Here is a 144,179-nt window from a genome sequence, read left to right on the forward strand (position 1 = left end):
TTTGCTTTTGCTTTATAGCAATTATATGTATAGAATTAAAATGTTTGTGTGTTTATAATGTATTTTAACGTTCATAATAGTGTATATGTATGTATTTTATTTAAATTTTAGGTTAAGCCTCCTGTGGGCAGGTGTTGAGAATTAGCAAGTCTGCTAAAACACCTAAACAAATGCATTTGGTTGTCCAGCATTGTGATGTCCAGCATTGTGATGTTCTTTTCGGCTTAGTCCCTTTATTAATCTGAGGTCACCACAATGGAATGAACCGCCAACTAATCCAGCATGTGTTTTATGCAGCAGATGCCCTTCCAGTTGCAACCCATCACTGGGAAACACCCATACACTCTCATTTACACTCAGACACTATGGACAATTAACTTATTTCCTTATAGCGCATGTGTTTGGACTGTGAGGAAACCTGACCACCCGGAGGAAACCCACAACAACACGGGGAGAGCATGCAAACTCCACACAGAAATGCCAACTGGCTCGAACCAGCGACCTTCTTGCAACAGTGCTAAAAACTGAGCCACCAAATCAAATCAAATAAAAATACTTCATTGAATAAGTCACACAAGTGTCCACTACTGGTGAAGCATGTGAATGGGGTTATACAGCACTTGGAAACTACACTGCTGTGTTGTCACAATCACATTGCGTTCTGGGACATAGGTCAAAATCGAGGGATTATGAGTATTTCCATGCATGCTTTCATCATTTACTCGAAGTAGAACATACTTTAAAGTAGCATTGAGGATTCCCCCTGAGAAAACAAGTGAGGGGAAGTTCACGGGTGTGTCTAAAGGTGAAACAGAACTCAGCCATAGTGCTCACTGCTCTACAGCCCTTGCACACAGGAAATAAGCTGAACTTTAGGTTTACTTTATTCATAAAACGAACAGAAAAAATATTTGCAGAGCGTTACAGTGGCGCAGGTACAGCACAATCGTCTCGCAACAAGAAGGTCGCTGGTTTGAGCCTCGGCTGGGTCAGTTGGCATTTGTGTGGAGTTTGCATGTTCTCCCCGTGTTGGCATGGGTTCCCTTCGGGTGCTCCGGTTTCCCACAGTCCAAACACATGCGCTATAGGGGTATTGAATAAGATAAATTAGCTGTAGGGTATGTGTGTGAATTCAAGAATGTATGGGTGTTTCCCAGTGTTGGGTTGCAGCTGGAAGGGCATCCGCTGCGCAAAACATATGCTGGATAAGTTGGCAGTTCATTCCACTGTGGCCACCCTAGATTATTTAAGGGACTAAGCCGAAAAGAAAATTAATGAATGAAAATATTAGCGCTATACAGGACAATCTACCAGAAACGTACATTTTCACATATAATAATTATGACCGGGCCTGATTTAAGCTTGTTGTCCTCAAAAAATCATACAAAAACAAAATTTCTCTACATTCATATATTCGAAATTTCTCTACATTCATACCTCCTCAAAGCCAGACTGCATTAAAATCATGTGAATTGACTTTTACAGCATGGGATGTGGTTGTTATTTTTGTTTATTTTAAATCATTAAGTACTTTATTTATGTTTTTTAAAGTGCGAAACAGAATTTGTGCTGTTCAATGTTTGTTATTTAAAGATGCACTTTAAAATTGCTCCCCTAAAGACAATTACAGCCACAGAAATATATTTACAGCAATTTGCATGAGACACACGAGAGAAAAGCTGGTTATTTAGTGCACATTTAAAGGACTCGTTTTAAGAACTAAGTGAAATTATATATATTACTCTAAAACAGAGATGCCCAAACTAGGGAATGTGGGTGTGTGTATTCGGCATTGAACTCCAATCTGTTATAAATAGGACTGTTTTTGTTTTTAAAAATAATAAGTTCATCATAAAATGTAAAAAATATATACTGCATTAGTTAATATAAAGCAATATTTTTAGTTATATCTTTATATTATTAAATAAATTTGGAAATTACCCATGGTCACTTTAATGTAATACAGTTTGGCTTATTTACCTTCCACCCACCACCCTCAATCAAGTTTGGTTTTTGGACTTTCATGATAAAAAAAGATTGGAAACCCTTGGTCTATAGCTCAGAAATATTAGATGCTTCAGTATTAGAGTCAAGTTCGCTACTAGATCACCGCAATACTATTAACTAAGGCAGTGCATTTAATCAAAATTCAGTTTTGATTTTGGCCTCCATGACTATGACAAACAATAATCGGGATAACACAGTCAAATTCTGTCACACACCACTCTAAATTTCTCTACATTCACACCAGTGGTGTAGTCCTTGCTATACGCACGTATACTCAGTATGCCTACTTTTTTCCATGAGCTGTTTGGGTATTACGGCTTCTGAGGATCATACTCTCGGTATACTCACTTGTTTAGGTGATTAAACTTCCCTAATTTTTGTCTATTGAGTATTTGAGTTTTTAGAACATCACAACAAATCAGCTGAATAAAGTCTCGCTGAAACGTTCAAGTAAAATTATTTAGCCCTCCTATATTTCCATTCAGCTCCCCTAACATCTTTGGGACTACCTGTACTGCTGTACACTACTAAATGACCACCTCAATCCCCTTTAAATTTGATATAAAAACAGCGTCAGAATCCCGCTCCTGAACTCGTTTTTTTTAGTTGGTCAGCAAACCACAGTGTGTGTGTGTGTGTGTGTGTGTGTGTGTGTGTGTGTGTGTGTGTGTGTGTGTGTGTGTGTAATAAATCAAATGAATCAAAGATACATTGACTTTCGTCGTTTCTTTGCCTACTTTTAAAATTTGGATTGGGTGGGTAATAGTACACCACCTATTCTTTTAGGACTACACCACTGATTCATACCTCCTCAAAGCCAGACTGCATTAAAATCATGTGAATTGACTTTTACAGCATGGGATGTGGTTGTTATTTTATTATTAAGTGTTTATTTTAAATCATTAAGTACTTTATTTATGATTTTTAAAGTGCGAAACAGAATTTGTGCTGTTCAATGCATGTCAAGAGTGAATCTACGCCCTTGGAATACACTTTTAAACTGGAATCATGACAGAATATGCAGTGATGTCCACTTCAGGGCACTTACACTTAAATTAAACAAACCTCACAAGCATAGAAACATAGGAAATATACTGAAGACAATGATTGAGAACAGCTGATTTAGAGAGAACTCTGTTTTGTCTTCAACTCCTACTATTTTTCATAATGCTTTCTTTTGCAGGTTTATCTTAAGAGGCCACATCTCCCACGCACAGGAAAACAGCAGACAATACAAAAAAGCTGACACGTAGAAGGTGAAATGAGATGCAGTTAACCACATCCCTGAGGCCTTGCAAGTTTGATATGTAGTCTTAAAGTGTGAAAAGTCACCACAGATCACAAAGCTTTAGAGAAGCACGCTTCTGCATTTGCACTCTGATTAACACAATTGAAACCCATGTCTATTGTCTCCGTATGAGAAATAAACCTTCAGAAATAATGCAAAAAAAATCTCAAAACATTTTAAATGATAAGAATGGCTAGATATGCAATGTTAAATATATATAAGTCTTTATTTCTGACTTTTGTGATCTCTCAAACAGACATAAAATGAATATACACTCTTGAGAAAACAGGCTCAAATACAAAGCACACATTAGTTGCACTTTAAAATTGCTCCCCTAAAGACAATTACAACCTCAGATATATTTACAGCAATTTGCATGAGACACACGAGAGAAAAGCTGGTTATTTAGTGCACATTTAAAGGACTCGTTTTAAGAATCAAGTGAAATTATATATATTACTCTAAAACAGAGATGCCCAAACTAGGGAATGTGGGTGTGTATTTGACATTGAACTCCATTCTGTTATAAATGGGACTGTTTTTGTTTTTAAAAATAATAAGCTCATCATAAAATGTAAAAAATATATACTGCATTAGTTAATTTAAAGCGATGTTTTTAGTTATATCTTTATATTATTAAATAAATTAGGAAATTACCCATGGTCACTTAAATGTAATACAGTTTGGCATATTTACCTTCTACCCACCACCCTCAATCAAGTTTGGTTTTTGGCCTTTCATAATAAAAGAGATTGGAAACCCTTGGTCTATAGCTCAGAAATATTAGATTCTTCAGTATTAGAGAAAAAAAAAACAGCAGTATTTGTGCCATAAAGGCAAAGAAAGCAATCCTAAAGTGGATAAAACTGTGATAAAATATGACAATAGTAACGGTTTGCATTATTTTTAGAGATTTACAGAATATTTGGCCAAAATATAATATATAATTCTATATATAGGCCTAATTACTGGCCGAATAAGAAAAAAACTGTTGAAAAAATACAAAAATAAAACAATCTGCACAACTTTTTATTATTGAATTACAATTATAATACAAGTCTTGCAAAACAATTACTTTATATTACTTAATAAAGCAATAAATAATTAGCATAGCTTTAATGACAGTTCGTCGCATTTGGCCCTCTAGTGGTTGAAATCTACAAGTAACTCGCGGAGGAACATTGTTTTGTCGCAATAACATGAGCTGTGGTTGGGCTCCGCTGTTTAGCGCGGATGAATCTGATGTGGTCGTGATTAAAGGTGATCTCCACGGTGTAAAATGTCACTAAAACAACTTTAAAAGTATCACGATTTTAAAAGATGGATATACGAAAAATGTATCTAATGAGCAGGTAAGCAGCTGATACAATGTTGTTGTTTAAAATAGACGTTGTTAACTAAAATTGACGTTATTAACTGACGTTACAAATGTTAGGAAAGCTGACACTGGACTGATTAACGTAAATTGCATAGTATAGGCCTAATTTGGCTAAGAGATAAACAGACTAGTAAATGGTTTGAGAGATTAGCATCGTCGTCCAACATAAACTTGAGCTGTGTCGCAGTTCAGAGGCTATTTAATCTTTGTGAGAGGTGGACTAATATTTAAAGTGGGGCTTTAATATGGTCTCCTTGCCCCATTTATGTATGAACATGTTAAAAAGTTTAAATTTTGCAGAAAACTGGATTGTTTTGGCAAACTGAGTTCAATAGGCGGTAAAATATACAGTGTTAATTAAGATATTGGTGGGCATGATTTTGATTTTTGCCTAGGCTGGTTGGCTGGTTTTAGCTGGTTGACCAGCTTGGTTTTAGAGGGGTTTTGGCCATTTCCAGGCAGGTTTCCAGCTATTTCCAGCCTGGTCTTAGCTGGTCAGGCTGGAAGTTGACCAGCTAAAACCAGCTTGACCAGCCTATCCAGGCTGGGAGCCCAGCCCAAACCAGCTATGTCCAGCTTAAACCAGGCTTAAACCAGCCTGACTAGCTAAAACCAGGCTGCAAATGGCTGGAAACCAGCCTGGAAATGGCCAAAACCCCTCTAAAACTAGCCTGGTCAACCAGCTAACCATCTTAGGCTGGTTTAAGCTGTTTTTTTCAGCAGGGAAGTACAATGCAATCCTGGATTAACATCTATGTTGATCCTGGAACATCATTTCTGTTGGAAAATGCAATCCATGCCTATTGCCTACCCTTAAACTCAACCATAAATAAAAGTTGGAGAACAATCAAGTACATAACCCTAACCATAAGTCTAAACTTAACATAAACAGTAAACATATCCATTAATTCGGATTGGCTGATTGGAATGTTGTTCCAGGATCATCATAGATGTTAATCTAATAACAAGTCCTATTTGGTGAAATCACACTAACCTTAAAGATATTAAACTAATCTTTCACTTATTAAACTAAACATTTTAAGTTAATAATATTTATTATTTACAGCTCATAACCTAGCAAAATATGTGAGTTTCATTTGGTTCAGTGCCATTGTTTACGTTTTTAGCCTACAATATGGCCAACTGATGACATATAGGCTTGGTAGTAACACTATGGTTAATTGTCATAAGGGTATAAATAAACTGAAACACAATACTCACATTTAAAAGTGTAATCTGGGATTCTCTCTAAAAATGTCCTGTCGTCACTGGTGAATCTTGGCATAGTCCAGGACTTGAACAGTCCTTGTGTTATAAACTTTCTCATTTTGTGACATTATTTTGACAGAACTTTCCTAGAAACATCCTACGGACATCCTTCAAAGGATGCGGCCTCTGACCTGGGACTCAGTGATTGTTTTCAAAGTGAGTTTACAGAAAATGTGATGCTATTAGAAACAATAGTTATGGCTTTATAATGAATGCTGTCACTTTTGCTTGCAAACTGTTTTCCGTTCATCATGGTTTAAAGCTAATTGTCATTACAAATATGTTAAATACATTAAATATGATGTTTCTGGGAAATCAAGATGGCAAAAAAAAAGCATTGTGTTGCAGGGGTGTCAAACTCAGTTCATGAAGCCCTGCACAGTTTAGTTCTAACCCTGCTTCAACACACTCACTTGTAGGATTCAAACACACCTGAACGGTTCAATTATTTGATCAGGAGCAGTGTTTCCTCTAGGATATTTTCCAGCTGTGGCGGCAGACCTTTTACACAAATCTACCAACTACCTATGGCGTTATTTCAATGACAAATGGAGAAATGTGGTGATATATTATCTGTTTGTTTGTTGTTGTTTTTTTTGTCATTTATGTCTTATTTACTGTATTATTATAATTTAAAATTTTTATTATTTAATGATTTTAGTATACTACATACTTGAAGTGCTTTGGCAATACTGTATTGAATGTCATGCCAATAAAGCAACTTGAACTTGAACTTGGTGAGTGCAGTATTACAAGTCGAGATCAAATTTATGCAATACGAGCATGTGAATCTTTTTGCTTGTGCACCGATTTCCTCTGTTCGTGCACAAAACCTCTTGCACGCCCTCAAATATACGCTGCTGAAGTGCAATTTTAACAGGTTTATGCAGTGAGTACATCTACATTTATTAAGATTTGCTAGGAATATTTTTGAATGTCTCCAATAGACCTACAGAGCGGCATTAATGCGTCCTGAAGTAAAGTGAAACGGTTTTAAACTCCAGCAAGATAAAGTCATTGTATGCAGAACCACAGCCCTTTATCTATAAATAAAGTATAATTATGGAAACTGTTCATCCTAACTGAAAGCTACGTCGTGTTTGCTGGCCTCACGCATCACGCACCTGTCAGTCAGTCAGTCAGCACGTAACCTCATAAGGTTAAACAAATACCGCACAACACTACTACGATTACAGAAAGGTTTACGCTATTATAATTCACTTACCTTTTAATAAGTTTTGGGGCAATTATAACCCGTTATTAAAAACAACAACAACAATGACTGATGTTTTGAGTGAGAAACTGGAATGTAGCAGTAGCGGGATGCATTTTTGTGTAGTGCCCCACCATGTAACGAAAATCATGAGGTGTGTTTAATTAGGGTTTGAACTAAACTGTGCAGAGCTGCAGTCCTCCAGGAACTGAGTTTAACACCTGTGATTTAGAGTTAAGGTCACGAACTTTTTGCCCATAGACTTCCATTTATATGCACGCAAATGTGTCAGACCGGAAACGCAAGCTCATGCAACAAGTTTGCTGCATTGCAAAGTTCAAGCTTGGTGAACTCTATAAAATCGCATCACGTGACTGAGTGAGACCAATCAAAGATCAAAACATGACCTCTCTGTACAGAAATTTTAAATATTGACCAATTGCTCACTTTTTTTAATTGTCTAATCATCTTGTTTAATCCCGCCCCTTTTCGCAGCACCATACAACAGAATTACACGTTGAAACCGAAAACACAGTTTGGGAAATGGTTTTATGTATACTTTATGGAAATTGTTTTGATTTTAATAAATTAAATTTTGATCTTTGCTAAAGTTGCATTGTAAATTATGACAAATAAAGCGCACAAGTTGTAGGTGCTCATAACTATGGAGTTTTTAAGTTGGGCCACAATACTTGGAAGAAATGTGATATGCTATATTGAGTGCTGCAGTAACATTTAAGAAATGTTTTTTTATTAGCTATTTTTTAAAAAGTTATTTATTTATGTAATGATCATACTAAAACAAACAGTTTCTAGATTTTTTTCTGATATTATTAAATCTAATTCAAGCAAGATGCAAACAATTATTCTTTAAAACATTGAATTGTTAAAAACTCTGCAGATATTCTCATTCTAATTTGCTGTTGTAATTTTCATCTCTCATTTCGACTATTTTTTTAATTAAATTTTTAGCTCTAGGTTCATCGTTGGGCCACTTTAGCCAATAGCAGAACAGCAACTACTCTAGAGGTGAGTCTAAAGATAATAAGGCCCTAACTGATTGGTCAAATGTGAATAAAACAATCTATGCATGGAATAAATGCCATTTATAGCACCTCTCTGTGATACTGATATTGCAAATACCATTATAGCGAGTACAAATAAATGATAAATTGTGCAGTCGTAGCTTTAAATATACACCACCATCTACTTTTCTATTGTGAACAGCTTTGGCATTGTAAGTTCTTAAACTTTGTTCAATAAAATTAAAAAATTACTAATTTTATTGATAGCGAACTATGTATTAAATGGCGCTCTTACCATATAATAAGGCTGTTAGTTTACCAAAGTAATTGCAGGAAATTCTCATATTGCTATTGTTCAGTAAATACGCAGGCATCTCATTCCATTGGACGGTAGGGCTCCTGGTGTTTCTTCCGGTGTTGTTTATTTCTCGGGCGAGGTAGGGGCGGTGGATCTTCCTCATCCTCGTCCTGAGGTGGTGGCGGAGGTCTAGCGCGGATCTGAGCTTTGGGTTGAGGTTGTATCTGTGGCGTGGATTGTGGAGACGGGTTACAGTGCATGGACTCTTCTTGCGGGATAGGTGGTGCCGGTTGACCTCTTGCAGTTTGTTTGGATCTGTTGGTACCATTGCTAAATGGAGGTTGAAGCTCAGTCAATCTGAACTCTTCCGCATCTAGAAGGTAGCAAAGACAAGATAATCATTTTATTGTCATTTTCAGATGCTACAAGTGATGCAAGTACTCTAGGGCTGGTTGATGTGACAAAAATCTCATGTCACCGTATATATATCACAATATAATTTCATATGATACCGATATATATCACAAGAAGTAATCTCATATGATAATGATATATATCATAATACAAGTAATCTCATATAACGATATACATCACAATATAAATAATCTCATATGATAATGATATACATCATAATACAAGTAATCTCATATAACGATATACATCACAATATAAATAATCTCATATGATAATGATATATATCATAATACAAGTAATCTCATATAACGATATACATCACAATATAAATAATCTCATATGATAATGATATATATCATAATACAAGTAATCTCATATAACGATATACATCACAATATAAATAATCTCATATGATAATGATATACATCATAATACAAGTAATCTCATATAACGATATACATCACAATATAAATAATCTCATATGATAATGATATATATCATAACACAAGTAATCTCATATAACGATATACATCACAATATAAATAATCTCATATGATAATGATATACATCATAATACAAGTAATCTCATATAACGATATATACATCACAATATAAATAATCTCATATGATAATGATATACATCATAATACAAGTAATCTCATAACGATATACATCACAATATAAATAATCTCATATGATAATGATATATATCATAATACAAGTAATCTCATATAATGATATACATCACAATATAAATAATCTCATATGATAATGATATATATCATAATACAAGTAATCTCATATATCGATATATATCATAATACAAGTAATCTCATATAACGATATATATATCACAATATAAATGATCTCATATGATAATGATATATATCATAATACAAGTAATCTCATATAACGATATACATCACAATATAAATAATCTCATATGATAATGATATACATCATAATACAAGTAATCTCATATAACGATATACATCACAATATAAATAATCTCATATGATAATGATATACATCATAATACAAGTAATCTCATATAACGATATACATCACAATATAAATAATCTCATATGATAATGATATACATCATAATACAAGTAATCTCATATAACGATATACATCACAATATAAATAATCTCATATGATAATGATATACATCATAATACAAGTAATCTCATATAACGATATACATCACAATATAAATAATCTCATATGATAATGATATATATCATAATACAAGTAATCTCATATAACGATATACATCACAATATAAATAATCTCATATGATAATGATATATATCATAATACAAGTAATCTCATATAACGATATACATCACAATATAAATAATCTCATATGATAATGATATACATCATAATACAAGTAATCTCATATAACGATATACATCACAATATAAATAATCTCATATGATAATGATATATATCATAATACAAGTAATCTCATATAACGATATACATCACAATATAAATAATCTCATATGATAATGATATACATCATAATACAAGTCATCTCATATAACGATATGCATCACAATATAAATAATCTCATATGATAATGATATATATCATAATACAAGTAATCTCATATAACGATATACATCACAATATAAATAATCTCATATGATAATGATATACATCATAATACAAGTCATCTCATATAACGATATACATCACAATATAAATAATCTCATATGATAATGATATACATCATAATACAAGTCATCTCATATAACGATATACATCACAATATAAATAATCTCATATGATAATGATGTATATCATAATACAAGTAATCTCATATAACGATATACATCACAATATAAATAATCTCATATGATAATGATATATATATCATAATACAAGTAATCTCATATAACGATATACATCACAATATAAATAATCTCATATGATAATGATGTATATCATAATACAAGTAATCTCATGTAACGATATACATCACAATATAAATAATCTCATATGATAATGATATATATCATAATACAAGTAATCTCATATAACGATAAACATCACAATATAAATAATCTCATATGATAATGATATATATCATAATACAAGTAATCTCATATAACGATATACATCACAATATAAATAATCTCATATGATAATGGTTTATACCATCGTAAATTATGTTATGTTAACGATATTGGTACAACTTTATTATATGGTACAACTCAATTGTATATGATCATATTTCTCACTTTATTTACAACTTCAGGGCAAATTAGGGATGCATCGGTACCATTTTTTTGGAGCGATCTGATCCCGATACCAAAATTCAGAATATCAATACAAATCCGATCCTGATACTGTGCCTTTTTTTTTTTTAAAGCCTAATACAGTTTCTACAGTTCTGGTGATAAACTCAAATAATAGATCTTCTTTAGTAAAAATAACAGACCTATAGGCCTACTGTATATGACAGACAGCACAATCTAACTAAAAACATGATGCTTTCTGTAAACTAGGCTACATTATTTGAGCATTCATTATGACATTGATCTGTTGTGGTTCAGCTTGTGTTTTCTTTTTTAATATTAAGATCTTTCTTTGAAATCTGCAATAGACTCCCACTATTGACACTAATCGTTGGTAAAATAACCAGCCTTTTATCAAAGCCTGATATTTTCCTGCAGGTTTGACGCAGACTAAACTAAACGGTCTGGGGCCAGTTTTACTTAATAAACATTTCCTTTTCTGCTATTGACAATCCATATTGCGCCCGTCAGTTTCTCTTTTATTAATTTAATCAACTACTTTGACCACAATGAGCCAGGCTTTACAACCTATTCGCAGCACTTGAAGTATTCCCCTCGGAAGAATAAACTCAGTCCGAAGGATGAGAGAACAGAAACTCATTGTGAGAATCATTTTACAGAGCGCCGCACATCGCATCCGCACAGCCGGTGCGGGAATGAAGCACTTGATGCATCGCTGAGACACTTTCAAAACTTAAAACTAAAAATGTGAAAATATAAAATACATTTTAATAAAATAATAAAATGCTTTTTTAAAAACTATTGATTACAGGTTCATCATAAAAATAGAAATATTGCTAAATAAAATGTTATATGCCAACATTGCATTTTCAAGATTGCAACTTTCTCACGCTGTTATTCATGCTTCTGTTGTCAATTTTAATTATTTTTTTATTATCACGGCTGTTGATTCTTAGAAATTCCGTTTTTAATGCTGACAGTTCTGCTAAATGGCTCAGAAAGCCACATAAAAACATTTGCATACAGGATACTGGTTTGATCTTCTAGATCTCTCTGGTGCCAACTAAACAAAGAGATTTGGCAAATGCATTCTTATACAAAAGGTAAACGAATTCATAACATGCAAATGTTAATCATTACATTTTTTTAGAGTTTAGGTTTATTTTCAGAACCTGTCTCCGTCAACATATTGTATCTAATACATATAAAACTGCAGTAAAGACTTTGTGTTCCTGTATTAAAAATGGGTAATTAAAACTAATAACCAGTTTTTGAAAGAGCAAACTAACTTTTATCGATATGTTTAAAATGTATTGTTCTATTTATACAAGTATATTTGAGATATGATTTGGCAGTCAAGAATTCAATTCAAGTTTTTTTGTATAGCGCTTTTCACTATAATTATTGTTTCACAGCAGCTTTACAAAAGGTACACATTGGTACGCTGAAGAAAAATGCTGTGAACTTTTCAGGTTTGACAACAACAACAACAACTGCTAAAAATCTCAATTCTCAGAGCATTATTTTAAGAATGATAAAAACATACCTAGTCTGTGCTTCTTGTGTCTACACCTTCGACATGCACAGCAGATGAGAACAGAACACAGCAGAAGCAAAAGCGCTCCTCCACCTGCTAAAATCCCAATCATGATCCAAAAATCAAAGCCGAAAAGTGTTATAGGTATTGAACTACCTGTAAGATAGGACAGATGTAATGAAGTCAGTAACCAATAGTGGATCATTGAAAACTGTAAAACTTCATGAGAAGTAGGGATGCACTGATTATCAGCAATAATATAAAAAATGCAAATGGTTTACTAAATAGATGGAGGAAATTAGCTCACATATTTTGAATAATCCAAGATTTTTCTCATAGAAAATATACAGATGGGGAAATAAGTATTGAACTCGTCTCCATTTTTCTCAGAAAGCATATTTCTAAAGATTCTCTTGACTTGAAATGTTTGGATGTTGCTAACAACTAAAGAAATCCATATATGCTAAAAAACCTCAACTAATTAGTTGCTTTTAGACTGCTAATGAAGGCTTTTATGGGTTGTACACATTTTTTTTGCACAGTCAGCTTGAACTTAACAAATACTCTTTACTGTCAGTGTTTGGTGATTGTACGTCAGCTATAACTGCGAAAACAGGAAACGGCCAGACTAAAAACCAGTGCAATAAAGCAAAAGTGAACAGATCTGCTCAGTCGATTGGTAAACCAGTAATCATACCAGAGAACGTGTGCAGTTAAAGGGATAATTCACTCCAAATTCACTCAAGCAGGTTTGGAGCAAGTAACGGCCGAGTGATTGGGTGAACTATCCCTTTAAGATCAGGTCTGTTAATGAGCCTAAAAATAGGTGTTTTCTGTGGTCAACATGAACATTAATTAATATTTGTAATAAAGATTAATTTATTTATTTATTCAGGAATGAGAATGTGCAATAAATATGACTTACATGAGGCTGTAATTCTCTCACTTTGTGCATTGCTTGCAGGATTGCTTAGACTGCATGCATACTGTTTGTTTATCACGTCAGACAATTTTAAGGTAAGCTCAGATTTTTTTTCAACTTTCTCGATCGTGCCATCTTCATACCAGGATATGGTCAGATCTTTAATGTTTTCAAGGTTTTTACAGTGGAGTATTACAATGTCTTGAGATGCAATACATTTGATCGTCACAGTAGGTTTAGGAGCCTTCACTGTAATAGAAACGTGATGGTTATTTGCAGCTTCAGGAACTCCCACAGAAATATGAAGTGTCTTATTTTGTTAACATTTTGGAAAGATGTGAAAATTTGTCTTCTTACCATAAACTCTCAGTTCCACTGTTTCATCCCCAATCTGTGTGCCACTGGCATCAAAAGCAGTGTATTTATATGTGCCGGTGTTATTCTGACGAACACTTTCAAATCTTAAAGATCCGTCTTCTTCTATTGTTATTCCTGCTGGAGGTTTTCTGCTGGATCCTTTTTTCCAGTCAGTTGGGTTTCCATCACTGGAGGTAAAGCCCCATCTGATATCAGCAGCTTTTTCATTCTTTGTTGTTTTCCCATTAATGCTGCAGGATGTTCCTTCTAGCACATGTTCTCCACATGTCTGTGCTGAGACTGTAATCAATAAAATGATATTAGCATTTGATAGAACTCAACAGGCTTTAAAGGCTCATACACTATAAAACATGCAGGGTTCCAAACAATTTTTTCAAGTTGCTTTAAAACAAAGCGATTAAGTTAACACCGTGTCCTAACTACACTCGACACGGCACCACAACGTGATAAAAGGTATCTTTTCCATGTTAAAAGAAATTTTTGTTATAACCGTCTGCAACTGTGCTTGTAGTTCTAAGATTTCACGGCATAACAACAGAATAATATACACTGTAAAAACTGCTGGGTTTCACAATTCCATCATGTTGTCCCAACACAAATCAATTAACAAGTTTTTTGTTTTGTTTTTTTAAATATTTATTTATTGAGTTTTTGCATCTACAATTTAAAGCATTACATTACCCATACCCTACCACAACCACGGCGTTGAAAGAAAAGGAAAAAAATAAGAAGATATAATATATATATATATATATATATATATATATATATATATATATATATATATATATATATATATATATATATATATATATATATGTGTGTGTGTGTATGTGTGTGTGTGTGTGTGTGTGTGTGTGTGTATATGTATATATATATATATGTATATGTATATGTGTGAATATATATATGTGTATATATGTATATGTGTGAATATATATGTGTATATATATGTATGTATGTATATATATGTGTATATATATGTATGTATGTATGTATGTATGTATGTATATATATATATATATATATATATATATATATATATATATATACATATATACATACATACATACATACATACATACATACACACACCTATACATACATACACACATATACATACTGTACATCATTCCAGAGTTCCTGAGAGAAAACAGAGTGTACCATATTTGTTCAGTACATATGTTGTCATTTAACATGAGAGACTTGGCAACATCCAAAAGAGGGAATATACAAAAGAGGTGCATCTCAATACAAAAAGAAAAGAAAAAAAATGAATAAAATAAAAAAATTCAACAAATTAATTAATAATAATTATAATAAATAAAAAGAAATTATATATATATATATATATATATATATATATATATATATATATATATATATATATATATATATATATATATATATATATATATATATATATATATATATATATATAAAAAAGGTCATATTCTCTTGAATCACAAAACCTTCCAGATATATCAAAGTTGACAGAGAGGAAATACATTATTATATTTTTCGTCAATATGTTCTCATTTGACATGAGGAGTTTGGTAACATCCAAAGTGTATAATATAGAAATAACAAATAAAATAAAATAAAAATAAATAAATTTTTCTAAAGGCCAGGGAGTTCAAAAGTATTTAATAAAGGGGTACCATTTGTCTAGGAACTTGCTTTTCGAGCCTCGAATCATGTATTTAATCTTTTCCAATTGAATGTAAGACATCACTTCATTTATCCAGTCAGCGTGCGTTAGGGGGTCTACTCTTTTCCACTTGAATAATATTAAACGTCTTGCTAGTACTGTAGTGAAGGCAATAACTGAAAGTATGTCTTTACTGAGATCTATATTCTCAGGCACCACACCAAAAATGCCCATCAATGGATCTGGGTCAATTGGAGTGCTATATATCTGTTCGTATGTTTCAAAAATCCCCTTCCAAAAAGCTTCTAACTTGGTACAAAACCAGAGCATATGAGCAGTGGTAGCAGGTGATGGTGAACATCTACCACATGCAGGGCTAATATTTGGGTAAATTTTGCTAATTTTGCTAATTTAGAGTTAGTAAAGTGTAGCCTATGGAGAACTTTAAATGGAACTAAACCATGTCTAGCACAGAGTGAGGATGAATGTACCTGAGTTAAAGCATCTGCCCATTCTAGATCTGAAAATTCTCTGTTCAAATCATTTTGCTAAGCTTCACGAATAAACTCCAAGTTGTTTATAGATGTAATAATTGAATAAATGCTTGAGATGAGTCCCCTGCCTTGAGCGTTCATCAATTAACAAGTTGACCTAATCATTTTTACAAATTTGTGTGGATTTAACATTAAACAATTAAGTTGTCCTCAATAAAAACTTAAGAATTGTTTTGTTTCAACGTATCTTAAACAAGCAGCAAAAGTTATTTTTTGAGTGCATTACTAAAATAATGATCACCTCAGGTACTGATTATGTGCTTAATTCAGTATTAAATGCTCCCAATGTGAGTTTTAATACAATTGTATGTGAATTTTATTGCTATACTACTGAAACCAGTTTCAGATAGCTCCCCTCAGGTCTTGAAAATAAAGTAACTAGCAAAGGGTTTGAGAATGAAAGTCAGAACTGTGATAACAACATCAGTCAGAAGCCTATTAATAATTTAAAGAGGCTTAATATGTATTAATTACATTAAAAACCTTTACCGTTTTGTTGGGAGTGCAGTGGCTTGTATTTTATTGAATGGCTGGTATTATAAATATTTCTGTTGCTTCACATTTGGTGCAAACAGACAAATTGCTTGTCACCGGAATCTTGTTGTGTACTGTTATCAGAATCAGAATCAGAAAGAGCTTTATTGCCAGGTATGTTTACACATACGAGGAATTTGTTTTCGTGAGCTTCTACAGTGCTACAGAATTACAGAGACAGGACAAAAAACAGATTATAAATATATATTAAAAAAGAATATACAAATTGACAAGTGTATGTATAGGTATATTACTATATACAACGCTGTTTGTGCAGCTGCTGTGTGCAAATTGATATGTAAAGTCTATTGTTAAATAAGTGTATAGCAAGTAGTGATGTTGGTTTCACAATTAGGACACGGTGTAACAAATTTAAGTGGATTGAACCTAAAAAATTAGGTTGTCCTAAAAAGATCTCAAGAATAGTGTTATTCAAGCTCATTTTACATAAATAGTTTGAATGAGCAGCAAAATGTATGTGTTTTTGAGTGTATGTGGTCTACTACTGCTCACTATGGTGGTCTAGTTTCTTCTGTTGCCCTCATTTGTAAGTCTAACTAGATAAAAGCACATGCTAAATCATTAAAAGGGATAGTTTACTCAAAAATGAAAAGTCTATCACCATTTACTGACTCTTCCTTCACAAAAAATAACTGCAGTAAACTGATGTAAAACTGCAGTACAACAGCAGTATATAGAAGTATAACTGCAGTAAAATTATAACTGCAAAATTAAACTCCGTCTTTACTGCACTTGTGCTGTAGTCTAATATGCCAATGGTGTGGTTAGAACTGTGCTGCACTTGTGTTCCAAGGGATTTGTTCTTCAACATCTCCTAAGAATATTTCAAGAGTTCACACTTAGCTGATGATTAATTATAAGCTTGTTTGGCATGCTGTCCCGGGAGAGAGCCCTGAGCTCATAAAATCCTCAAGCCCGTGGCTCCCTCCCATTGCAAGGCGAGAGGAGAGTTTGAGCTCAGGTAGATCTCGAGAACTCCTCTGCTGTAATAACCAATAAACAGCCAGTGATTGCTCTTGAGAGATAACCATTTACTAGGAGCATGTCTATAGTGCCGGTTTGGATTAGTCAATTAACTTATGTTGCATGTTTTTTGGGGAACCCGGGGGAAACCCACGTGAGCTCGGGGAGAAAATGCAAACTCCGCACAGAAATGTCTGCTGGTTTGGTAAAGCCTAGAACCAGAGACATTCTTGCTGTGAGGCAACAGTGCTAACCACTGGGCCACCGTGTCACCCATCTAGGAAGAAGGAGGAGTAGGGGTGGATGGGGGGGATTCTTCAAAACGAAGATATCGGTGGTATGTAACCCAGGGTATTTGTAGTAGCTTAGGAATCGTCTAATTGGTGCATTGAGAATTGGATAATGCGGATCCAGCCGCTAGCAATCATAAGCACGTGATCCTCTCGAATTTATGAATAAACTTCACTGTTTTACTTTTTTCAGGGATGTTTTTTTGGATTCAAGGAATTTTCTAATTAGAATTTTAAGAGTTTATTAGCAAAAATAAATAGTAAAAAATAACTGCAGTGAACTGAACAGTACAACAGCAGTAGCCTATATAAGCATAACTGTGGCAAAATTCAATGCAACTCCAAAATCGCAGTATAATGAGGTATAAACACAGTTCAACTACAATACAATAAAGTTCAACAGCAGTAAAATCTGCAGTACAACTGAAGTAACATTAAATAAACTGAGAGAGCCAATATAGTGATATGTTATATAATTTATTGCACTTAGGTACATCAGTATTAAAAGTGCACTTTACTTTTGCTATGTATTTCAGTATTGTAGATGCATTTCTGTAGTTAATTATACTTCTGAAAAGTGCAATGAAATATATTGTGGTAGTACGTCAGCAATACAACTGAAGTACTGAAACCTCATTTAGAAACCATTGTCCACCGAGCAGGAAAAGTAGTAGTTGTTCTGCAGTTGTATTGTAGAAGTACTTCAGTTGTATTACAATATCAGTATGGCAGCTGTACTGTACTTCAGTTGTATTACAATAGCAGTATGGCAGCTGTACTGTACTTCAGTTGTATTGCAATAGCAGTATGGCAGCTGTACTGTACTTCAGTTGTATAGCAATAGCAGTATGGCAGCTGTACTGTACTTCAGTTGTATTACAATAGCAGTATGGCAGCTGTACTGTACTTCAGTTGTATAGAAATAGCAGTATGGCAGCTGTAGTGTACTTCAGTTGTATAGCAATAGCAGTATGGCAGCTGTAGTGTACTTCAGTTGTATTGCAATAGCAGTATGGCAGCTGTACTGTACTTCAGTTGTATAGCAATAGCAGTATGGCAGCTGTACTGTACTTCAGTTGTATTGCAATAGCAGTATGGCAGCTGTACTGTACTTCAGTTGTATAGCAATAGCAGTATGGCAGCTGTAGTGTACTTCAGTTGTATTGCAATCGCAGTATGGCAGCTGTACTGTACTTCAGTTGTATAGCAATAGCAGTATGGCAGCTGTACTGTACTTCAGTTGTATTACAATAGCAGTATGGCAGCTGTACTGTACTTCAGTTGTATAGAAATAGCAGTATGGCAGCTGTAGTGTACTTCAGTTGTATAGCAATAGCAGTATGGCAGCTGTACTGTACTTCAGTTGTATTACAATAGCAGTATGGCAGCTGTACTGTACTTCAGTTGTATAGCAATAGCAGTATGGCAGCTGTACTGTACTTCAGTTGTATAGCAATAGCAGTATGGCAGCTGTACTGTACTTCAGTTGTATTGCAATAGCAGTATGGCAGCTGTAGTGTACTTCAGTTGTATTGCAATAGCAGTATGGCAGCTGTACTGTACTTCAGTTGTATTGCAATAGCAGTATGGCAGCTGTACTGTACTTCAGTTGTATTGCAATAGCAGTATGGCAGCTGTACTGTATTTCAGTTGTATTGCAATAGTTGTTCTGCATTATACTGTAATTGTAGTATCACTTCAGTATTGCAGTAGTTGTATCTGATTTGTACTTTAGTTGTATTGCAGTAATACTGCAATATACTTAAATAATGCAGTTTTTTCGTGTCCAAAAACTGCATTATTCAGAAGTAAACTAACACTGCATTATTCTTTTTTTATTTATTAACTGCAGTATTTTTTGTAAGGGTCAGATTGGTCCAATCCTGTTTGAATTTCTTTGTTATGATCTTTGCATAAGTTACCTGTGTGAAGATATTTAGAATAATGTCAATAACCAAAAATGATATTGCGGCCCATTTGCTCACTATGCTAACTATGGGAGTTAATGGGTTGCTCAAAGGCGTAGAATTAGCATGGATGGAGTGGACGTGTCTCTCTTTTCTTTTCAAATGTCTCCACCAATAATTTAATTGCCTCTAAAATAAATGAATGCTCTGTCAAGCTTTAATTAACATTCTCTCCTCAAGTTCTAAATCCCTGACACACATATGGACATACTGTTTATGTGCTTTTGTTATTAAACTATTTTTGTGATGATGCAAAGACTGGGTGAGCTTTTATTGCTTGACCGCTTTGTGTTTGTTTCAAAGTGATTCCTACTTGAAATGAGTGTGCATTTGTTTGATGTTTGCAATGGAGTTTTCTTAGTTGTTTGATTCCTGATTTAATTTCCAAACATTATTGAGGGTGGGAAATGATGGTATTTTGGAGTGTTTATTCTCATTGATCATACCTTGTGGGTCTGTGTATGAACAGTGTTTTAATGAGCCTTTGTAAGGGTTTCCTGCTTATTATATTGTTATTTTTTTGTTTGACTTACTTGATAGTGAGATTCTGTCTGACATCCCAACATTTATAATGTGAGCTGAAGGAAATGTTACAAAGGGAGCAGCTGCTATGGTACGTTTGGATGTTTGCAGTGCCAAAACTACAGTACAGGGAAATGCTGTCAGGTGAGACCTGCACATTTGGAGCTACTTTTCAAAGAAAAGTAAGTCACTTGAAGTCACGTTCGCTACGAGTCCACCATAATAGCTAGTATGGCTGTGCAATTAATTAAAATTTAAAAAATGTACATTAAAATAAAAGTAAATTAAAGTAAATTAAAATAAAGAAATGTAATCGCCTACAAAAAGTCATTTATGCCAGTTGCAGTTGTTGTCTTAAATTGGATCACTGTTTAAAGTGAATAAGGTGGTTGTCAAGAATGATGTGCAGTATATGTATGGGGCAATTTTTATTTATTTTTTTAATTTTAAACTTTTGTTGCCTTTATTAGTGTGGTTATTGTGTGATTATTGTATTTATGCAATTGTTGTCTTAAATCCAGTGTTAAAGACAAATATCCTTTCTGTGCCAAGCAGAACGGACAATAAAGTTTAAACTAAAACTAAACTAAACTAAATTTTGGCCTCCACAACGATTCTGAAAAAACAACAATCGAGATCAAATTTTTATAGCGCCACATGCCTGCACCTTTCCAGAAGTCATTCCTCTGCGAAGTAAAATCATGTAAATTTACTTCTGCAGCATGAGATGTACTTTATTTAAAGCTATTTCAATATTAATAATTGTATTTTATCTATTAATGTTTTTAAGAGAGCAAATAGAACATGAGCTGTTCAGTTTTTGCGCTCTGAGACGAAACAGATCAGTGACATGTAAAGTCCTCTTTTAGCTTAAGGTGCATGCATAAATGACTGTATACCTGCATAAAGGTGTTCAGATGCAGCGCTAAGTGATTATGCACATGAACCCTCGGTTAAATTTATAAACATAAACGCAGGCAAAGGATTAAATAAGGTCCCCACCAATATCAAAGGCAACACCATTTGGTTTGCGAGACCTGTTTGGTTTGACATTCTTCCAAATATTTTTCTTTGAGTTCACGGGGTAAAAAAAAACGATGGAGTGAACTACACCTTTAAATTAAAATGCAAATAGCAATGCCTATTTTATTGGAAACCTACAGTATCTGTTTTTTCTTTTGGATAAAAAAGCACAATGTTAAAACTGACCAACACCTCTCACCACACCCGCATATCATTGCTTTTCTGATTTGAAGTGCTTCTACAGTATTATTCTCATTTATAAAAGTGTCTGCTAAATAATACAAGTAAACTATGAGGAATTAGCATGAACTAGATTTTTCGGGTTGGCTTTTTTCCAAACACTTTCAATTAATTTTTAAGTTCAATTACATTTTAATTCCTTCCATAACTGATTATAAACAATAATAACAGGACTTACTTAACATGCACTTGGTGTGCTGTTAAACAGTAGCTACAGTATACATTTTCACTATGGGGATTTCTAAAAAACACCCCAATTTAAACAGCAAAATTATGTTCAGTGTTAGGAAACGACAAAAATAAGTACAAGGTAACGCACAGACCAAACAAAACTCTTGTTATGGGCAACAGCAATGAAAACAAATTATGTAACACACACGCTGCATGTTTTACTTTAAACCTGTTTCAACCAACATGCTATAAATAAACATATTGTCAGCATGCTACACAATTAAGATGATACTGGAGTAAATGAATTAAATTATTATTTCATTTTAATATAAAAGCTTTTGTTAAAAAAAGACTTTTGACTCAAAACCTTATTGTAAAATTCAGACTTTTCTGTCAGACAGTATTAACAAAAGCATTTTCACAGTTATGCTAATAGATCAGTGATCAGTTCTTAATAGAAAGAAACTTGTGAATGTGAGAAACATATTAATCTTAAGATCCTTGTTTCTTTTAAAAGCACTTTTTTGTGTAATGTAATTGTTTTATGGATGTTTTGGGTGGTTTTTCAGTACATAAGTTATATATTTTAATAGTTAAACTCTGTTTTATTGATGCATATTAGTCGGAGAGTTACAGTATAAAATATAAAGAATCACAAGACCTCACTAGTATCAATCAGGAGAAAACGACGATGGTTCACATTTTCTTCTGAATCAAGTAGAACAGTTATAATTGCATTAGGAACAAAATTTAGGCCAATAAATCAATAAAAATATATAATAATAAGATAAATAAAATAACATAATAAATAAAATGCATATTGGGTCATACAGCAAGACAGAAAATATATAAATACTCAGATGCAAAAGGTACAGCAGTAAAAAAAAAATTAAATTAAAATACAAACGGAACAAGGAAAGAAGTATAATCATGCATATTTTCTCTGTGCTCTCCATTTATAATTATTTTTGTCTAAATCTGGATGTATCTTGACAAACTATACATCAAATGCATGTCAAAAATGTGGGTGAGGCTAAAGCGTCTTTATAAAACCATCAGCGCAGTGTATATCTGATGAGCTCATTCGCAATAACAGGGAACTCAGATTTTAAATAGGAAAGGAGAAGGTTGTGTCATATGGCCAAGAATATTGTGACTCTTACTTGGAATTTGTGCTCTGCATTTAACTCATTCACACACATAGAAAGCGGTAAACACACATGCACACATCGTGAACGCACACCCCAGGGAGCTGGTGCCTGTATTCAAACCTGCGACCAACTATCAAACTGTTTATACTGTCAAACACACTGTAAGAAAAGTCTGGTTCCACACAATCAATTAGCAACATAAAGGAATTAAGTTAAGTGGATTGGATTGGAATTAAGTGGATTGAAAACAATAAAACAATTCAATTGTCCACCATAAAAAATCAAGAATTGAGATGTTTCAGCTCATTTAAAATAAGCAGTTTAAGCAAACATCATTTATTTTTGATGGCACATAAACTTTTATAAATCATGTTCATCTGTTTTTACAAATATACTATAAATTATTATAATGTTTTTGTGAGAGGTAGACACAAGCCGACATTTACTCCATCAGTTTGTATGTAAACGGCACCAGAAATTATTAAAAACCATGTAAAAGTGGCTATAGTAAAAATTACATGGTTGCCTTACATTTTTAAGTTGAATCAAGTTAACCTTATTCAATCCATTTCACTTAAATTACATAAAAGAGACTAAAAACAGCATGTATAGCCTAAAATATTAAGTTGTAATACTATTAACGCAGTGTAAAAATGTATAATAATTACCATAAAACAAATGTTTCCATGACTAATTGAATTTTTTACAGTGGACAAACATGTTTAAATAATTATTATTATTTCTGTTTGCCTTTGATTGAATCTTTGGTGATGGAAAAAACAATTAGCCACATTTTCAATTAGCGAAATGGTTAACAATTTAAATGTCAGTTAATGTATTTATTAACATGAACAAATAATTCGTAATACATTTATTACGCTATTTGTTCATATTTGTTAATGTTAGTTAAAGTTATTTAATTTAAATAATGTTAGTTCATGTTATGGGTCCAACACAATTCCTTCATGTTGTTTCAACACAAACCGATTAAGTTAACCTAATTGTTTTTACAAATTTAAGTTGATTTGATCATAAATAGGTTGTCCCACATCTCCCAATAAATAATGATGTTGTTTCAACTCATTTTAAATAGTTTCAACAAGCAGCAAAAGTCTTTCCTTTGTGTGTAACTCACTTTAACAACTATTAAAATAATTAACATTAACAAGCACAACTTTGTATTTTAATAAAGCATTAGTAAATGTTGAAGTATGATTAATAAATGATTTACAAGAGTATTCATAATTAGTTTATGTCAGTAAATACATTAACTAATGGATCATTAGTGTTACCGCTAAATTATAATTATACACAGGAACTTTATATTACAATAAAACACTGCAATATTCACGGCATTCACACATTAATATGCATCGCCATACTAAATACATTCAAATCCAATTGTAATATTTGATCTATCAGATTTTCTCACTAGAATCACTGAAATGAACGCGAAATAGATTTTTATCTTTAGTCTGTTCACACATCTATATTAAATAAAATCAGAACTTACCATTGAGCGCAGCGAAGCCACAGAGGATTAAAAACAAGAGATTGTGTTGGCAGCTCATTGCTCTTCTGAACGCAACAATTGTTCCAGAAAGTTTTCTCAATCGTCTGAAGGAAACACAGAGTTTCCTGTTTGAGCAGGCGGTAACTGAAGATGTCAGTTATTGCATTACTTTTAACACAGGTGCGCAAAGGATGCCATCTAACACAGGTGTTTCTGCATGCAAAATATAGACTATATCTGATTATTTTGTGATGCTGTTTTTATCTTGAGCTTGTGGTTGCAATGCACTGATTTAAAAAATATTAGGGTTCAATGGAAGCATCTCATTTGCTAATATTAGCTATCAGGAACAGAAACAGAAACAGAGAGTGATATGCTTTTAACGTGCATCATGCGTTGGAAATATGTGTGGTGTTTAGGAAAATGTCTTGTGTTTTGTTCTCTGGTGTTGATTATATGTATATGGAGCTTCTAAGAATGTTTGATTTAACTCTCATTTTAAGTGTTTTTAGAAATATTATACATATGATCACATAAAAATAGCCATTAGTGGATTATTGTGGTAGTTACAATCAACTTAAACATTTCATCTAATTGGATTAATAGTAATTTTAGATTCTTTTGAATAACTCGATCCTAAAAATGCGCAGCTGAAAATGTTCAATGATGTTCACTGTAGTTGTTGATTAGTAGGTGTGCATGTGTTTATTTACGTTTGTTATGAAGAAGAGTTGTAAAAACTGAGGTTTATTTTGATGGTCTTAAAGCATTTGCAAAGTTTGGATATTTTAATAAAACCTAAGCCTTTTTAGAGATGTTTAACCTTCTTCTTTTAGGTCAGATTACACAAAGTATTAGTATGTAAAATGAAGATGATTGAGTGCTGTGTGAGTCAGCTAGTGTTACGTTGTATAATTGGTAGATATAAATGCTTATGCTTAATATAATATTATTATCTCACACCTGATAGTTTAGAATGGTGTTTCAAAACCCAAAATGGGTTTGATGTCTAGACCAGTGACCTAGTGGCTTAAAAACACTATTAGAGACCAATACATTTTATTCAATGTGATGCTGCCATCTTGTGGACTAGATCAGAAATGCATTGTTTTTGTTGCACGTGCATTAAAGAGAATTAGTGTGTTTTATGGAAAGTTTTCTGCAGTTTTTGAGTGAAATATTGTCTCATGCAGGTGGCACGTTGGCTTAGCACTGTGGCCTCATAGCAAAAAGGTCTCTGGTTCAAATGCCAGCTGGGTCAGTTGGTGTTTCTGTGTGGAGTTTGCATGTTCACCCTGTGTTGGTGTGGGTTTCCCCCACAGCCCAAACACTTGTGCTATAGGGAAATTGATGAACTAAATTGGCTGTAGCGTATGAGTGTGTGTGTGTGTGAATGAGTATGTATGGGTGTTTCCCAGTATTGGGTTGCGGCTGGAAGGGCATTGTTGGAATAAAAAAGACATATGCTGGAATAATCTGGATAATCAGCTGAAGGAAAATGAATGATTGACTGATACTTGTGCATTTATCAAGTGTAAAAAGTGCATTTGTCACCTATTTTCTACCTGATCTGACTATTAAAAGTGACTTTAGATGTTCTCACATTAGGTAAATGTTTAGATTAACTGATCAAACATCAATTGCATACACATATAATGCAGTGTGCTTAATATCAAACCTTACCAATATTCTTCTTAACTGTTTTTCATTTCAGTCTATTAATGTAAAATATAATCATACCAGTGACTAAAACAAAGCTAGAGGAATAAAAATAAGAGATTGTGTTGACAGCATTATTTATTTTCCCTCAAGTTTTTCCAAACCTTTCTCCGGTTGAAAACAAATGAAGATATAAAGTTAGAAAGTTTACTGGTTTACAAAATTGTAACAGAAGAAAGAAACTTATAAAGGTTTGACAGGATTAAGGACTTTGGTAAAATGTGGGTCGCATTGCCAAACTAGTTGAGAACCACTGCTCTGCTTTAGAATGTGGTAAAAAAAATGTATTACTTTATTACTTGTTCTTATTACCATGTTTAAAACTGAGAAATATAGCCTTTTGCTCAGCTGTAAAATCTTGCTTCTGTTTCTTCCTTCTGTTCCTCCTATTGTAAAAAAATATCTCCCAGTCAGGTGCTACCAGTTTCCTACATTCTTCTAAATATTTATTTTTTCTGTTCATCTTAACTGTGTTGTAGATTGTCTTAAAGAAGATATTTTGAAGAGAGCTGTAAACCTGCAACCATTTACTTCCTCAGTATAGGAAAAGCAAATATTATGGAAGTCAATGGTTACAGGTTTCCAACATTTTTCTAAATATCTTCTATTGTGCTCAACATGAAAAAACAAACTATTTAAAGTTTGAAACAAGTAAAGGGAGAGGAAAGGATGACAGAACTTACATTTTTAGGTGAACTGTCCCTTTAAAGATACACTGTAAAAAATGGCCGTGATTTCAACGGTAAAAAACTGTAAAAATGCTACAGTACACATCCATAACCTGGTTAATGGTATGTTTACTTAATATATATACAGCGAATAACTGTAAATTGACTTTCCCAGAGTTCCCTCACTTTTTATGCTTTTATGCAGTGGTGCAATAGGTAGTGCTGTCGCCTCACAGCAAGAAGGTCGCTGGTTCGAGCCTCAGCTCAGTTGCCATTTCTGTGTGGAGTTTGCATGTTCTCCCTGCGTTCCAAAGACATGCAGTACAGGTGAATTGGGTAGGCTAAATTGTCCGTAGTGTATGTGTGTGTGAATGTGTGTATGTGTTTCCCAGTGATGGGTTGCGGCTGGAAGGGCATCCGCTGCGTAAAACAAATGCTTGTGGCGTTGGCAGTTTATTCTGCTGTGGCGATAAAGGGACTATGCTAAAGGGACTATGCCGAAAAGAAAATGAATGATTGACATTTTTGTTTTTTGACATTTTGCTTTTTGTTGACATTACTGTGGATCTTTTTAGTTGTTTTCCCATCAGTGATATACATTAGAGAGTTATGTTACATCTAATGTTGATCAACAATTTTACTTCATGACTTTAATTTTATGCGTGTTACCATACTGGTGTTTAGTAGCTGTGGGGGTGACACTGAGCAGCTTTTATACACTGATACACTCTCCTGCTTGTGGGAAAGTTGATTGTGATGAGTATTGGTTCATTATGTAACTTCCGCATCACCACCTGCATATGGCTGTGTTAATGTGTCTAACTGTTTAACAAAAGATGTGTAGATGTTGGTAATTCAAAAACACAGACATATTACCCCTATAAATTAATAAAATACAGTATTTTACTGTAAAAATTAGAAATTACTTTTACGGTTTGTACCGTATTTCTAACTGTAAAGTACTGGCAACCACAGCTGCCAGTTTTTACCGTAAATTTTACGGATTTATTTTTGACAGTGTACACTAAATGGTTTTTGAAAGATGCCATTGACCACATTGTGCCACCAATACTGCACCAATACTGGATGAATCAAATGATGTGCACCAGGGTGTAATTAATTACAGTATGATCAAAAAAATCTGGATCTGTGACAGCTCAGTGCATTTTTCTAGAAGGTATGTTGACATGCTACAAAACATTATCCATACAGCGCTTCTTTGGTTACTTACATTTACATTTACGTCGAACTGAAGTCAGAATTATTAGCCCTCCTTTGAATTTTTTTCTTATTTAAATGTTTCCTAAATGATGTTTAACAGAGCAAGGAAATTTTCACAGTATGTCTGATAATATTTTTTCTTCTGGAGAAAGTTTAATTTGTTTTATTTCGGCTAGAATAAAAGCAGTTTTAAATTTTTTATGAACCATTTTAAGGTCAAAATTATCAGCCCCTTTAAGCACATTTTTTAGATAGTCTACAGAACAAACCATCGTTACACAATAACTTGCCTAATTCCCCTAACCTGCCTAGTTAACCTAATTAACCTAGTTAAGCCTTTAAATGTCACTTTAAGCTGTATAGAAGTGTCTTGAAGAATATCTAGTCTAATATTATTTACTGTCATCATGGCAAAGATAAAATAAATCAGTTATTAGAAATGAGTTATTAAAACTATTATGATTAGAAATGTGTTGAAGAAATCTTTTCTCAGTTAAACAGAAATTGGGGAAAAAAATAAACAATGGGGCTCATAATTCAGGGGGGCTAATAATTCTGACTTCAACTGTATATGCTGTGTGAAGTTTCCCGTGTTGAAAAAAGAAACCATCACAGAAGTTTGATTTGCTAAAAAAAATTAAAAACATTGCAAAATGTCAAATTCTAACCATTAAAACCATGATTTATAGCAATAGTCATTTTTATATTCTCACACTTGATCATTTAGCATGGTGATTTCAACCTCAAAATGGGTTTGATGTCTAGACCAGTGACCTGGTGGCTTAAATACGCAATTAGAGGCAAATACCTTTTATTCAATATAATTCTGTCATCTTGTGGACTAGAATAAGATTTTTATTTTAATTACTCACAAAGTATGTAATTACTTGATTGCTATTTCTAATTACCGGTTCAGTTTCCTATTGAGCAATAAAACTTCATAGTTTGTATAGTAGGGAAAAATCTGTCCTAGTCAATTGCTACCAGTTTTCTACCTTCTTCTAAATATCTATTTTTCTGTTCATCAAAAGAAAAAACAATCCGACCTGGGGTGCGTTTCCCAAACAACTATCCCTGAAATATCATAGTACGATGCATCATTTGGGAAAAGAACGATGTAATGGCGAGTGTTTCCCAAAACCCGTAGTTTCTCTGTCGCAGTTCCATAATTCGAACCACGTTAGTTATAGCATAAAACACCCATAGTGATGCTCTAAACGGGGCAGAGGAACTACTTCTTTAGAGAAGAACCCCATCATTTGTTTGTGAAAATTATATTGTTTTACACAAACAAGCATTTAAAAAAAAATCCAATATTAGATTTGGTAAATACATGCACTCGCTTTCCATATTGATTAAAATATATGTAAATGGCACATACAGAGCCTGTGTTTCCTTTACTAATATTAAGAATATTATAAAACTATTATTTTTAATAACTATTATTTTTAAACTATTATATTATTAATATTATTATCTATTCTAAAGCATAAAATCACTTACAAAAGCTAACAAGTATTTTCATCTCATATATAATTCATAAATAATGAGGCAATTTATTAAGAAATGAAATTTTATATTTATTATTTATATGAAAAAAATCCTACTTTAATAATAATAATAATAAAATAAATAATATTATTGATGATGATTATGATGACGATTATTATTATTAAGTAGGATATTGTTCATGTCACATGCAAACCACTGCAGAAAGTTCTAACCAGCAGGCCCATGTCATATACAGTGCAGATACTTAATAAATAACCTACTATAAATTAAAAGAATTAACGTATGCTGTGTTTTTTGTTTTCACAAGCTTTGGAGACGTAACATAAATTCTGCTTTTAAATAATAGGTCACCTATAGCTTTCATCATGAGACACAGCTGTGTTCAAATCAATGTTTTCAAAGTGCACTGCGAAGGGAGCACAATTGTAAACATGAAGATCACTAAAACTAAACTGTAAAAATACTTACACCTAAGAGAGATGACTTTAAGGCTTTTTTTTTAATCATTCCAAGTTTAAATGTTAGAATATTATAAATGAATAGGGCATAGGGGGGAAAACTGGGAATAGCACACAGCCAGGAACAATGTTTCTTACTACAGCTCCAGAAGGTTGCGAAGCAGTTTTGCGAATGTTCGTTGGAACAATGGATTTGGGAAACGCCAAATCAATGAATTATGTTTGTAATGACGGAACTTGCGACCTTAGTTGTCTAATGGTGGAAACACACCCCTGTATAGTATGCCTTAAAGGCATAGTTCACTCAAAAAAGAAAATGTACTCATTATTTACTCTCCTTCAGGTGTTCTGTTGAACACAAGAGAAGAAATTTTGAAGAAAGCTATAAACCTGTAACCATTGACTTCCATAGGAAAAACAAATACTATGGAAGTCAATGGTTACAGGTTTCCAATGTTACTCTAAATATCTTATTTTGTGTTCAAGAGAAAAAAATATCTCTATTTAAGGGTTTGAAACAAGTAAATCCCTTTAAAGATACACTAAATGATCTTTGAAGACTATTGACCACAGTGTGGCAGCCAATCAGCAGTAAGGGCTGTGACTTATAACAACAACAAAGTGGAGCTGTAAAAAAGGGGCGTGGTTTTATTGGGTTATAAGGTGTGTTTGTTTAATCTTGCTTTCAGATTTCAGATTTGCTTTCAGATTTGCTTTCAGATTTGGTAAAAATCTCTTAGTGCACCTTTAAGAGAATCTCCAGTCCAAATTCCCTTCAGTCGACCCTTGTGTATAAATTATTTGTGTATAATAACCTCAGCGTGTTTCCCAGAGATGGGTTGCAGCTGCAAGGGCATCCGCTTCGTAAAACATGTGCTGGATAAATTGGCGGTTCATTCCGTTGTGGCGACCCCAGATTAATAAAGGGACTAAGACAAAAAGAAAATGAATGAATGAACCTCAGCGTGTCTACAGTTAACAGATTTGGACTCGGACAGTTTAAACACTTTGGCTTGGGAAATAAGATCTCCAGTATTCCACTATTCTGCAGTAATAACTAGATGAGACTCAAGACAATACTTGTGAAAATGCTTTAATCAGAGCCAGCAGGAACTCCCTCCAGTCGAGCACAGAAAAACAAGAGTTTGTATACAGTATAGTGCATTACATGACATGACAAACATGAATCTTATCCTTTAAACAATGAGATGAATATGTTACAAGTGAAATAAAAAAATACATATGTATTTTTAGATTATTTCAACCCAAGTCATGATGTTTATATTTAGTCAAGAGCCGTTTTTTTTTATGGTTTTCACACACATAAGTTGAAGCAATCGTTACAGATAATATTTATGAATGAACGCTTTAAAAAAAAAAGGAATGTTAGTTATAATTAATTAATTTACCATGTAAGAACATGCCTAAGAGACATTGCAGGTTATCGTTTTACATATATATATATATATATATATATATATATATATATATATATATATATATATATATATATATATATATATATATATATATAATTTTTTTTTGCTTTATGCATGAGCTTCATAATATCTTCATCATTAGACAAAATGAGTCCCCAAACCTGTGATAAAATAGAGAAGTCTGTTAATCCTAATGCTGTGGATTTAACATATTGCATTATGAGATGTTGATCTCTGCTCTGTCAACTTTTGTTGTTGATAATTCACTCTACAGTTTAACAAAGAGATTTTATTGACATTTTATTAGTCTAAAATAATAAGAAATAATATATAGAGTGAAATAAGTTTGTAAAATGACAGAAAATGTACTGCAGGTTATTATGAGGTTTTTGTAGCATCATATACAACACCAATCCAGACAATATAACACTTTACACTATTAAACATGTTCATAAAAATTAAAAGTTGATGGAAGGAAGATCAAGATCCCATAATGCAATTCAAAAGCATAAATAAACAAGGGAAAAATAAAAACATGCGTCACAAAATATGTAAAACTGCTAATTTACAGATCTATTTTAGAGTGTGAGATTACAAAATGCAAACAGTTTGGTTGAAAAATAGCATTTCTCAGCATGTTAATTTAGAGTTATCTTTGTCTCTTACCTACAGTAGTTGGTTCTTCTTGCGACAACTTTGACACACACACCAGATGAAAACACATATTAGCAGAAACAGAAGAGCTCCTCCGCCTGCTAAAACGCCCAGCACAGCATAGAAATTTAAGCAGAGATCTGGACTGCTACCTGCAGGACAAGATCAGATGTCATGCAATCATTAACAAACAAGTAGATTTCTTTAAACAAATCTATTTAATGCAATGAGCTACTGTAGTGTTTTCAGCCAACGCTAAACGTCCGGTAGAAGGTTTATCTGACTGTTTTTAATTTCATAATGTTCATTTTACAGCATCAATTTTGTAATGTAATTAAAATACAATCAGGTAAACTTCCAACCCAGGCTCATTCCGAAAACGTAGTCCCGAGGACGTTTCTGGAGACCGCGAATTATGTAGCCGGAGGTATGTGTGGCTGCATTTCGTTTTTTAAGCGAACGCTGCGGGGTGGTATGACGGCGTTCCTTTTAGCGCTCGCCGGCTGACCGCTTACCTTCGTGTGGAGGGCTTTCCCGCCACAACCAGTTTGTCCGGTTAGCTCCTCCTGCGCGTCGGCGGACTCGAGACGCAGAGAGGAGCTGATTACGACGACGACCACCGGGTTCGAGTCTGGGGAAGAGCGGTTCCAGAAATCAGGTAAGACTAAAACAGAATCCAAGAAATAAAGTGAAGAGGTTCATAACAGGGTGAGAATGTGGTAAAATCCGAAAACATGGTAAAAAAAAGAAATCAGACGTGGGCTTTTCTTTTTCCGGATGGCTTTTGTAAATCGTTGGTTGGGTTTAGGGCGGGCGGGTCAATCGGTAAAATTGGTTGGATTCGGGGAAGGAGGAGGGTCAATCATTCAGCCAATCAGACAGACAGGCGTTCGTTCAACAGCGGCCTCTGGTGGGTTCACGCGAGAATAGCGCGGGCGTGAATGGCACTCGCGGGAGACGTCCGAGAAGCCAAAAAGGCGCACACAGCGACCTCTTGCGGATTCGCGAAAACCAAAAACTGCAAAAATACGTACCTCCCGGGATGTATTTCGCGGTCTCCAGAAACGTCCACTGGACTAGGTTTTCAGAATGAGTCTGGGTTGCAACCTTCAGCATTCGTTTAGTTGTTCAAGTGTAAAACAAGATGAAAGACTACAAAAGCGCTATCAGGAGCAGCAGGCTAGCACAGAAAGTCCATTTGAAAATACTTGGGTATAATAAATTTCCATATTTTAAAAGGATAGTGTGGAGAAATATAATTTAATGCAGTGCTTTTTGTCAGGTCTGAGACCCATGTTGTATTATATATCAGGCAGTGAAGATCAGTGATTTTTAAAGAAATCAGATTTTAAATGTGGCCATTTTGTAATGGCGCAACATTACAATACATGTACACGCGGCATTGGGTATATGCACAAGGGATATAGTGCATGTGCACATACCCCATTGAGAAACTAAACACAAAGTCAGTGCATTTCAGGAGTGAGAATCATGACGTGCAATAAAAATGACTCACATGAGAGTTTACTGGCGCTTTGTTTACTGCATGAGTACCGTTTACTCTCCACTTTAGACGATGTTAAGGTCAGATTCGTTTTCGTTTCATCCTTCATGATGCTGTGGTCTTCATAACAGGATATAGTCTGATCTTTAGCGTTTCCAGCGTCACAGATGAGTTTAACCGTCCCTTTAGTTGTACGGTTGAGTGTCACAGTTGGTTTGGGTGCCTTCGCTGTAACAGAAACATGAGTAACACTTTATAGTAAGGTTGTAGTAGATAATGTTAGTTAATGCATTTACTAACATGAGCAAACAATGAACAATACATTTACTACAGTATTTGCTCATGTTAGTTAACGTCAGTAACTGTAAAAATGCAGTTATTCGTTCACGTTAACTCACAGTGCATTAACTAATGTTAACAATGCATGAATTTGGTGTTAGTAATACATTAGTAAATGTTGAACTATTGTTCAGTATTTGTACAAATATTGTTTGTTATTAGTTCATGTTAGTAAATACACATAGTAACTAACTTTACCTAATGAAACCTTATTGTAAAGTGTGACCGAAACAGTGTGGCTCTTCTGGAGGTTCATCTTATTTTGATTAAGATGGATGATATATTTTGCAGTATATTGATATATACAGGGCTGCTCGATTATAATCATGAGTTTTTTGGTCATATTTGTTAAAAGCGGTTATCAGTGGGCCATATTACCAAAATGTATTGATATATGTAGGGACAGTTAGGGCTGGGCGATATCCCAAAAATGCACTCTCTATTAATATCTTTTCATATTGAACAATAACAATTAGATGGTCCGATAAATAGCATAAGATATTTTCAGTGGCTATACATTTGGTGCATCTTTAATATCAACACACTTCTAGATTCCCATTGATGCACATTTCTTCTGTATGATTGGCTCTTTGATCAATATAGAGTAAACATATCCAGAGCTTATCATTGCTGTCGACATAAATTTTATTGCGATTTGATATAATATCGTTTATCAGCCCAGCCCTAGGAACAGTTAACCTGAGAATGACCAAAACACATCTTTAGACATCATCAGTAAAGAGCGGGAGCAAAGATTCATCTTCACTGTTAATTCTGAGTTGATATAATATTCATTAATATTAGTACTGTGAAATCATCACATTTTATAGCTACAGTTTATACATATTAGGTTTTTCTCTTAGCCCCACTAATAACTTAATAATAATAAAATAATAAAATAATAATAATTAGTTTACCTTGATCTGGTCCACTACCTGAAAGGAAATGATATAATAAAATCAACATAAACAATTGGATCATTCAAAAGCATCTGCTTGTGTGTATTTAAAATCTGAACAAATCAATTGTGCATAATAATAACACACACTCACAACATTCAGGAATGAGAAGAGACTTACATGACACTGTAATTCTGTCACTGTGTTCGCTGCTGGCAGGATTGCTTACACTGCATGCGTACCGTTTATTCTCCTTTACTTTAGACGATGTTAGGGTCAGATGAGTTTCTGTTTCGTCCTGCATGATCTTGTCGTCTTCATACCAGGATATATGCAGGTCTTTATAGTTTCCAGTGTCACAGAGGAGTGTAACAGTCCCATCAGGTTTGCATCCACTCTTCACGTTAGGTTTAGGAGCCTTCACTATAACAGAAACATGATGGTTATTTGCAGATATCCTACTGAAATATGAGATCTTAGTTTGTTTTGTTGGATGTAAATATTTGTCTTCTTACCATAAACTCTGAGTTTCACAGTTTCATCCCCAATCTGTCTGCCACTGGCATCAAAAGCAGTGTATTTATATGTGCCGGTGTTACTCTGACGAACACTTTCAAATCTTAAAGATCCGTCTTCTTCTATTGTTAATCCTGCTGGAGGTTTTCTGCTGGATCCTTTTTTCCATTGAGTTGTGGTTCCATCACTGGAGGTAAAGCTCCATCTGATATCATCAGCTTTTACATTGTTTGTTGTTTTCCCATTAATACTGCAGGATGTTCCTTCTAGCACATGTTCTCCACATGTCTGTGCTGAGACTGTAATCAATAAAATGATTCTAACAATAACTTTAACTACAATAACTTAGTTGATTACTGATTAAATTTAACTAATTATAGTTTAATTTAATTTAACATACTTAATTAGACAAGATGTCACAAATAGGGATCTGCATTAGACAGTTTGACCTATCATCACAAGGTAAATTATTTGTTTATCGTTAAATTGGTAAATTATAAAAAGGGCAAATGGAAACAAAACTTTAAGCCAAACCATTATAGCCAGTAGAATTTGTATTACTCAAAGTATTAAACATTACAGTGTCCAAGAAGCAATTACAGAGGAAAAAAGAATCACAATTCAGGGAAAAAATGTCATAATTCTGAGATAAAAAAATTCACAATTACGAGCTATGAAGCTATGAAGTCACTTTCTATCTTGCAGTTCTCAGAAATCAAGTCAGAATGGCAAGTTATAGGCAGAATTGTGAAATGTATCACACAACGTAAAGCGTAATTTCTGTGTGAAGCTTCACATTTCAATTTTAGGTCAAGTGGTGCAGAAATCCACTGTTAAAATATTAGTAAATTAGCAGTTTTCCATATTATGTGATACATTTTTTATTGTTATTTTTCCCTTTATTTATTTATTCTTTTGATCTTTCTTTCAATAACTTTTAACCTTGAAAAGTTCGAAAAAGTGATTTAAATTAAGAGATTTCTTTTTAACGGTGTATATTTACTATTTACTGATAAATAATAGTCTACGTAGCCCACTGCAAAGCAGAGTCCAGAATACACTCTCAGAAATAGAGATACATTATCTGTCACTGAGGCGGTAACTTTTTTTTGTTCCTAACAAGTGTTTAAAGGTACATATTAATACCTAAAATGTACAAATGTGGACCTCATAGTGCGTTAAATGTACAAAAGTGAACCAGAAAAGTACTAATGTCCAACTGTATGGTACAAAAATGAAAAAAAGTACCACCCCAGTGACAGATTTTATACCTTTATTTATGAGTGTGTAGCTGTAATCTGGAGGAATCAAATGATGACAAAATCATGTCAAACAATGCCGTATGATTGGTTTCTTGTATGCATGAGAGTGCAGGTAATTATAATAAATATGATTTAAATAATCCTCTATTAGAAGTAGATTTTTCTAGATATGTTACTTGATATGTTACAAAACTTTATTACAGTGCTTCTTTAGTTACTTATGAACCTTAATTAACTACAATGAACTATCATATTGAGTTGACTTAAAGTCAGTCTGCATGACCACAACTATTTACATAATTACAATTTATGGTCACACTTTGCAATGAACGAATAATAAACATGAACTAATAATAAACAATACTTGTACTGCATTTATTAATCATAGTTCAACATTTACTAATGCATTGTTATCATTTAAATTTCTGCTTGTTAACATTAGTTAATACACCGTGAGTTAACATAAACTAACAATGAACAACTGCATGTTCAATAACTTTAACTAACATGACCAAATACTGTAGTAAATGTATTGTTCATTGTTTGATCATGTTAGTAAACATATTAAGTAACTTTAGCTACTACAACCAAAGTGTTACCCAAATAATTCTAATTATGTTTTAATCACATTTAGTCTGTTCACGCATGTATATTGAAAGAAATCAGAACCTACCAGTGAGCGCAGCGAAGCCACAGAGGAATAAAAACAAGAGATTGTGTTGGCAGCTCATTGCTTTTCAGAATACAGCAAATACTCAAGAAACCTTTGACAATCGTATCAAGAAAAGATCGAGTTTCCTGTTTGTGATCAAAAGGTTGGTGATAGTTTCCTTTTCTTTCCATGCAGACTGCAAGCAGAAGCAGAACGCCACTGACGTGAATGTGGCCATACGTTGCTCTTATGTTTTGTCTTTTCCCCTTTTGCAACATCATGCACTTTTGAAGATTTGTCACACTGTGCATGCATGCACAAAACCACCATATGTTATGTAGCCTGTAATGTATATGCAGTGGAAAGAAAAAAGAAACCATCACTGTTCCCCCATCACAAGTTCTAATGGTTAAAATCCATTAAAAGCATTACAAAATGTCACATTCTGACCATAAACAGTGCATTTTAATGGTCACTTGTTATGGGACATGTTCCTATAAAGGGATGTAACATGCTCATATGCTCATATGACTCTTAAATGCCAATAGAAAAAAATTATTCAAAGATGATTCCTTGGATTTACTCAATTTTTTTATGTTAGGTGGTTGTAAACAATTTATGTGTGTTGAATTTAAACAAAAAAATTAAGTTGAACGTTGCTCAATTTAATTTGTTTGTTTAAATTCAACACAAATAAATAGTTTGCAAAACTTTTGCATGCAACACTTTTTTCAGTGATATTACTGCATCCATCTTTCATCTAAAAAATCTTTACATTTTAAGACAATGTTACATCTTTCCTATACTCTCCGGAAGAAAGCGAGTGCCGTGGGTGAATCATTAGTCAACAGTGAGCAACTTCACAGGTCTTGTCATATAGCTGAAAATAAAACAGGGGAACAACTTAGTAATCGTAACCCTTTGACTTAATAAGAACATTGCGATCAGTCTTACCCTTGTGATTTATTATATATATTTTGTACATGAATGCTTTAAATTAGCTTGAAATGCACAGCTACAAACCTTAGAGATACATGCAAATGATGAACTTTCATTTTATTATGGGTAAACGTTGCAGTAACTCCACAATTAGCTATAATTATGACTCCACATTGCACATCCTGTGATGTGACTGCTGCAGATGCGTTGCACACATTGCAATGTTGATGCTGCATGACATGTTGTGCAGATCTAGTTGTAAATAACTCATGAAGGGGGGTCTGATGTGTAATTAAGCGCCTATAAAAGAAGTTCTGCTTTTGTTTTTATAACTAAGAGCAGGGGCGAAAAACTAAAATAAATTTGTCACCACCAGGAAATAAGATTGGTGCAAAAGTAATTCTCTGTGTTCAGTTCAAGTAATGTTTTTAAAACTAAAATATATTTCTCTTTAACTGTGTAAATAGCTCAGAGTTCATGAAATAGCATTAGAGCACCCCTTTAAGATTAGATTATTTTAAAGGGATAGTTCACCCAAAATTTAAAATGACCTGTTCATTTACTCCTCCACAGGTCATCCAAGATGTAGGAGATTTTTGTTTTCCTTTAGTAGAACCTTAAAGAAGATTCTGAGCTGAATCTGTGCTTCTTGGTGCTTCATATAATGACAGTGAATGGTACAGGGTTTGTAAAATAACAATAAAATGAATCCAGATCAATATCCTTGGCTCCTGATGACACGCTGAGGAACATTATGTCAAATATTAATAGTTTTAATCGACAGCAAACAGTCTGTTTGACCAGGCCGTGGATTAAAGCTAATAGTGTTGTAGTTTTAGATATTTTTAATAACTTGATTCCTAAAATTGCAGCTGAAAACTGCTTCATGATTCCTGCTGTAGTTGTTGATTAATATGTGTGCATGTTTTTTTTTACAGTTTTAATTTGTGTTTGTTATAAAGAATAGTTGTAAAAACTGAGGTTTGTTTTGAAGCTTTGCAAAGTTTGGATCCTTTACTAAAATCAAAGCGTTTTCAGACATTTTTAAGCTCTGTGTGAGTATTTAGTTCATGTCAACAGGTGTTAGCGATACATGATTTTATATAAAGTTTGAAATGCCTGTGCTTAATGTCATTTTTTTTATCTCATACCTGATCATTTAGGACGGTGGTTCCAAACCCAAAATGGGTCATCTCTAGATCAGTGACCTGGTGGCTTAAATACGCAATTACAGGCAAATACATTTTATTCAGTGTAATGCTGCCATCTTGTGGGCTAAATCTGAAATGCATTCATTTTTTTGCATGTGTATTAAAATGAGTCTGTTATATAGAAAGTTTTCTGCAGAAAACTCCTAATAAAAAACCCTGTAATAAAACTGAGTAAAGGGTGAGTAAATAGTAAAATAATTTACATTGTTGGTAAACTATCTTCTTAAAGACATGATTTTGGAATAATGCTATTGACCACAGTGTGGCAGCAGTTAGGGGTCAAAAAGGGCCTGGTTTTATTGGGTTATAAGGCGTGTTTGTTTTGGTGTTTTTAGATTTGGTCAAATCAGTCAAAATTCCCTCCACGCTTGTGAATAAATTTAACCTCAGCATGTCTCGGCCCTTTTGAAATAAGCCTTGGGAAATAAGATCTCCAGTATTCCACTGTTCTGCAGTAATAACTAGATGAGACTCAAGACAATACTTGTGAAAATGCTTTAATCAGAGCCAGGAAGAGGAACTCCCTCCAGTGGAGCACAGAAAAACAGAGTTTGTATACAGTATAGTGCATTACATGACAATATATATATATATATATATATATATATATATATATATATATATATATATATATATATATATATATATATATATATGTATATATGTATATGTATATATATGGAGTTTTACATTATTTCAACCCAAGTCATGATGTTTATATTTAGACAAGAGCTGTTTCCTTTTGGTATTCACACATGCGACTTGAAGCAATTACAGAGAATATATTTTCTGAAGCGTATAACTGTACAAGAAAAGGAATGTTAGTTAGGATTAATTAATTTACCATGTAAGAACATGCCTAAGAGACATTGCAGGTTGTTGTTTATCAGGTTTTTTTGCTTTATGGATGAGCTTCATGGATCCCCAAACCTGTGATAAAATAGAGAAGACTGGAGTAAACCCTAATGCTGTTGATTTAACATGTAATACACACACACACACACACGCACACACACATACATACAAAACATTTTTCTGAAGTGTTTTCAGTTTATTTCTGGTTGTGAATTGCATTATGGGATGTTGATCTCTGCTCTGTTAACTTGCGATGGTGAATTCAATTCTACAGTTAAACGAAGTGACTTATTGACATTTTAGTAGTGTGAAATAATATAATAAATGAAATGTAGAGAAATATATAACTTCTGTAGCGTAATATATAACACCAACCCAGACAATATAGCACCGCAAACTAAAACAAACGCTCAAGGTTGAAAGTTGTTGGACGAAAGATCAAGATCCAGTGCAATTCAAAAGCAGAAATAAATGGGGGAAAATAAAAACATGCATCACAAAATATGTAAAACTGCTAAATTACGGCTGTATTTTAGAGTGTGAGATTATAAAACACCTACAGATAAATGTACTTTGAAAATAGCATTTCTCAGCATGTTAATGTGGAGTTTTCTTGGTCTCTTACCTACAGAAGTTAGTTCTTGCTGTCACTTTGTTCACTGCTGACAGGATTGCTTGGAATGCAAACGTGAACTGTAAAAAATGATTGCGCCAATTAGTTATCACAACTTTATATTTCGAGTTAAGTTAACTTATCTGGATTGAATGTGTTGACAAAAAAATGCAGCTGAACTCATATATATATTAGTTAACTTGCCTATAAATATTTGTAAAGATATAAATCCACTTTAAAATTGTATTTGTATGCATTTTTAAAATTCTATTATTTACTTACTATTAATACTTTATTTTTATTTATTGTAGTACTTTTACTGAAATTTATATTTGTTTACTTTCAGATGAGATCAGATGATGAACGTCTTTCTGCAGCCTTAGAATTTAGTTACAGTGACAAAACTTGGGCGGGTTTTCGATCCGTTTTCCATCAGTTTGAATGTGCATTTTATGTTAAATATTGAACAAAAACATCTGTGTGTACCTACTCATTTTTGTGCATTTTGGGAGGGTTTTGGGCTGGAAACATTTGTGTGTAATAGGCATGGGCCGGTATAAGAATCTGACAGTATGATAACCTTAATCTGATATAAAAATAGCAATATAATAATATAAAATATCACAGTTTCATGGTTTGACGGTATTGTGATTACCACTCTAATATGTGCTCTTTTAAAATGTCTGGGTAAAAAACTAAACTTTTTACCCCTTTGAACACAATATATTTTATTTTGAGAAACTTTTAAAATATTTTGGCGCAGTAAACATGCCAGGCTGAATAATTCAAAGGAGTCATTGACTTCTGCTGTCTTCAGTAGCTTCAGAAACACAGATTTCATTACAATTTAAAACGGCATTTTTGGATATCTTTTTTTGCTGGAGATACTGCTGGCCTAAAAAAAACATGAAAAATCTAACTTACCATAGCAGGCCTCGAAATTGCGACTATTTTGGTCGTATATGCACCCGAAACTTTATCTACACTGAAAAAAATTATTCAAAGATGATTCCTTGGATTTACTCAATTTGTTTACGTTAAGGGGTTGTAAACAATTTATTTGGGTTGAATTTAAACAAACAAATTAAGTTGAACATTGCTCAATTTAATTTGTTTAAATTCAACACAAATAAATAGTTTGCAACAGTTTTGCATGCAACACTTTTTTCAGTGTAGCAACCTCAAAATATATTCGGGAGCATTTGTGCGAGTGCATGAAATTGTTGTGTGCGACCGGTTTTTACTGCAAAATGTTCACTGTATGCGTGAATTTAGGAGACGTTCACACAGAATGCATCTTTGCACACACAAAAAAAAACCACCAAACTCAGCGCTCAGGAATAGTTTAAAACTGCTGTCATGTCAACTTGCTGCAGTAAACAAAGCCCGCAATGCTTGCCCCGATTTCACGCTCTTCTTATTGGCCCACATGTTTTCCTCACGCATGCGTGTATATATTTTTTGCTTGTTAGTTTTGATTAGTGTTGATTTCAAAGGCAATAAATCTGTTTGTATAAAACTTGTAGTAACGGTGCTCATAATTGGTGGGTGCGACTAAATTTTGGCTGGTGCGCCTATATTTTTAAAGCTAGGAGCACCAGTGCTACCAAAAATGTTAATTTCGAGCCCTGCTTAGGAGCGGTATAGCAGAAAATGTTGGTGGTTTTAAAACCTTGACATTTCCAAACTGCGATATACCTTGAAAATGGTTATCGTGGAATGCCTAGTGTAAGTGTATCTGGCAACAGTTACTGCCAGTTTCTCATTGTGATGTTGTGGTGCGTGTTTGTCTTTCTCAGATACCCAGTTTTTAGTATTAAATGAACCATGGTCTATTAGAGGAACCATTAGTAATTATCGGGGTGGCTCAGTGTTTAGCACTGTGGCCTCACAGCAAGAGGGTCGCTGGTTCAAGTTCTGGCTGGGTCAGTTGGAGATTCTGTGTGGAGCATGCACGTTCTTAATAACTTAATAATAATAACATTAGTAATAATAATAACAATAGTAACAATAGTAAAAATAATATCTAGTTTACCTTGATCTGGGCCGCTACCTGTAAGGAAATGACATCATTAGCTTTTTAAATCAACACAATCAGCATAAATAATTGGATCATTCAAAAACATCTGTTTTTAGCTATTTAAAATCTTAACAAATGAACTGTGCATAATAATAACACAACATAAAAATCACACAAACTCACTACATTCCCTGTAACAGAAACATGATGGTTATTTGCAGATATCCTACTGAAATATGAGATCTTAGTTTGTTTTGTTGGATGTGAATATTTGTCATCTTACCATAAACTCTCAGTTCCACAGTTTCAGCACTGATCTGTGTGTCACTGGCATCAAAAGCAGCGTATTTATATGTGCCGGTGTTACTCTGACGAACACTTTCAAATCTTAAAGATCCGTCTTCTTCTATTGTTAATCCTGCTGGAGGTTTTCTGCTGGATCCTTTTTTCCATTCAGTTGTGTTTCCATCACTGGAGATAAAGCTCCATCTGATATCAGCAGCTTTTACATTGTTGCTTGGTTTTCCATTAATACTGCAGGATGTTCCTTCTAGCACATGTTCTCCACATGTCTGTGCTGAGACTAAATGTAGTAATCATAAAAGCATTAGACTTTTTTCCATGTTTAGTTTAAGGTAGTAATAATGAGCAGAAGCAAAGATTCCTCTTATATGTTAATTTTGAGTTGATCTACAGGTAATACTCATTACTATTAATACTGTAAAAGCGTGTTTTATGGCTGCGGTTTACAAATATGATGTCTTTATGTTAGCCTCACTAACTTAATAATAATAATAATAATAATAATAATAATAATAATAATAATAATAATAATGATAATGATAATAATAATTAGTTTACCTTGATCTGGGCCACTATCTGCAAGAAAATGATATAATAAAATCAACATAAACAATTGGATCATTCAAAAGCATCTGCTTGTATGTATTTAAAATCTGAACAAATCAATTGTGCATAATGATAACACAAACTCACAACATTCAGGAATGAGAAGAGACTTACATGACACTGTAATTCTGTCACTTTGTTCGCTGCTGACAGGATTGCTTACACTGCATGCGTACAGTTTATTCTCCTTTACTTTAGACGATGTTAGGGTCAGATGAGTTTCTGTTTCGTCCTGCATGATCTTGTCGTCTTCATACCAGGATATATGCAGGTCTTTATAGTTTCCAGTGTCACAGAGGAGTGTAACAGTCCCATCAGGTTTGCATTCACTCTTCACGTTAGGTTTAGGAGCCTTCACTATAACAGAAACATGATGGTTATTTGCAGATATCCTACTGAAATATGAGATCTTAGTTTGTTTTGTTGGATGTGAATATTTGTCTTCTTACCATAAACTCTCAGTTCCACAGTTTCAGCACTGATCTGTGTGTCACTGGCATCAAAAGCAGTGTATTTATATGTGCCGGTGTTATTCTGACGAACACTTTCAAATCTTAAAGATCCGTCTTCTTCTATTGTTAATCCTGCTGGAGGTTTTCTGTTGGATCCTTTTTTCCATTGAGTTGTGGTTCCATCACTGGAGATAAAGCTCCATCTGATATCAGCAGCTTTTTCATTGTTGCTTGTTTTCCCATTAATGCTGCAGGATGTTCCTTCTAGCACATGTTCTCCACATGTCTGTGCTGAGACTGTAATCAAATGATTTTAACGAAAACTGAACAGAATTCAAATGCTCATTTGAGGTTTACATGAATAAAAGACTGAAAAGGGTACTTCTGGTTCAGACACTAAACTTACTGGTTACAAGTTGTTTTAGGTATATATATATATATATATATATATATATATATATATATATATATATATATATATATGTGTATATCTATATTTATATGTATGTATGTGTATATATATGTATGTGTGTGTGTATATATATATATGTACATGCATACATACATACAGTTGAAGTCAGAATTATTAGCTCCCCTTTGAATTTTTAACAGATTCAGGAAATTTTCACAGTATGTCTGATAATGTTTTTTCTTCCGGAGAAAGTCTTATTTGTTTTATTTCGGCTAGAATAAAAGCAGTTTTTAATTTTTTAAAACCATTTTAAGGTCAATATTTTTAGCCCCTTTAAGCTGTATTTTTTTTTCGATAGTCTACAGCAGTGTTTCCCAACCCTGTTCCTGAAGGCACACCAACAGTACACATTTTCAATGTCTCCCTAATCAAACACGCCTGAATCACCTAATTAGAACATAAGAAGAGACTCCAAAACCTGAAGTTAATTAGTCAGGAAAGGGAGACATCCAAAATATGTACTGTTGGTGTGCCTCCAGGAAAAGGGTTGGGAAACACTGGTCTACAGAACAAACCACTGTTATACAATAACTTGCCTAATTACCGTAACCTGCCTAGTTAACCTAATTCTGACTTCAACTGTATATATATATATATATATATATATATATATATATATATATATATATATATATATATACACACACACACACACACACACACACACACACACACACATACACTTCAAGTATATATTGATATATACTGTATATATACACGTGTAGATATACATATACTTTATACTTTATGTATATATATATATATAGCACTTCAAGTTAAGCCATTTTAATAATAGAAATATAGTAAATTTTTTATAGATCTATATAAATTATTGGCTATATAATTTATTGGCTATATAAATTATTTTATTTGTAATTGATATATTCTTTAAAACCTCAATATTAATTTATGCAATTGCAATGCCTAATTATTATTAGTAAGGTTAGTACATAGTCATAAAGCCATAAATGGACTGGAATTTCTTTTGGTTTTCTGCCTTGCTTTTCTCTTTTTCGGTTTTCGGTTTCAGAAGGCCGTATGCTTGATTTCTTGTGTGCATGAGGGTTTCATTAATTTAAGTATGAAAAAAAAATCTGGATCTGTGACAGCTCTATTAGAAGTGCATTTTTCTAGAAGATTTGTTACTTGACATGCTACACAACATTATCCACAGTGCTTCTTTGGTTACTTACAAAACTTAAATAACAACGATGAACTATCATAATGAGTTGACTTTAAAACAGTAATTTTATAATTTAATCACAATTTATTCTAATTATATTTCAATCACAACAGTCTGTTCACACATCTGTATTAAATGCAAACAGAACTTACCAGTGAGCACAGCGAAGCCACAGAGGAATAAAAGCAAGAGATTGTGTTGACAGCTCATCTCTCTTCTGAATACTGCAAATACTCGAGGAACTTCACAGTCGACTAAAAGAAAAGAAACAATTCCTGTTTGTGATCAAGTTGGTGACTGCTTCCTTTTTTAACCATGCCCAGACTGCAGGCAGAAGCACAAGTTGACGTCACTCATGTAAAATGAAAGTGGCCATACGTTGCTCTTATGTTTCGTTTTAAACATATCAAATATTTTCCCCTCCTGCAACAATATTGTGCACTTTTGAAGTATTGTCACACTGTGCATGCATGCACAAAACCGCCAAATGTTATGTAGCCTATACCTGAAACCAGAAGTTTACACACACGCTAAAAAAAGAAACATAACCATTTTTTAAAAATGTCTGATGGTAAATCATACTGAACGTTTACTATTTTAGGTCTGTTAGGATTACCTAAATCGTTTACATTTGCTAAATGCCAGAATAAGAGAGAATTATTTATTAATTTCTAGACAGTTAAAAGTTTACACAAACATTTCCTTGGTATTTTTTTAGCTTTGCATTTAAACTGTATAACTTTGGTCAAACGTTTTGGGAATCCTTTCACAAGCTTCTCACAATAGTTTGAAGGAATTTTGAAGGTCTTGCTCGCACAAGCTTTTCAACTCTGCCCACAAATTTTCTATAGGATTGAGGTCAGGGCTTTGTGATGGCCACTCCAAAACATTCACTGTGTTGTCCTTAAAGCCCATTTGAACTCATTTGGCAGTATGCTTAGGGTCTTGGTGTGTTTGGAAGACCCATTTATGGCCAAGTTTGAATTTCCTGGCTGATGTCTTGAGATGTTGCTTCAGTATTTCTACATAATGTTTTTTCTTCATGAAGCCATCTACGCTGTGAAGTGGACCAGTCCCTCCTGCAGCAAAACAGCCCCACAACATGATGCTGCCGCCCCCATACTTCACAGTTGGGATGGTGTTGCTAAACTTGTAAGATTTCCCCTTTGTCCTCCAAATGTAACACCAGACATTATGGCCAAAAGGCTCAATCTTAGTTCCATCAGACCACAGCACATGTCTGCAGAAATTAGCATTTTTCCCAGTGTAATTTAGCTAATTTAATCTGCCTTTTTTTGTTGATTCTGGCTTTTGTAAATTTTCCATGTTGTCACACAAGGAAGCAGTGTGTTTTTCTCTGTGCAGCTGTGTGAATCCCGGTTGTTTGCATGCACGCAAGCGATGCGCGGATGGCGGTTATATCCACCGGCGCTGCGGATAATCCAGCCTGATCTCACGAGAAAACTTAAGTATTTTACGTTTTGTCAGTTTAGTAACTAATTCGCACAAATTTAGTCGCACGAAATTGTACGATTTTTAAAAAGGAGGCGTGGCACCTAACCCCACCCCTAAACCCAACCGTCATTGGGGGATGAGCAAATCGTACTAAATTGTACAAATTAGATCGTACAAATTAGCCTCTAAATCAAAAAGTTACGAATTGCCGTGAGATTGTGTTGGATAATCCGCAGGTCGGGCGGGCCGGGTAATAAAAATACATTATGATTAATTGCGGGTGGCTGTAGCGGCAAAAAGAGAGTGGGCTTTGCAGAATCGGAAGATGAGATGCCCAAAATAATGGATGAAGTGCAAGAGTATTGTTCAAACTTTCAGTTAGAGGAGTCATCAGAGGAAAATCTGCTATCGTTCTGGGAGAAACAAGATTGCTTATTTTCACGATTGCAGCGCCCTGCGAGGAGAATCTTGTTCATTCCTACAACACGCGGTGCGAGCGAACGCTCATTCAGTGCAGCTGGCCGCGTTTAGGAGGCGAGGCGGAATCGCCCGAATCGCCCGAATTTAGGCACAGTAGATCATAGACTGTAAAATATACGGACGTAGTATCCGTGACGTCACCCATAGGTTTCTGAAGAGCGCCAATGAGGCTAATAGGAGGCGCCGCTAACCGTCGCCATTTTGTTCGTGCGTCATCGCACCGACGGCGGGATACCAAACAAGGGCAAAGAGGCGGAGAGTGAGCGTAGCCACAGACACCTCCTGGCACTTTGCTTAGACCTGGCAGACAGACTTTACTTTGGGAGAAACGCTTGATACTCTATTACCTGCGACTCGTTTGTGTTCTGACCACATGTGCTTGGCTGTACACTATATCAATAAAGTGTTTAGACTTTTAATAACACTGCTGTAATACACAGAGCCACTAAACATTGCTCTGATGACGTTTTTCAACAGGAGGAAAACGCGAAATACATCCAAACACTTTAATTATAGTCTGTGTTAGTAAATGCAAGACTATTGATGAAATCCAGCATAACACTGTATGACAACGCTTCAGATGACTGTTTTATAGCGACACCATTTTTATAGTGACACCATTTTTGTTATGTTGTTCCTGTATCTGTAAAAGCTAAAATGTCTTATTTTTACTTTCAGTTTCTATTTGAAAATGAAGAAAGTGTTGTCTAAAGACAAACTTTTATTTTTATAAATAAATATTCATTTTAAAACGTTTAAGATTAATGTATTATTTTACTATCAGAGATGCGCAGATTAGCTCACTGAATATCCACGGTGACCTATCATCATGCCTAAAACAAAGAATTAAATTATTAAAGTGACGATTGGTGCGGGTCGGGTGCGGATACATATATCAGATAATGTTCGGGCGGGTGGATGATTAGTATGAAGCCGCGGATTTGGGTGTCATTTCAGCTGATCTGCGCATCTCTAATGCACGCCGATAAAATATGCGCCGCTTATGTGCCGTGAAACCAACACAATCTCACGGCAATTCGTAACTTTTTGATTTAGTGGCTAATTCGTACGATCTAATTCGCACAATTTAGTACGATTTGCTCATCCGCCAATCACGGTTGGGTTTAGGGGTGGGGTTAGGTGCCACGCCTCCTTTTTAAAATCGTACAATTTCGTACATCTGAACTCGTACGAATTCGTATGAATTAGCCACTAAACTGTCAAGTAACAGCCTTTTATGCAGAGGTGTCGGCACGCTGCGAGTTTTGCAAATCGACAAAACTAAAGTTTATGTAATATGATGATGATGTTACTTTAACTAAGCATGGCTATAAAGCAGAAAGGAGGGATAAAGAGTCAGGGCGGTAAGACTTCATAACATTAATTCTCAACCATGAGTCAGAACTAAGACAACAGATAATTCTATAAAACGTATTTATTAAAAATATATATTTATTTTTTGTATTCTATAGAATTGTCATAATTAATATTCATGCAAAATATTTCTCATCACTCCAGTTGTTAGATAGTTTTCCAGTAAAAGTTGATTATAAATGTAAATGATTGTAGTAAATATGATATGATTGATAGTAAATTATTGATTTATTTATTTAGAATACTAATTGTATAATAATGTTAATAGTAATAAATATAAATAATGTTTTTTATTTTTATTGAAAACATGGGGGTATGGGGGTGGTCGCCCAGGGTGCCATTTAAACTGAATACAGGCAAATACATTTTATTCAGTGTAATGCTGCCATCTTGTGGACTACATCAGAAATGCATTGGGGTTTTTTTTGGCATGTGCATTAAAAAGTGTTTGTTTTATAGAAAGTTTTCTGCAGAAAACCCCTAATCTAAAAAAATATAATGATGACACTTTAAAGTTTTTCAGTATTAGATGTTTTTGAGCAAAATATTGTCTGACATACTGCACTGCAGTGTATTTTTACAAGTTTAAAAAGTGCATTTGTCGGCTTTAGGAGATATTTCTACTTAATCTGACTATTAAAACATTGCATGATCTCACATTAGGTAAATGTATAGTACAAAACATGCACTTATAATGCATTGTGCATGATGACAAACCTTTATATGCAGCATTATTCTTAACAGTAACAGCTTTTAATTTCAGTCTATTAATGTAAAATGCAATCAGAACCTACCTGTGGGTGCAGCGAAGGGAGGTTGTGTTGAAAGCTCCTATGAAAACAGCAAATGCAATCGAAGCTGTTTACAACTAAAATGGTGGTGATTGGTTCAGAGCCAGAGGGTGTAGCCAGATGTTTTCTCTCTGAATGTAATTGGTGGAGCGTGAGACTCCAGTTCTCCTGATCTGGCCGCAGACTGGGTGCATATGTACAGTAAGCTTATCTGCATGTTTTTGATGTGCACACCTAACTCCGCCCCTCACAGTGACGTCACTAGCTCTATTGACTGCACTGTGTCTGAGATTGCACGTCTGAGACTGTGTCTCACTTGCATATGCAAGTCTATAGTAAGATGCTATTGGTTCTTCCTCTTTCAAATGACTGTAACTAATGAATTTGTAACTAATTACTAGGCCCACATGGAATCTGCGCCCGCAGAAATGCACAGATTTCCGCAGATTTTGGCCTATCATTGAGCCTATGTATTTTCTTAGGTAAATATGTGTACATTTATATTTATTCCGTTTTTAACTTCACTTTACTAATATTATTGTGATATAATAATAGTAATATTAAAATGTTCATATGATTTATTCACAATACAAAAGTAATATGTTCTGTCTTTTAGTAGATATTTTATATGAGACTTGCTTTATTTACCAAATAAGTGGACTAATTAGATTTGCATTGTAAACATTGAATTAAAGTTACACATGTATTATTTTTTTATTTCATATATTAGGTGTTTAGTTATGATACTCAAAATTATTCTGCATAAATCCGCAGATTTTTACAAAATTCACAGCAGAAATAGCAAAAGATGCTGATAGATTCTGTCTGGTCTACTAGTTACACAGGTTATAGTGTTTATATTTAGACTGTTGTCAAGAAGAGTTGTTTACTCTTGTAAGTGTGTATTTATCACATGCACTAACTTTGAAACAATTGTTGCAGCCCGTTTTCTGCACAGAGGGCACGGTGGCTTAGTGGTTAGCACTGTCATCTCACAGCAAGAAGGTTTTATTTCACCAGAAATTACATTAACAATAATTATTGTTTCAAAGCAGCTTTACAAAAGGTGAACATTATTGCATTACAATCAAATGAAGTCAAAGTTACAATCTAACACAAGTTATTATAAATAAACATTGTTTACCTGCAGTTTCATAGCATATAGTCGATGTCTGTGTGTACATGTTTAATGAAGTCTATTTGTGTCTTAAGCATGTAATTAAATATAACGAGCATGTCAAATAGACTGGAAATTAAGCATTCATTCATTTTCTTTTCAGCTTAGTCCCTTTATTAATCTGGGGTCGCCACAGCGGAATAAATCGCCAACTTATCCAGCATATGTTTCACGCAGCAGATGCCCTTCCAGCTGCAACCCATCACTGGGAAACACCCATACACACTCATTCACACTCATACACTACGGACAATTTAGCTAACCCAATTCTACTATAGCGCATGTGTTTGGACTGTGCATGCAGACTCCACATAGTAATGGCAACTGGCCCAGCTGAGGCTCGAACCAGTGACCTTCTTGTTGTGAGGCGATTGTGCTACCCACTGTGACGCCCTAGTGAACCGATAAACAGAAATAATGTAGTATACTTTCATTTTTACTACAGTAAACTGTAATGAGGATGGATAGATGGTTAGCACTGTCACTTCACAGTAAGAAGGTCACTGGTTTGAGTCCTAACTGGGTCAGTTGGCATTTCTGTGTGGAGTTTGCATGTTCTCCTTTTGGCATTTCCACTGCACCTACATAACATCCTTGTGCATTAAATTGATAAAAAAAAAATGTACACATAGCTCGATTACTACAAATTGACTTGATTATTTTATTCAATTATAAGCTTCAGCCCTATTTTCTTTAGTGCTGGATTATGGCTGGAAGGGCATCTGCCGTACAAAGCGTATGTCAGAGAAATTGGTGGATCATTACACTGTGGCGACCCCTGATTACTCAGGGACTAAGCCAAAGGAAAGCGAGTGAATTTTCTGAAGTACAGAAATGTTAGGTGATTATGATGAATAAAAATGTCATATTCCATGTACAATCATGTCTAAGAGATGTTGCAGGTTGTTGCTTTCTTATGCTTTGTTACATTTATGGTTTCATAGTCTGTTTCTTCGTCATTGCTGTAGACAAAGTGGGTCTCAAAACCTGTGATAAAATAGAGAAGACAAATGAATCCTAATGTTATCGATTTTTCACAGCTGAAATCTGAATTCTCCCTGAGAAACAATCATACAGTTGATTTTATTTGTTTTATAGGCGCACCTTTTATCTTCTTTAGTTTCATAATAAGGAAAACACATTACACATTACATAATCCAACATGTTCAATCTAATGCAAAATACTGATAAATGCCAGAAATATTAGCCCTCCTGTATATTTTTCCCCCATTTCTGTTTAACGAAGAGCAGATTTTTTCAACACGTTTCTAAACATAATAGTTTTAATAACTCATCAAGTAATTATATAACGATGGTTTGACTATCGAAAAAATATATAGCTTAAAGGGGCTAATATTGACCTTAAAATGGTGTTTAAAAATTTTAAAACTGCTTTTATTATAGCTGAAATAAAACAAACAGAAGAAAAAATATTATCAGACATACTGCGAAAATTTCCTAAATCTGTTCAACATCATTTGGGAAACATTTGAAAAAGAATAAAAATTAACATGAGAGCTAATCTTAGAAGTATATCTTAAAAATATACTTACTTGGTTGGTCCTTCTTGTGTTGGCTATAACTTCGACATGCAAAGCAGATGAGAACAGATAATAGGAGAAGCAGAAGAGCTCCTCCACCTGCTAAAATGCTCAACAGAACCCAGAAATCTAAGCAAATGCCTGGTCTGCTACCTGTAGGATAAGAACAGATGTAATCATGCAATCAATAACAAACAAGTACATTTGAATAAATCTATTTAATGCAATTAAAAATCCTAAAACGTAAAGTCAGTACATTTCAGGAGTGAGAATCATGTGCAGTAAACTTCACTTACTTGAAACTGTAATCATGTCACTCTGTTCACTGCTGACTGGGGAAGACCGAACCTATATATGTATATAATACATATGTATAATATATTACAGATAAATTGTATTTTGAATTATAATTAATCCTAACCAAGCAAAAATAAATGAACATACAAATAAATATGGAATTAAAGCAATGCGGTAATAAATAAAGAGAAAAACGAAAACGCATACTGAAATCAATATAAAAGTCAATGCATAAATAAATAAAACAACAAATAAAATGCAGTTTAAATTATAAAATATTAATTAAAATCACAATAATTACAAACGAGAAATGAATTATTTCATAATTTTATCCTGTTTTATTAAATCATATATTACTTGTATTTATTTTTCTATTGCTACATCAGTTTTTCTTGTCTGTCTGTCTGTCTGTCTGTCACCTACCTACCTACCTGTCTGTCTGTCTGTCTGTCTGTCTGTCTGTCTGTCTGTCTGTCTGTCACCTACCTACCTACCTGTCTGTCTGTCTGTCTGTCTGTCTGTCACCTACCTACCTGTCTGTCTGTCTGTCTGTCTATCAGTCACCTACCTACTTGTCTATCTATCTATCTATCTATCTATCTATCTATCTATCTATCTATCTATCTATCTATCTATCTATCTATCTATCTATCTATCTATCTATCTATCTATCTATCTATCTATCTATCTATCCATCTATCTCTCTGTCTGTCTGTCTGTCTGTCTGTCTGTCTATCAGTCACCTACCTACTTGTCTGTCTGTCTGTCTGTCTGTCTGTCTGTCTATCTATCTATCTATCTATCTATCTATCTATCTATCTATCTATCTATCTATCTATCTATCTATCTATCTATCTATCTATCTATCTATCTATCTATCTGTCCATCCGTCTATCTATCTATCTATCTATCTATCTATCTATCTATCTATCTATCTATCTATCTATCTATCTGTCCATCCGTCTATCTATCTATCTGTCTATCTGTCCATCCGTCTATCTATCCGTCTGTCTGTCTGTCTGTCTGTCTGTCTGTCTGTCTGTCTGTCTGTCTGTCAGTCACCTACCTACTTACCTGTCTGTCTGTCTGTCTGTCTGTCTGTCTATCCATCTATCTCTTTGTCTGTCTGTCTGTCTGTCTATCTATCCATCTATCCATCCGTCCGTCTATCTATCTATCTATCTATCTATCTATCTATCTATCTATCTATCTATCTATCTATCTATCTATCTATCTATCTATCTATCTATCTATCTATCTATCTATCTATCTATCTATCTATCTATCTATCTATCCATCTATCTCTCTGTCTGTCTGTCTGTCTGTCTGTCTGTCTATCAGTCACCTACCTACTTGTCTGTCTGTCTGTCTATCTATCTATCTATCTATCTATCTATCTATCTATCTATCTATCTATCTATCTATCTATCTATCTATCTATCTATCTATCTATCTATCTATCTATCTATCTATCTATCTATCTATCTATCTATCTATCTATCTATCTGTCCATCCGTCTATCTATCTATCTGTCTATCTGTCCATCCGTCTATCTATCCGTCTGTCTGTCTGTCTGTCTGTCTGTCTGTCTGTCTGTCTGTCTGTCAGTCACCTACCTACTTACCTGTCTGTCTGTCTGTCTGTCTGTCTGTCTATCCATCTATCTCTTTGTCTGTCTGTCTGTCTGTCTATCTATCCATCTATCCATCCGTCCGTCTATCTATCTATCTATCTATCTATCTATCTATCTATCTATCTATCTATCTATCTATCTATCTATCTATCTATCTATCTATCTATCTATCTATCTATCTATCTATCTATCTATCTATTTGTGTGCATTTATTTCTTTATTTTTTTAATTTTCTGCAGGTTTGGCCCTCTATAGCTGGCAGGATTACTTACACCACATGAGTACCATTTGTTCTTCTTTATTTTAGACCGCAGTAAGGTAAGAAAAGGTTTTGTTTCATCCTTCAGGATCTTGTCGTCTTCATACCAGGATATAGTCAGATCTTTATAGTTTACAGTGTCACAGATGAGTATCACACTATTAGTTGTGCATTCACTCCTCACAGTAGGTTTAGGAGTCTTCGCTGTAACAGAAACATGAGGGTTATTTGCTGAGTCACAAACTCCCACAGAAATATGCAGTGTATGCAGTATATAGTGAAAATATTGCAGTGAAATTTTTAGTTAATATGTATGAAGGCTATAAATATTTGTCTTCTTACCATAAACTCTCAGTTCCACAGTTTCAGCACTGATCTCTTGGCCACTGGCATCAAAAGCAGTGTATTTATATGTGCCGGTGTTACTCTGACGAACACTTTTAAATCTTAAAGATCCGTCTTCTTCTATTGTTATTCCTGCTGGAGGTTTTCTGTTGGGTCCTTTTTTCCATTCAGTTGTGGTTCCATCACTGGAGGTAAAGCCCCATCTGATATCAGCAGCTTTTACATTGTTTGTTGTTTTCCCATTAATGCTGCAGGATGTTCCTTCTAGCACATGTTCTCCACATGTCTGTGCTGAGACTGTAATCAATAAAATGATTTTAAGTTAACATTCTACATCCAGTTAAAGCTAAATGATTAGCCTTCATGTGAAATTGTAATTATTTTAAACCTATTTCTCAAGTGTTGTTTAATGAAGAGAAGTTTTTGTTTCAACACGTTTAATCATAGTTCTAATTTCTGATTTCTTTTCTCTTTGCCATGATGACAGTGCATAATATTTTTCTATTTATTTTTCAAGATACTAGTAAAGTGACATTTAAAGACTTAACTTGGTTAATTAGGTTAACTGGTTTGTTCTGTAGTTAATAAAAAAAATGTTAAAGGGGTTAATAATAATCACCTCAAAATTGTAATAATAATGATAATAATAATAATAATGAAAATAAATATATTTTTATTTAGGTTTTTCAAAAGTTAGCAACACAGATCATTAAAACTAAGCAGCACACAAACAAAAGTACAACATACACACACAGTATAAAAAATAAATAAATAAAAAGCTACAGTATAAACCAGTGGAGAAAAACTATATTGTCAAATCAAATCATGTGGCACTGTTTTATTATAATTCAAAATGGATTCCAAATCTGTTAAACTAATTCACCCTTTCCTCTCAAAGAATATGTAGTCTTCTCCAATGGTATACAGTTGCAAACTTGGTATACCAAAGTTGCAATACAGTCCAATTGGTACATCAGTGTCTGTTTTCCATTTTAAAGTAGTGCATTTTTTAGCTATTGTCAGCAACATTTCAGTAAGCTTAATAGCACGATTATGCTGGACATTTTTATGAAACTGCTTTTATTATAGCCAAACAAAAAAAACAAATTCTCGAGAAGTAATAGTGTGACTATTTCATTGCTCTGTTAAATATCACTTGGAGAGAAAAATAAACAAATTAATTAATAATAATATTTATAATTAATTAAAAAAAAAAAAAAAAAAAAAATATATATATATATATATATATATATATATATATATATATATATATATATATATATATATACACACACACACACACACACAGTTGAAGTCAGAATTATTAGCCCCCTTTGATTTTTTTTATTTTTCTTTTTTAAATATTTCCCAAATGATGTTTAACAGATGCAGGAAATTTTCACAGTGTGTCTGATAATATTTTTTCTTCTGGAGAAAGTCTTATTTGTTTTATTTCGGCTAGAATAAAAGCAGTTTTTAATTTTTTAAACACCATTTTAAGGTCAATATTATTAGCCCCTTTAAGCTATATTTTGTTTTCGATAGTCTCCAGAACAAACCATCGTTATACAATAATTGCCTAATTATCCTAACCTGCCTAGTTAACCTAATAAACCTGGTTAAGCCTTTAAATGTCACTTTAAGCTGTATAGAAGTGTCTTGAAGAATATCTAGTCTAATATTATTTACTGTCATCATGACAAAGAGAAAATAAATCAGTTATTAGAGATGAGTTATTAAAACTATTATGATTAGAAATGTGTTGAACAAATCTTCTCTCAGTTAACTGGGGAAAAAATAAACAGGTGGGCTAATAATTCTCACTTCAACTGTGTGTATATATATATATATATATATATATATATATATATATATATATATATATATATATATATATATATATATATATATATATATATATATATATATATAAGCGATATATCATATATGGTCATAAGAGAATGTAATAAATTAAATTATAAAATCCATTTAAATTTTATATAAAATGCATGTGAATTACTGATTAAATAATTATTTGTGCGTGCGTGTGTGCGTGCGTGTGTGTGTGTGTGTGTGTGTCAACTAAAACAACACTCACACTCTTAGAAACGCCCCGTAGTAGTAAGATTCAAGGGATGTTAGGAAAAATATACATGCATTATATTTTTTGTTTGTTTTCAACAAGTTGTCACAAATAGGAATCCACATTAGATAGTGTGACCTATTATCAGAATTTAAACAGCTAAAATATTATGAAATAAGTAAAAGCCAAAAGACTTCAAGCCAAATGATTATGGCCAAGTAGAAATTGTTAATTCAAAATTGTGACTCAAAAATCCTAAAAATAAAGGTGTTTAAAATGGATGTTTTAGTAGAATGACACAAAAAATAAATAACTAAATAATAGCCGACTAAATAATAGCCTACTGTGCAGGGATTTCTTAGTGAATATAGGCAATGTGTTTTGCTGCATTTAAGCAAAACAGATTTATTAAATAGATATATTTATTAAATTAATATTTTAGCCACCAAACACATTTAGAAATTGAATTCAAATTCAATTAAATTCAAGCAAAATATTGCAGAATTAAATCACAACCTACAAATTTTCAACTAAATTTTTACATTTTTTTGCTTCTCTTGATTTTTCCTGTTTATTAAATTTGACATTTGTAATATTAAATATATAATATTATATAATATTTTAATATTATTCTCAGTTTTAATAATTAATATTTTTCTATAACAATAAAATTTTGCTGTACTAGTTTTTGGACTGTTATCATAAGTTATTTTGTTAAATAAGCTGCAGATTTGGCTTCAGTACTGACTAATCTAATGTAAATGCACCAATATAATATTGTAGAGCTTCCTATTAAAAACATATTAAAATATAGATTTGTGAAGGGTGTACGCATATATGCTGAGCACTGTATAACCAACAGGAAAGCAAATGAGCCCCGATTATGAACACAACTTGCTGAATTAGACCTTTTAGTCTGGGCATGCCAGTAATCTGTTAATAAATGTTCTTATATTTTAATTGCAGCTTATTCTTATTACAATTTAATTAAAACAGTCTGTTCACACGTCTATATTAAGAGAAATCAGAACCTACCAGTGAGCGCAGCGAAGTCACAGAGGAATAAAAGTAAGAGATTGTGTTGACAGCTCATTGCTCTACTAAATACAGCAAATACTCAAAACTTTCAACAATCGTCTGAAGAAAAGAAGAGTTTCCTGTTTGTGATCATAAAGTTGATAATGGTTTCCTTTTCTTTCCATACTGAGACTGCAGGTAAACCTCTAGCTGACGTCACTGATGTGAAATGAAAGTGGGTGCGTTTATGGTTACTTTCTAGTGTGTTATGGGACATATTCCTATTAGAGATGTAACATGCTCACTGTATTCGATCTCATATTAGTCTTGAGTGACATTAAAGTACTACCGCATCCATAATTTCTCCAAAGATGTATTTTAATAGGTTTAAGATGAAGTTGCTTTCCGATTCTCTCCGGAAGAATACATGCGGCTGGAGGCGTGCAGTGCAGAGCCAACAGTGTGCAAGAGTGGCAGCTGTAATGAATACATCCTGTCATATCAATGTAAATAATACAGGGGAAAAACTTAGTAATCATAACACATTGACGTAATCACAGGCTTATGATCATTCTAGGTTAGTCCCAGGAGCGTAGGAGGCATTGCAGTGACAGACAACTCATGGCATAGGAGGGCTATTCCAACCCTATCGAAGATGTTTTCAATGTTCTCTGTGTTTCAGCAAATGGAAGTAAGTTTTGTGACGAACTTTATTTTGACAAGTATTTTGGCTAAATGATTTTAAATTTGGGGTGGCACGGTGGCTCAGTAATTAGCACTGTTGCCTCACAGCAAGAAGATCATTGTTTTAAAGGGCACATAGGTTACCCCTTTTTTATATTTAATATAAGTCTTTTGTGTCCCGAGAATGTGTCTGTCAAGTTTCAGCTCAAAACACCCATCAGATTCTTTATTAGAGCTGTTTGAAGGGTCTATATTATAGCTGAAAAAAGTTGTTGCTGTTTTTTTTGTACTGGCCCTTTAAGGCTAGTCCTCCCCGCCCACCGTTCCCACCTGCCTGTCAGCAATCGCCGCCCTCGGCTGCCTCACTAAGCAGATCTCACGTAACGTGTGTGAGAAATATTACAGTAAGTACTTTAACAATCAGTACAAAGTTCACGCACACACACAGCGAGGACACACACACATAGCGCAGACACATACACACACACACACACACACACACACACACACACACACACACACACACACACACATAGCGTAGACACACACACACACACACACATAGCGCAGACACACACACACACACACACATAGCGTAGACACACACACACACATAGCGCAGGTATACACAAACACAGAGAGAGAGAGATTTTTCACCATAGGTGCCCTTTAAGCCTCTGCTAGCCAGTTGTCATTTCTGTGTGGGGTTTGCACATTCTTACGTAATCAAGAATAACAGAAACAAGGAAATAAAGTTGATTAAAAGACCTAAAAATGATTAAAACAGATAAAAATGAGTTAAAACAGGTGTTACGTGTTTAAGTTATTAAGTTATAAAATCGGATGAGACGTAACATTCAGTGAGTCTCTAATGATGCTGAATGAAAATGAGAACACAGATGATAAGGGAAACAAAAAATAAGTATTATTAAGTATCTCTGGGTTTTCACCTTTATTAGATAGGACAGTGGAGAGTATTGACAGGAAAGCGCGGGGCATTTTGCACAAGCATTTATCAGGGTTCATATGGTCATGAAAAGTCATGGAATTTTGACATGGCATTTTCCAGGCCTGGAAAAGTTTTGGAAAAACAGAAAAACCCACAAGGTTTTGGAAAACTCATGGAAAACGGATATCTGTATACTTTAATACAGCTTACAGTGTTTCCTCTAGGATTTTTTTCCAGCTGTGGCAGGCCATTTAAACAGATCTACCAATGTGGCGTTATTTCATTGACAAATGTCGTGAGCGCAGTATTACAAGTCGAGATCGCATTCATGTAATACGAGTATGCGATTTCCTCTGCTCGTGCACAAAACTTCTTGCACACCCTCAAATATAAGCTGCTCCAGCCTGATCTCACGAGAAAACGTAAGTATTTGACGTTTTGACAGTTTAGTGGCTAATTCGTACGAATTCGTACGAGATCAGTCGTACTAAATTGTACGATTTTAAAAAGGAGGTGTGGCACCTAACCCCGCCCCTAAACCCAACCGTCATTGGAGGATGAGCAAATCGTACTAAATTGTACAAATTAGATTGTACGAATTTGTACGAATTAGCCACTAAAAAAAAAGTTACGAATTGCCGTGAGATTGAGTTGGTTGCTCAAGTGAAGATTTTCTTATGCGCTCTCAAATAAGCACTGCTGAAGTGTGAATTAGCGCTTTTATGTAGAGTATGTCTCCAACATTTATTAGATTTGCGAGGAATATTTATTAATGTCTCCGATGGACCTACAAAACAGCATTAATGCGTAATGAAACGGCTATAAACTCCAGCAAAATAAAGTCATTAGAGGAAACCTTGGGTTAGTTGTCGTGACATCTACACTGTAAAAAATCTTATGTGCTATTTACTAAAAAAATTGTGGTAACACTATTGCACGTATAATTTGTAAGTAAATTTCAAGACTTGATCTTTTTAGGAAAAACACCTTGAATGAATCATGTGAAAATTATGTAGTCATTTTTGAGTGATAGATGAAGATTTTAATATTATTAGCAGAATGTGCTTTTATAATTCAAGCAAATCCACCACCTTTTATTCATATTTATTTTTTTTTAACAAAAACACTTAAATAAATCATGTGAAAATTACTAGTTTTTTTGAGTGATAGATGATGATTTTAATATTATTAGTGGAATGTGCTTTTATAATATATGCAAATATATCACCATTTACTCAAATTTATTAATGAAAATGACTCATTCATAAAATGTCAAATATATAATGTATAATGAAATACATACACAATACATTTTGGCCAATTATCATTTTATTACATGTTACACTGATAACAAAATGGTACAATAATGGTTCCTCAATATTATTAGCTTAATTGGTTTCTCAAATTAAGCTCAATAATTGCACTAGTTTGCTTAAAAAAAATAAGTGAAATTTAAATCTTAGTTTTATTAGCAAAATCTTCTCAATATTTTATAATAAATGCAGAATATTAATTTTTTAAAGAAAATATGCACATTATTTTTAATGACCACATCAATTTTTTAATGAATTAATTACAAGCCTCAAGATTCATTTTTTACAGTGTAGTCTGTCCTCATCCAGTCACATACTCTCACATTATTAGTGCGGTGTAAGCATTATCTAAATCAATTTTACATAGATATAAATATAAATTGAAACTAAATAGATTGTTGCATGTTTTATGATATGCTGGGATAAATTTGAACATGCATTGTTTTTCTTTTGCCATCATATGTAGACAATGCATGAAATATTAGGTTATGAAAATTTACTCGTCGTGGAAAAATCATGGAAAAGTCAGGGAATTTTAGCAGTAAATATGTGGATGAACTCTGATTTATCTACTTGTGCATAAATGCTTCATTAGTATGCACAGCATATCACACTCATACAGAAGTTTAGTTAATATATGACCTTTAAAGCAATATAAATAATAGTTTATGAAAAGAAAAAGAGACAAAAATAATAAAAATCTTTTTCCTGACATTTATTTTGAGTTTCTTCTCTCGTCTTTCTTTTTTATCATGTTAATGTGGCTTTTCTGCCACAAGAGGCAGTAAACAACAAAGTCACTGAACTCATCTCACAGACTTGCGCAAACAAAAAGGGCTCTGTTATATGCGCTCAAAAGACTCACAGATGCAGGAATACATTACATATTTACAGAAAACACAGGAGATCGATCCAGAGCAGGACAAACGGTGTGAAGATGCTTTTCAGAGGGACTAATGTTCTTTGGATGATGATATTCTGGCGATCTGTTTCAGGTAAATGTTCAGCTTTGTGTTTAGATGCGGATGCAAAGTGCTGTGATGGTGATGGGAGCTGGGACTGAATGATTATTTGACTAAAAATGGCTAAACATGCTTTGCTATGAAGTTAATAGTCAAACAATTACAAATAAATAGGATTACGTTTAATAAAACATGCAATTTTGCTGAAGAATAAGTCATCTATAAGATTTAATTATAGTAAAACACTAAAATAAAATGTATTTCTATTAAAATCTAATTAAATTGAGTCGTTTTATGTTTAATAAAGTGCTTAAACAGAATAAAAGTGTTTTAAAATGACTTAAATTAAGGTTTTTAGATCACTCTGTTTAATTAAAGATCATATAAATGAAGAATAGACTGCATCGTGACAGCTTTGATTTGGTTTAAATAATGATAAATACAGATTGAGCTCAGATATAGTTCTCTAAAACTATGAGTATCATTTTTAATACAGCGTAATTTCACATGACTGTCTGATTTACAGGTGATGATGTGACAAAAGCTGTGGAGGCTGAAGCTACTTTCACTCCAGTGTCTGGATTTCTGCCTCCTACCACCAGCAGCATTATATGGAAGCACAGAAACAATGCTGGAGTTGTTGTGAAAGTCATTGAATGGGACCAGGATGATGGCAGCACTGAAATTCCCAACCCCAACTTCAGAGCCCACGCTAGTCTGAACAGACACACTGGAGAGCTCACTCTGAAATATTTACAGCTCAAACACACTGGCGTTTACACTATTGACATCAACAGTAAAGAGCAGAGAAAGCAGTTCCGCCTGACTGTTATGAGTAAGATAAGCTGGAGCTATTGTTATTTATATTTGCAAAAAAAAAAGGCTAATTTTATTTATGCTTATATATTTATTTATTTTTTTATTATTGATTTATTTATTGATTCTTTATTATATATATATATATATATATATATATATATATATATATATATATATATATATATATATATATATATATATATATATATATATATATATATATATATATATATATATATATATTTAATTATTCTTTATTTTATTTATTTATTTTATTCTTTATTTTATTTATTCATTTAATTATTCTTTATTAATTCATTTATTCTTTATTCATTTAATTATTCTTTATTCATTCATTTATTCTTTATTCATTTAATTATTCTTTATTCATTCATTTATTCTTTATTTATTTAATTATTCTTTATTTTATTTATTTAATTATTCTTAATTTTATTTTATTTATTTATTTAATTATTCTTTATTTTATTTTATTTATTCATTTAATTATTCTTTATTAATTCATTTATTCTTCATTTATTTAAATATTCTTTATTTATTTAATTGTTCTTTATTATATTTATTTATTTATTTTTATTTGTTTAATTATTATTTATTTTATTTATTTATTTAATTATTTTTTATTTATGTATTTAATTTGTATTTATTACTTTTTGTACTTTTTACTGTATTTATTAATTATTATATTTAGATATTCCTTTATTTATTTATTCATATTTATTTAATTATTTTTTACTTTATTTTTTATGTCTTTTTTTATTTAATTATTATTTATTTATTTATTTATTCTTTATTTTATTTATTTATTTGTTTGTTTAATTATTCTTTATTCTTTTTGTTATTTATTTTTTTAATTATTCTTTATTTTATTTATTTATTTATTTATTTATATATTTATTTATTTATTTATTCATTCATTCATTCATTCATTTTCTTTTTATCCCCTTATTAATCTGGGGTTGCCACAGTGGACTGAACCACCAACTTATCCGGCACATGCCCTTCTAACCCATACACTCTCATTCACATACATACACTACGGGAAATTTTAGCTCACCCAATTCCCCTATAGCGGATGTGTTGGGATTTGTGGGGGAGCTCCAGGAGGAAACTCATGCAAACTTTTCTTTCTCTCTCTCTCTCTCTCTCTCTCTCTCTCTCTCTCTCTCTCTCTCTCTATATATATATATATAGATATATATATATATATATATATATATATATATATATATATATATATATATATATATTATATTAAAGCCTCCTAATCATTAGACAAAACAATTTTGTTGTACCATACAGGTGGACAGTAGTACATTTAGGGTAAACTATTGTACATTTAAATTACTCTAAGGTACATTGGGTACTTAGGTATTAATATGGAATTAATATGGTATTAATATACATTTTTAGGAACAAAAAAGGCCATCCCAGTGACCGATTGTGTCCTTTATTTCTGAGAGTGTTGTAAAGAACATTTGGACCAGAATCTAAATACGTTGCTCTCTATTTGTTTATGTTAATTCACAGAGCCTGTCAGCAAACCTGACATAAAAACAAACTGTGATCTGGAAAATATTCCTGTCTGTACTCTGAATTGTGAGGGCAGCGTATCCTCTGAGATTACAGTAATCTGGCAGAACTCAGCCGGACGGACGCTAAACAGCAGAGATCCTAATATGAGGACCATCACAGTGACCAACAGCAGTAACCCTGAGGAGTTTTACACCTGTACACTGAAGAACGCAGTCAGCAGTGAGACCAGTGATCCAGTCTATGAGGCAGAGCTGTTTTATGGTAAGCTGCTATACATTTTAAAGCATAAAAATAGCATAATATGTTTGCAGATATTTAAGAAACATGCTAAGTGAACATACTTGTTTATCTGAGAAACAATACTGCTGAAGTCAGATATTCTCTTTTAAGAATGTGTGTGTTCTGGATCAGAATGTCTGCCTTTGTTTTTATTGCTGTAACTCCACCCACTGCAAGTTAAGCCAATAATATTTCAGCCCCCTGGGTTGCCTTGGTGGAAAACAGTGTATTTCATTTCAGTCTTGAAGTTTGTCTTGATGTATTCAGGCATAGCCAAAATAAGCGACTTCCAGGCAGCGGCCTCTGAAATGAGACAGGATGTGGTTTTTAATTACCAAAAATATAAATATTCATTCATTCATTCATTTATTTTATTTTCGGCTTAATCCCCTCATTAATCAGGGGTTGCCACAGTGGAATGAACCGCCAACTAATCCAGCATAACAGTGCCATTGTGGTCCAGTGGTCAGCACGTTGTGTTACAATGCCGTCGACCTGAGTTTGAACCTCACCTGAGTGTTTTTTTTTCAGTGTTAAGACATATAATACTGTTTGGGTTACTTATACTGGTGTACATATTTTATTTAATTTTTTGTGTGACCACCGTTACAAAGGACTGGATATCTAAAAAGGATTTTGCACAGAATATATATTCAGATATTGCAGGAAAGGACATTGTGATGTTTTAAAGAATAGTGTTGGAGATTAAGCTACCCTTTAATGTTCTCATATTAATGAAAAACATGTGATAGGGTCATTTCCAATTCAGTTTCTAATGACACTATTTTAATATAGTCAGTTGTAAACTGATGTGGGCTGGTCTAAGGCTTGAACTCCAGGGCTGAAAAGGAATGCCACTCCGGCCCTGCATGGACATCTCGTCTCGTGTAGCAAATGATCATAAAATAAAACTTTAGGGTGGTTTTGGGTTGGCTTTAACATCTATAACTTGCATTTAAAAGCACTGGCTGAATTTACATGCTGATTATATTGTTTTTTTTTCCCTCATAGATACATATGGAGAAATGATTGCTGCTATACTTTCGATCACTATCATTATTATCATCATCATAATGATTTGTGGTAAGATTATATTGTGTTTCATTTTTGTTTTATGCATTTGTTAAACAACTTTTCCCCAAACAGAAATAATCATTTTAGTGTGAGATGTGCATTTATATTTACTCACAATTAGCTGGAACATGCAGTGACATGCTAATAACAAGATCTAATAGACTGTATGACTTTCAAAATCTTCCAAATTTAATCTCTGAAGCCTCTTAAACTTCAGACTTCAAGCTAAACACCTCCAAACTTAAAAAATATAACATTCCAAAGTGCATTTTTGTCTAATTTGCTATTTTGCAAAGTATGTTAAGCAAGAATTTAGTTTGAGAATTGACTGAGTTGTAAAAAATGGCATTTAACTTGCTTAATTCCAGAAGGACTTTTATTTTGCATTAGCTGAAACTACAGGGTGGACCATGTATATGGAAACAAAATGTGCAGCACCTAAAACTATGGCTACTGGAAGCCTGTGCTGGCATTTCTCCTGTGGTGTTGCTATCAGTGTGTGAAGAGTGGGATAAGAGGCTTGCATTGACAATCCAACACAATGGGCAGCACATTTAACACATTTTATAAGTGGTTAGAAACTTGTAAATAACTTATGAATGAATAAAGTTACGTTAAAACTAAGCACACTATTGTATTTCCTGTGAAATTCCCAATAAGTTTGATGTGTCACATGACCCTCTTTCTATTGAAAAAACAAAAGTTGGATCCAAGATGGCCGACTTCAAAATGGCCACCATGGTCATCATCCGTGTTGAAAAGTTTGCCCCCTTACGTATACTAATGTGCCACAAACAGGACGTTAATATCACAACCATTCCCATTTTATTAAGGTGTATCCATATAAATGGCCCACCCTGTAGTTATTAGGCTGTTAGTTGATATAATGCAGTAGTACAGCATGCTTGGAGTGTGTTTTAATAGAGTGTGCTCGATATATGATTTCAAAGTATTGATCATTGTCCTGTGTTTGTTCTTGAAGGTTGCTGTGCTTTATGTAGGAGAAGGAAGTGATGAATGATGCTGCGGATGCTCATTACATGTGCATACAGATGCAAACTTCTCTTTTCGACTCATTTTCCTGGCCCTTTCACTAAATCAACTGGAGCTATCTATCTTTACTTCTGACTGTTGTCATTTGATCTCTTTATTATGCAACATGTGGATGTTTTTCTCTGAATCTGCTGCTATGTATGCAAATAAAGACTAGGAATAATCTTATGTCTCTTATAGAATCTCTTATTGCCATCAAGCAGAGAGTTTTGGGGTAATTGTGCATCCATAAGTAGCCATAAATACAAAGCTTATGGGTCACACTGTACAATAAGTGAATATTTACTAACATAAATTAATAATGAGCAATACTTGAACAGCTTTTATTAATCATACTAATTTACCAATGCATGTTATTATTAAAATCTTAATTAATGCTTGTTAATATTAATGAATGCACTGTGAATTAACATGAACTAACAATGAATGACTCTATTTTCATTAACTAACATCAACAGAGACTAATAAATACTGTTAGAAATGTGTTGTTCATTGTTTGTTCATGCTAGTTAATGCATTTATTTACATTTACTAATAAATCCATATTTTAAAGTGTGACCAGATTATATTAGGAGAAAAGGCATGACATGCATGTACATTTGAAGGCCGTTTGCTTTAGTTTTCAAAATTGTGTCATTGATTTTTTTAGTTTAATGCAGTCAGTTCCAGATGATGAGTTTGATCAGCAGGTTAGCAAACACTGATTGTGATTGAATGCATTGCTACTTTAAATAAAATCATCTGTCAAATATAATGTCTGAATGCATCTATTGTAAAAACTAAAACTACCAGAGGATATTTCTGTCTTATCAAGAAAGTGCATATTAAAAAAATAATAAAGTTAATTAAATAATGTATTATTCCAGATTTATAATATAAATGCATATTTTTTTGTAAGATTCAGTAGGCTACAACTTAATGAGGTAATTAAAGCATCTGTAAAGCAGTTTATTCGGCGTACTGTTGGTGAAAGACTAAACATGTCTCAGGATTTCAGTTTCTCTTTCCCCATCTCTACTTTTGCTCTGTATTTAGTCATATTTGAGTCTCAAAATACAGAATAAAAGTGAACAAATGCATGCTATGAATAACAAACATACAGTATTTCGACAGTTGTGATGTCTACTTTAGCAGTTTGTCTGTCTGAATACACTTTAGACACCTTAAAATGTTCATCAGCCAATAAGAATCAAGCATTACAGCAGCACGTCTTGTTTATAAAGTTCAACATTTACCAATGCATATTATTAGTAAAATCAAATTAATGCTTGTTAACATTAGTTAATGCACTGTGTTTCATTAAATAACATCAACAAATACTATTAAATACTGTTATAAATGTATTGTTCATTGTTTGTTAATGCTAGTGAATACATTCATTTACATTTACTACTTATTGTAAAGTGTGACCAGCTTATGTTAGGAGAAAAGGCATGACATGCATGTAAATCTCAAGGTTTGCTTTAGTTTAATGCAATCAGTTTCACATGATGAGTTTGATCAGCAGGTTAGCAAACACTGATTGTGATTGAATGCATTGCTACTTTAAATAAAATCATCTGTCAAATATATATAATGCATCTATTGTAAAAACTAAAACTACCAGAGGGAATTTCTGTTTAGGGAAGTGTAAACAGCAAAAAGTGCCTATTAGAAAATTAAGTTGATTAAACTATGTATTATTTTGTATTATTTCAGATTTACAAGATGCATATTTTATTGTAAGATTCAGTAGGCTACAACTTATTAATGAGGTAATTAAAGCATCTTTAAAGCAGTTTATTCGGCTTACTGTTGGTGAAAGACTAAACATGTCTCAGGATTTCAGTTTCTCTTTCCCCATCTCTACTTTTGCTCTGTATTTAGTCATATTTGAGTCTCAAAATACAGAATAAAAGTGAACAAATGCATACTATGAACAAGAAACATAGCATTTACAGTGAGGGAATGACATCCGATGCGGTACACAGTTTGTTGTTGTATTAGAGATAAGTTATATTGATTACATATTATATATATTATTTACATAATGCTTTTAGCCTATTATAACAGCTCGTCACCCAGTTATAAGCACAGTTATTCAGCAAAATTAACATTAAAGTGAGCAGCGTTCATCTGACAGGTCCATTTGTGATAGCACCCTCCAAATGGATATTGGATAAGACGAAATGGCCAAGCATCCAGCCCGAAATATACAATCTCATTGAAGCTCAAAGTGTTTTTACAAGAGAGAAGTTAAAGGCCTACAAGTCTTTCGATGCTTACAATGTTGTTCTGTGCAAAAAAATGCTCCATGATTACCAGATTCAACACTATGTAGAGCTAAAAACCGAGGTTCTGCTGAGCCAAAGATAAGGAAAGTAGACGGAGCTGTACAAGGCCTGGGTAATCATCAACTAGCAAAACAACTGCATCCTGAAAGCGAACTGCTCCTGTACGGCAGGGTATGTGAACTTACATTTCTACATCTCATTCTGAGCATTCAGTGTCGGCAGTTTCATTCACAATATTTAACTGTTTTTGCTGAAATCATTGCTGCAATCAAAAATGAGTAATGTGTATGATTCAGCATAGCGTCAACTTACCTGATATAACATGACAACTGCAGAGTCCAGCATTTTTAATTAGCTCCTCACTCCATTCAGCTCCCTTTTAGCCAAAGACGTCTGCGGTTGGCATTAAAAGCAGTGTGGTGTACGGTAAAAGTTACGTTTTCTATTCTTGGACTTTGGCATCCTACCGCACAACACGAGATGTTTGCTATTGCAACCGGGAACCCGTGTGACGTCATGTGTGGGGTAGGTTGGTAATTCCTCTATAAAGTTAATCAATAAAACTCTTAAGCCTTTTCTTACTCAGAGTTTTTGTCTTGTTTGTAGTTCAAATAGCTACAAATTCCTGAATCAAGAAGCATTTTCTAGACAAGTAAAACTATTGTCTTCTCAGAAATAAGTCAAAATGAAGAGGATTTTACCATAAAATAACAGCAGAATAAGCGTAATAAAATAATAAATATAAGTATAATAAAATTATAAAAATAAGGAAACTAATCTTGTTTTTGCTTTGCATTTTAACAGCACTAAAGAGTGCAGACATTATCACTGATCTGAAATGTGTTTGTGTTTATTTAGATCTGCCGAGCCTTCATCTCTACATAATGCACAACAACAGTTATTATTCACAAAAGATGCACTAATGTAGGTCTTAATAGTCGCTCATAGTCATCCTGAACACAGACGGTCATTTGTGCCAGACATCATGTGTTTGCCACACGTCAGCATCAGTAGGTGCAATTTTTGTGTCTTTAACACTTCCTGTATCTTCTATTCTCATGTCCTGAGAGAGTTGAGAGAGACACTCTGAAAAAATACAGAAGAAATGTTGATTATCTTTCACTTTCTGCAACAGAAATGCCCCTTCTACACTTGATGTTGATCTCCATCTGCATTATGTTCATCTGTACAGAAGCTGCTTCAGGTATATCAATAATGTTTATATTACTTAATCAGTTTTAGTCCAACAAAGCTGTTTATTTATGTATAAAACTGGACTTTGTAATAGACATTTACGTGTTGACTGTTGACTAATGTACTTGTGTTTTATTCATTAGCTGTAGATGTGAAGAAAGCAGTGGGTGATGAAGTTTCCTTTAGTCCAGCCACTGCTATCCCTCCTGGAGCCAGCATTATATGGAAACACAGAAGCGCTAGTGGATCTGTTATCAAGGTGATTGAATATGATGAAGATGGTACACAGACCCGGAATCCGAAATTCCAAGGCATCACAACTCTTGATGAGAAGACTGGAGAAATCACTATTAAAAACTTAACACTTGTCCACAGTGGAGATTATACCATTGACATCAACAGCAGAGAGCAGGAACAAAAATTCACCCTGACTGTTATGGGTAACTAAATACTTAATATCTAATGCTTAATGTTGTAACAGCATAATGTTATTTAAATCTTACACATGAAGCTAATTCTGCATAAACATTTTTGTCCAATAATATTTTTGTGGAAAATTAAAATCGTTAGTATATATTGTACATCAGAATGTATCGAGTACCATTCTTACACTAACAAAAGTTAGACCACAGTATTCTCATTAGTTTTTAATATAATAGTATTGCAATGTGCTTTGATGTACCTTGGAGAATCAAAGTAATACCATGGTACAAGGTTTATACCGTACTAGGTTTACATTGTTCTGAATTATAGCCATCTGTATTGTGTCAGTACTGTGGTAATGTATTATCATGCTACTCTTATGTACAGTACGTTTGATTCAAGAACAAAAATGCAAAAGAAGGAAAGAAGTTTTGAAGGTAGACTATTATTTAAAGAGATTAAAAAATCTTTTAAAGGGAGAAACCATTTTGAAAAGAGAGAAAGAATATTTTGAGAGGAAGTCTTTGGGTTTATGAAGGATCAACACTAAAGATACTATATTTTTTCACCATTTTATTGATGTACATGTTCAGTAACTTATTACAGTATTATTTTTTTTATCTAAGTATCAGTGTATTACTGTCTAACACCATCTTATTTACTGGACAACATTGTCCTAACATGCTTTGTAAGTGTAGTTCATACATCCTGTTTTTTTCTCACTCAGAGCGAGTCCGCAAACCTGTGATAAAAACAGAGAAGAGTGAGGTTAACCCTGATGTTGTGTATTTAACATGTGAAAACCGTGGAAAAATCATCTGGAGGAACTCTGCTGGAGAAACACTGGAGGGTTCATCACTCCATCTAATAGGAGAGTCCATCACTGTCTACAACCAAAGAAATCCAGAAAAGTTCTACACATGTACATTATTGAATGATGTGAGTGAAGAGACCAGTGAGCGGGTCTATGAGAGAGATCTCTTTATAGGTAAGAAGATTTACTTTCAAATCTTTTAATAAAGAGGAATGCTAATGAGTCTGATAAAATAAAAATACTTTAGACAGTGCTGAGATTTTTCTTATTGTAAAAATAAATAAATAAATATTAATAAAAATAAAAATAATTCCTTACATTTATATAGAGCCTTTCTGGACACTCAAAGTGCTTTACAAATTTGGCTGGAATCTCCTTATCCACCACCAGTGTGCAGTATCCACCTGGATGGTGCGGAGGCAGCCATATTGCGTCAGACGCCACACACCTTATTATATAGGTAATAATAATAGGTGTACAAATATATATTTTATATTTTATAAATATATACTCCTATATATATATATATATATATATATATATATATATATATATATATATATATATATACATTTTATTAATGTGATTGCATTAAAATTTGCTGTACAATATGGCTCTATATCGGCACTGATGGGAGGGCTGGAAGGTATGCGTTGGCTTAAGTGCCTTAGTGTCCCGGCAGTGGCGATATACAGCCATATCGCACTGCTACAAGAGTGATATTCATAACATATAAAACATAACATTTAATATCTAACAGTTCGACGGCATAATTGTGTATATAAAAAAAGAAAATCAAACACGATTTTTTTTTGTACAAGGAACTACTTTTTCCCGCCAATCCTTCACATCTGCATATGACGTCCGAACAGCAGAAACTGTTGCTCATTCACCAACATCACTTTAGAGCTAGTGTTTGAATGATTCTCTAGCATAACGTCTGAAGTGATGACGAAACAGCTGATTTTTAAGATTGCACATTTTAAGGTTCTAAGGCTGAACGGCATGAAATGCCATCAGTCTACAGAGATTTCCCAGTATTTCTCTGTTGCAATGAGGAGATCTCAATAATTAACCCCGAAAAACTCAAAGCAAAGCAAACACTAGCAGATTACTATGGTATAAATACAGCACTACAACACACAAAAGAGAGAGATTGACTTAGAAACTCACTTACCTGTTTTATAATGATTTGATCAGCTGTAGTTTGAAATTTAATTTCGAGTTTTTTACCCCTAAGGACTTATTACGCGGTTTCTGTGGCCATCTTTTCTCTGCTCAATATGACAGGCAAAATTCTAAAAAAAAAATAAATAAGCACTGTCCTTATAAATAAACTGCATAGTTGCAATATAAACAAAAGCCTTAAAAGTACATTATTATTATTAAAGTACATTATAAGTGTTATGTTGTCCAACAGCTGCAATATTTGTCAAACTGTAGTGATTTCTTTCCTATGCTTGTTTCTCTATGTGGGCGGAGTAATACATAAGGGTGAAGATGAAGAGGCTATATATATATACTACTATAAACTACTGCTACTACATTATATGTGTGTTATCTGAAAATAACGGCACACCTTAATATGTTCATCAACCAATCAGAATCAATCATTCATACTATCTGTAGTATATGAGTTTTTAATAAGTGCACATTGAGGCTGCTTTTATTTGATCAAAAACACAACTAAACAGTAATACCGTGGAGAAAAAAGCCTATATGAATATACTGCAATGTTTTTTCTATGAATCAGAGCATATGTTTTACATCATTACTCAGTCTTCAGTGTAACTAATTCTCTTTCAGAAATCATTTTAATTTGATTCGATGCTTGGTTATGAGTTATTTACTGGTGTTCAGTCTTTAATAGTGGTTGTGGCTATTATCAGTGTTGAAATGAGTTTTGGGTTATATATTGTTTGTGATGTTTTAATTCATAGGATTCTTTGATTAATCTTGTAAATATAGTTTAGAATATCAGCAGTTTTAATATATTTTTATGTTTTATTAGATCCAGACCTCAAATTTTATATTTGGATTGCCATTGTTTTGATCAACATGGCTTTTATCATAGTTTTCCTGTTTATACCTCCTATGCAAGGTAAGCACATTCACTCATTCATTCATTTAACATAATTTTATCAACTCCTTCAAACATAAGACAAACTGTTATCTGCAATCTGTTTTACTTGCTTAATATTTTAGTGACATTTCAGAATCAGAATCAGTTTTATTGCCAAGTGTGCTTCACACACACACAAGGAATTTGTTTTGGCTACAGAAGCTTCCAGTGTACAGAATGTGACAAGTGACAACACAAAATAAAAAAAATAAAAAAAGATAAACATTAAACAGATGCAGTTAGTCAAGAAACCTGGATGTTGAGTTGTATGTACAGATTGTTATAAATATACAGGTTATAAGGTGCTGTGTACAAGTGCGAATGTAGAAGGTATTGCATTGTATATTGATATAAGGTGCTGTGTACAAGTGCGTATGAGAAAGTATTGCACATATTTATTGCACAGTAGGGGAATATTTAACTGTTCATAAGGTAGACAGCCTGAGGAAAGAAACTTTTCCTGTGTCTGGCTGTTTTTGTGCTTGGTGCTCTGAAGCGCCGACCAGACGGTAACAGTTCGAACAGGTAGTGTGCTGGGTGTGAGGCGTCCAGAGTGATTTTGCGAGCCCTTTTACTCACTCTGGAAGAGTACAGTTCTTGAAGTGTAGGAAGGGTAGTGCCAGTGATTCAATCAGCAGTCCGGACTATTTGCTGTAGTCTATGGAGGTCGGTTTTGGCAGCTGAGCCGAACCAGACGGTGATTGAAGTGCAGAGGTATGGATTGGATGACAGCTGAGTAGAACTGTACGAGCAGCTCCTGTGGCAGGTTGAACTTCCTCAGCATTTCTCTGTAAAGCAATGCTTTTCCTTTAAGAACATTTAAAATAGGTTTATCCATTGACTTGAATCAAATAAAACAGAATGGCCAAACATGAAAGTAATTTTGTTCACACAATCTTTAATGCCTTTAAATAAAAACACTCAAATGAAGCCCATTGATAACATTACACATTTTCCTCAGGTGTCTCAGTGAATTTAGCTGAATCTGATGTTTTAGTTTTAAAGGTGCAGTACGTGATCGTCTTCAGAAACATTTGTTGTTGTGCTGGTTGAAAGTCTCTTCACAGTCCAATAGTACTGATTATAGTAGATAATCTAAATGTGTTTACATGTGTTTTTATATTCTGGGTAAGGCAGAAGACTAAAAAATGTTCATCCAATTAAATATTTTTGGGCTGATAATTCCCATAATTCTGATAAGTAGCCCAAACTGTCTGTCAGCAAATGTAGATTTGTACATCTGCAGCCATTCACGCAGATACGCCATTTGCATGTTTGTTCCGTCATTCAGGTGAATGCTCAACACTAGTGGTGGATGAGGAGATTCGCCCCATTGTGCACTTGGAGTGTCTAGAACAGCGCTATATAAATGTAAGGAATTATTATTATTATTATTAATGTAGAAAAATACAACATGGGTATCTTAAGGAGCAAAAATACAACATATGGGCTCTTAAATGCTGTTGTGTCGTCACTCATATTGCAAGTCATATCTCTCCGACCCCTCATTTGGGATGCTTTTCATGAACTGGCCCCCATGACAAACTAATTGAATAGCCCTGCTCTAGTGGGTTGTCTTCTGTCATCTTTAATGTGTGCATTTGTAATTTCAGGAGGCGTGGCTTTGTATGGCAGGGGAGGGGTTATATTTGGAAGCTAATATGCTAATGGATAGCATTTAGGCAGATCACCTACTGCACATTTATAGATGTTTTTCAGTAGAGCGTGCACTCATCAATGATTCACAATAATGAATATGTGTATTAATGAAGTAAATATGATTTGATGTTGACTGTGAGTCTCGCTGGTTTCGTTCTGTAAGGTTTTTTTGCTGCTTGCTGTGGTGGAGGAGACAAAAGACTTCCAGGGTGAGTTTATTACTTTATTATTTTATTAATAATTTATGTATTCATTATTTTATTAATCAATACTATGTGTAACATCACAGACAAATCACCACATGATCAACTTGAACAATGTTTTTAAAGTGTGCATTTGTTTCTGTTTCCCTTCTCAGATAAGCTAAAATAATGGCTGATCTGCTCATCACGTGTCATTTCAGATGCTAAACCGTGGATCTTCTAAACCCATTTTCTTCCCATCAGCTTTAAATTGCAGCTTTACTAAATCAGCTGAAGCGTTTATCCATCTGTATCCTGATGATGTCAATTGTTGCTTTTCAACATCTCTGTCTGTTCAGCACATTGATGATTTTTGTACTTTAATCTTGACTTAAAGGGAGGAAATATTTGCTCATCATTTACTCACACTCATGTGGTTGTAGCCTTTCATGTATTTCTTTCTTCTGCTGAAGATATTTTGAAGAATGCTGGATAAAAAGCAGCCAGTTAGGTCCATAGTCAGAAAAAAGTGGATGTTTTTTCCAGCATTCTTCAGCATATCTTCCTTAGTGATTGTTTGGCGTTAACAGTCTCACTGTGATGCATGCAAATAAACAGCAAATAAATAATGAATGAATGCAGAATGATGCACATTGAGTAAAATAAAATGTATAATGTGAATGAATGTAGCTGTAGCTCTTCTATTTAAAACTAAAAAAACTGTTTTTATTGGCTACATTTTTTTTTGTTGAATTAAATTAACTTTTTAAGTCAGACTGACAAAAATATTACATTAAACCTGATTAACTTTAATTGAAATAAATTACCGTAGCATAAAAACATTTGTTGTCATGACTTTGTTCATACAATGTTTTTTTCACTGTGGATCAAAATTTTGATCTTAATAATATAATCAATCAGTAGGCTAAACCAAGCTTATCTTGAAAGTAATTTGCAGTGTATCCAAAAAAGGATTTCTAGCAAAAAATTGCACTAATGCAGGCCTTAATCGTCGTTCACAATCTTCCTGAACACAGACCGACTGTTTCTGTTTGAACACTTCCTGGATATTCTAATATGTCTTGAGAGAGGAAGAAGAGAAGTTCAATATCTTGTACTTTCTGCAACAAAAATGTCTCTTCTACGCTTGATGTTAATCTTCTTCTGCATTATGTTCATCAGTACAGAAGCTGCTTCAGGTATATTTAATGTTTATATTACTAAATCAGTTTTAGTTGAACAAAGCTCTTTATATATATATATATATATATATATATATATATATATATATATATATATATATATATATATATATATAAACTGCACTTTATAGCAGACATTTGCTTGTTGGCTGTTAAATAATGTACTTGTGTTTTATTCATTAGCTGTATATGTGAAGAAAGCAGTGGGTGATGAAGTTTCCTTTAGTCCAGCCAGTGTTATCCCTCCTGGAGCCAGCATTACATGGAAACACAGAAGCACTAGTGGAGTTGTTATCAAGGTGATTGAATATGATGAAGATGGTACACAGACCCGGAAAACGAACTTCCAAGGCATCACAACTCTTAATGAGAAGACTGGAGAAATCACTATAAAAAACTTAATTCCTTTCCACAGTGGAGTTTATACCATTGACATCAACAGCAAAGAGCAGGAACAAAAATTCAGCTTGACTGTTATGGGTGAGTCTATATTGATATTACATTCAGATTATTATAATAACACTATTAAAATCATCATGTTTTTATTATTTGTTTTAAACACTGAGCTTCACATAACAGTTAAACACTGTGTCTGTTTCATAGGAAACTACTTTTACAATTGAGTTTAGCAATAATTGTTGTTACGCTAACAAACATTGATGTATTTTCATGTGTTTTTGCACATGATGGATTTCTTAGAAATGTCTTGGTACATGTATATATTTATCATCTCTAATATATCTTCTCCTAGTCTCCTATCATCTCCTAGTGTCATATTTAATAACAGTGAAAATCATTCACCATAGAGTTTAGTGTTAGAAGGTAAAATAAAATGAACAAATAAATGAATATTTTAATACTATGGTAGTACATGTTTGATAATTTATGTGGACTAGTTGTTTTTAATTGCTTTAAATTAGTTTATTTTACCAGAGCGGGTGCCCAAACCTACGATAACAACAGAGAAATCTGTCGAATCAGAAGCTGCATATTTGACATGCAAGTATAATGAATGTGTCACCATGACCTTATCAATCATTTGGAAGAATTCTACTGGAGAAATTAAGACCTTCACGAGTAATGAGCGAAGTCAGTCCATCACAGTCCACAGCACTGGAAATCCAGAAAACTACTACACATGCACACTAGATAACATCGCAAGTGCTGAAACCAGTGATCCAGTCAGAGAGGAAGAGCTGTTTAAAGGTGAGACAGCAGTTCACTACAAAAGCCACATTCATTTTCACATTGTACTGGTGCTGAGATGCTCCTTTTAATATATTTACACTTAAATATATATATATGTGTGTGTGTGTGTGTGTGTGTGTGTGTGTGTGTGTGTGTGTGTGTGTGTGCGTGTGTGTGTGTGTGTGTGTGTGTGTGTGCGTGCGTGTGTGTGCGTGTGTGTGTGTGTGTGTGTGTGTGTGTGACCTGAGAATTCAGAGGAAGTTCAAAAACAGAAACCGCAAACAGCACTGACATTAAATGTGTTATCTGAAAATAACAGCACATCTAGCCTATGTGAATATATTTTAATGTATTTCTGTGAATCAGAGCATTTGTTTTTACTCAGTCTTCAGTGTAACTAATTACCTTTCAGAAATGATTTTAATATGATGATTCGATGCTTGGTTATGATCAGTCATTACTGGTGTTCAGTCTTTAATAGTGGTTGTGATTATTATCAGTGTTGAAGTGAGTTTTAGCTTATATATTGTTTGTGATGTTTTAATTCATAGGATTCTTTGATTAATCTTGTAAATATAGTTTAGAATATCAGCAGTTTTAATATATTTTTATGTTTTATTAGATCCAAATCCAAAATTTTATATTTGGATTGCCATTGTTTTGATCAACATGGCTTTTATCATAGTTTTCCTGTTTATACCTCCTATGCAAGGTAAGCACATTCACTCATTCATTCATTCATTCATTCATTCATTCATTCATTCATTCATTCATTCATTCACTCATTCATTCATTCATTCATTCATTCATTCATTCATTCATTCACTCATTCATTCACTCATTCATTCACTCATTCATTCACTCATTCATTCATTCATTCATTCATTCATTCATTCAACATAATTTTATCAACTCTTTCAAACATAAGACAAACTGTTATCTGCAATCTGTTTTACTTGCTTAATATTTCAGAAACATTTCTCTGTGAAGCAATGCTTTTCCTTTAAGAACATTTAAAATAGGTTTATCCATTGACTTGAATGAAATAAAACAGAATGGCCAAACATGAAAGTAATTTTGTTCACACAATCTTTAATGCCTTTAAGTAAAAACACTCAAATGAAGCCCGTTGATAACATTACACATTTTCCTCAGGTGTCTCAGTGAATTTAGCTGAATCTGATGTTTTAGTTTTAAAGGTGCAGTACGTCATCGTCTTCAGAAACATGTTTCGTTGTGCTGGTTGAAAGTCTCTTCACAGTCCAATAGTATTGATTATAGATAATCTAGATGTGTTTACATGTGTTTTTATATTCTGGGTAAGGCAGAAGACTAAAAAATGTTCATCCAATTAAATATTGTCGGTCCGATAATTCCCATAATTCTGATAAGTAGCCCAAACTGTCTGTCAGCAAATGTAGATTTGTACATCTCGCAGATTCATGCAGATATGACGTTTGTGTGTGCATGTGTGCTGTGGTCACGTGGACACGAGTGACAGCGGCAAAAACAAATGCTGTATCAAAACTTTTTTTAAATCCTGAATCAATATTGCAGTTAGTTTTGCACACTAAAGGAAGGAACGACACCATGGCTGAAGTATTTCTGTTAGACGGGTATTTCTGTTAGCGACGCGGTGGCGCAGTAGGTAGTGCTGTCGCCTCACAGCAAGAAGGTCGCTGGTTGGAGCCTCGGCTGGTTCAGTTGGTGTTTCTGTGTGGAGTTTGCATGTTCTCCCCACATTCGCGTGGGTTTCATCCGGGTGCTTCAGTTTCCCCCACAGTCCAAAGACATGCGGTATAGGTGAATTGGGTAGGCTAAATTGTCCATAGTGTATGCGTGTGAATGAGTGTGTATGGATGTTTCCTAGAGATGGGTTGCAGCTGGAAGGGCATCCGCTGTGTAAAAAAATGTGCTGGATAAGTTGGCGGTTCATTCCGCTGTGGCGACCCCTGATTAATAAAGGGACTAAGCCGAAAATGAATAAATGAACGAATGTTCTGTTTTAAAGTGAAGTTTCATTAATTAATTTCAAGAGGAGCACGTGATATGATTGACCGCAGCTGGTCTCTCAACTTTATTCATTAGTAAGCCAATCGGATCATTCCAAACTCACTATAAATAGCTCTGCTAACATTACTCCCTTATCTTCGTTTTTTGAAGAATCCCCCCATCCACCCCATCTCCTCCTTTACCAGGGGGAGCTCTCGAGAACTTCCTGATATCGTACCCCCTCACATGCCCTGGGCTCAATTATCTCTGAGCTCAGGGTTCTCTCCCCGGACAGCATGCTAAACCTACCATTATTATCTAGCAATATCTAAGTGTGAACTCTTGAAACTATTTTAGTAACGCAGAGCTGATGAAGATTTTGTTGTTATGAATGAGTTATATGCACAGAAGTGTTGTTCAGCCACTGAAATCTCTGAGTGAAAGATTGATGTGACTATTTTCAGTTTCATAAGGGCTTTTTAAAGCATTGATTATTTAATTTAACATCAAAACATCAGTAAATAGCGTTATTCTGCCTAGCCTTTACTGAGCTGAAGTTGTTGGGTTTTTTTTTACACATATTGGGTCATTATTAAACAATGACAACCTGTGATGCGCTCCCTATATTGTTTACAGCTACTCTGAATAATCAGTCTGAAATAGCATGTAAGTATATTGTTAAGTAAATATAAGTTATATTGGGATATATATTGGGATTATATGGGATGCTTTTCATGAACTGGCCCCCATGACAAACTAATTGAATAGCCCTGCTCTAGTGGGTTGTCTTCTGTCATCTTTAATGTGTGCATTTGTAATTTCAGGAGGCGTGGCTTTGTACGGCAGGGGAGGGGTTATATTTGGAAGCTATTATGCTAATGGCTATCATTTAGGCAGATCACCTACTGCACCTTTAAAGATGTTTTTCAGTATAGCGTGCACTCATCAATGATTCACAATAATGAACATGTGTATTAATGAAGTAAATATGATTTGATGTTGACTGTGAGTCTCGCTGGTTTTGTTCTGTAAGGTTTTTTTGCTGCTTACTGTGTTGGAGGAGACAAAAGACTTCCAGGGTGAGTTTATAACTTTATTATTTTATTAATAATTTATGTATTCATTATTTTATTTATTAAGTTTATTAATCAATACTATGTTCAACATCACAGACAAATCAACACATGATCAACTTCAGCAATGTTTCTTTGAAGTGTGCATTTGTTTCTGTTTCCCCCTCAGATAAGCTCAAATAATGGCTGATCTGCTCATCACGTGTCATTTCAGATGCTAAACCGTGGATCTTCTAAACCCATTTTCTTCCCATCAGCTTTAAATTGCAGCTTTACTAAATCAGCTGAAGCGTTTATCCATCTGTATCCTGATGATGTCAATTGTTGCTTTTCAACATCTCTGTCTTTTCAGCACATTGATGATTTTCGTACTTTACTCTTGACTTAAAATGAGGATATATTTGCTCATCATTTACTCACACTCATGTGGTTGTAGCCTTTCATGTATTTCTTTCTTCTGCTGAACACAAAACAAGATATTTTGAAGAAAGTTGGATGAAAAGCAGCCAGTTATGTTAATAGTAGAAACAAAAAGTTAATGTTTTTTCTTTGAGGTGAACAGAAAGCAAGGGGATTGTTTGACATTAACAGTCCCAATGGGATGCATGCAAAATGCATGTCAGCTGTCATTTCTGTGTGGAGTTTGCATGTTCTCCCCGTGTTGGCGTGGGTTTTCTCCGGATGCTCCGGTTTCCCCCACAGTCCAAACACATGCGCTATAGGGGAATTGGCCATAGTGTATGTGCGTGTAAGAGAGAATGAGTGTGTATGGGTGTTTCCCAGTACTGGGTTGCTGCATCCGCTGTGTAAAACATATGCTGGAATAGTTGGCGGTTCATTCCGCTGTGGCATCCCCTGATGAAAACAGGGACTAAGCCGAAGGAAAATTATTGAATGAATATACTTGTCTTGAATGTGGTTATGCCTACATCGTCTTTATCAAACATTATTGATGATAATATTATCATAGACATGCATTCATTCCTTTCTTAAATGCATATTTTATTATCTTAAATGCTTGTTTATATTGTATGTATTATGTGGAAATAAACTGCATGTCTATCAAATACTTTAAATGTTAAAATTCTAACATTTTAAGTTTTAAATTGGTAATTTTTTTAAAAGGTTTAAATTACGTCCTACTTTAGAAATCGATATGTACACTGTAAAAATCACACACACATATATATATATATATATATATATATATATATATATATATATAGATATAGATATAGATATAGAGATATAGATCTAGAGATATAGATATAGATATATAGATATAGATATAGATATATAGATATATATATATATATATATATATATATATATATATATATATATATATATATATATATATATATTATTAATAGTTAACTTGTTATAATATTTTGCTTACTATAAATTACTACAGTATTTTATGTTGGAAATCATTAATTAAAAAGTTATTAGAAAATTAAGCAAATACACACTATTAAATCGCTTGAGTAAAATATTAATATAGTGTTATACATTTATTACATGTAAAAAGATTTTTATTACATATAAAGATGTATTATTGCCTATATTAAATTGCTATTATTTCCTTCATTATAGATGAAGCCATTATATAAATTAAACCTGTCCAATTTAGATCTTTCAGCAAGGCCAGCAAACGAGTATCTGCTATATTGACTCTGTCAGATAATAACGACTGATCATCTATGATGACTGACAGAAAATAAAGTAAAGTAAACACTATTGTTTATTGCGTACAATATTTATTAACCATACCCTACTGAAAAATCCACCTTAAACCAGCCTAGGCTGGTTGGCTGGTTTTAGCTGGTCGACCAGCCTGGTTTTAGAGGGGTTTTGGCTATTTCCAGGCTGGTTTCCAGCCATTTCCAGCCTGGTCTTAGCTGGTCAGGCTGGGAGATGACCAGCTAAAACCAGCTTACCAGCCTAGGCAGGCTGGGAGCCCAGCCAAAACCAGCTATGCCCAGCTTAAACCAGGCTATAATATCAAAATATATCGATGACTATGTCCAAGAAGACGTTAATACCATTAACATCCGTCGTAACGATATATGGTTTGCCTAGATTGTGTGACAGATTGTGTGTGCCTAAAACGTGTGTGGTTCTGCGGGCCTGCAGCTGGATATTATTGGGGACTTGGTGAGAACTTTTAGGCTGTTTTCTTCAGCAGGTGTTATACTAAACCTTGCCACAAGATGGCCGCAAACCGCTTAACCTTCTTACTAAACAACGCCCATTGGTTTCGGTTTCGTTTTTAAGCTTCCTGTGTCCGTCGAAATCCGTCGTAGGGCGTGCTCCTTTGCGCGGCTTTTTTTGGCTAATAGTATAGAGAAACAGCTTCATAAAGTGTATATTGTATGAAAATGTTCCTTCTAGGATACTCGGCTGCCGCCCTCTGCCTCGTGTTGTTCGCCTCAGGAGCAGTTTCAGGTATTATTGTGTCCGTTAACATTTCATCTGAGTATCACGCCAGGCTAATTACATTCTAGCCCAAATATATGTAGTTGTTAACGTTATTATAATGTTGTAGCGCGGTTTATCTTTGTCAAGTGATTGCGGTGTGTTTGCGATTGTGTTCACGACAGTCTTTGTGGTGGTCTACATTGGTTTTAGATTAGCTATCGCTAGATTAGCTATAAGCTAGCATCTAGCTTATTGGGCCTACTGTACACAAAAGGTGTAAATTCGGTAGAACATGATTATCGGGGTCCTAGTGCGGGTCATGATATTTCTGCAATGTCATGACAATTTAAAAGGTCTATTAAAGCCATTGAAACTCGTGGATTTCAATATAGTTTTTGTTCAAGCCATGGAATTTCAGGGACTTTTTGTTTGTCACATTAAATTTTAGTTTCCATTTACTGAACCCTGGATGTTAGACTGGGAGCTTTAGTTTATTTTCATTTATTTTTCAAAATCTGAGGTAAATTATTATATATTTGTTTTGTATAATTTATTTTTTTAATCCAATAATGGCTATTAGATTCCTGAAAATGTATATTCAAGCTCAAATAATTAGAATATTATGCAAAACACAACCCCGTTCATTAGATATTCTGCGTTTTGTTCAGAATCAGTTCAAGTCAGAGATTTTGGCTAGAAGTGGGAGCTCTGTATTATGACCACTGTACATGAAAGTGACCCATGTTACAATCAATGAATTGAATAATCATTTATTTTTAATGTGTTTTAAACAATTAAACACCATACATACTGAGGAGTGTAGTTTAGAGCTTAGATTAACGCAACATGGTTACATTTATGTACAATTGACATTTTCTATGGAAATAAGCAGTACAGAGATTTGATTGTTGACTAAAATACTCTCTCGTGTTTTATTCATTAGCTGTAGATGTGACGAAAGCAGTGGGTGATGAAGTTTCCTTTAGTCCAGCCAGTGTTATCCCTCCTGGAGCCAGCATTATATGGAAACACAGAAGCGCTAGTGGATCTGTTATCAAGGCGATTGAATATGATGAAGATGGTACACAGACCCGGAATCCGAACTTCCAAGGCATCACAACTCTTAATGAGAAGACTGGAAAAATCACTATAAAAGGTTTAAAACTTGTCCACAGTGGAGTTTATACCATTGACATCAACAGCAAAGAGCAGGAACAAAAATTCAGCTTGACTGTTAAAGGTGAGTCTATATTGATTACATTCAGATTATTATAATAACACTATTGAAATCATCATGTTTTTATTATTTGTTTTAAACACTGAGCTTCACATAACAGTTAAACACTGTGTCTGTTTCATAGGAAACTACTTTTACAATTGAGTTTAGCAATAATTGTTGTTGCGCTAACAAACATTGATGTATTTTCATGTGGTTTGGACTTTGCAGTACCATGGATTTCTTAGAAATGTCTTGGTACATGTATATATTTATCCTCTCTTATAGTAGTGTTTTCAGTGCTTGTGTCATGTTGTAATTGACCTACAATGGTACTGTCAGATTTAATAATAGTAAAAAACAATCACTGTAGAGTTTATTGTTTACAAGGTACAACCGAAATAAAAAATAAACATTTTAATTAGGCATGGGGCGATAACCGTTTAAGGTATACCACTGCTAGGAAAGTCAAGGTTTTAAAACCGCCAACATTTTCTGCTATACCGTTCTCACTGTTTATGTAAAACTTTTTTTAATGTTTTAAGTTTTTTATGACAACAGTATTCTCAGCAGAATTGATCTCCAAAGATGTTGTTTTAAATTGTTATGAAGTCTGCGTTTAGAAACTAATGAAGACAGCAGAAGTCAATGATTCATTTGAATTATTCAGCCTGACATGTTTACTGCTCCAAAATATTTTAAAAGGTTCTCAAAATAAAATATATTGTGTTCAAAGTGGAAAAGAGCTTTTGTTTTTTACCCAGACATTTGAAAAGAATGCACTTCAGAGCAGTAATCACAATACCGTGAAACTGTGATATTTTTATCCATGGTTATCATATCGTCAGAATCTTATACCGGCCCATGCCTAATTTTAACATTATGAAAGTATTTTTTTGTTAATTTATGGTTTGCACATAAGTACAGTACTATGGTATTAGCCTTAGCCTTTATCACATTTTTACCCTGGGCACTACATGTTTTTAAGTTTATTTAACATTTTAATTTATTTGTTTATTTTTACCAGAGCGGGTGCCCAAACCTACGATAACAACAGAGAAATCTGTCGACTTAAAAGCTGCATATTTGACATGCAAGTATGCTGAAAACGTCACCATGGAGTTATCAATCATTTGGAAGAATTCTACTGGAGAAATTAAGACCTTCACGAGTAATGAGCAAAGTCAGTTCATCACAGTCCACAGCACTGGAAATCCAAAGAACTACTACACATGCACACTAGATAACATCGCAAGTGCTGAAACCAGTGATCCAGTCAGAGAGGAAGAGCTGTTTAAAGGTGAGACAGCAGTTCACTACAAAAGCCAGATTCATTTTCACATTGTACTGGTGCTGAGATGCTCCTTTCAATTTAGAAGTTGCACAAAAAAAGAGCTGTATCAAAATGCGTATCCTGTTTAATACTACAGACAGCTAAAATACGTTTACAGGGTGTCTGCAAGGTCTTAAAATGTCTTAAATAATGTGTTGTAGGTCTAAAATCATTCTTAACAGGTCTTTAATTTTTCTTTTTCCATGTAAATCTACCCAGTTGGCCAATCCTATCACCAACAATCCAAAAAACTTTTACACACATTTACACAATTCCTCATGATAATAACAGAGCAATATATCCCCTTACAGTACATGATTTTCTATTTATAAAAAAATATTTTACAGAAGGGGGAGCAAACATAATATTTATAATTAAGCATGAAACTTAAGATTTTATATAGCAGAAACACATGTTGAATTGGAGTTATATAAAGTGCATCTGGAAAGTATTGATAGCGCTTCCCTTTTTCCACAGTTTTTGTTACAGCCTTATTCCAAAATGGATTAAATTCATGTATTTCCTCAACATTCTACACACAATCTCCTATAATGACAATGTGGAAAAAAAGAGTTTTGAAATTGTTGCAAATTTATTAAAACCAAAAAGCTGAAAAGTCATGTGTACGTAAGTATTGACAGCCTTTGCCAAAAAGCTCTAACTTGAGCTCAGGTCCATTCTGTTTCCACTGATCATTCTTGAGATGTTTCAGCAGCTTCATTGGAGTTCACCTGTGGTCAATTCAGCTGATTGGACATGATTTAAAAAGGCATACACCTGTCTATATAAGGTCCCAGGGTTGACGGTGCATGTCAAAGCACAAACCAAGCACGAAGGCAAAGGAATTGTCTGTAGACCTAAGATACAGGATTGTCTCGAGGCACAAGGCTAGGGAAGGTTACAGAAACATTTCTGCTGCTCTGAAAGTTCTAATGAGCACAGTGGCCTCCATCATCCGTAAGTGGAAGATGTTTGGAACCACCAGGACTCTTCCTAGAGCTGGCCGGCCATCTAAGCTGAGTGATCGGGGGAGAAGGGCCTTTGTCAGGGAGGTGAAAGTCTTAAAACGATCATAATAGTCTTAAAACAATCTTAAAAGTCTTAAGTTTGACCATGATGAAACTATTTGCTTACTTATTTAAAATGAATAATTCTTGTACCTGTCTGGTTTTATGTTGCTTGATGTTTCTGTTTGTGACAAAATGTTAATTAACTATTCACAGCTACATTTATGTAATACTAGTTTTAAAAAGGCCATTATTTTTTTTAAAAACATTTGTCTATTTCTGGATTTATTTCAGCTTTATTTGCCGTTTAACTAGTCAAATGAAAAACATGTATTACCTTAGCTCTGTTTATTAAAAAACATCTGGTTAAAGGAGGTTTTATTGTAGGTGTTGCACAAATGAAGTAGTGATGTAAACCTAAAACAGAAATTGACTTATGGATCCTTGCATTAAAGACACATCAAGCATGATGGCAGTATTGTCTTAAACATTTTCTAGCTGTTCTAAACTTATGTTATACACATATAGCATGAATGTACATTATCAGGGTTGAATTGTATCAATATTTAAACCTAAACTCATTACAAGCTTGAAAGAACAACATAGTTAAGCATTTTTAGAGTTTAACGAGGTTTTTTTTTTGTGTGTCTATTTTAGTGTACTATTTTTTGTAAAGAAATAAGGAAAGTCAGAATCTTGGTCAGTTTGTACTTAACCTTGACTGTAAGATGCTTAACACTGATTGTAATACATTTTGGTTTTATGAATGCTTGTGTTATATCAGGATATTCTCATGCAGCCCTTACACACCAGTAGTGTAAGTCTGTTATGTTTCATACTGTAAAAACAGGAATGTTCTTTTTTTTTTCTTCAGAGGAATCAAGCAGTGGACCTGGGTTGACCATTTTTATTGTCATCTTTGTCATCTTTGTTTTGATCAGTGTCATCGTAGCTGCTCTGTATAAATGGAAACCTGGTAGGTTTTTTCATTTTTCTTTTTATCTGTTAAAGGTATAGTTAATCCAAAAATGAAAATGTATTTGGCTATTTACTCACCCTGTAGCAGCTACAAACCTTTATGGGATTTTTTCTAATGTTGAACACAAAATAAGACATCTTGAAGAATGATGAAATACCGGTAACCATTAACTTCAATTGCAGGAAAAACAAATCTTCATTTGTGTTTTACAGAAGAAAGAAACTCATAAAGAACCTCCAAATAAAATTTTGGTGAACTATACCTTTAGCTTAAGTATTTTTCTGACATGTAAACTCTTAAGCAGGTTGCACACTAGAAGTGCCGCTCGGCGCCGCGACATGGCGCGCACATGACAGTTAAAGTATCACACACCAGACGCAGACATTCGCATGATATTTAACATGAAACTAATCAGATGGCGCTCTGTGGCGCGTCAGGAATATGAACAGCGTCCTGAGTCGTAGCTGGGCGCCGCGGACAGCCGCCTACTTGCGGCACCGGTGTGTGTACCCTGATAGAAGCGGCGCTTCTGGTGTGCGACCTGCTTTAGATTTGTTCAACCACTCATATAGAGACTCTGTGCACAAAGCTGCATTTATTTATAATAGGGGTGTCGAAATTCATTGTTTCTTTGGTCCACCGCGATACAGTCAATTCGGTATCGGTTCAGTAATATTCATAACCGGTTATTACGTACTGACATCATTTATCTCATATGATGTCGAATTGAACCAAATGGATGGCATGATAATCATAACCGAACCGTGAGACCAGTGTAGGTTCACACCTACTAAAATAATTTGTGTTGGTTTATAAACTGTAATATTGTAAAATTTCATTTCTATTTACATAAATGTATGCTTTTTATGTTTTTAAATGTTTGTTGTAATTTATTACCTTCATTCAAAGCAAAATTTTCATCATTACTGTGCTCCAGTATTCAGTGACGTGATCATTCAGAACTAATATGATTTGCTGATCAAGAAACATTGTTGAAAACAGTAGTGCTGCTTCATATTCATCTGTGGGAACCATAATATATTACCACAATAAAAAATGTCATTACTATTAAGAACAAATTTGTTTCTTTAAAAATGTTTTCATACAATAATAGTTTATGATAATAAATCAGTAAATTGGCATATTAGAATTTTGGAACGTAAGCCGGTCTTATTGTTCATGTCAATGTCAATGCACTTCTAGTAGAAGGTTTTAGCACTGTGTGTTTTAAACACTGTATGTTAGTGTTTCTCAACTCCAGTTGTGGGGACCCACCACTCTTCATATTTTGTAAAGACCTATTTGAATTGGTTTTTTGTTTCTCAGAGGGATGTAATGGATATTCACATTTAAAAGTATGGGTGGGAATCACCACAATACAGTTTTATCATGATACAATATTATTGCAATATATTACAGTTTTCTAACAAACTTCAAATTTGTAAAAACAATTAGTGAAAACAAGTTTAACTAAACTGAAACAATTGTTAGTTTATATCACTTCAGTTTTATTGCTTTAAGGCAACATGGTATTGCCAAGAAGACAAACTGACCAAAACTTTATTGAAAACCTGTCATAAAGGTTTTATGCATTTTTTCGCATTAACGCTATCTTAATCTTACTAATTAATGTATGCTACAATCAGAAAGTTCAACACCACTATAGAGAAACCTAATATTATAATTAAAAAATATTGAGGATATATCAATATGGGCGTCCAAGTGTCGATATAGTATTGCTGCAGAAAATATAAAAAGTAATTACTAAAATATATAGATTATATATGTCTACAAAATAATTATATATTTTTACATATGGATTTTTTTTATCCCTACAGTTACAGCATTAAACATAATTTAAACCTAGTACTATTAACATTTCACAATGTTAATAGTAAAAAAAAATAGTTTTTTGCAAGTTTATATCTCTTAATTAAAATTTTATTACCGGATTTAAATGATCAATATCATATTGTATAAAGGCAATATCACATGAGTAGCAGTGCGATGTGGCTGTATATCAGTACTAGTGGGAGGCGTGCCTTAGTGTCCCACCAGTGATGATATACAGCCACATTGCACTGCTACTCATGTGATATTGCCTTTATACAACAGTTTGACAACATAATCGTGTGTATAAAAAAGAAAATTAAACACGTAAAGTCTCAAAATCCTTTTGTAAGATGAACTACTTTTTTCCACCATTTATACACATCTGCAGCTGACGTCAGAACAGCAGAAACTGTTGCTCATTCACCAAAGTCACTTTAGAGCTAGTGTTTGAATGATTCTCTAGCGTTATGTCTAAAGTTATGACAAAACAACTAATTTTGCTCACATTTTAAGATTACACGCCTGAACAGCATGAAATGCCATCAGTCTACAGAGATTTCCCAGTATTTCTCTGTTGCAATCGGGAGATCACAATAATTAACCCCGAAAAGCCAAAGCTAAAGCAAAGCATACACTAGCAGGTTACTGTTGTATTTGTGATAAGGAAAAAACGCTAAACACATGCAGGCATTCCTTTTTTCTTTCTGTTTACTGAACTAGTCTGCAATAGCGAAAACAGGAGACAGAGGGCTATCTCCGGTTTTAAGACTTTTAAGACCAAGATGAGTCCAATCTCACACTCAGCACACTACAATTACTATGGTAAAAATAAAGCACTGGAACATAAAAAAGAGAGAAATCGACTTAGAAAGTCACCTACCAGTTTGATAATGATTTGATCAGCTGTAGTTTAAAATTACTCCTCTAAGGGCTTATTATGCGGTCTCTGTCGTCATCTTGTGGATGGACAACGTCAATCGTCTTTGGTCTGCTCAATCACAGGCTAATGGAACAGTCTCTCAGAAATTATTAATTCATTCATTTTCTTTTCGGCTTAGTCCCTTTATTAATCTGAGGTCGCCACAGTGGAATGAACCGCCAACTTATCCAGCAAATGTTTTACGCAGCGGATGCCCTTTCAGCTGCGCAATAATCAATGGGTTCCAACCCATCACTGGGAAACACCCATAAATTCTCATTCACACACATACACTTCGCACAATTTAGTTTACCCAATTCACCTGCACCGCATGTCTTTGGACTTGTGGGGGAAACCGGAGCACCCGGAGGAAACCCACACGAACGCGGCGAGAACATGCAAACTCCACCCAGAAATGGCAACTGACTCGGCCGAGGCTCGAACCAGCGACCTTCTTGCTGTGAGGTGAGAGCGTTACCCACTGTGCCACCGTGTCACCCCTCTCAGAAATTATAAATATTTAAAATAGGCACTATCCTTATAAATAAACTACACAGTTGCAATCTAAACAACTACATTATTGACAAAAATGCCTCAAAAGTACATTATGTTGTCCAACAGCTGCAATATTTGTCAAACTTTAGAGTGTCTCTGCTTGTTGCTGTTTGTGGGCGGAGTAATACACAAAGGTGAAGGGTGAAGGGGCCTGACAAATGCTGTTACTGGTAGAATATCACACGGCTATCAGCCAATCAGATTCAAGAACCAGACAGAACTGTTTTATAAATTATAAAATAGTGAGCTTGTCAACCCTGGAATATATGTATATTCTGAGCCAAGGGGATAGTGGGAGAGAGAATAATGAGTTGTTTTTCCTCATCAGTATTGTGATATATAATCTTGGATTAAAGTTTTTCAATATAACATTTTAAATATTTTAATATAATATATGTATCTTATTTTATTCTATTCTACCTGGAAAAGGCCATCTCTTCTGAGTTTTCTGCAGTCCTGATTTGTGCCCATCGTGATAATTTACAAACCAGTAATAAGACTATAGAGCTTATGTCTGTCTGACACACATGCTGTTTATCAATTCCAAGAACGCTGAGAATGGACTCGCGTTCTTATTGAGAGCGGTCTTGTCAGGTTATCTCAGAAGAACGCACTCGGGTGGTCACGTGACCTGCACGCGTTATTAACAGAAAATTATTTAAGCATTACAGCATTCATACAACGACTTATTGTACTTAATACCAATCTCGATACCAAGAACACATGTGGGAAGTTTCACGCTTCGTTCTTGTGGTCTTGAGTATTGGAACTGAACTTTGGCAGTTGATGATGACGTTACACTAGAACATGAGGACGCAAGATCGCTGAAGAACGCGATAGAGCCATAGAGAAACAACTACAGTTCAGTTCACGAAGCTCTGCTAATGAGCTGATGATCTGAATCAGGTGTGATAAATGAAGACAACACACAAACTGCAGAGTAATGGGTCCCAAGGACTGGAGTTGAGAACTACTGCTCCATTCAATGCTTAAAAATATTTCAGCATGTAGTCAGCAACAATTATATTTTGTCTAATAATTTGACCAGTTTTTAACCACTTGTTTTTTTTTCATCAGACATTTTTAAGGAACATGTTCCATGTTTAAAAGGTATGTTTGTGTTCATTGAATTTAAGTTTTCTGCAAAAATTAATAGCATGTCAATATTTAAGATGGTATGTATTTTTAATGTACATTTTTTTTTAAATATCACATTTCAAGCATGCTTTTCACAGTGAGCATTATGGGTATTTCAGCTAGTTAAGTTCTTCTGACAACAGCTTCTTTCTGACATTTCTAGTTGTGGCCTGTTTCAGTTTCTATATAAGTATTTGATCAAATTATACCAGAACCCCACCAAATTTGCAGACGAGTATGTAGAAAATTGAAAACATTGACAAAACATCTGCGCCTGTTTTGTCATTTTTTAATTTGTTTATTTTGAGCAGTAAAGTGTTACTAGGCTTGTTCATGTTTTTTGTTTATCAAATTGTTCAGAACCTTCTGCCTCAAAGAATAATCTTCCACCATTCACAAATTTGTTGTTGTTGTTTATGACACAAAGCAAGTGAAGAAGCAGAAACAAGCATGTTTGAATGTGCATATTTTATTATCGGTTCTCCCAAAAATGAAAATTATGTCATAAATTACTCGCCCTCATGTTGTTTCATACACCAAAACTATCATTGATCCTCTGACAGTCTGTCACAGTCTCTTCAATGGTCAGGAAAGTAATTAAAAATTATTACATCTCCAGTGGCACAACCTTTTTTATGAATCAATGGCAATGCTTTTTGTGTAAAACACAAACTCCTATATTTACCAATTCATTCACTTTCAATTTAGTCTGCAGTGCACAGCTCCACACAACCCACATAAGAATTCACGAGCTGAGCCAAACAGCTCATCAGCTTGAATATGTGATGCGAGCTCAGCTTTGTCCACTACCAGCAACTTTGGAGCTGCCTTTTGACCTGGGTGGCGATTTAAAGGGACAGTTCATCCTCAAGCTTTCCTATACTCAAGTAGTTTTAAACTTTTGTAGGTTTATTTCTTCCCTTGAACACAACTAAAAGCGATTATAGTAGAAACAAATATGGAAATATCTTCCTTTGTGTTCAACAGAACAAAGAATCTTAATGAGGTTTGGAACAATTGGAGGATGAGTAAAGGATTTACTTGACAGAATTTATATTTTTGGATGAACTGTTCCTTTAAGTCACTAGTGGGCATTCCTTCCTCAATGTTAGGGTAAAGGGTAACGTTTATGAGTAATCGTTATTATTGAATGGGTTTCTTGCCAAAAAAAAACATTTTTGAGAGAAATCTCTGAATGTAAATATAATAAAAACATAAAGTGCTTAATTGCTAAGATGATAAATATAATGCTCTGTGGCTATTTATCTGCATCCGATGCTGGTCTGTAAGTTTACAGCACAGAGAATACAACCAGCTGTTGCAGGAGCTGAGAAAGCATCACTTGAGCTCTGTTGATGCTGTTATTGGTTGTCACTCGCGAAAGTCACTCTTCATTTGCATAATTTTGAAGGATTTTCAACTTTGTCCCATTGCTGAACATCCCCACATCTGGTCGGCAATGGCCGCTGTTGATCATGTTACAGAAATTGTCTAGCTCTCTATTAAAATATGAATAGCAATAATTCAGTCAATAAAGAGTGACAATCAGTTATGAGAGACGTTTCGTAAGACAGTGTTTTTACATTGTACATTCTGCATTTTGATTTTCAAAGGTGCAGTGCAGTCCTTTCTAACATTGTATATTATAATTACCTTTCTCTCAATATTCTGTATCTGTTAAGTACTATTTTATGTATGCTCATAACGCATGTTATTCATCAATCTGCATCTCTTGAGTTTTGTATGTTGGCTAGTCTCTGGCTGGTTAGTTTTTAGGCTCAAATTGTATGAAACAAGCTTATTTTGTAGATCAGTGAATTTAAGATGTTCATCATGGACCAATGCTTATGTTGACATTGTAAGCCGCTATTTATCAGATTTAAGAGATAAAATAGTGTATGCCTGACTAACTAACTAATTCACTGTTTTATTGTCAGTTGTGATTTGCTTAGTAATATTTTGCATGATATTGATTACTCTCTTGGACCCCCCCCCCTCCCCTCTCATGAAGGTCAACGCAAACTGGATCCAGAAAATATTAACAGTAAGTTAAATATAAATATCTTGATTTTCATATATCTTCAGTAAAGTGTTGTCTGTTGTTACAGTTTGCTCTGAAGCTTGTTTAACACTGTTACGCAGTTACCATAAATGGCTTTTAGTTTAATAGTGTCTGGTGCAGCAAGAAGTGAATCCATGTGCTTTCTTACAGAATGATTGCAGCTGTTTGAGCACCAGATGACCAGTTAGGGCCTGATTACTGTTGGTCACTTCATGCGTTTTCTCTGATCAAATAGCTATCTGATTTGTGAAAATGGTTGCATTTACATTTGCCTACATAAATGTGTCTCACCTAAACGAATATCATTTTGATCTTTCAGTCCAGAGATATATGCCAATTTAACTAGGCTACATCAACAGTGTAAGCTACGTATCTTATTCAGCATACATATGAGTTCATATGTAGGCTGCAGGAGGATTTAATGAAACATTTAGTTTTGTCTTACAGATAAGCCATCACCCAAAACTGTGAAGTGTTTGCATTTGTAATAATAATAATAATAATTCCTTACATTTATATAGCACTTTTCTAGACACTCAAAGCGCTTTACACAGTTTTTGAGGGACTCTCCTCATCCACCACCAATGTGCAGCATCCACCTGGATGACGCGATGGCAGCCATATTGTGCCAGACCGCACACCATACACCAGCTGATTGGTGGAGAGGAGAAAGTTATGAAGCCAATTATGATATGGGGACGGTTAGGAGGCCATGATGGACAGAGGCCAGTGGGCAGATTTGGCCAGGATGCTGGGGTTAAACCCCTACTTTTTTTCGAAAGACATCCTGGGATTTTACGTCTCATCCGTAAGACGGCGCTCACTGAGCACTATAGAGTCCCTGTCACTATACTGGGGCATTAGGACCCACACAGACCGCAGGTTGTCCTCCTGCTGTTCTCACTAACACCACTTCCGGCAGCAACAAAGCTTTCTTATCGTCTCCCATCCAGGTACTGACGGGGCTCAGCCTTGCTTAGCTTCAGTGGGCGACCATGTGAGAGTTGCAGAGAGCTCGCATTCTGCAAAACATTCTGCCTTTTGTAAACAAAAGAAATGCTATATTTCAGAAGGTAAAAATGCCATAACAGGCTCATTGTGGATACGTACCTCAGTCTACATTTCTGGAAAACTATAAATATGTACCCAGAGCAAGTGATCAGGTTTACATCTCTTATGCATTTTGGAGAGCATTTAAACCTGTCCTTTCACAATGAGATAGCTGATCAGAAAAAAAACAACACATGAAGTGAGCAGGTGTGAACAGCCCCTTAGCTTTCAGTGTTTTAGAACTGTTAACATAATGTTTAAAGACGTGTATCCTGTTGTGATTGTGTATTATTGGTTCATTTTGAAGGTGGAGAGGGGACGGCAACAGAAGGTAAGATGTTTAAATAATTGTTGGCTTCTCATAGATAAACTATTACATTAATAGTCTTGACAATCAGAAATGACTTGGGGTAATACTGATAAGGCTGTTTATTTAGATTTAGCATGCTGTTTCATAATTGCACTTTCTTAAACTTTCACCATCCCACGTGTGATTATTCCATATATTAAACAAAAGTCTAATTGGAATCACATAAATTCCAAGTGTACACTCAAAAAGAAGTGAGCTGAAGTTAAGGGATGAATACAGACACCATACTTTTTTATCATTCATCATTTTTTATTATGTATTTTTTTCTAGCTGATCACCTGAATGAAATTAAAGTCGAGGGTAAGAAAATCAATGATTTTCTGGAATAAAACAAGCTGATTTAGAATATCTGTTTTCATATTCAGATTTAAAGGTCCGATAAGCCTAGTTCACACTAAAGGATTTTAAGCCTGATTTGAGCCCGATTTAGAAGTTAACGAGCTCGCCGCCAGATCGGGCTGTGATCGGGGAAAAATGTGCGGGTGCTCAGCACTCGCCAGTCTTTATGTGTGAACTACTGAACAACGCATCAAAGACGCTCGCTGACACCTCGCAGACGGAAATCCAATATCCAGCATGCTGAATATTCCAGAGCAGTCGGCTGACTCGACCCCACGTGCGGTCAGATGTAGTGACGAGCTGCAGCCAATAAGAGAGCATATCAGCATGAGCTGAATGGCCGTGTGCTCAAAAGCTCAACAGAAACAACTGTGATTGGCCAGAATGGGCATCGATGCACTTGCTTCATTCTGTGTCAACACGGACACGAGAGTAGGCTATATTAACAGTGGAACTAGAATTCTATAACTATTACAATTACCACACTGGTTCTCATATAAAACGTCATATTGTAACGTCATATTTACATTCAAAACTTCTATTAAGATATTAAAATTAAGCTTTGATATCTGTCATCTTATTTGATGACACCATTACCTTAAAAATATGATCTTTTTTCGTAATACAGCCTATAAATATGTAGCTAAGATAGGAGCTGTTTCAAAAATGCTGTTTTGAAAGATATATATCGGAAGCTTTTGCTATCAGAGAGTTATGTTTATGTTAGCAGGAAGTTGCTAGGCAAAAAATGCATGCATATTTAAAGTCACAGCAAAAAGTAGCAGACATGCTGTCAATATGACCAATATGGTAATTAAAGGTAGAAATGCTCAGTTCTTTACTGTTTTGTCATTTAAAAAAATAACAATGTTAGAAAGAAATACACAGATATTTAGGAAACATCAGGGTGTTATAGAGATGTTGTTTTTATTTCAAAGAACAAATCGTACAAAAATGTAAAACTCTGTGCATCTATTGACTTGAACCTTGCAGATGAGTGATTGATCTGCTCAGCTGACTGATGATGTTTTTAAATGCTTCCTTGAAAGCTTGGAATGCTGTCAGTCATGTTATCAGCACACAAGAAGCCAATAGTGTTCAGCTTTTTCTGATGACGGCTCCCTCAAAATTTCATTGGCTGTGGTTTGGTAGATTGACTGAGCTGTTGGGGAACGAGTTGTTGTCAGGTCATGTAATGTGTGACCCTCCTCTTGTGGAAAATTTACGTAGTGTTGCGTAATGTGAACACCAAAGAGATTAAAAGACACAAAATCAAGGAATTTAGTGTGAACGGCACAGCGATCTGATGATATTGAAAATCCTGTAGTGCTAACTAGGCTTTACAAGTTAATGCCATGCAGTGTTCAATTCCAGTATCATTAGTTTGCACAAAATTATTTGTGTTGATTGTTGTTTAGAGCTGAAAATATTAATTCATCTATCTTATTTTTTTTATTTTTTAACCACTGAGCCACCGTGCCACCCCAAATTGAGAAAAATCTCAGAATGTAATTGTAGTAAATACATAAAATGCTTAATTGGCTATATGCACAAAGACTTTTAATTTTCAGCCAGGCAGCCCAAGGGTTTCCAGTGAGCTGTCTTTCACAAAATTGTCATGTTTAAGATCTGATTTCTTTAAAAATCATCGATCTTCACTGCCTGTTGGATATACAATATATAGTGGGTCTCAGATCGTACAAGAAGCACTGCATTAAATTCTAGTTCCCCCCGCCATGTCTTTAAAATATGAGTTTATTTTATCCCAGTGTTTTCAATGGAATTTTTGCACTAGCCTGTTGTTACTGACAGCGTTAGCGGTTACAATGCTTTTTCATCTCGTTTTACGCTTGAACAACTAAATGAATGCTGAAGTCTATTTAACTGAATGTATTGTAATTACATTACAACATCCATGCTGTAAAAACAACCTTGTGAAATTAACAATATTCACATTAAGCTTTCACTGGAAGTTTATTGTTGGCTTTAAAACTATCTGTACATAGAGCCCATACAAAGATGATAAATATAATGGTCTGTGGCATTGTGGCTATTTATCTGCATCAGATGCTGGTCTGTAAGTTTACAGCACAGAGAATACAACTAGCTGTTGCAGGAGCTGAGAAAGCATCACTTGAGCTCTGTTGATGCTGTTATTGGTTGTCACTCGCGAAAGTCACTCTTCATTTGCATAATTTTGAAGGATTTTCAACTTTGTCCCATTGCTGAACATCCCCACATCTGGTCGGCAATGGCCGCTGTTGATCATGTTACAGAAATTGTCTAGCTCTCTATTAAAATATGAATAGCAATAATTCAGTCAATAAAGAGTGACAATCAGTTATGAGAGACGTTTCGTAAGACAGTGTTTTTACATTGTACATTCTGCATTTTGATTTTCAAAGGTGCTGTGCAGTCCTTTCTAACATTGTGGGCCCTATCATACACCCGGCGCAAAGCGTGACGCAATTGTTATTTGCTAGTTTCAGCTCGGCGCAAGAGTCATTTTGACGTTTTGCGCCACGCTGTTTAAATAGCAAATGCATTTGCGCTCATATGTGCGCCCATAGGCGTTCTGATCTAAAAAAGGAGGTGTGTTGAGGCGCATTGCTGGCCGTTGCTATTTTGAGGAACTTAAATAGACGGTTCAATAGACCAGATCAAATCAGGTCTATAGTCCAGTGCAGAACGCGTTAGTTGTGCACCTTGCTTACACATTGCTTAATACTCACAGGATGTACAGCAATACGCACATGTCTTATCAAATGAAAAAGAATTTAAATATAATTTAAAAAATTATTTTCTAGCCTACATAAATATTAAAACCATACTTTCATGTCTTCTTCATCTCGGGGGGCTTTTTCAGTTTATTCATGACAATTTACTTTTGTATAATGTTATCATTATTAGTAGTATTATTTATTATATGCATATTTATATTTGTTTTATTAAAAACGCATCTGTCAGGTTTTGGACCATATGGGGCACAGCATGTGTATTAGGATATAACTCAGTTGTTTGACCACACTTCCTTATTATTGTTTATTTATTTGCTGAAAATTAGCACCGAATTTAGAAATAGTTTTGAAGGAAATCTTTGTGCTTAACAACAAAAATTATTAATGTATAGTCTAATGGATATCTGTGCGTACAACACGTTTCCCTATTCACGAGAGTGAAAGTGAAAGTAAAGAATGAGGAGGCTCATCTCCCATTCTCGCGCTTTAGATGCTGTTTAACAGTTTTCTTGCTAGTGAAGTGTTCAGTTTTTCCCACTTACAAAGTCCGCCATGTAAATATCAAATGCGCTATGGCACGATGCAACTGGCTCTTAAAGGTAATGGGAGATGAGACTCTGATTAGTTTATTCTCAAAACACACCTATAACTCATTAAGAGAATAAGCTCAACCCTGTTAGACCATGCGCCACGGCGCAAAGAGAATTTTTCCATCCTGAAAATAGCAAAAGTAGGCTCAAATTGTATGAAACAAGCTTATTTTGTAGATCAGTGAATCTAAGATGTTCATCATGGACCAATGCTTATGTTGACATTGTAAGCCGCTATTTATCAGATTTAAGAGATAAAATAGTGTATGCCTGACTAACTAACTAATTCACTGTTTTATTGTCAGTTGTGATTTGCTTAGTAATATTTTGCATGATATTGATTACTCTCTTGGACCCCCCCCCCTCCCCTCTCATGAAGGTCAACGCAAACTGGATCCAGAAAATATTAACAGTAAGTTAAATATAAATATCTTGATTTTCATATATCTTCAGTAAAGTGTTGTCTGTTGTTACAGTTTGCTCTGAAGCTTGTTTAACACTGTTACGCAGTTACCATAAATGGCTTTTAGTTTAATAGTGTCTGGTGCAGCAAGAAGTGAACCCATGTGCTTTCTTACAGAATGATTGCAGCTGTTTGAGCACCAGATGACCAGTTAGGGCCTGATTACTGTTGGTCACTTCATGCGTTTTCTCTGATCAAATAGCTATCTGATTTGTGAAAATGGTTGCATTTACATTTGCCTACATAAATGTGTCTCACCTAAACGAATATCATTTTGATCTTTCAGTCCAGAGATATATGCCAATTTAACTAGGCTACATCAACAGTGTAAGCTACGTATCTTATTCAGCATACATATGAGTTCATATGTAGGCTGCAGGAGGATTTAATGAAACATTAAGTTTTGTCTTACAGATAAGCCATCACCCAAAACTGTGAAGTGTTTGCATTTGTGTATAAACTGCTCTCCCACAAACAAAACATTCTGCCTTTTGTAAACAAAAGAAATGCTATATTTTAAAAGGATTTTTATCCATTCATAGAGATAGGCTGCTATAGTTATGTGATGCTTTTCTGTTTTCAATGCGGCCATTTGTTATTAATTTAATATTAGATCATTTAACATTGGATAGAAAATGACTAATCAAAAATGAAAAATAAAATGGAAACAGAACAAACATGCATGTTGCATATTAGCACTGTTTTATCTGACTAGGTCATATAGCCTGAATGGGTGTACTCACACTAGGCTCTAGTTCTGCGGCACAGTTTGATTGGCCGGCCCAAATGTGCTCAGAAGGTAAAAATGCCAAAACAGGCTCATTGTGGATACGTACCTCAGTCTACATTTCTGGAAAACTATAAATATGTACCCAGAGCAAGTGATCAGGTTTACATCTCTTATGCATTTTGGAGAGCATTTAAACCTGTCCTTTCACAATCAGATAGCTGATCAGAAAAAAAACAACACATGAAATAAGCAGGTGTGAACAGCCCCTTAGCTTTCAGTGTTTTAGAACTGTTAACATAATGTTTAAAGACGTGTATCCTGTTGTGATTGTGTATTATTGGTTCATTTTGAAGGTGGAGATGGGATGGAAGTAGAAGGTAAGATGTTTAAAAAATTGTTGGCTTCTCATAGATAAACTATTACATCAGTAGTCTTGACAATAAGAAATAACTTCTTTCTGAACTTTCACCATCCCACATTCATGACTTTTTCAGTATATTAAAAAAGTCTAATTGGAATCACATAAATTCCTAGTGTGCTCTCAAAATAGTAAGCTGACGTTAATTAACACAGACAGCATAGTTTTTTAAATCATTCATTCGTTTTTGTATTATGTATTTTTATAGTTAGAAAACGTCTGATGGATGAAAATTCTCCTCAAACCGAGGGTAAGAAAATTGTATGAATGCTGAAGTCTATTTAACTGAATGTATTGTAATTACATTAAAGAGCCCATATTATACATGAAATAGGGTCATATTTAGGTTGTAAGGGTCTCCAACAACAGTCTAATATGCATGCAAGGTCATAAAACACTTTTATGGTCTTATAATATGCATTTAGTTTTACCTAATTATCCCAGCGACTCCCATATGAATCGTTCAGCGATTCATTTGTTCCCAAACCCCTCCTCAGCGCGAAGCTAATCTGCGCTGATTGGACCGATGACAGCCTGCTGCGATTGGTCGACAGTGACAGGCTTCAGCACGAGACAGAGTGAAATGCCCAGCTGCTAATCTACAATATAAAAGTAGTCACAGTGCACACACGCTTCATAGTGTAAGGCTTTTTTCACACACACACACACACACACAACCCTCCTCAGAAGAACTGGGGGAAGCGACGCGAGTCTCTCTCTCTCTCTCTCTCTCTCTCTCTCTCTCTCTCTCTCACACACACACACACACACAACGCTCCTCAGAAAAACTAGGGAAAGCGACGCGAGTCTCTCTCTCTCTCTCTCTCTCTCTCTCTCTCTCTCTCTCTCTCTCTCTCACACACACACACAACGCTCCTCAGAAGAATTAGGGAAAGCGACGCGAGTCTCCTATCCTCTCCCTCTCTCACACACACACACACAACGCTCCTCAGAAGAACTAGGGAAAGCGACGCGAGTCTCTCTCTCTCTCTCTCTCTCTCTCTCTCTCTCTCTCTCTCTCTCTCTCTCTCTCTTTCTCACACACACACACACACACACAACGCTCCTCAGAAAAACTAGGGAGAGCGACGCGAGTCTCTCTCTCTCTCTCTCTCTCTCTCTCTCTCTCTCTCTCTCTCACACACACACAACGCTCCTCAGAACTAGGGAAAGCGACGCGAGTCTCCTAGCTTACGATCGCCATAGCAACGACAAACGGCAGTGGAACGCGAGCTCACAAAAGCATTTAACGTTAAATCCGTAAACAAAGCGGCACGCGTCGCGTTTTTAACGTGGCTTACATGTGATAAGAGAATATAAAGAGTAACTGCGTGTACTGTACCAGGTTAACAAGTAACAAAACACAATAAATACATAATTTGCAAGCTAGAGTAAACGAGGCAACAATTTTAATCGCACTTACTTACACTAGTGAATAAACCTCAACCACTGACTCTTCACAGTTTCATCTTTGGGTAGAGACTGTCAATATTATCCATCTGAGCACAGCGTGACTTCATTGGACCTGCGGCCTCTGTGTGTGTGTGTCTAGTGTTTTTTCTGTGTTAGTGGGCGGGGCCGCAGGTTTCAAATCTCCCTGGTTTGCGCGCGTAACTACTGGCGAGGCTTGTGTTTCGTGGCTGCGTCATCGCGAAACACCTAATGACTCGTTATCAAGGCGACTCGTTTGAAGCACTATGAGTCGACTCTTTTATAGATGAATCAATAGTTTTAAACACTGTACACTTACAGATTTAAGCCTTAGCTGGATATTTCACTTCACTTAGAGCTGTGTGACACACTACATGGAAGGGCATTTTCAAAAACCCATAATATGGGCTCTTTAAAACATCAATGCTGTAAAAACAACCTTGTGAAATTGACAATAGTCACGTTAAGCATTCACCAGAGGTTTATCGTTTGCTTTAAAACTCTATCTGTGCATAGAGCTTATACTAAGGTGATAAAGATAATGCTCTCTGGCATTGTGGCTATTTATCAGCATCAGATGCTGGTCTGTAAGTTTACAGCACAGAGAATACAACCAGCTGTTATTCATCAATCTGACGCTCTTGAGTTTTGTATGTTGGCTAGTCTCTGGTTGGTTAGTTTTTAAGCTTAAATTGTATGAAACAAGCTTATTTTGTAGATCAGTGAATCTAAGATGTTCATCATGGACCAATGCTTATGTTGACATTTTAAGCCACTATTTATCAGATTTAAGAGATAAAATAGTGCATGCCTGACTAACTAACTAACTAATTCACTGTTTTATTGTCAGTTGTGATTTGCTTAGTAATATTTTGCATGATATTGATTACTCTCTTGGACCCCCCCCCCCCTCTCACATATATAGGAGATCAACAGAATCCAAGTGCACCAAGTAGTGATGGTAAGTTAAATATAAACATCTTGATTTTCATATATACTCAGTAAAGTGTTGTTATAGTAATGTTACAGTTTACTATTACACTAACATGTACCATAAATGACCATTAACTAAACCGTATTAATGTGAACTATACATTGTTGATTAGGGGGTCAAGTTTTTCAGTAATCTTAGTTTGTGCAAATACATGGCTCAGTGAATCACATTTATGTATGTAATTAAATCACATCTAATTTATTAATAAATTGTATTTAAGTTTTTGGTGTTTTGAGACATATTCACTGCATTCTGACCTACAGTAACCTCTAATTAGCTATTTTCAAGGTTTCTTCATAGGTCTAACTATACAAACTATGCATCTAATTTTACTTTACTTTTAGGTTATATGTAGATACAAACAGCTATTGTAAAAGAAAAATGTCTTGTGAACACTTGCGATGTCAATCTGTGCTCTAGATCAGCCAGTTTTTGAATGAAACTATTTATTATTATTAAAAGGCTGAACCCCCATATATCCACATTGGAGAGCATTTACACCTGTCCTTTCACAATTAGATAGCTGATCAGAAAACAACACATGAAATAAGCAGGTGTGAACAGCCCCTTAGCTTTCAGTGTTTTAGAACTGTTAACATAATGTTTAAAGACGTGTATCTTATTGTGATTGTGTATTATTGGTTCATTTTGAAGGTGGAGAGGGGACGGCAACAGAAGGTAAGATGTTTAAATAATTGTTGGTTTCTCATAGATAAACTATTACATTAATAGTCTTGACAATCAGAAATGACTTGGGGTAATACTGATAAGGCTGTTTATTTAGATTTAGCATGCTGTTTCATAATTGCACTACCTAAACTTTCACCATCCCACGTGTGACTATTCCATATAAACAAAAGTCTAATTGGAATCACATAAATTCCAAGTGTACACTAAAAAAGAAGTGAGCTGAAGTTAAGGGATGAATACAGACACCATACTTTTTTATCATTCATCATTTTTTTTATTGTGTAATTTTTTCTAGCCGAGGGTAAGAAAATCAATGATTTTCTGGAATAAAACATGTTAATTTAGCAAATTTGTTTTCATAATGAGATTTAAAGGTCCATTACAAGTTAATGCCGTGCAGTGTTCAATTTCAGCATCATTAGTTTGCACAAAAGCATTTGTTTTGATTGTTGTTTAGAGCTCAAAATATGAATTGATCTGTCTCATTTTTATGTTTCTAGACAATAACAGCACTTTGTGAATTTGATCACCGAGGCATAACCATAACAAAACTGCAGATGGAGGATTCTCTTCATGTCAGTCCTTTGTAGGCTCAAAAACATGTTTTCAGAGATGACCCGATGTGTATTTGTCTGAGATTAGAATTTTGTATGAAAGGAGTAATTCTGAATGTTTTCTCTACTATATGCTCATGCTGCAGAGAATTTAGTTTTTTCAAATCTGATTTACATTTTGCTAATTTTTGCAAATCCCTTCAGGCAATCAATATCAGATGCTTTAGTTATGATATGGCAATGGAGCTGCATTTTGAAGAGTTTAGGTCAAATCCTTTTTATAGACGTGTCATTACTTGTACAGTTAAAGACAAAATTATCAGCCCTCCTCAGGAAATGTCATTATTTTTCAAATATTTCCCAAATGATTTTTAATAGAAGAGATTTTTTTAAATGCATTTTAAACAATAGTTTTAATATAGTTAATAATACATACATAACTATAAACATAGATATACCTAAATATATAGATATGTATGTCTTTATTCCAGCCAAACTATAGGAACTTTAGAGCTTTTTCCAGATTACTTTAAATTTCACAATATTTAACAGGAGGGTTTATAATTTTGTCTTTAAGATAATTGTCCCCTTTTATCTCTATTTGTCTGCTGTTCGTTTCCTTTTTGGACCGGATGTGACCATAGAAATTGACTAAGCAAAATTGTGGATTTAATTATATCATTAACAAGATACAGTAATTACTGCCAACAGTTGATTTAAAGCTCATGAGAGAGGATTTTAATGATAGTAAAGCAATGCGAATGACATTGCGCAGAGTTCACAATGACGAAGTTATAGAATATATGGATATAAAACATCTGAATTTAATTTATACCACAAAAAAACGCACCAATCCACACTACAAAGACCACACAGTATGTAATGAAATGGCGCACCATACAACACCGAGGAGCTAAGAAGTGAATGTGAGTGGATTGTGTGGGGAATAATTAATTATCAATGTGAACCGCTCAAAGATCAGCGCAGTTGACCTGAATCTATGTTATATTAGTTGCTGCATCTCATGTAAATATTAGCTATTTATATAGTTTTTTTTGTTATTGCTGGGCACAAATGAACCAATTAATTGCATCCAAAGTAAAAGTTTCTGACATAATTTATGTGTGTGCGTACTGTGTATGTTTATTATGTGTTTATAAATACACACAGGCCTGCATATATTTAAGAAATTGTTTAATTATATTTATATGATAATAATTATATAAATATAAAAATGTAACTAAATTGTAGTTTTGTTTCTATGTATGTGTGTGTGTCACATACACATAATAAATATATTTAACACACACACATATGTCAAAACAAACTAATGATTTTGGATGTGATTATTCACGATAAATCTTTGTCCAGCACTAGCTGTTTGCTTGTTTGGAAGATATTTCATATTAAGTGATGCAGCAGTTACACCTACGCAGTGTCTACACTACAGAGTGCACGACCATTTACCTAAAGCATTGCAAGATCCCAGAGACAGAAGCCAAGGGAAAACAGTTCTGTTGTGAGATATATGCCCGCTTTAATGAAATAGGTGTCTGGTGTAGACAAGGTGTGTGTGTAAATAAAGTGTATACATATGTATATAGATGGTTTTTCTTTTAACCAATAAACAATTATCACTTAGTCCAAACTGCCATGGCGAACACTTGAATTGAAAATCTTACTGATTTGCTGTACTGAAGACAAATTGAGCCAAGGGGTTCTGTTCCAGAAAACAAGTTTACTTGCTTTCACATTAATTCTAAATTCTGGGTTAATTAACCCTAAATGGGTGATTCCTAAAAGGTTCTGGGAGTAAGTTCAGCTAACTCAGGTTATATTACTCTTCAACACAAAAGACAAGTCACCATAGAAAGCAGCCAAACAGCAGCATGCAACATGTCTTCCTTTTTTTGAATGGTTATATTCTTAGTGAGAAATCTCTCACTATTTTATTGCATTATTTTGTCATTTTGATTATATATAATATAACTGCATTTAGATGGGATGAATTGACGATCACCAATTATTTTGCCAATGACAAATCAAACAATCAGTAATCAAAGTAGTTTTTAAACTCAGCGCTTAGCCATCCAATTATCAACAGAGAATTTTCACATTGTTTTTTGAAAGATCTGTTATAGATCACATTTCTGTTTTTAATTAAAGGTTACATTATCTTTAAAATAAATACAAGACCAAAATAAAACAAATTAGCAACAACCTGCAAATTATATAGAGACAATTTACAATTTTGTTTGTTTGTTGATTTGTTTATTTTTTGTTTATGCAAACATAATGAACATTTGTGATGGAAAATGAAAAGTAATGTTTAAAAACTGTTGCATGATTTATGAAAACAAATGATTTATGTAACAGTTTGAGAACATTGTAAAAATGTATTTGTTTATTTATGTGTTTTTAAAAAGGAACTTCTCTCATTTTAAGATTCCTTTTATTGTAATTAAGACAATGCAGTGTACATTAAGTTGTTGCACTGGTACACAATAAAATATCATAGGTTTTTCTCATCTTTCTGAACTAAATACATTGTAAAAAAAAGTGCTAAAAATAAATTAATACAATTAAATAGAACTAATGTTTGCTCATAACATTGAGGGAACATTGCCAGAACATTAGCTAATGCTCTGGGAATGTTCTCTGTTGGCTGGATGTCAAGCAGCTTCCTAACACGTAAATTCCTAGATTGCAAATCTTGCAGTTGTCTTAAACTCATTCTCACGTACATGTTTAGCAAATCTTATAACAACACGTGATGCAGCAAAAGATATCTTTTCCATGTTAATAGGAGTTTTTCTTCTAGCCATCTTTTGGTGATGCATACAATTTCTACCTTTGGAAATGCTTTCCATTTCTGCAACGTTGAATGAAAGTCAGAACTGAGACTCAGTGAAACTGATGTTCACCAGTCACGCTTGGTGCAGAGCAAACAACCAAAGGGCTTGTTGCTGGAGTGTTGTTGTGTCATGTGTTGACGCAATGTTAGACTTTCATTTTTGCTGTTTTCTCAGTTTATTTCAGTCTAAAACTCACCCAAATAGTATTTCAACAGACCCATATCAAAGGACAGCAGGAAAATGTCATTTAGGTCAATAGTGGTTTGTGCAAAGACAGATCTCAAGTAGAAGACTCTCTTTTTTATTGTCTGTAATTGTTATGTAATGTTAAATTCACTGAAAACCTTCGCTCTAGAATCTTGATTCATTTCAAGGCCCGGGCTTCTTGGCTTTTCTCACATTTCTTGGACTTCTGCCTTAAGAGTCAAGGGTGTGGTTATGATTTATTCATACCTCACTCATGAGATCATATACTTGGATTTTGTTCTTCTCTGCGTATATATTCCTGTATATTATCACTTTATATTAAAACATTTCTCAATATTTTATCTACGGAATATTTTTTCATTTTATTTTTGATTTTGTATATATATATATGCTTCAGAAAAACAGACTGGAAGGCTACAGTATTGTTAAAAGTTTTAGGCACTTGTGTAAAAATGAGGATGCTTTCAAAAATAATAGATTAATACATTTACTTTATCAATTTACTTATGTTGACCTAATCAAATCAACATTTGGTATGAACACACATTGTGTTATTAACACTTAGTACACGTGCCCATAGTGTTTTTCAGGTAGCTTTGCAAGTCAGTTTTTTGAAGCACCTTTGAGGTGTCACCAAAGTTCTTCAGGATTTTTGTTTCTTCATATCATCCAGACTAGATGGTGATCAGATTAGATCTCTGTGTGGAGCACTGGCTCTTGTCAGACTCTATGTGCAGACTGTAGAATTAAAATTAATGACAAAAATAATGTTTGGAAATGTAAACTAATACATTGGAAATTTCAAACTAACATGCTACAGAAAAATATTGGTGAAGGAAATCAATATTGCTGAAAATATGAGGGGCCTAAGACTTCTGCATAGTACTGTGTGTATGTGTATATATATATATATATAAGTCTTGTCTCATGCATTGGTTGTGTTTTGAATGTTGTTTAGCTTTTGGACCTACAGCAAATCTTTTTATCGGAGGTCACAATAGTACCACACTCAAAAAAAAAACTACCAAAATAAATAAATAAATCATGGAAATGGTATGAACTTCCTTTTTATGGTGTGCAAATGCAAACATTTGTGTTTGAGTCTGAGATGCACTGGTATTTGAATGTATAGGAATTGCATGAAATGTTTGCCTTAATGGTGTTTCATTTGCTGCCATTTTCTTTAAGAAAGTCGGCAGTGAGGAAACACTAACCTAACAACTGCTTAAGGGGTTTAAAAACAAATGAAGGAAGTTCTCGAGTCACTGTTGTTAAGATTTGTCAATCTAGCAATAAACAGACACGAGCTTCTAGAAACTGCCTTTGCTCTCGGTGTCTTTTGAATGGTAAAAATGGCTTTTAACCAATACTGTATTCTGCAATGTCGTGTCTTTTATCATTTTCTTTATATTTAGTTAAATTATTTCATCACGTCGTGTCTATTGTGTTTAGAATTAAAAGCTTTCGCCATTCTTTGAAATGATTTGTTTGTGTGTGAATTTCTGTTCAGGCCAGCTCATTTCAAAACTGAATCTTTAATCATTGAAGGTGGCTTATTTCTTTTTCTTTATTTTGTGTGATAGCATGTCTGACAGCCTGTCGATTGCAGTGTCCAAGTATTAATAAAGAAGCCATTTAGGAACTGGTGGCAAAAGCAATTGTAGCATGATTTGTTTTTAATATCGTGACTCTAAATATGGACTCAAAAACATGTGCTTTTATTGTGTCTTTTGTTTTATTGGGGTATTATTGTTCATCCACACAGTGTATTCTGTTTTGTACATAACTTCACGTCAATCCAACATGTTTGAATGTCTTGCATGAAATCCAAAAGAGTATTGTAGTTTTATTAGTGGGATTATACAGAGTGCTAAAAGTTGAAACTAAAACTCATCAGCAGCTTGGCTGAAACGTGTAAATTAATCAATGTAAATTAATCTATTATAATAAGCTGTGCAACTACATGCATTTGTGCAAATTACTTAGATGCTTGTATTATCCTTGTTTATTAAACGGATCGTTCTCCAAAAATTTTATTTTACTCACCCTCAGGTGAATCCAAACCTTTATAAGTTTCTTCATCTTGTTGAACACAATAGGCCAGTGTTTCCCAACCCTGTTCCTGGAGGCACACCAACAGTACATATTCAGTCTCCCTTTTCTGACCCATTAACTTCAGGTGTTGGAGTCTCTTCTGATGTTATGATAAGTTGATTCAGGTGTGTTTGATTAGGGAGAGGTTGAACATGTGTACTGTTGGTGTGCTTTGAGGAACAGGGTTGGGAAACACTGCAATAGGCAATAGATAATTCAAAGAAAGCTGAAAACGTAACCATTGACTTCCATAGTAGAAATAAAAGAAGTCAATGCTTTCAGCTTTAAAATATCTTCTTTTGTGTTAAACAGAAATGAGAAAGGGTGAGTAGATGATGACAGAATGTTCATTTTTGGGTGAATATCCCTTTAATCTGACGTATTTAATCACTTAAACAGGTTCATTTTGATGTTTTCCAAATGTTGCAATCTTTCCTTGCTCATGTTCCCAACAGAAAGTCTTCAGGCTTTAGTAGTATGTTTCTCGTTCCACCCAGCCTGAAACAAATATCACAGATGTTAGTTCATTCTTGATCTCTGAAGTAGATCCACCCTTTGCCAGATGCAGTATGCTTGCATCATCTGCTTGGGAATGTGAGATATATCTGGCCTGTAGCCAGGGTGGGGGAGGAGGGTCCAGTGGTTTGAAAGACCCACGCCCTCGCTGATAAAAGGTCCAGAATTTGTCCCTTACATGAGCTCGTGAGTCTTACTTTGACTGCTTTGCCATCATAAATTGTCAAAATAGCCCATCAAAGAAGGCTTCCATTAAATGCAAACAATTATATGTAAATATTAAAGTAAATTTGAATACTAATTAGGCTTTTTTGTTATCCATAACCTTTCAAAATGTATGTTTTTTAAAGAGATTAGAAACATCTTTAAGCTCTACATTATTAATATTATGTTTAATATTATTATGTTATTATATTTTTTATTATTCAAATGGCCTAATTCTGACTGAGGAAAGTTGAATGTGCTGGCCAGTTTTTTTTTTTTATTAAAGTTATTGTCCATAAATGACAATAAGCTACAGGTCTTTTTTTACCCATTTAAAACTTTAACTTCTTTTTTCTAATGATAAATGATGTAATAAATTTGTATTTAAAAATACGTTTATTCTATATATTGATCAAATGTGTTTGGTACCTCAAAAAGTGTGGTTGATGACCATCTGACAAGCTAATCCAGCTGAAAATAGTGCTTAAAATAGCACTAAAATGCAGCATTTAAACCTCATAATTAAATAGAAAATGAGGCGAATAACAGCAAAAAGGTCCACTTTTTGAGAAAAAGAACCACTCCTTTCACCAGGCTGGCTACGGGCCTCTATATTGTGTTAAATTTGAGAAATGTAAGGATTAATTAATGATAGACTGTTTAATTAATATAAAAATAATGCAAACCCGAGGTGGTGATGCTTCCATGATGACCTCAGTTGTGCATTATTCTTTAATAATTGAATGGATCAGAGTCAGTTATGCAGTTTAGATTTTGGTTCACACAACTGCAGTCACTGTTCAGCCCTAACCTGAGTTTACCAAGTAGGACATGTTGCTGGATTAACATTCCAATCAGACAATCAGAATTAAGGCATATGCATATGTGTACCGTTTATGTTAAGTTTAGGCTTACGGTTAGGTTTATGCACTTCTACATGATTGTTATCCAACTATTTTTCCCCTCTGATTTTGTAAATAGTTTACAGTTGTGGTTGGGTTTAGATGTAGGGAGTAGGTATGGATTACATTTCTGAACCAAAATGATGTTCCAGGATCAACATACCGGGTGTCCGCGGGGTCTTAAAGAGTCGTAAAATGTCTTAATTTCAAAACAACATTTTTGGCCTTAAAAAGTCTTAGATCCACTGAAATATTGTGTTGTATGTCTTTAATCGTTTTAAACAGGACTTCCATTTCCTCTGTCCAAGTAAAGCTACCAAATCTGCTGGTTGATCCAATCATCAACAATATAGATATATATATATATTGGAAAGAGATACACCAAGTTCTCCTAATAAAACTCCTAAACTAAAAACAGTTACACAATTACTCATGATAATAACAGAGCAACATATCCCTGTAGATGATTTTCCATTTACATAAAAACTATTTACAGCAGTAAGGGGAGTGTTAATAAATAGACATGAGACTTAAGGTTTTATAACAGAAACACATTAAGTTGAATCCGTTTGGACCAAAAGCCTACAAATACTGGATATATTTTTGATTAATCATGTAATTTGCTCTGTAATTTAATTTTAACGATGTTAAACTTGTCATTAAAAGACATATATAGAAATATATATGTTCAAAAAAGTGTATACAACTAGAGTGTTCTTGTTTTGCCACATTAAAATATGTCGCTAAGAAATAATTACATTTGATTTTTGTGGCAAGCAAAAATCCTCAGTGTTTAACCATGTATAAGTCTTAAATTGCATTTATAATGGACTTATTATACAAGAAATTTATAAAAAGAGATCTGTAATCATCTAAAATTGTCAAATTGGACTTGATGAAACCTGCAGAAACCCTCAACATAGATGTTAATGCAGGATCGCATCGTACTTGGCAAAATTATGACATGCCTCTGTTCAGATGTTGTATTTGAGAGTTTATTTGTCAGGTTTTTGTCCTCAAATTGCTCCTGTGTGTAGTACTAGTTTCTTACACATCTCCTCCTAAACCTTCTGTTGTGTTTTGATGTAATTTTTGACTGTTGTTGCTGTGAAATGAAGCTGTAATGCATTCAAAACCTGGCGGGACTAATCTAATTGTGCACTTCTTTAGAAAATAATTAGAATGTTCATCAGCCAGTCTTAATCAATGTGTTGATGATGTGTGACTTAAATGCATATTTACCTCCTGGGTTTTGCCTAATGGTATGTTTTCTAACTTCATCATAGATGAAAATGAGGATCATATATGGGAAGGCACAGAACCACCACATAGGTCTAAATGAAAAGCAGAAAACATGGTTAATTCATTCATATGTATGCTTAACATGAAGGCCAGGTAGATATATTAAATATATAACGATTGCACCCACTTCATTGGATACATCCTGACTGCAATGTCCATGCCTGGGCAGTAGGACAGAAACGCTGCAATTGCAGTTTCCTCAAACAGACTAAATGTGAGGACTCGGTTTCTACAAAAGAAGCAAATAATTACAAATTCTGATATCATAATTGCCCAAACAGGTCTTTCAGAAGCTGGAGCTGAACGTATAATTAAATCTGATGGATATCAGGGCTGTATTTGCCAGGATTGAGAGTTATTGTGAACATACTTCATTCCCTGCTTAGCAAGGGAAAGCCTTCTGGACTTGCATACAAGCAAAGTAGTCCACTGCATGATCACAATGCTGGTAAAGTAGGCGGTGTGGCATGTGTACTCCAGAATCTTCCTCTGCTCGTAGGTCTACATCAGACATAAAAACACAGGAGTGTTATTTTAAAGAGATTGGTGTTTTTTATAGATATTTTGGTTTGACATTTGTCAGATTTGGTAGATTTGTGGCACCAACCCATTGCTGGCCATAGCTGTCTTCCACTTCACTGAAATACCTGTCATTCCAACCAATTCGTAATCCCACCAGATCCCAAGGCAAGAAGCCATTCTCGGCAAGAATCACGAAGTAGGTAAAGAACCCACCAAAGGCATTCATCACACCTAACAATTAAGTTTGAAGACATGTAAGAAACAAAAACTCACCAACACATAGTGCACTACACACTAAAATCATGCACTTACCAATTTGACCATAACTCACACTGACCAGCCTCTCGTTCACCAGCCTATCAGTTTCAGCATTTCTGGGTTGTCTCTTCATGATGTCACTTTCTGCATTTTCATAGGCAAAGGAGATAGCAGGAACCTGTGGTTGCAGGTGGATAACATTGAAAACATGCATATTTTAAGTTCTCTATATTTTTATAACTACAGTAGATTAACTTCTTTGTCTCACCATATCAGTGCCCAGGTCAATGCAGAGAATGGTGACTGTGCCCAAAGGTAGAGGGATACCAGCGAGGACAAACATGAGGAAGGGTGACATCTCAGGGATCTTGGTGCTCAATGTGTAGCAAATGGACTTCTTCAAGTTGTCAAAGATCAGACGACCTAAAGTGGAAGATGCGTTTGAAATGTAAGTCTTAAGAGTTATTCAGTAAAGCAAGTTCCCAAAATTTGACATACCTTCTTCTACTCCAGTGACAATTGAGGCAAAGTTGTCGTCCAGAAGGATCATGTCAGCAGCCTGTTTGGATACATCAGATCCAGCAATACCCATAGCCACACCAATGTCAGCCTTCTTCAGAGCTGGAGAATCATTGACACCATCACCGGTTACAGCTACAATGGCACCCTAAATATTAAGAGTAAAAAAAAAATTACAGTGGTACCTGCTTCATAATCCTCCACTATTAACAGCTATTGAATATAACTGATGGTACCTGTCGCTGACAACCTTCCACAATGATCAGCTTCTGTTGTGGAGAAGTTCTGGCGAACACAATTTCTGTATGATGTTGAAGGACGTCATCCAGCTGTTCAGCAGTCATATTCTTCAGTTCTCCTCCATGGATTACACAGGCCTTAGCATCTCTAGAGTCACATTTTGTATTTACAGACATATAGATTAATGATATTTATATTTGTGGTAGCTGAGTTGATATAAGTTTACCTTGGATTCACCTCATCGATATGGATTTTCAGCCGAGCAGCGATGTCATCTACTGTTTCATTGCCTTCTGAGATGATGCCGACACCTTTTGCAATAGCCTTTGCTGTAATCGGATGGTCACCAGTAACCATGATTACCTATAACAGAAGTTTCAGAGTTATATTTGGTTCATTTATTGAAATTCAATCAAGCAGTGGATATTGTAATAAAAAAACACCTTGATTCCAGCACTCCGGCATTTGGCCACAGCATCTGGTACAGCAGCACGAGGAGGATCAATCATGGACATGAGACCAATGAAACACATGTTCTCAGTGGGGAAGTTCATTTCTTCAGTATCAAATGCAAAACCCTCAGGAAACTGATCATCAGGGAGGCCAAAGTGGCAGAAACCTGTAAGGGAGAATGCAGAGTTATTTATAATACTGTGGTTTAAAGTTCTGCAATTATAACTTGAGTGTTTTTGTACTGGTGACTTTACCCAAGACTCTTTCTCCAAGACCTCCAAGTTGAACATAAGCATTCTGAAAGTCCTCTTTCATTTCATCATCTAAAGGATGCTCTTTTCCTTCAATTAAAATGGTGGAGCACCGATCCAAGATTCTCTCAGGTGCTCCCTTCATCACCAAAAGATGCTTAGGCTCTGAGGAATTGGGATTCTCGTGGATTGAGAGCTACATCAAGGGAAATAAAGGTGTATTAGGATGACCAGTCAATCTAAAAACTCCAGGCAATTCAGTCAAATCTTAAAAAAAATCTCCAAAGTACAACTTAGCAAATATACCTGATACTTGCTAATGGAGTTGAACGGGATCTCAGCAACCTTTGGGTAATTTTCTCTCATTTCAGTGACTGAACCACAGCACAGCTCAATACACTTCAGCAGTGCAGACTCTGAGGCATCACCAGCTGTCTCTCTCTGCAAAGCAGAAGGAGAAGTGACTTTATGGCTTGTTGCGACTAATCCATACAGTTTAATACATCTCAATGTGATATGTATTTATTTCCACTGTCAGAAGAACCAAAAGAGCGACCCGCACTGTGGCACATTTTTGGACACAACAATAAGCACAACAGTATGGCACCACAAGTGTAGATTTGGACTCACTGTTGAAAGCTATTGGTTTACAGAAAATCATAACTTCTGCTTGCAGCTAGCTAGAGGAACGACAATACAGGAAGCACCATTTTTAAATATACCATAATAATACAATGATGGCACGCATCAATGGACCATGCTCAAACAAAGTCTGACTCTTCCTGTGACAAGCAGCACATGCCAAGAAGCAAGAATAGGATCTGCTCCATTGATGTTTATGGGGTTGTTTACATGTAGAGACACATTAAAGGGCCTGAACATCTTACTTTGAGTGAGAATGACGTCAATCCCAACTTTCTGGCATACACCACGCCTTCTGTAGCAAGTAAGGGAACTATTGACAGTGGAAATGCTGGCATGATCAGGGTGACCTCTACTGAACCATACTGTACTGCTCAATTATGGTTACCCATACTGCCCTACAAAGGCTATGTGCAGTAAGTTGAAGCACTGAAACGGAGGAAAACACCTTTAAAGTTTTTACACCAGCCAGTCAGGTATGTTTTGCGTAGTCTAGTGGTTTTCCTTTTTCGGAAACAGGACAAAGTTGAAAAAGACTTTGTCACAACACCAACACCTTTGTCACAATGGGATCTCACAGATAACGCAGTTTTGTCCAACTGTGCAGTTACTGCAGGGGCGACAGTGTGGTGCAGTGGGTACCGCTGTTCCCTCACAGCAAGAAGGTCTATGTGGAGTTTGCATGTTCTCCCTGTGTTGGTGTGGGTTTCATCCAGATGCTCCGGTTTCCCCCACAGTCCAAAGACGTGGTGTAGGTGAATTGGGTAAGCTGTGTTTAAGCTGATGTGTGTATGTCCTAGTCCTCAAAGGTTGAGGGTTGAGCATTGGGCTAACAACCCACCTCTTAAAAAAACTAGATGTTATGAAAGACCAACATGGTGTGGCTAAATATCAACTTCGGTATAAACTGCCCTGGGAGTAAGCAAGTAAGTGTAGTTACTGCACTTTGCTTTTGAATTACAGCATACTCAAAACTGGTCCTCTGCATACCATGTGCTTGTACACGTCAAAGGGTCAAATGTATTTTCAATACTTCTAAACTGTGCAGATAAGATGTCATACCCTTAGCACTGGAAGATGGCTCTGATTTGACTGGAAGACGGCACGATTGCAAAGGCCAGCAACACGTGCAAGAGCAGACCAAGTTGCTGAGCTCCTGTCAAATGAGGCTCCAGTCTGGTTTTCTGTGGTATCAGCCATATGTATATGGTTGTCGAACCACATGTGAGCGACAGTCATCCGGTTCTGGGTTAAAGTTCCAGTTTTGTCAGAGCAAATGGTGGAGGTTGATCCAAGAGTCTCCACAGCTTCAAGATTCTTCACCAGGCAGTTCTTCTTTGCCATATGTTTGGCAGTGAGAGTCAGAGCCACCTATAAGAGCAAGCACACATTAACTAATACATTTAGAAATGTGCTTCAATTATAAGTGTAACACCACTCCAACTCACAGTTACGGTGCAAGGAAGACCTTCAGGTACATTAGCGACAATGAGTCCAATAAGAAAAATGACACCCTCCAACCAAGTAAAGCCAAGCATCACAGAGATAATTAAGAAGGTCGTGCCCAAGAAAACAGCTACACCGGTGATGATGTGGATGAAGTGCTCGATCTCTCTGCCAAGGGGGGTTTGTCCACCTTCCAGGTTTGAGGCAAGTGATGCAATGCGACCCATGACGGTGCGGTCACCAGTGTTGACGACAACCCCTCTGGCAGCACCTATTGAATAGGGTCATGTTTTAGCATAATTTAATTTAGAAAATTCAAAGGAATAGTTCCTCCCACATTACCCCATAAATTACTCACCCTTAAGCCAGCCCCTTAAATGTATATGGTTTTCTTCTGTCAGACCAACACAATTAGAGTAGTTTGACATTTTACCATGGCTCTTTCATGCTGTAAAATTCTGTTGGGTATTTGCCTATGCTTCAAAAGACCCTAAATCCATCAAAAAAACCTCACTCCTTCTAGACAACTCCTCAGCTGATCTCTGACTCTACATATGATGCATGGCGATGATAATAATATGTACTTTAGTTCAAACAAATATGTATGGGTGTGCAAAAAAACACGCTAAATTCACCTCAATTGTCTATTGTGCAAGTTCAAATAATTGAACTCAATTGCATGATGGGAAATGCTTCTTAAGTCATGCTTCATACAAGTCAGAGATCAGCCAAAATAATTTGTATTGATCTTCTTCATAAGACTTGAGTAAACCCCCTGATGGTGTATAGGTTAGTTTATGATGGATGTATGACCTAAAAAAGGAGCCAGTACTCAACACCGTTACACAGCCAGGATAAATTGTAATACTACTCCGACTGTGTGAGGATGACGTAAGGGTCAGTATATTATGGGGTCATTTTAATTTTTGGGTGAACTATTCCTTTAATAATTTATCTATCCACATCTAATTGTACCGTCAACACAGTTGGTTGAAAAAAATGCGATGTTTCTTGTCTCCAGTGGGTTTTCACTAGACATGTCTGGAGTGCGAATCTGGGGCTCAGATTCTCCAGTGAGGGAAGAGTTGTCCACCTGGAGACATAAGCAAGGAGGGATGTTTTAATGAAAACTACAATAATCAAACTATTTTTGGCATGAAATGTTTAGTTTTTACCTTGCATCCATGTGAAGATACGATACGAATATCAGCTGGGATTTTGTCTCCACCTTTGACCTCCACAAGATCCCCTACAACTACCTCTTCTGCATCAATGATCTTTTTTTCCCCATCACGCACAACCAGGGCTTTCTGCAGTGCATGATGATAAATTACTAAAATAAATTAATATTTAATTTTAGTGAAAGCTATTTTAAAAAGATAATTCACATTTTTATACCTGAGGAACGAGGTTCTTGAAGGAGTCCATAATTCTGCAGCTCTTTGCCTCTTGAGAGTATGAGAAGCATCCATTGACTGTGACTACAAAGGTAAGCACAATTCCTAGATACAGCTGTAAAAATGCAAGTAGATTGTCATTAATCACATTGCTTTATTTAAAGATTATCGCACACTTATTAAGGGGAGAAGCTCTCTTGCTCAAAATAGTGGTGTAGCACAGACCTTCAAAGCTTGTCCCAAAAATGTTTATTATAATTGAGTATGGCACTACTTTTACTGACATACTTTGACATTATTCATGCCAATTTGGACAAAGACAAAACATTTCCTCTCATGCTGTACATACATTGTCATTCACTGGCTCTTCTGTGGCAGCCTGGATCGAAAATGCAAAGTAGCAGAGAAATGCACCGATCCACAGCAGAGTCTGAAATCCACCAAAGAGCTGCCGGCAGAACCTCACCCATTCTGGAGTTATAACCGGTGGAGTCAGGGCGTTTGGTCCATCACGCATTAAGACTTCCATTGCTCGAGAAACGGGCAAGCCCTGCAGCAGGTTATAAAGATAGAGGATAAACAGAGGCTTACTGTACACAACAAAAGGTTGAAAGCTCTTAACTAGGAGCAGAAAATGAACAAACGGTACAATGCATGAGACTTAAAAATCAAAAAGGTAAGTAATTTTCCTCTAAAAAATAAACATGTTTTACAAAAACAATAAAAGTACACTGAAAAAAAAAGATTCATTCACTGTAAAACCCAACAGTCAACTTTATCACATGAATTGAGTGTAGTTAACTCAAAATTCACTCAAAGTTAATTCTACTCTTTTGAAAAGAGTTTTGAACTCAGTGTTGAAGGTAATGAGTTAATTAAATACCTCATTACTTCAACTTAAAGTTCACAATACTCATATAGGTTCATTTTTTTAACTCAAATGGTTTGTAGCAATCTGTTTCCTCAAATGATTTGAGTTGCCTTACTGGGTTTAACAGTACTCAGTTGGTTTGAGTTCTCTTCATTTATTAGGTTTTACTGTGCTCAAATCGCTTCATTTACTCAAATGTATTTAGTTCACAGTACTCATTAGGATTAGTTTTTGAACTTAAATGGTTTTTTGCAATTGGTTTCCTCAAATGTTTTGAGTTACCTTAATTTTTGGGTTTTACAGTGTTGGACTTGCTAAACATTTTTAAGTTAAGTGGTTGTAAACAATTTACATGGGCTGAATTTAAGTAAATGTATTACTTGGTTTGTTTGTATAAATTCAGCTTAAATAAATTGTTTGCAACAATTTGGAATGAACCGCTTTTGTCAGTGGTACACTGTAAAAATTGGTTACTTAGAAAGTAAGTGAACCGAAGAAATGACAAGTTGATTTTACTTTTAAAAAATTAAGTATTTCTGTTGTACCTTAGAACTGTTGAGTTCACTAAACTTTTACAATTATGCACAGTTCGTTTACTTATTAATATGAAGACAATGAGGATACTTACTTTTTTAACTAATCACTTTTTACAGTGTATATTACGTTATATTAATAGAATAATGCATTATTATTATTACTTTCATTAGACCTACCTTTGTCAAGTCAGTGCCATATTTTCTGCTCAGCTCCTCCATTGTCAGTTTGTGATCATCCTAATCAATGTAAAATGTTCTTAAAACACTTTTATTTGTTTAAATCACTATTTTGGTACATTTATTTAAAAACTTTAATAATTCCTCAACATTTAAGATCTGAAAACATGAAATACTTTATATTCACTTGTAGTCATTTTCAACAAATGAATGCCCCCATTAATACTATTCTTCTTTGACATTTTTAAGACACATTTTAAATATTATTAATAAATTATTTTTATTAAGAAAAATAAAACACAAATGAACACACACCTATTAATGACATTTTTAAGATGGATATGATACCTTTCTTAGCAGACACTTGTATTTTTTTAATTTAATGTGTATATATAGATTATTCACAAATACTTTCATACCATTTCCACTTCTTTCTTCAGTTCATCCATGTCCTTTTTGTTCTTTTTCCCTTTTTTAGGTGTTTTGACTCCATCTTCTGAAGTCGCCGCCACTTTATACTCATCTTTCCCTGTCTGCCAGACATAAAACAATATATAAAACACATCCTAACAAATCTGCTGGAATATATGGAATATATGCAGAGTTTGATTAATGAGAAATCAAACAAATTAGATGATGAATCCAGCAGCTTCATTCTTCTTACCAAAAGCCCCATTTTCCATCCAAAATGCAGTGATTTTGGGAGTCAGGGTAGTCTTTCTGTTGTGGAGCTGATTGGAGACAGAAGTCCCTGTGTGTCTAAAGCAGCCTTCCAGATTTATACCCTCCCATCTCACCTGTGTTCTGGGAAAGGAAGGAGGAGTTGGTCAGGTGTCATTTACTTTGAACATTTCTTGAACATTTTCATTTATACAGGTAAGTCATTCCTGTGACACCCAGATAAAGGTCTATTAACTATTGTCTTATCAATGGATCTGTGGCTTGTTAATAATAACTCACATCAAAAGACGACCTTTCATGTTAATTCCAACCCTCATTTGTTTGGATTTCAGTTTTATTTAATATTTAAACAGGAATATTTGTATGCTGCCTGTTTATATTAGTTTTGACATGTTTTTATTTTCATTTACATGGTAAGTATGATGACTATATTGTTTAGTATGTGATGAATCAAACTGCTTCTGTTTACTTAATCTTAAAAACCCAAATTTGGACAAAAATAAATAAAAAAATGTGGACAAAATATGGACAAACCCAATGTATGGGTTAAATCGCTGAATTAAATTGCATGAGTTTGTCCATATTTTACCCAATTTCTTCTTGAAATGACCCACATCATTACACAGACTGAATACAGCGCCCTGTTAATGCTGAAAAAGTTTTTCTTTCTGTTGTCAGTCAATAGACTCTCACAGCCTCCATGGCTTTCACAGTGCTGTAAAGTTTAGTCCACATCACACGTCTGAGGTCTGTAAGCATCCCTGTGCATTTCAATACAGTGAGAAAAATGTCATTCAAGTTCAAATTCATCATTTAAAAATCACCAGGCTTTTTTATATGCTTGTTTAAAAAATAAAAAGCAACGTTGAGATGTACAATCCCGAAAACAAAAGATTTTTAGGATGAGCAGGGTTGTCAGATTTACACGAGAGGTTACAATTAAATTCATCTATATTTTATAGCTTTTAGATGTAGCACTATTGTCAAAGCAGCCTGTCACAGAAAAAGAGTAAAAGCCAATGTCGCACATGAAAAATGCTGTAGTAACTTATAGTAAATACTGTAGTGTTTTTGAACCATACCATAGTAAAGTACTTGAATCAATATATTGCAGTTAGACTTGGTATGGTAGCACAAATACTGCAGTTTACTACCATTGTAAGGTATATTATACTACAATTGACTACAGCATTTATTAGTTTATCAGTTCACTATAGTTAGCATTCATTAATAAAGTGTTGTGCATATATATACAGTTGAAGTCAGAATTATTAGCCCCCATGAATTATTTGTTAATTTTTTCCCCCAATTTCTGTTTAACGAAGAGATTTTATCAACACATTTCTAATTATAATAGTTTTAATAACTTATTTCTAATAACTGATTTATTTTATCTTTGCCATGATAAAAAAACTGCTTTTATTCTAGCCAAAATAAAGCAAAAAAAATACTTTAATATTATATATATATATATATATATATATATATATATATATATATATATATATATATATATATATATATACACACACACACACACACACACACACACACACACACACACAGTTGAAGTCAGAATTATTAGCCCCCCTTTGAATTTTTTTCTTTTTTAAATATTTCCCAAATGATGTTGAACAGATTCAGGAAATTTTCACAGTATGTCTGATAATATTTTTTCTTCTGGAGAAAGTCTTATTTGTTTTATTTCAGCTAGAATAAAAGCAGTTTTTAATTTTTAAACACCATTTTAAGGTTAATATTATTAGCCCCTTTAAGCTATATATTTTTCTCGATAGTCTACAGAACAAACTATCATTATACAATAACTTGCCTATTTACCCTAACCTGCCTAGTTACCCTAATTAACCTAGTTAAGCCTTTAAATGTCACTTTAAGCTGTATAGAAGTGTCTTGAAGAATATCTAGTCTAATATTATTTACTGTCATCATGACAAAGAGAAAATAAATCAGTTAATGAAATAATTAACTAATTTGGTGCATTTAAACAAAACAGATTTATTAAACAGATATATTTATTAAAATTATATTTTAGTCACCAAACATATTTAGAAATTGAAAGATAATACAATTATATTCAAGCAAAATATTACAAAAATAAAAAATACAACCCATAAAATTTCAACAATTTTTAATTTTTTTTGCTTCTCTTGATTTTTCCCTCATTTTTAAATTAGCATTTAATATTTTTCTATAACATATAAATGTGGGTTTTCTAATTTTTGGACAGTTCTTGTAAGTTATTTTGTTTTATAAGCTCCAGATTTGGCTTCAGTACTGACTAATCTAATGTATATGCACTAATATAATATTGTAAAGCTTCCTATTCAAAAGGAATTTGTGAGGGGTGTACTTTTATATGCTGAGCACTGTATATACAACACAATCTCACGGCAATTCGTAACATTTTGATTTAGTGGCTAATTTGTACAATCTAATTCGTACAATTTAGTACGATTTGCTCATCCCCCAATGACGGTTGGGGTTAGGGGCGGGGTTAGGTGCCACGCCTCCTTTTTAAAATCATACAATTTCATACGACTGAACTCGTACAAATTAGCCACTAAACTGACAAAACGTAAAATGCTTACGTTTTCTTGTGAGATCAGGCTGGTATATACAGTATAATGCACTTTACTATAGTATTGTTCAAAAACACTAGTATATTTACTATAAATGACTAGTATTTTGTCATGTTCCCTTATTCCTTATCCCTTGTTCCCAAATTCCCTTACGCCTCATCTCCTACTGATCATCCAATTGCATCTTGATTTTTGCATATAACAAATGTAACTAAAAGCCTGGTGGAAATGGTTTGGCTTTGAATTTCACCAGCTTCTATTGTATAAAAAGCAATCCAGATTTATCGTGAAAAGAGTTCGATTCTATCCTTTTTACACTAAATATGTGTATTTAGTAAATACTGCTTTGAACCAGAACCCATCACTGATTTTCAGCGCAAGTTTCTTCTCAGAAAAGAGGCATATTAGCTTTTCATGAAAACACTCTTTGTTGAGGCTAATAACAAAGTGTGTTCACACCAGTTACATCTAATCTGAGCATTTTCTTTCAAGCATCTTTTTCTCATGGTTTTGTTGAGGCTGGGCTTGAGGTAAAAGATTTAAACTATGAAGATATAGATAAAAAAAGTACACACCTTCAAGTAAGATCTTCATAACATTAGTTTAACCCCTGTACTTAAGCTCTCAGTGTACATAATGTACAGTAACACCATGTACAGTACACTGGAGCGCTAACAGGTTTAAAGAGCCTCACAGCCCACATGTCCTTCAAACTACCTTAAACATCCATATGTGTTTTTATAAAGCAGGTTCACTCATCCGAGGGCACCGGAAAGAGGGACGGTTTCATCAAAAATGTCCTTCGCCTATGTCACGAAACAAAGAAAAGAGGTAAATCAGGGCTGGAACGGAACCTTCACTTTTCCTGTAATATAATGACCTGTATAGGGACAGGGTGAAAGGTAGATAAAACTTTCCCAGAGGAAAATATCAAGGTTAATTCTTACACAATTTAACCAAAAGTGAGTGCAAATCAGCTTCGGGGGGTTGATCAAGGGCAGAGTGTTCAAAAAGATCAAGAAATATAAAAACCTGATAAACTGAAATCAAAGGAACCAACCCCCTGAAGAAACTCCACACTGTTTACATGTGCTACTAAATATGTTCTGTATGAAATGTGTACTAACATCAAGCAGAAACAACAATAGAGATCACAGCGGTGATAAAAGATTAAACGCAGTGCTATAACTGTACAACACAGTATTTTACAAGATGACAAGTTTGTATGAGTTCTGGTTTTATTATTATTATTATTATTATTATTATTATTATTATTATTAGGTTCAAGTTCAATTTATTAATATAGCATGTTTCCAATTCCACAAGGCTGCACAAAGTGCTTTACAGCGAAAATACAAACAAACGGTATGGGCATAATAAACAATAACAGCAAAAGGCACATAATATAGGAGAGCATGAAAGGTGTAACTAAGATTAAACAAAACAAAGCAGAAATATTTAGCCTAATTGAAAAATACTACCACAGTTGATCACACTAACAAGATTAAGAACAAGACCGTTTGGACACCCCGCAGGGAAAGGACTTATGCTTCAAGAGACCTAGAAAATAAATGAGTCTTTAATTTAGGATTAAAAATTGGCACGTTTGCCCCTACTTTTGAGGTGGGCCTTTGTGACTTTTAATAAAAACTGATCAGCGGAACGCAAGTGTCTGGGTGGAGTGTAGACAACAATCATTTGGGATAAATAATAGGGGCCTAGACCATAGGGCTTTATACACAAAGAGAAGGATTTTAAATTCGATTCTTTGTCTCACAGGTAGCCAATGGAGAGACCTCAAAATAGGAGTGACGTGCATGTTTCGGGCTTTTTGTTAAAAATCTAGCACTTTTGCACTAACTCTAGGCAAGCGATCTGAGACTTAGGCAGACCAAAATAGAGCTACAATAGTCTAACCGGGAGGTTATAAGCTTATGTATGGCAATTTCAAGAGAATGTGAAGGAAGAGAGGACTTCATTTTAGAAAGAAGGGGGAGTTGGTAGAAACTGTTTCCAACCACATTTGAAATATGTTATCATTATTATTATTATTGTTATTATTTAGAAAATGTAGGCATGAAGACCTGTCATCAAATCCTCCAATGGTGAGCATGCAGTTATGAAAACATGCAAAAGAAAAAAAAAAGTTTAAACATATAAAGTGTTGATTTTTAGAAGAAGAAAAGCATGAATTATGCCTGCACTAAAGGCAACTGCATGGAGCAAGCAGGATGTTTAAAAGTGTACAAATGAGATTGTATACATTCATACAATTTAGCCACTAATTCAACAGAAATATAAAATGATGCAATTTCATGTGATTCTGCACTCTGAAAATGCTCGCTTGTAATAACCCAATGTTGGGTCAAAATACCCAGCAAGCACAGGACGTCAACATGATGTGAAATTGACGTTATACCCCAACGTCGTGGGGACATTGCATTTTGTTTGGAAATGAAAATCCGGTTGACGTTGGAACCCAACGTTAATTATGATGTTATAGCTTGACGTTGCGTGATCGTTGGATGGACGTTGGATTTTAGTTGCCATAACTGACAAATAAATGTCAGTATTTGATGTCAATATGACGTTGGTTTAAAATGTTGTCTCGATGTTGGATTTTGGTCACTTTCCAACACAACCTAAAATCTGCCACATGTCAACTTCATTTGATGTTGTTATTAGACGTCAAAATTACAAATGGATGGACATTGAATTTTCGTCACCTAATGTCGCGACCTAAATCTAACCTAATTTTAACATCTCATGATGTTTTGTGCCTGCTGGGTATCGACAAACCCAAATGTTGGAATACATTTTTCATTCATTCATTCATTTTCTTTTCGGCTTACTCCCTATATTAATCTGGGGTTGCCACAGCAGAATGAACCGCCGGAATACATTTTTATTTAAATTTAATGTAAAATAAACAACTCAACGTTGGGTCTGTCCATATTTGACCCATCATTAAGTTAATACAGTCCAGCATTTTTTAGAGTGTATTGAAACTTATCAGGTTTTTTAAATTGACCCAAATCTCTATTGGAATAGGCATGGATTACTTTTGTGGTTAATTGTTGGTGTTGTGTTAATTAAAAAATTAATAAATAAATGTATGTTTCCTAGTAATGGGTTGCAGCTGGAAGGGCAATCGCTGTGTAAAACATAGGCTGGAATAGTTGGCAGTTCATAGCCCTGATGAATAAATGGACTAAGCCGAAGGAAAATGAATGAATAAATAAATTGTTATACAAGTTCTACAAATACTCTCTCTCTCAAGTATTTTCTAAATTGTATTGAATCCAATGACGGTGAATCCAATTTGGATTCAAATCAAACCCAATTTGGCCAGCAAAATAAACCCTAACATGAACATCCAGTATTATGAGATTCAAGACACACTGCCTTGTTTCTGTTTTCTCATGATCAATGAACAGTCCTACTGTCAAAACAAGCACAATACTTTCTTTTAGAATGACAAGCAGTCTTTCTACAACAGGTTTTTCAACTCTTTATGAATTCTATTGATCAAGAAAGCGACACTGCTGCAAAACCAACATACATTGTTCTTGTTTACTCAGACTGCATGAGACCACAATACCAAAGTCAAAGCATGCTTTCTTTTAAGACAGACACTCACTATTTCTCTTTAAGACCAGTGAACCATCACTTTGTGAATAAAACTTAAGACTCGCTTTTTAAAACTTTCCTCAAGGCTACTTATGTAGGAGGAGTAGATGTACAGAGATTGGTGGAAATCTCTTTTAAGTTCTTAGAGTAAATTGATGGTTTGTTTGCAGGTTTATGCTGGTCAAAGGCAGTTGTGGCAAGTTTCAGCAGGAACATTATGTCTCCTTTTATATATCTGTTAATAATGTTAGTTCATATAGTTCTTAGTCACATATGCAAAGTGTCATTTTGCTTTAATGATTAATTTTGCTAAATTAATCACAGATGCCTTTAATATAGAAATCTGATCCATTATAATATACCCAAATGACATCCAAGTTCATATTTGGATTTCACATGTATAAAAGTATATGTTACACATGCAACAAATCTTTCAAAATGTTGCTATTTCACCGGCCACTTTATTAGGTACACCTGTCCAACTGCTTGTTAATGCAAATTTCTAATAAGCCAATCACATGGCATCAACTCAATGCATTTGGGCATGTAGACATGATCAAGAGGATCTGCTGCAGTTCAAACCGAGCATCAGAATGGGAAAGAAAGCTGATTTAAGTGATTTTGAACGTAGCATGGTTGTTGGTGCCAGACAGGCTGGTCTGAGTATTTCAGAAACTGCTGATCTACTGGGATTTTCACGCACAACCATCTCTAGGGTTTACAGAGAATGGTCCGAAAAAGAGAAAATATTCTGTGGGCACAAATCCCTTGTTGATGCCAGAGGTCAAAGGAGAACGGCCAGACTGGTTCCAGCTGATAGAAAGGCAACAGTAACTCAAATAAGCACTCGATACAACCGAGGTCTGCAGAAGAGCATCTCTGAACACACAACACGTCCAACCTTGAGGCAGATGGGCTACAGCAGCAAAAGACCACACTGGGTGCCACTCTTGTCAGCTAAGAACAGGAAACTGAGGCTACAATTCACACAGGCTCACCAACACTGGACAATAGAAGATTGGAGAAACGTTGCCTGGTCTGATGAGTCTCCATTTCTGCTGCCACATTCGGATGGTCGGGTCAGAATTTGGTATCAACAACATGAAAGCATTGATCCATCCTGCCTTGTATCAACAATTCAGGCTGCTGCTGGTGGTGTAATGGTGTGGGGGATATTATCTTGTCACACTTTGGGCCCATTAGTACCAATTGAGCATTGTATCAACACCACAGCCTACCTGAGTATTGTTGCTGACCATGTCCATCCCTTTATGACCACAGTGTCTCCATCTTCTGATGGCTACTTCCAGCAGGATAACGCACCATGTCATAAAGCGTGAATCATCTCAGACTGGTTTCTTGAACATGACAATGAGTTCCCTGTACTCAAATGGCCTCCACAGTCACCAGAGCTCAATCCAATAGAGCACCTTTAGGAGGTGGTGGAACGGGAGATTCACATCATGGAATCTACGCCATGAATCTACGCCATGAAGGATTAAGGCAGTTATGAAGGCAAAAGCCTACCTAATAAAGTGATCGGTGAGTGTGTGTGTGTGTGTACAGTATATGGCCATACAGTATGTGAACACATATAAAATTATAGCTAATACATTTGAACATATGCAGTTAATGGTTGAAGACACTGGCATTTTTGCAATATTTTGGAATATATCTTGCATAGCATGACATGTTTTAAACATGTAAAATTCAAATCTGAATTTCTTTGTCATATATATGATATGCATAAATTGCTATATGTCAGATTCCTATGGATACTGAAGACAGAGTTTATTTAATTCAGAAAGGGATCTTTAACTTCCTCTAAAGACTGAAAGCATGTTTTTCTGCATATTAGGTTACTGGGAAAACCCTTTTTCACACATTCGACAAAGAAATTAATGTCAAAGTCCTATAGGCCCAAAAGAACTCAAGAGATAGTTAATAATTTTGCCTCCCCAGATTCTTTTGAAGACTACAGAGAGTGATCTGTGAACTGAACCTGTAACCTAAATTCAGTTATTTTAAGTCTCTAATGTACTGTAGGTTGTACGGGTCAATTAACTCAAGAATTTGTTAAAAGGTATGTTTCATTCTGCAATTAATGTCCTCGATAATCTTCTTGAACAGGTTATCTGAGACATCGTCCAAAATATATTACCTTTTACTTTTAATACTTGCTAAATCATTTCTATCTATATCTGATAAGATTGAGAGTCAGTCAACTGAAGGAGTAAGAAAAACTTGATTGACTCCACTTTAAAAGACTTTGAACATAAAACTGCAACCCAGAAAATGAGTAAAGACCGAACTGAAGGTTCAATGACAACAACAGATGCTGTATAATAATTAAAGTACAACGTCACAAAACTTTTTCAGCTGTGACAGAAATTTGGAAACTTATAAGTACATCGAAAACAAGCAGAAGAAAAAGAGAAGTTAATCTGTGAATCATGTGTTTAGGAAATCAGCGAAAATAACCACTACAGAGAAAAAAATGACGCAGCTGAAAGAACAACCAAACCACACTGTGAGTTGAGTTTATTAAATAAGCTGTATGAATCAACAACCTTTTAGTATTAGTTTTCAATGAAAGGTCACATACACGTGGTTGGTAAATACCCATTATTTCATACGTTATCTCCACAGAATTCACTGGAAATTATGAGATATTGCTGCCATTTTGTAACTACATTTCTGAACAACACAGTAGTTAGTTATACATTTGTGCATGGATGAGTTAGTCAATTCCTGTGCTTTTCAAAAGCTCTTCGAATGTTTAATAATTATTTTAAGTGTGTGTACAAAATGACAATATGAGCTAAATAAATTTTGTATATGCCTATTGATTACAATTTACCTGAACTACAAAAAAAGGAACATTATAAGAAGTTTTTAAGCATATAACAACACATTTATGTTTCATTCACATAGTGAAGAGCATCATTATGACGAAAAAGCAATATATTTAATTAAACCCAAAACATCGTTATAATACATGATTGCAATAATTATTTCATATTTCAATAGGCCGATACCTTTTTTAGCTAACAGTGACGACGCAGGAAATGTGAGAATACGGAAGAGGAAGCAAACCTCTTGATATAAACATTATAATTTTGTTTCAGACTACAACCAAAACCTTATAACAGTTATTATAGATTAAATATAAAATACTATGGCACTTTATAATTTATTCACGGCCGCTGCTGCGCGCGCACGCGCTCAGTTTGAAAGTTAACGGTCAGATGATGATCGTCAATGCTTTGAGGAGGTCTGAGGCGAATTATGATGACCGATTTCACGATATATACAACATCATATTTATACATGCACATTTCAGATTATATTTAAAAGAATTTAACAGACATAGTTGCTTAGTGCTTCACCGACTATGTGAATTTTGTGATCCCATGACCAAAAGGAAAGAAACTGCAGTCCTGAGGTAAGTTAAGTGGCTAAGGTTAACTTGTTAACGAATGCTAGCGAATATTTGGTGTGACACTGAAGAAACTTTGTTATAATTAAATGTAAAAATAAGATTTAAAAGAATTAATATTAATATTATAAAGTTAGCCTCATTCATATGTGCCGCTGTTTATGTAACATAACATTAGGACTTAATATAAAACACTGCTTTTGTTCTTAAAATGTAGAAACCTCTGTTTATTGATAGCTTTGCTCATCTCTTGGTAACTAAATGCAAAATACACTTTTTTTCACAGTAAATTATTTACCAGAAAAAAAAAAATTACACTTACAATACTTTACACTTACAGTATAGTACTTCACTAACAATATTAAAATGAAATTTGAAATAATTTGTTTTATTGTTAGCAATAAAGGAAAAAATAAGTTTTTTTATGGTACCATGTTATTATCATTGCAGTTGGATGGAGAGCAAAACCTCAAAAAACAACACAAAAATAAATAAGCAAATAAATTAATAAATATATACACAAATTCCTGCATAAATAAAACAATTATTAAATATAATACACTAATAAATAAATTAATTAATAAACATATACACAATTTCCTGCATAAATGAAACAATAAATAAATACGAAAATAAATAAATAAATGTAGATATAAATCTACAAATTGCTGCATTAATAAATATATAAATAATTAATAGTGTGGTGTAAAGGGGGGGGGGGTCTACTTTCAGTTCATCATTTTCTTATTTCCCCAACATCTGTGTTATTTATTTATTAATCTGCCCACACTATTCATATATTTATTTATGTAGGTATTTGTGTTTATATATATATATATATATATATATATATATATATATATATATATATATATATATATATATATATATTTGCATATTGTTTTAATTATGCAGGAATTTGAATATATTAATTAATTCGCATATTTATTTATTTAGTGTTTATGCAGGTTTAGTCCTCCATAAAGTTGGAGTCATATTTAATACCATGTTAAAAAATATGCACCTCCTTTTTTTGTCTGTGTAAATAAAATAAATGTATAAATATAAATTAAATAAATAAATAAATATCTTGTTTAACAGCTAGAGCAACTATTGTTCTTCCAGTGTACAGAGAGTGTTTGGGGTCTCTTGGGGTCCACTTTTTTATTTCAGGTACATCTACTGGCCAGTTAACCAAAGGAAAGAAAAAGGCTTTGTGACTAAAAACGTGTGACTGAATTGTTGTAATAATTGTAACAACTGATAATATTAAAATTAATAATTTGTCTAAAGTTCTTGCATCTCTGCCAACAGGTTCATCATCATCATCATCATCATCATCATCATCATCATCGTCATTTGCAGTTCTTCCACCTTCTTCTTTTGGCACTCAGTCGAGACCAGGCCTGCAGCAAATCAGTAAAAAGCAGACCTTCATTTTCATTTAATTTACCTTGGTCGGATCAATCAATTTTCTGGTAAGCTCTCCTAGTGTTAGTTTGTGGTCATCCTGCAGAAGAGTAAACGAGTTAAAATAAATTTAAGATGATAAAACATGAAGTGATATTTTTTCACTGCCAAGTTAAAAAAAAGGCTTACGATTTAAAAACAACAACAAAAACTAGTTCATTATAATGTGTTTGCTTAATGTATTACTTATGATTTACTTTACAATATTTTATTATTTGGTTAATTCATTTCCCAATATTTAAAGTCTGAAAATATGTAATATATTATTTTAAGTAAAGAGTTAGATATTTCTGCAATAAATGTATAAATTCTATTATTTTTGTAATTAAAAAAAAATAATAATAATAATATATATATATATATATATATATATATATATATATATATATATATATATATATATATATATATATATATATATATATAACATTTAAGACATGTTATCAGTTATAAAACATAACACAAATTAAGACAAGTTTCTCAAAACACATACCTATTAATTGACATAGCAAAGTGGATTCATGCTTATTACCAGAGCTGCACATGATAATTTTCCTTGCAGTAATCACAATTTGGAAACAAATTTGATGGTAAATCCAGCAGTATAGCTTCACTCCTCTAACTCCAAGCCCCATTTTCCTCACTGATGTCCACCCAAAATGCAGTGGTTTCAGAAGTCCCTGTGTGTTCAAAGCAGCCTCCCAGATTTATACCCTGCCATCTTACCTGTTTTAAGGGTGAGTTCTGGGAAAATAGAGGAGGAGTTTATCGGGTGTCAACATTTTACTAACATTTTCATTTTTACAAGTAGGCCATTTAGGTCTATTATCTATTTTCTTGTTTAAAGTTCACTGTCAGTGAGTTACTTTGAGATTTGCCAACCAACAAATTGGGGATTCACTTAGGAGACCGATCAATCTGAGTTGTAGGAAATTGGTGAATGGAGTCTGCAATTGCCCCAAACAAGGGGATACAATCCACATTTATCAGATGGCACACTAGATTTTTGATTCAGAGCAAGCCACATCTGAGCTGTTATGTTCTGGCATGAGTTCGGGGCACTGCAAAAAATGCTTTTCTCATTAATTCATTCATTTTCTTTTCGGCATAGTCCCTTTATTAATCCCGGTTCGCCCCAGCAGAATGAACCATCAACTTATCCAGCATATGTTTTATGCAGCGGCTGCCATTACAGCTGCCACCCATCTCTGGAGAACACGCATACACTCTCATTCACACACATATACTAAGGACAATTTTAGCTTACCCAGTTCACCTGTACCATATGTCTTTGGACTTGTGGGGGAAACCGGAGCACCTGGAGGAAACCCACACGAACTCGAGTAGAACATGCAAACTCCACACAAGAAATGCCAACTGACCCAGTAGAGGCTCGAACCAGCGACCTTCTTGCTGTGAGGCGACAGCACTACCTACTGTGCCACCGCGTTGCCCCAAAATGCTTTTCTCACTTTGATCTGTGACAGCCTGAGAAAGCACTGCTGTCATGTGCATATGCAGACACCGCTCTGCAAAAAAAAAGCACTTTTCTTACTTAGAGTTTTGGTCATTTCGAAATTGTTCAATCAAGAAACGTTTTTTAGACAAGCATAGACAAGCAAACTATTGTCTTGTTTTTTGAAATAATAATTCAAAATTAAGTGATTTTTCCTTAAAACTCGCAAAATAATTTGCCAGTGGGGTAAGAAAAAAGTTATGTTTTTGGTTTTTAATAAAAATATTTTGCTGATTTCTGAGATTTTGGTCATTTTAATGAAAAACTTTGACAATTTCTGAAAACAAGACTAAATTTTGCTTGTCTAGAAAATGCTTTTTGATATTTAATGTTTTTTAAATATTTGGACTAGACAAGACAAAGACAGCTCAAAAATAAGTAAGAAAAGCATTTTTGTTGCAGTGCGTATTGCACTGAATATCCACATGATAGGTGCTTTCCTAGGCTGTCAAAGGTAGAATTAATTTTCTGTCATGGATCTGCAGACGTTTGTGAAAAACTAGACAAGACAAATTTGTTACGTATATAAAATACTGGGGAAGGATCCAAAGTGCAAGTAAAAAGTTTATTTGACACAGTCAAAATAACCAGACAGGACAGGGAAAAATGAGTGAGAGAACGAGGGGTAAGGGTGGTAGCAACCGGGAGACAGACAGACGATAATCAGGTCCAGCAGACACTCCTCACAGTCCTGAGCACAGACAGACATACATGAGCAAACACAACGAACTGACAAGGAAACATAGAACTGTTGCCCAGATATAGACCCACAAATGAACCTCAGCTGTCGAGCTAATCAAAACAGCTGAGTATCGGCATGACACGTGACCATAACAAATACACGTAGACAACCAAAACAAAACAAACCCACGTGACAAAACAGACGCTCCGGAAAGCGCACAAACCTGCAATCGTGACAGTACCCTTCCTCTTAAGAGCACCTCCTGGTGCTCCCAGAAGAGCTTACCTGGCGATTGTAATCATCGATAAGAGAGTGATCCAATATGTCCCTAGCAGGAACCCAACTTCTCTCCTCTGGACCGTAACCTTCCCAGTCCACCAAGTACTGAAATCCTCGCCCCCTCCGTCTCGAATCCAGAATGCGCTTAACCGAATAAACGGTCTCCCCATCTACGAGACGCGGCGGGGGAGGGACCGGTGTGGGCGGATTAATGGCCGCATGAAAAACGGGCTTTAATTTGGAGACATGAAACACGGGATGTATTCTCCTGTACGTTGGAGGAAGTTTGAGGCGGACTGCCACCGGACTAATGATCTTGATGACAGTGAACGGGCCAATAAATTTAGGTGCAAGTTTATTACATACGGAACGCAAGGGAATATTCTTGGTTGAAAGCCACACTTTTTGACCGACGACGTAAACGGGAGGCTTAGACCGGTGGCGATCGGCTTTAGCCTTGGTGCGCGCACCCACTTGGAGGAGGGTCTGTCTGGCCCTGTTCCAAGTGCGTCGACACCTCTGGACAAAGGCGTGGGCGGAGGGGACCGCGACTTCGGATTCCAGACTGGGAAAAGCTGGTGGCTGGTAACCTAAACTACACTGAAACGGAGAGAGGCCCGTGGCAGACACTGGTAATGAGTTGTGTGCGTACTCCACCCAAGGGAGTTGCTGACTCCAAGAGGTGGGATTCTGGGAAACCAAACAACGTAACATGCGCTCGAGATCTTGGTTGGCCCTCTCGGTCTGTCCGTTACTCTGAGGATGGAAACCAGAAGAAAGACTTACAGTCGCCCCCATTAACCGACAAAATTCTCTCCAAAATTTAGAGACAAACTGAGGCCCCCTGTCAGAAACCACGTCCGTCGGGAGGCCATGAATGCGAAAGACGTGATTAATGACAGCATCCGCTGTCTCTCTGGCTGAGGGTAATTTGGGCAGAGGAATAAAATGAGTGGCCTTCGAGAACCGGTCCACTACGGTCAAAACAGCCGTATTGCCACCAGATGGCGGGAGACCTGTGACAAAATCTAGCGAAATGTGCGACCAGGGTCTCGAAGGCACTGACAGAGGATGAAGGAGTCCAGCGGGAGGTCGATTAGAAGTCTTAGAAACAGCACAAACAGAACAGGCCAAAACAAACTCACGTATGTCCCGTGCCATAGCTGGCCACCAGAATCGCTGTTTAACCAAAAATATAGTACGACTCACCCCAGGATGACAAGCCACTTTGGAGGAATGTCCCCATCGAATGACGTCAGACCGAATCTCCTCCGGCACAAACAAGAGGCTGGGTGGGCATCCGGCCGGGGGCGTTACCCCATCCAGGGCTGTGCGAACCCTGCTCTCGATTTCCCATGTTACCGCAGAAATACAAATCTTCTGAGGAACGATGGGTTCAAGAGTCGTATTGCGCTCGGAAAAATCAAAAAGACGGGATAACGCATCGGGTTTGATGTTTTTAGAACCCGGTCGATAAGAGATGGTAAAGTCGAAACGTCCGAAAAATAATGCCCACCGAGCCTGCCTGGAGCTAAGTCGTTTGGCGGACTTGATGTATTCAAGGTTCTTATGGTCGGTCCAAACGATAAAGGGAACCCCCGAACCCTCCAACCAATGACGCCACTCCTCCAAAGCGAGTTTGACAGCCAACAACTCCCTATTACCAATGTCGTAGTTACGTTCTGCGGGAGATAATCGGTGTGAAAAAAACGCGCAAGGATGAATTCTGTCGTCCGAGGATGCACGCTGGGACAGGATAGCGCCCACCCCCACCTCTGACGCATCAACCTCCACCACAAACTGCCGGGAGGGATCAGGAGTCACCAGAATGGGGGCTGAAACAAAGCGGCCCTTTAATTTTGTGAATGCAGCCTGTGCTGCACTCGACCACCTGAAGGGAGTCTTGGAGGAGGTTAAGGACGTCAGAGGGGCGGCGAGCTGGCTGAAATTGCGAATAAAACGCCGGTAAAAATTGGCGAAGCCCAGAAATCTCTGCAGGGCCTTACGAGACTCCGGAATTGGCCAATTCACCACAGCCTGAATCTTCTCTGGATCCATGCGCACCCCCTCGACCGACACAATGTGTCCTAGAAATGGAACAGACTGTGCATGGAACACGCATTTCTCCGCCTTGACAAAAAGCCCATTCTCTAGCAGCCTCTGAAGCACTCGCCTGACGTGCTGCACATGTTCCTGGAGAGAACGGGAAAAAATCAGAATGTCATCCAGGTAGACATAAATAAACTGATCTATCATATCTCGCAACACATCATTAACGAGTGCTTGGAAAACTGCGGGGGCGTTGGAAAGTCCAAAAGGGAGAACACAATATTCAAAATGACCCCTGGGGGTATTAAATGCAGTTTTCCATTCATGACCCTGCTTAATGCGAACCAAATGATATGCGTTGCGGAGATCTAATTTCGTGAAAAAAGATGCCCCTTGCAGACGCTCGAATGCTGAAGACATCAGCGGCAAAGGATAAGTATTCTTCACCGTGATGTTGTTCAGCCCTCGATAATCAATGCAAGGTCGAAGAGACCCATCTTTCTTTTTCACGAAAAAGAACCCCGCCCCCGCCGGTGAAGAAGAAGGGCGAATGATCTTAGCCGCTAGAGAATCAGAAATATATTTCTCCATGGCCTCCCTCTCAGGAATGGAAAGAGAGTATAACTTGCCTTTAGGCGGAGATGTACCTGGCAACAAATCTATAGCACAGTCATAGGGACGATGAGGAGGCAGAGAAGCAGCCCGAGACTTACTGAACACTCTCTTCAGGTCAAGGTACTCACTGGGCACGTTTGACAGGTCCATGCGCTCCTCCTGAAACACAGAACAAGACACAGCAGAACGAGCAGACGAAAGACAACACTCATGACAGTTCTCACTCCACGAAAATATTGTATTAAGGCCCCAATTGATATGAGGTTTATGGAGCACCAACCAAGGATGCCCTAAAACCACCGGTGTGTTAGAACAGTCTGTTAAAAGAAATGGTATGTGTTCAACATGATTTCCGGATGTAATAAGCTTTATGGGTTTGGTAGAGTGAGTGATAGTGGGAAGAGAAATCCCGCTGAGGGCGCGTACAGAAATAGGTTGTGAAAGAGCGATAACCGGAAGTTTTAAACTGAAAGCAAAACTAGAGTCAATGAAATTCCCCTCTGCCCCGGAATCAATAAGGGCATGGGTGTTCTGGGTTCCGGAACCCCATGATAAAGTAGCGGGCAGTAATGTAGTCGCCGCAGAGGGTTTATTCAGACTGATCTCACCCATCAGTAACCTCTTACCTACTGATGGGTGTTGTCTTTTACTGGACAAGAATTCACGCGGTGTCCAGCGCCACCACAGTAGAGGCAGAGTCCCTCATTTCTCCGTCGCCGCTTCTCCTGCACGGACAGGCGGGATCTGCCCACCTGCATGGGTTCCGGGTCAACACCTCCCACTTCCGCCGCCGCAGCCAAAACCAGAGGGTCCGAGACTGGATCCGAAGATCTCCCGTGCTGCATGCGGTTCTCTCGGCGAAGTAGTCTGGTGTCCACTCGGATAGCCAGATCTACTAGTTCGTCCAGAGTCTTAGGGAGTTCCAAAGTGTAGATTTCGTCCTGCAGACGATCAGACAAACCATGCAGGAACATGTCCCACTGTGCCTCCATGTTCCAGCCGCATTCAGCGGCCAAGGTCCGGAACTCGATCGAGTAATCCGCCACGCTCCGACTCCCCTGCCGGAGCTCAGCGAGGACTCGGGCGGCCTCTCTCCCGGAAGCGGCCCGATCAAAAACCTTCTTGAGTTCTTTAGAGAACAGTTCAAACGAAGCACAACATGGCAGCTTTTGTTCCCAGGCTGTAGTCCCCCACAGAGCCGCCTTTCCCGAAAGGAGAGTTATGACGAAGGCAACCTTAGACTGCTCCGTGGAAAATAATGACGGTTGCAACGTTATATACAAGGAACATTTAGACAGGAAGGACCGGCACAAGTGAGGCTCTCCAGAATAACAGGTCGGGGGAGGAAGGCGAGGTTCGACAGCACGGTTGGCAACCACCGGTGCTGGTAGAACTTCTGGAGCTGGTACGGCTGCAACTTGTGCCGCTCCAGTAACCAGCTGCTGAACCTGAGTGGTAAGCAGAGACACTTGGCCGACCAAAGTCTGAATGGCCTGTGCGGTGGTAGCCAAAGCCTCATCCTGCCGATCAATCCTGGCATTGCTGAGTGAGACGAATTCCGAGATCTGTGATATACTCGCTGGATCCATATTCAGGTCAGTTCGTTTTGTTACGTATATAAAATACTGGGGAAGGATCCAAAGTGCAAGTAAAAAGTTTATTTGACACAGTCAAAATAACCAGACAGGACAGGGAAAAATGAGTGAGAGAACGAGGGGTAAGGGTGGTAGCAACCGGGAGACAGACAGACGATAATCAGGTCCAGCAGACACTCCTCACAGTCCTGAGCACAGACAGACATACATGAGCAAACACAACGAACTGACAAGGAAACATAGAACTGTTGCCCAGATATAGACCCACAAATGAACCTCAGCTGTCGAGCTAATCAAAACAGCTGAGTATCGGCATGACACGTGACCATAACAAATACACGTAGACAACCAAAACAAAACAAACCCACGTGACAAAACAGACGCTCCGGAAAGCGCACAAACCTGCAATCGTGACAAAATTAGCTGTTGCTTATATTTAAACTTCTAATTGCAATAATATAGTTGACCCACAACAAATTAGCAAATTGTTCCTATATTATTATGTGAAAAGATATAGTTCATTTTAATCCACCAGACTTTGAAGTGCAAACAAAAAGTGTAAAAGATAATTTACAAATACCATGTATATCAGAGAAACAAATGAAAGATTGAGGAAAACATACTCTGCAAGTAGTAGTAGATGCTTTAAATCTGTTTAAAACAGGGACGATGATTTATACAAGACATTGATATGTAATTGATATTTGAAGCTTTGAGAAGAATACACTACATTTATGAGTGAGACCAAACTAATTCTGCAGGAAAAATCAGGAAAGTCCAATAATAATTTTGAAAATATTTACCCTGTAATTTTACTAAATTCTGATACAAATATAAGGGATTAATTTGTAAAGGAAGATTAGATCTTGTATTACCATACTTGATAGGGAATGCTAAAAAATGTTTTAAAGTAAATTAAATAGTGGTTGGGTTTGTCTATATTTTAATCAACCCAGAAAATTGTCAGAATCAATCATTACATTATTTAGAATGAATACTGGACCTTCTGAATGTTAAAGTTAAGTCAATATACTCACAGTCTCCATGTCTTTCACAGTGCAGAAAAGTTTAGTTTTTTAATTTTATCACCTTTGCATTTCTATACAGTAAGAACAATTTCACTCTTTTCCAAACACCCTGCAGCCTCTTTATATGCTTGTTTAAAACACAAGAATGTTAAAATGCCACGTTGAGAAATGCAAGGAATTTTAGGCTGTAATCCCCAAGCAATAGGTCTTTTGTAATGACTGAAATGATGACCAGGCTATGACAATAATTTATCATTCATAAGTGTGCTCGTGTCACTGATTTACTTATTACACTATTTGTTTATGCATAATCTGCTTTGGTATTTATTCAAGGATCAGTTAAATGAAATATTAGAATGACATCAATAAAATGTCGGATTTTTTTTTTTATTAAACTAATGATCATCATTCTTTGAAATATTATACAGTATGTGGAATGAATCTTGCTTTTTGCATATAACACATACAGTGTAATAATCTGTTTGTGCATGGCTAAAATGGCTTGGGTTAGAATTTCACCAGCTTCCACTTTATAAAACCTAACCCAGTTTCATTATATTTGTCATTAAAATGATGTTAACTTTTTAAAAAAGTATTAATATATTCATGAAATAAATATATTAAATAAATAGCATTGTCAAACGAAACTCATCACTGTTATTTTCAGTGCAAGTTTCTTCTCAGAAAAAAAGGCATATTAGCTTTTAATGAAAACACTCTTTGTTGAGGCTAATAACAAAGTTTGTTCACACCAGTTACATCTTCTATTGCAATCTGAGCATTTTATATAAAAAAGAATGTGATTTTGTTGTGGCTATTATGGTTTATTTGAGGCAAGGTTTAAGGTATGAGATTTTAACTATGAAGATAAAGATTAAAGCATATACACCTTCAAGTAAGATCTCCATAACATTAGTTTAACCCCTTTGCATTCCTGTATCTGAGTATTCAGTGTGTACCATGTACGGTAACACCATGTACGGTACACTGAAATGCTGAGAGGTTAAAGGAGCCTCACAGCCCACATGTCCTTCAAACTACCTTAAACATTTATATGTGTTTCTCCATCAGCTTCACTCATCTGAGGGCACCGGAAAGAGGGCCGGTTTCATCAAAAATGTCCTTCGCCTATGTCACAAAAAAGGAATATCTGGCCTTGAGCGGGACTGTCACTTTTTTTCTATTGCAATATTATGACCTGTGTCTAAGGACAGCGTGTCATATAAATAAACCTCACTTACTGGTAATCTCAAGATTATTTATTTTACAAAATGTAAGCAAAAGTGAGAGCAATTCAGGCTTTTATTCACTTCTGTTTTTTCTTGTGTGCTTGTTTTTCTTCATACAGTTAAAGGAACATAATTAAAATTTTAATTAACAAATGTGTAACTCAAATTTAGTTCAGTTCAATCACACTTTCAATTGCAATTTTTAATCAGTGTCATTTTTTGTATATGTCATTAGCAAGAATAATGACCTGACACAGAATTTCGTGTATGATCGAATGGACTTTTGAGTGTTTAATAAAAGTATTGATAAGTAAGGGTTGTTTCTGTTATTCATTACCAAATGGTACAGTTAGAATTGAATTAGGTAGAACAGAATACTTGTCGGGCATAACATATATTGCACAGCTTGTGGTATTAAGCACGCTGCTACTACATGACTTGTTGTTGGAGCAGTAAGGTAAATATAAAGAGTAACATTTCTGTCAATACAGTACAAATTGAGCATCAGTTTGGAAACAATGAAAACAAAGGGAAAAGAGTTCAAAATCCATGCAGATTATTATCAAATAAATATTATTTCATTAATAGTAAGGAGGATGATAATAATTCAGTATGGTATAGACAGGAAGAGAAGGTAGACAATGACCTTTTTGCTCACAATAACCCCTCATCATACAATAACCAGTCTCCCAGTGTCTCTGCTCCACCTCTAACTGATATCCATCTAACCTCACCCACAGGAGGAGTGATAAGCCGGCTCTTTCCAACTTTGACAGAAGAACAGACTGGAGGTCATGAGATCAAGCAGACTGCGGTCGAAGGGGAAGTGACTCATCAGCTGCCTACCACAGCGCACAGTGGTAAGGAAGACCAGGTAGGACATATAATCATTTTCTGCTATATCTTTATCTCCAAACTGTTTTAAAATGGATAATTATATCCACTTATAAAACTGCAAAACTAGAATATAACACATGTGTACAGATCATGGACAGATAAAGATGTAAGAGAAAGTGTGGATGGAATTTACTAGAGTTGCACTTTATACTGTTTAAATAATAATTTTAACTACTGAGTTATATTAATCAATTACATTAGGAACTTTATGGTTAGGGTTAGAATGTGGGTCAGGTTTAGTGTTAGTTGCATGCAATTATGCATATTTAATTAGGATAATTAATTGTTATAGTTATAGTTCATCTAAAAATGAAAATTATGTCATTATTTACCCACCCTTTACTTATTATCAAACCTTTATCTTATGAGATAGATAGATAACTTATAGCCATAGATTTCCATAGTATTTGTGTTTCTTGCTATGGAAGTCAATGGTTACAGGTTTTTGGGCTTTCTTTAAAATGTCCTCTTTTATAACAGTGTTAGCATAAGGATATTAGTGACATTGACTACGTTTACATGGACATCAGTAATCTAATTATTTGCCTTAATCTGAATAAGACAATAATGTGATTAAGGTGTTTACATAATTTGCTTTTTGAATTCAATTCAGTTCATCTTTATTTGTATAGCGCTTTTTACAATGTAGATTGTGTCAAAGCCACTTAACATAGAAGTTCTAGTAAAGTCCAGATTTCAGAGTTTAGTTCAGTTCAGTGAGGTTTAAATTTAAAACTTGAAATGTTCCTTTCATGACCCGTCACAGAAGAAAAAACTAAACACTTAAAGTTTGTAACCACATGAGGGAGAATAAATAATGAATACATTTTCAGTTTTTGGGTGAACTACCCCTTTAAAGTAAGTACATAAAACATGTAACAAGGGCTCCTTAAAATAAAGCATTACCATTACTAGCCATAATGTTAACTTTAAAAGATTTCAAACTGAATTGACAGCTATAGGCTGAATTTATTAGGGATATGGATAAATTAATAATTCAGCATCACTTTAAACAAGATTACTGTTTAGTTAATGGAAACTGGAATCTATTTGATGCTGGAGAAGTTATTACCTACACCCCAGAGATGAACTCCTTATGGATAGAGTTAAAAAACACTGTATGCAGGTTGGATTGTAAAATAATCAGAGTGCAAACAGATAAAGAAGCAGTCCAGCATCATTTTCAGTAACTTGAAGTATTTGATGCACTTAGTTGTGTACTAGCATTCACTCCGAGCCGCATGCTCAACAGTTAAAGAACTAATTTTTGCAAAGGCTCAAGCCAGATATTTATAACTTTGTGAAAAAACATCAGGTTGTATGGGAAACTGGTGATCAAAAAAAAAAACAAATCTTCATGCAGTGAATCAGATATTCATCAGGAAGATTCATTAGAGCAAAAGCAGAGGCAAAACCATTGGTTTCTTTAAGATGTTTTGGGAAAAGATTGACATTTTTATGTGAAACAGAGGAATGTAAAACTGTGATACAGAGAAGAGATGAATCTAATAAAATGTGGATTTCATATAGTTTAATAATGATTACTTCAGCCACAGGATAATAGCAGACATTTAAATTTAAGAAATGATCTCAGAAACACATCCCTTCAATTTGTTGGGCAGAAAAGAAATAGCAAGATTAGGAATCTGTCTAATGCCAGCGGATGGATGTATGACAGTAACTGTTATTGTCAGTTCTGCAAAATATAAAACAGAAGTCATGATTATTGAGGGAACGGAACCAACAGTTAATACACTTTAGTGGATTTGTTTGTGTGATAAAGGACTTGGTAGCATGACAAAATCAGACTGAACCAAGAAACAGAAAGAGATATAAAAAGCTGCAATACCTTTATTAAATATATTTGACAATGTACTAGACTAGTACTAGT

The 144,179-nt window shown here is 34.8% G+C and overlaps 7 protein-coding genes and 1 long non-coding RNA gene across 9 annotated transcripts; 5 read left to right on the forward strand and 3 right to left on the reverse strand.

The window, feature by feature from the left end:
- Window positions 1-3,502: 3,502 nt before the first annotated feature.
- si:ch211-132g1.1 (hemicentin-2) lies at window positions 3,503-50,342 on the reverse strand. Its single transcript, XM_056463514.1, has 11 exons — window positions 50,200-50,342; window positions 46,249-46,350; window positions 44,439-44,738; window positions 44,104-44,346; window positions 43,942-43,959; window positions 43,364-43,663; window positions 35,193-35,435; window positions 13,979-14,278; window positions 13,625-13,870; window positions 12,709-12,855; window positions 3,503-8,851 (listed from the first exon to the last, which is right to left on the reverse strand). The coding sequence occupies exons 2-11, from the start codon at window positions 46,304-46,306 to the stop codon at window positions 8,556-8,558; spliced, it is 2,151 nt and encodes a 716-aa protein (XP_056319489.1). The 5' UTR covers window positions 46,307-46,350; window positions 50,200-50,342; the 3' UTR covers window positions 3,503-8,555.
- A 978-nt stretch (window positions 50,343-51,320) lies between these two features.
- Window positions 51,321-58,668, reverse strand: LOC130233486 (uncharacterized). Its single transcript, XM_056463545.1, has 6 exons — window positions 58,567-58,668; window positions 55,446-55,745; window positions 55,117-55,307; window positions 53,211-53,262; window positions 52,927-53,067; window positions 51,321-52,360 (listed from the first exon to the last, which is right to left on the reverse strand). Exons 1-6 carry the CDS (start codon window positions 58,622-58,624, stop codon window positions 52,260-52,262), a joined length of 843 nt encoding a protein of 280 aa, XP_056319520.1. The 5' UTR covers window positions 58,625-58,668; the 3' UTR covers window positions 51,321-52,259.
- A 3,642-nt stretch (window positions 58,669-62,310) lies between these two features.
- Window positions 62,311-68,505, forward strand: LOC130233502 (uncharacterized). The gene is made up of 5 exons (XM_056463570.1): window positions 62,311-62,489; window positions 62,983-63,291; window positions 64,824-65,090; window positions 66,120-66,191; window positions 67,165-68,505. The coding sequence occupies exons 1-5, from the start codon at window positions 62,432-62,434 to the stop codon at window positions 67,194-67,196; spliced, it is 738 nt and encodes a 245-aa protein (XP_056319545.1). The 5' UTR covers window positions 62,311-62,431; the 3' UTR covers window positions 67,197-68,505.
- A 2,140-nt stretch (window positions 68,506-70,645) lies between these two features.
- Window positions 70,646-75,136, forward strand: LOC130221444 (uncharacterized). Its single transcript, XM_056453945.1, has 5 exons — window positions 70,646-70,712; window positions 70,846-71,142; window positions 71,853-72,113; window positions 73,951-74,040; window positions 75,129-75,136. The coding sequence occupies exons 1-5, from the start codon at window positions 70,646-70,648 to the stop codon at window positions 75,134-75,136; spliced, it is 723 nt and encodes a 240-aa protein (XP_056309920.1).
- Window positions 75,137-75,361: 225 nt separating this feature from the next.
- On the forward strand, window positions 75,362-76,299 carry LOC130233530 (uncharacterized). The gene is made up of 3 exons (XR_008838213.1): window positions 75,362-75,432; window positions 75,884-75,929; window positions 76,079-76,299. It is a non-coding gene; the product is annotated as an uncharacterized LOC130233530 (long non-coding RNA).
- A 750-nt stretch (window positions 76,300-77,049) lies between these two features.
- On the forward strand, window positions 77,050-79,299 carry LOC130221453 (uncharacterized). The gene is made up of 4 exons (XM_056453957.1): window positions 77,050-77,101; window positions 77,288-77,584; window positions 78,038-78,310; window positions 79,265-79,299. Exons 1-4 carry the CDS (start codon window positions 77,053-77,055, stop codon window positions 79,297-79,299), a joined length of 654 nt encoding a protein of 217 aa, XP_056309932.1. The 5' UTR covers window positions 77,050-77,052.
- A 4,341-nt stretch (window positions 79,300-83,640) lies between these two features.
- On the forward strand, window positions 83,641-109,906 carry LOC130233471 (uncharacterized). 2 transcript variants are annotated; one of them, XM_056463524.1, is made up of 14 exons: window positions 83,641-83,805; window positions 84,722-85,018; window positions 86,022-86,294; window positions 88,209-88,310; window positions 92,698-92,730; window positions 94,769-94,801; window positions 96,177-96,200; window positions 96,510-96,539; window positions 100,286-100,318; window positions 101,453-101,476; window positions 101,726-101,767; window positions 103,874-103,909; window positions 104,597-104,620; window positions 105,133-109,906. In XM_056463524.1, exons 1-14 carry the CDS (start codon window positions 83,733-83,735, stop codon window positions 105,150-105,152), a joined length of 1,044 nt encoding a protein of 347 aa, XP_056319499.1. In that variant the 5' UTR covers window positions 83,641-83,732; the 3' UTR covers window positions 105,153-109,906. The 2 variants fall into 2 exon arrangements, with proteins under 2 accessions (XP_056319499.1, XP_056319507.1); XM_056463532.1 differs by lacking the exon at window positions 96,510-96,539.
- Window positions 109,888-121,347, reverse strand: LOC130233434 (sodium/potassium-transporting ATPase subunit alpha-1-like). Its single transcript, XM_056463478.1, has 22 exons — window positions 121,243-121,347; window positions 120,998-121,111; window positions 120,579-120,638; window positions 119,344-119,544; window positions 118,996-119,109; window positions 118,773-118,907; window positions 118,573-118,690; window positions 117,600-117,868; window positions 117,214-117,522; window positions 115,816-115,950; window positions 115,513-115,705; window positions 115,249-115,424; window positions 115,032-115,168; window positions 114,802-114,952; window positions 114,545-114,713; window positions 114,315-114,469; window positions 114,101-114,224; window positions 113,874-114,019; window positions 113,637-113,767; window positions 113,394-113,495; window positions 113,207-113,298; window positions 109,888-110,840 (listed from the first exon to the last, which is right to left on the reverse strand). The coding sequence occupies exons 1-22, from the start codon at window positions 121,252-121,254 to the stop codon at window positions 110,812-110,814; spliced, it is 3,072 nt and encodes a 1,023-aa protein (XP_056319453.1). The 5' UTR covers window positions 121,255-121,347; the 3' UTR covers window positions 109,888-110,811.
- Between the last annotated feature and the right edge of the window lie 22,832 nt (window positions 121,348-144,179).

This window comes from Danio aesculapii, chromosome 1 (assembly GCF_903798145.1).
Source record: "Danio aesculapii chromosome 1, fDanAes4.1, whole genome shotgun sequence".
Taxonomy (NCBI): domain Eukaryota; kingdom Metazoa; phylum Chordata; class Actinopteri; order Cypriniformes; family Danionidae; genus Danio; species Danio aesculapii.

Excerpts from the sequence above, each read along its gene's own strand:
- LOC130233471 (XM_056463524.1), top strand. The coding sequence starts at position 83,733 with ATGAAAATGTTCCTTCTAGGATACTCGGCTGCCGCCCTCTGCCTCGTG. Across the intron at positions 83,806-84,721 it reads CGCCTCAGGAGCAGTTTCAG|CTGTAGATGTGACGAAAGCA; the intron begins GTATTATTGTGT and ends TTTATTCATTAG. Across the intron at positions 92,731-94,768 it reads ACATGTTCCATGTTTAAAAG|GTCAACGCAAACTGGATCCA; the intron begins GTATGTTTGTGT and ends CCTCTCATGAAG.
- LOC130233502 (XM_056463570.1), top strand. The coding sequence starts at position 62,432 with ATGCTTTTCAGAGGGACTAATGTTCTTTGGATGATGATATTCTGGCGA. Across the intron at positions 63,292-64,823 it reads GTTCCGCCTGACTGTTATGA|AGCCTGTCAGCAAACCTGAC; the intron begins GTAAGATAAGCT and ends GTTAATTCACAG. Across the intron at positions 66,192-67,164 it reads CATCATCATAATGATTTGTG|GTTGCTGTGCTTTATGTAGG; the intron begins GTAAGATTATAT and ends TTGTTCTTGAAG.
- LOC130233486 (XM_056463545.1), bottom strand. The coding sequence starts at position 58,624 with ATGAGCTGTCAACACAATCTCTTACTTTTATTCCTCTGTGACTTCGCT. Across the intron at positions 55,746-58,566 it reads TGACTTCGCTGCGCTCACTG|TCTCAGCACAGACATGTGGA; the intron begins GTAGGTTCTGAT and ends TATTGATTACAG. Across the intron at positions 55,308-55,445 it reads TGTGGAACTGAGAGTTTATG|CGAAGACTCCTAAACCTACT; the intron begins GTAAGAAGACAA and ends TTTCTGTTACAG.
- LOC130221453 (XM_056453957.1), top strand. The coding sequence starts at position 77,053 with ATGTTAATCTTCTTCTGCATTATGTTCATCAGTACAGAAGCTGCTTCA. Across the intron at positions 77,585-78,037 it reads ATTCAGCTTGACTGTTATGG|AGCGGGTGCCCAAACCTACG; the intron begins GTGAGTCTATAT and ends TTATTTTACCAG. Across the intron at positions 78,311-79,264 it reads AGAGGAAGAGCTGTTTAAAG|AAACATTTCTCTGTGAAGCA; the intron begins GTGAGACAGCAG and ends TTAATATTTCAG.
- LOC130221444 (XM_056453945.1), top strand. The coding sequence starts at position 70,646 with ATGCCCCTTCTACACTTGATGTTGATCTCCATCTGCATTATGTTCATC. Across the intron at positions 71,143-71,852 it reads ATTCACCCTGACTGTTATGG|AGCGAGTCCGCAAACCTGTG; the intron begins GTAACTAAATAC and ends TTTCTCACTCAG. Across the intron at positions 72,114-73,950 it reads TGAGAGAGATCTCTTTATAG|ATCCAGACCTCAAATTTTAT; the intron begins GTAAGAAGATTT and ends ATGTTTTATTAG.
- si:ch211-132g1.1 (XM_056463514.1), bottom strand. The coding sequence starts at position 46,306 with ATGAGCTGTCAACACAATCTCTTGCTTTTATTCCTCTGTGGCTTCGCT. Across the intron at positions 14,279-35,192 it reads TGACAGAATTACAGTGTCAT|TCTCAGCACAGACATGTGGA; the intron begins GTAAGTCTCTTC and ends TATTGATTACAG. Across the intron at positions 8,852-12,708 it reads ACACAAGAAGCACAGACTAG|ATGCGGAAGAGTTCAGATTG; the intron begins GTATGTTTTTAT and ends GCTACCTTCTAG.
- LOC130233434 (XM_056463478.1), bottom strand. Across the intron at positions 118,691-118,772 it reads TATCTTCACATGGATGCAAG|GTGGACAACTCTTCCCTCAC; the intron begins GTAAAAACTAAA and ends TTATGTCTCCAG. Across the intron at positions 115,951-117,213 it reads GCCATCTTCCAGTGCTAAGG|AGAGAGACAGCTGGTGATGC; the intron begins GTATGACATCTT and ends TCTGCTTTGCAG.